Raw genomic sequence first — 144179 nt, 5'->3', positions numbered from 1 at the left:
TATTGATTTCTTGGTCTGTATTTCTTTTCTTTGTTTCAGGGTTTTCTTGCTTTCCATCATTTGAAGCCAGCATTAAGTAACATGTCCCACCTTTTTGAAATTTACTGAGATTTTCTTTGTGGCTTAGAGCATGTTCATTTTCTAAAAATGATCTATAGGCTAAATATTTATTAATTAGGGTTGTAATTTTTATTCAAATAGTCTACCATAAAATTTCTGTCTTGTCTACTGAACCTATCAATTTCTCTGAGGATTTTTTTTTTAACTCTCCCAATATAATGATCCTTTTGCCACTTGCTCCTTATATTTCTAATACATTCTGCTGTATATATTTCAGTGCTACTATTTAATATGTAAAGATTTATAACCACTAAATCTAAAGACGTCTTTATTTTTTTTAGGAGGTACCAGAGATTGAACCCAGGACCTCGTACCTGGGAAGCATGGGCTCAACCACTGAGCTATATCTGCACTCATGAATTCTACTTTTGAACCAATATGCATTCATCCAAGGAATATTTATTGTACCCCTACTATGTAGCAAACACTCTTCTAGGTTTTAGGGATTCGTCAGTGAACTAAACAGATAAAAAGTCCCACCCCAATGAAGTCCGTGTTTCATAAGGAGGCGAGGTAGTGAGCAGCTCAAGTCCCTCCTCAGAGCTGCAGGAAGGAGTCCTGTGGAGCTGGAAATCTGGGGGTGTGACAGTCTGGAGGAGCAGGCAGCTGTGCGTCATTAATCCAGCCCCCTTAGCCTGGGGCTCTCCAAAGATACCAGGAGAGGTGGTGGACAGAGGCAGGCCGGCCTGAGGGGACGCCAGCCCCACCCCCAATCTGCTAAGGCCCAGGGCCACTGCTCAGGCCTGGACTGGCCCCTTCCCTCCTTCTGAAGAATGCTGAAAATTCCCCAAGAGGATGTCAGAAAGGCAGAATTAAGTTCTCTGTAGACTGACTAGAGCTGTCTGAGGAGATGGTGACTTCTCAGTTGACCTGGAGGGAAGTCTGTCAGTTTGTCGCTGTGGAATGCCTGCTCCGCCTGCCTCCTCTGTGAAGCCTGCACAGATGTCACCTCCATGACTCTAGATTGCTGGATGGACAATGGCCACCACCCTGGTATCCACAGCCTCTTCTCCCAGACCTATGTTTTTCAGTCTTTCTGGGTGTGATGACCCAACCTGAAGGCTGGAGTTCCACACATTGTGATTTAGTGGAGAGCCCGACCCTCACGTGGGGGAAGGAAGGCATAGACTTATGGTTGCCCAGAAATGGCCTCTCCGGCCTGGTTTTCTAGGCCTGGGAAGCACTTTCTAAGGAAAGAAAGTAAACACACTCTGGAGAAAGGTATAACAGCATTTTGAGTATGAGGGAAATCACTAGCTTAGAGGGAACTCTGCACATGCTTATAGTCAACCACCTTGAGTATCTTCTACCAGCTAATGCCCCAGCTCTCTGGTGCTCTAAAATTCTTATAACACTTATACCCACCCTTGGACCTGAGCAAATTCCAGGCAGCCAAGGAAACTGGCATGAATCCTTTTTGTAGGTCTTCGTGTTGTACTCACTTACAACAGCCAAGTGGCTATATCTCTACTGCCAGCAATTCTTGATGCAGTTCAAAGCCAAGCAACCACAGAGACCTACCTCATGGTAAGTCCCAAGCCCGGGTGAGAATCACGGAATCCTGAAAAGGCCTGGGATACTCTTGAGGCATGAGGGCCCATGTGATTTAGGACAGAGGACGGTCCTGCCAGCTGGTGCGGTCACCCCTCGGGCTGAAGTGTGGTTTGCTGGCCTGGCAGGGGAGCAGCCGCGGTAGGCCTAAATCTGCTGCCCCCATAATAGGGTGGTTGGTCGGGCCCACCGCCACCCCTGAAGGAAGCTCGGCATGGGCGCAGAGTGCCCTCGGGTCTCCCCTTCTTGGCAGCCATGCTTCCACGGCCGCCCCTCCTCCCGGATGGCGCCACCCGATGCCTGTGGGGCAGCACCCTTCTTCTTCTTTCTCCCTGCGCAGGCGCAGGGCGGAAAATTCCAGTCTGCCCTTTTCCCCTCCCCCGACAGCAGCAACAGCCAGGTGTGGGTGGAAAAATCCAGCCCGCCCTTTTCCCCTCCCCCAACAGCAGCAACAGCCAGGTGTGGGCGGAAAAATCCAGCCCGCCCTTTTCCCTTCCCCCGACAGCAGCAATAGCCAGGCGTGGGCGGGAAACTCAAGTCTGCCCTCCACCCCAGCAACAGCAGCCACCAATCCCTAAACCCTGCCCCTTCCCCCAGCAACAGTGACAGCCAATCCCTAACCACCACCCCTCCCCCGTCCAGTACCGCCCACTGACCTTTCGTCGGCAACCAATCAGAACAGGGCTTGGCTTCGACCAATCAGCCTTCCCCAGCCCCTATAAAACTGTTGCCTCTCCCTCAGTAAAGTGGACTTGCGTGTTTACCTTGTCTCCGCGGTAGTTCTTCTGCCGTGCGCCCTCCAGTCCTGAGAGCCCCCGACAAGGGCCTGGCCTCCCTTGTCCCCAGTTCATCGCCTGCTTCTCCGGGCGACCCCTTCATCGCCGGCTTCGCCGGGCGACCCCGTCAGCCGAACCGCGCAACCCCTTGTGAGACCGATCCCTCGTCTGCTGCCGGACCGACCCCTCGTCCCAGGTGGGACCGACCCCTCGTCCCAAGCGGGACCGACCCCTCGTCCAGAGCTGGACCGACCCCTCGTCCGCAGCCAGACCCCACCTCTACCGACCGAGCAAGCCGCCGCAGTTGGCGCCCAACGTGGGGCAAGGCAACCCCACCACAGCCTCACTCCATAACCTGGCGGCCCCCCCCCTCCTCTCTTCTCACCTTCGGACTTCTCTCGTGCAACATTGCTGCTACCTGAGCCTTGGCTACCTCATATGATCCACGGCGGTCTGGGAGAATCGCTGGATGGCTTTCTCCTTCCATGTCGGGGGCTTATACCGACCCGCTATGATTAAGAGGAGCCTTGGATTTCTCGGGAGCGCGCGCTTGCACGTCTGAAGTAATCCTACCATAGCCCTACGCTCTCCTCTCTTCTCACCCCTATCTTTTCGCTCTGCATTGCTGCTCCTGAACCTTGGTGACCTCATATGATCCACGGCGGTCTGGGAGAATCGCTGGATGGCTTTCTCCTTCCATGTCGGGGGCTTATACCGACCTGCTATGATTAAGAGGCACCAATAAAACTCTCAGGAGTGCGTGCCTGAGCACCTCCACCCCTGCCTTCACCTCTGCCTCCTCCCCTCCGTGCTTGCTCCCCTTTGCCTTGCTCCACTGCTCATCGTCCCGCCCTCCCCTCGTCGGGGCCTTCTCTTGGCCCGCGACCACCATCGGAGCCCCACCGGCTCCGACCCCTCGTCTCACCGCGCACCTTGGCTCCCATCGCCGCGCTCTCAAGGTAAGGGCCCCTTTTCTTATCGGCTCCAAAAGGCCATTAGCAATGGGTAACATCCTATCTGCTAAGCAAGCCCCACAAGTTCGGGCCCTCGCCAGTCTCCTAGACACTCACCGGTATAAGATCTCTTTCAAACAGCTTCAAGTATATTGGGACCTTCTTCTCCCCTTTAATCCGTGGCTTACCACGTGTCAGCTTTGGGACCCGGACACCTATACTCGCCTTATAGATAGGGTCACTTTTGCTGTGGAGCAGGAAGGTAAAAGATTCCCTCCTGGCTTATTACAGGCAACATAAAGTCCAGAAAAAATCTTGAAGGGTATAATCTATGATATGCTATATAAAAAAAGATTTAAAAGCAGCTGTACCAAGAAAGTAAGAATTATGAGTCAACTGTAAATAAATTATATATTTCTGTTAATGTGTTGTAATTGTTCTGTGTTTGTCTGTCTGTTCGTTCAATGTCAACGTATATTGTGATACCTCCGGATGGTAAATATAAATTACTAGAAATCTTTAAAAGAGCTCTATTCAAATGGCCAAAAATTAAATAAGCGCTTATATTAATACTTAAGTTTATTATATTAATACATAAGTTTAAATGTTAATAAGATATCTACAATTTTTAAAAAAAATTGTAAGTCTTAATTAACAAAATTAACTGTATGTCTTCATAAAAAGTTGTTCTTGCCTAGATTAAAATGAATAACTTATTTTTCTTCACAGGATAATATGAAGAATGTAAAACTTATATGAATATTAAAAAGGTTAAAAGTTTGTAAAAATGCTAACGGAAATGTAATAAGTTTTGCAAAAAGACATATTTTGTCCTAAAGTAAGATGGCTAATTTTTCATAAACTCTTGAAATTTAATTTGCATGTGGCAAGTGTAAAAGGTATTGTGATAACTTTACGTAAGGGAATGTGTTCTGTAAAGATAAAATTTATCTTCAATAGTCTATATGGTTATAAATAATAATAAAAGGTTTAATAAAGCATTGTTTACATTAAGGTATTAAATAGCTAATTCCAAAAGGTCATTCTTAAATATATATATATATAAAACTGAATTGATGATAATAATAATAAAAGGTAATTTTATAACAGGAAAGATTAACAGCAACCAAGCTCCCCTACCAACTTGCTTTTAGGAAACGGTTTCTAATATTGCATGCTACTAAGTATTTAAAGAAAAGTTATTTTTGAGGAAACAGAAGATGATTTTGTCTTTGCAGCCATTGTCTATTTAGCAACACCCCTCGCTATCGGCCTAGCCACTGTTGCGCCGGACGATTGGAACCTTAAACAAAGACTCCTCCTCACTGTCATCTTCCTATCTATCGTTACTATATTTACTGCCCTCATTCTCCTTCGTTTATAAAGCAGTCTCCTACAAACCACAAAGCTTCTGTCTTAAACATACCATTCTCAACCCTATCCTCTAAATGATCTTCTCACTTCCCCCACAGACTTTAATACTCTATTTCTTCCTCATAACCTTTGCTTTCTTGATAATATTTTCCGCCATCTGTCTAGCCGCTACCACCCCAGAAGATTGTAACCACGGCCCCCCATGCCGCCATCGCTCTCAAGCAGCTCCAGCCCCGCGAAACGGCCCGCAACCTGCTTTCCCCGGCCTGCGGCCTGCTTTCTAGCATCTAATAACGTTTCTGCTTTTAACAGCTCCCCATACTTCTGCGGAGCTTCCTCCTGTCTCGACCTCACTCCTCTTCTCAGCCATCCAAAGCGTCCTTTCTCGTCCCCCGCCCCCCTCCTTTTTTCGCTTGAACCCCTACTGCGTTGCAGATTGGGCCGCCCCATGTCGGCCCGCCCCATTAACATCGGCCTCTCTCGCACCCGTGAAGACTTTGGCCTTCTTATTGTCCTCGCCTACGTCTCCACCACTCCCGACGCTGCCGCCACCACCGTCGCTGGTGCCCTGACGCGACTTGTCCTCACTGCTGCGATCCTCCAGACCATCACACAGTCTGCCTCTACCGCTCTTCGCCGCCAAGAAGAGATCAACTACCTGTAACGTGCTGTCATTCGGGACTTTTAACAGCAGATGGACCTTATAGCCACCGAGATCAACAAGAATTGGACATTGGCCAACCTTGCTTGCAATGGCAAGATACCGCCCCCTAAATTGTACATTTATATCCCCGTCATACTCACCTCCCTCTTCAGCCACACTTCCCTCATTGCTTACTGCCTCTTGGGCCTCGTCTACTTGTTGCTGCTGCCATCCTGGCCCTTATTTGAAAAGAAGGGGGAAATGCGGTCACCCCTCGGGCTGAAGTGTGGTTTGCTGGCCTGGCAGGGGAGCGGCCGCGGTAGGCCTAAATCTGCTGCCCCCATAATAGGGTGGTTGGTCGGGCCCACCGCCACCCCTAAAGGAAGCTCAGCATGGGCGCAGAGTGCCCTCGGGTCTCCCCTTCTCGGCAGCCATGCTTCCGCGGCTGCTCCTCCTCCCGGATGGCGCCACCCGATGCCTGTGGGGCAGCACCCTTCTTCTTCTTTCTCCCTGCGCAGGCGCAGGGCGGAAAATTCCAGTCTGCCCTTTTCCCCTCCCCCGACAGCAGCAACAGCCAGGTGTGGGTGGAAAAATCCAGCCCGCCCTTTTCCCCTCCCCCAACAGCAGCAACAGCCAGGTGTGGGCGGAAAAATCCAGCCCGCCCTTTTCCCTTCCCCCGACAGCAGCAACAGCCAGGTGTGGGTGGAAAAATCCAGCCCGCCCTTTTCCCCTCCCCCAACAGCAGCAACAGCCAGGTGTGGGCGGAAAAATCCAGCCCGCCCTTTTCCCTCCCCACGACAGCAGCAATAGCCAGGCGTGGGCGGGAAACTCAAGTCTGCCCTCCACCCCAGCAACAGCAGCCACCAATCCCTAAACCCTGCCCCTTCCCCCAGCAACAGCGACAGCCAATCCCTAACCACCACCCCTCCCCCGTCCAGTACCGCCCACTGACCTTTCGCCGGCAACCAATCAGAACAGGGCGTGGCTTCGACCAATCAGCCTTCCCCAGCCCCTATAAAACTGTTGCCTCTCCCTCAGTAAAGTGGACTTGTGTGTTTACCTTGTCTCCGCGGTAGTTCTTCTGCCGTGCGCCCTCCAGTCCTGAGAGCCCCCGACAAGGGCCTGGCCTCCCTTGTCCCCAGTTCGTCGCCTGCTTCTCCGGGCGACCCCTTCGTCGCCGGCTTCGCCGGGCGACCCCGTCAGCCGAACCGCGCAACCCCTTGTGAGACCGATCCCTCGTCTGCTGCCGGACCGACCCCTCGTCCCAGGTGGGACCGACCCCTCGTCCCAAGCGGGACCGACCCCTCGTCCAGAGCTGGACCAACCCCTCGTCCACAGCCAGACCCCACCTCTACCGACCGAGCAAGCCGCCGCAAGCTGGGTCTCACATGAGGCCATGCCAGCCTCCTTCTGCAGGACAAGGCCCCAAGCAGCAGCGTGTCCACAGCAAGGCTCTGTCTCTTAGGTTCCCCTGTCTTCCCCACAGCAATCTGTATGCCACTAATTCCAATCTGCCCCCACAGCCCTGTTTTTGTTGCAATCTTGCCTTTTTCGATCTGACATGCCTTTCCCAATCCCAGTTCTGGAGCTGGGATGCCAGGCCCTTTTCAAGTGGCTCTATTTCTTCTATGGGGGCTATTGGAACTGAGCCCTGCACCTCAGTGTCCCCTTAACCAGCTCTGATGTCCTCTAGGATTTCTCAGTACAATAGATGAGTTTCTGGGCTTTCTATGATGGCTGATTAACCCTCATTACCATTGTGCTGTCACTTACAATATGGTGGGATTTCTGTGAGCAGGGGAGGTGGACGGTCGTGGACCCAGGCTCCGTGGTTGGTCTGTTCATGTCCAGTCCCAGCTTTGTCTCTTACTGGCTGGGAAAGCCAGTCATTTGACCTGCCTACCTCAGTTTTCTCTTCTGGGAAATGGGGATAAGCATAGTTCCTCCCTCATGGGGTTGTGGTAAAGATTAAGATAGTTAATTATATGATGAGTCTGTCACAGAGTCTGGCACATACATCCCCTGAATAAGTGTTAGCTGTTTTCATTTCATGGTTTAATTGACCCTGCTATGACTCTCTGAGGAAAGTTCTATTAGAACCCCATTTTGCAGATGGGAAGCTGAGGCCACTAATTTGGATGACTTGCTCAAAGGGCATATGAAACCCTGTGCTGCAAACGCTCTTTCCCCTCTGACCGCGAAGGGGTCCACTCTCTGCCTATAGCCCCCAGACCCTGCTTAAGCATCTGCTCTTCTTCTAGGCCATGCAGGCTCCAGGCTGTAAGCGGCCCCCTGCCCCTTCCTGGGGTGGCCAGTTAGCTTTCTGCATCCTGGCAGGGCTCGAGGCCTCCTGGCTGCTGTAGCAACAGGAAGGTCTGGACCTGAGAGTCTCTGTGGGGACTGAGCTTTTCTCGGTTTCCTGGGACAATGGCCTATAGGAGCGCCTGCAAGTCTTCTGTTCTTCCTGGTTTTGGGAGAGGCACGTTTGACCTCCAGTTGACTCTGCTGGTGCCACCAAGACAATAACCCTGGCTCATCCTGTGGGGGCAGGGTGGGAGGGGCCCTGGGGGAAGTGAAATGTGGAGCCTGGAAGCAGGATGGCCTGCAGGGCTGGGGGGACCAGGAATGTGGGGCTGGGGGAGCGGTCTTGGGGGGAGGCCCCTCACACCTCCTGGGAAAAGAACCTCAGTGGAGGCACAGACCTAAGTTCTAGACCTAGATAGGTATTCTGGACAATTTTTTTTTTTTTTAATTTATAAAAATCTTGTTGCCTCATCTTCTTTTGCTCTGTCACTTCACTGCACAGAAGCCTGTGACTCTCTGTGCAGGTCTGGGAAATCTTTATTTTTTTTACCCAGGAGGTCCTGGGGTCGAAGCCTGATCCTCCATGTGGTAAACAGGAGCTCAGTTGCTTGAGCCACAGCTGCTCCCCTTGATCCTTTCTTTACATCACTCTTTGCTTCTCTTACTAAGTCGGCTTCATGGAAACTCTTTCATGACTTCCCTGATAAGAGGAGAGAACCAGACCTGTGTCTGAGCCAAAGCTGATCAGTGGGAGGGGGTGGCTGCCTGAGGGAATTGGTCCTCCCAGCTGGGCCACAGGGTAAAGGATGGAGGAAAGACAAAGGAGGTGGGTACCCTGAGGCATGCGCAGGAGAAGAGCCAATTCCGCTGAGTCTCCAAGAGGAGTAGGATGTGGCTCGGGCCCTTTAGCCCCCTCTAGGGTGTTTTCCTGCACTGCAGAAGCAGGAAGGCCCAGTTTCATTTCCCAGAATCCCTTGTGTCCAGGATTCTGGACACCAATCAAGATGATTTAAGTAGAAGCAGTTGTGTGACACTGAGGAGGTGGTGGAATCCAGGCAGGACTCATCTTCCTGCCTTTTTGTCTATTTTCTGTGGACCAGCAAGGTGCTGGAGATGTGAAGTTTCCCGTATCCGCTCATCAGCTTTGTGGGTGTCAGGTGGCAGCTGCAGTGGCAGAAGCTTCCTGAACCCAGAGCGCAGCGTTGGTGGTATGTCCTTGAGCTCAGAGCTCCAGTGACAGCCTCACAGACAGGTGCTCCAGGGCAGGCCATTTGGCTGGTGTTGTGGGGCTGATCAGAGGGCTGGGACTTGCAGGAGCCAGCACCTCCACCCTCCCCATGAGTGAGCACCAAAAGCCATTCGAAAGCTCTTGGAATCTGCTTGGAATAGCCAGACTAGGTTCTGATCCTGCATCGACTCTCAGCTGGGATGAGTGGCTGAAGCCTTTGCTGCTGCGTGGCAGGAGGCCCTCAGGGGGGACAGATCCAGTTTTGGAAATGGTCCCCAATCACCTCATAGTCATCTCAACCCCTTCTCCAAGTGCTGGGGAGGTGGGGACACCCGGGGTAGGGGCTCCAGGTGGGAAGAAGGTGGGGTCCGTTAAGGAGGCTCTACCTGAAAGAAAACCAAACCCTGGGATAATCTCGCTCTGCTCGACATGGCCACCCCATTCCTGGGATTCGGGATAGAGTCCATTGTCCCTTATGTATGAATAAAATAGCCTATAATTTAAAAATTTTATTTTTATGTAACTGTGAAAATTACTCAGTTTACATAAGATAACTGCAATAACAGTACATCTGGTTTAGTCAACAGTTTCCCCTTCAGCCCTTTTTGTTCATTGCTCAGTCATTTTTTCAATTGATTTTTTGAAAAAGATTTATATTTCTACCCTCAGTCCCCACCTGTCCCCCCATTGTCTACTCTGTGTGTCCATTTGCTGTGTGTTTTCTGTGTCTGCTTGTATTATCATTGGTGGCTCTGGGACCTTCCAGAATGGGAGAGATGCCATTACTCTCTTGTGCCCCCTCATCTCACTATTCTGCTTGGTCTTCTTATTTTCTCTCCTCTGTCTCTTGTTGCATCATTTTGCTGCATCAGCTCTCCACATTAGCTGGCACTCCTGCATGGGGCCGCAATCCCATGTGGGCCGGCACTCCACAGGGCCAGTGTTCCTTCAGCAGGAAGCCCTGGGCATTGAACCCAGGACCTCCTATGTGGTAGACGGGAGCCCAATAGTTGAGGCACACCTGTTCTCCATTACTCAGGTTTGACAGATTTGGGATGATGTCCACTCTGACTGAATATAGGCCACAGATTTTGAAAGCCGAAGGGAAACAGAAATAAAAAACCCAATCACCAAAATGCAAATTCTCCAAATCCAGGTGTTCAGTTCCCCAATTGTTCAAAGCTTCTTCTCTCACCTGATGGAATCCTCTACCGAAAGCACGAGTCCTCCTTCCAGGGTAGTGCCTGGGGAGGCATGAAAAATGCTGGTTATTTGTTCCTGAGTAAGGAGAGCAGCCCTGACCTTCCTTTAGATGTCCACAGGCCCATCTGGGAAGAGAAATATTGGCCATGATGACAGCATTTTTTACTGCTTACCATGTGTCAAGTCCCAGCGCATCTCACCCCTGGAGAGGCAGGGGTTACTTCTTGCTGCCTGCTTAACTCTCCCTTTCTTAGCTTTAAATGGAAAAAAAAATGTATCATGGAAAGTGCCTACTAGGGGCACTCTGTTTAAAATGGCACCTGCTTCAAGGTCTTCTCATTTCCCTCTCCAGTAGTTAAGAAGACAGAGGAAAAGACAAAGTTGGCAGCAGCAGTGGAAACTCACAAAGGAGTGAGCAGTGGAAACTCACACAGGAAAAGTTGTACCCCTACCTTTCATATCCCAGGAGCGGGCATGAGAAGCATGATTTGGAACAAGTGGACACCCTGATTTTTGAAACAGAGCAACTCTGTCCAATCAGAAAGAGGTAAAAGTTTTGGCCTCAGCTTCCCACCCTTCTCCCCTTTGCCCCAAGACCTGGCACCTGCACCATCAGCCAAGTAGGCAGCCCTTCCTTGTCTACAATGGCACCGTACACTGAGATAGCTGTGTGAGCCTGTCCTTATCCCAAGGACTGATTCTAGTAAACTGGCATTTAAAAGGACAGCAAGGAATTTAGGACTCAGGGAAAATGGCAGTACTTGAGCATGGCATTAGTTTGGACCCAAAAGGAAGGGCTGGAGGCAGGAGCAAACCCAGGGAAAGCAATGTATTCTGAGGTGCAGAGGTGCTCAGATACTTCAGGCAGTCTGGAAAGGAGAAACGGCTTCGTAGGCCATTAGATCAGTGCGAGATGAGTGCAACTGGGATAGGAGCTGTGTACCTCAACCAAGTGATATCATCAGGCTGAAAGAGGATACTTATCCCTCAGTATTCCATAGGTATGTCTAATTCACTCATCTGCCTAATCTTCATTCCTTCATTCATTCACTCAACAAATACCTATTATGGGGGCAGGGTAGTTGTGGCAAAAAAGTGAAAGATTTTGCCTGAACAAGCAGGTTCTTGTTTCCCCATGTTTCACTGCAAACATCATACGTGCATTTGCTTTCTCATTCATTGTCCCACAAATGCCTGTGGAGTAGGTTTTATTTTTCAGAAGAGGAAGTTGAGGCTCAGCGAGAGTATGTGACTTGCCCAAGGTCACATGGCTAGTGTCAGACTCCTGTGTCTCAGTTCTTACCCACCATGGATTTTGAATGATACTTTTTTTAATCACAAAGGGTATCAGTCCCTTCTTTCCTTGTTCATGTCTCTAGGAGATTGCATCATATCAGAGGGTTATTATCATTTGGCGAGTGGGCTCTCTCTGATCTCAAACTCTTCAAGAGTAAGTTAATAGTCCTTTATGTCCCAGGTCCTAAGACAATATCTGTCATATGAGTCATCAATGAATATATTTGGTTAATGAATACATTGTAGTAACTATACTTCTCCCTTTAACACAGGGTTATGAGGAACCAATGAGATTGACACAGATGAAAATTTTTGCCAAGTAAATTCTATGTAGTGTCAAGGAATCAAAACCAAATCAGTCTCAGGTTTAACATGTTAGCTCAAATGAGTTCATGATTGCTTTTCTTCAGAACAAATGGCTAACACACAAGAGGCCAGAAAGAGAGCTGAGGTTGCTTCAGGAGGAAGGAGTAAAGGGAAGGATGTGGCTCAAGCAATTGGGCTCCCATGTACCATATAGGAGGTCCAGGGATCCATTCCTGGGGTCTCGTGCTGAAAGCAAGCTGGTTCATGTGGTGAGCTGGCATGAGTGCAGTGCCAGCCCAATTAGGAGAGCAGGCCAACAAGGAGATCTGATGCAAGCAAGATGATGTAAGAAAAAGAGACACAGAGGTAAGACAATAAAAGATGCAGCAGAACAGGGAGCTGAGGTGGTACAAGAGATTGCGCAACCCTCTCCCATTCTGGAAGGTCCCAGGATTGGTTCCCCGTGCTGCTTAAAGAGGAGACAAGCAGACACAGAAGAACACACACCCAGCTGACACAGAAAGCAGATAGTGACTGCAAAAACAATGGGGGAGGTGAGAAATTAGTACATAAATCTCAAAAACAGAAAAGAAGAAGGAGTAAAGTCTGGAGTTCTCACACTGGACTCCTGATGTACACCAGGTTGCCCACTCAAGGGTTTGGTAATAAAATAGAATGATGATATTTTTGCTGTTGTCAAGGAAAACTAAGTGAATAGCTGAACTGCCTCCATTCTAAGCTTCATTCCTACATAAATGGTTCTTGCTGCCTTCTATCTGCGTACCAGAAGATAACATCAAATGTACCTAGGCCAAACAAACTTGTTTTTCTTAAAAAAAATCCTTTTTTTTACGAAAGTGCCTGATGTTTACTGTGAAAAACGCGAACAATGTAAAAGATATGACGCACAGATCATACCTCACTCCCAGACTCACTGCTCAGGAACTATGGTTTACAATTCGGTGTGTCTTCTTTTTCCTTTGCCCTTCCCTTAGAGAGTGGCATGGCTGGGAGCTGGGGAGGAGGTGGGGCCAAGCAGATGGCAGGGAGCCAAGGGAGTGGCTGGTGTGGTTAGGAAATTGGCTATGCACAGCGACTGGGCCAATAAATCAATACATTGAGGATAATGGGTGTCAGGATTCTCACTGTTGGAAAAGGGAATTAAAAATAAGGAAAGGTGGAAGACTACAGAGAAATCTGAGGTGTTGGGTTGGAAATGAAATTATTAATGTGCACTCATGGCTTTAAAAATAAACACATACATAAGATGTGCACACACATAGATTTAGATATAAGTGTATATGTGTAAGCACACAAGCATTCCGTAGGCTGAATCTGCCCAATGTTTCCTCATGTTGAGACTTAGGTCAGGCCTTCCTGGCAGGGATCCCATAGAAATGGTGCTCGGCTTTTCTCCGTGCATCTCATCAGGAGTTGCATGATGTTACCTGTGCCCCCACTGCTAATGCTAACCTTGATCACCTGGTCAAAGGGGTGCCTGCCAGGTGGTTTCACCCTAAACTGAGTAGTTTTCCTTTTGTCATTGAGAACTATTTCGTGAGGAGCAACTCCTTGGTGTCCGTGTTGACTCCCTGATGGTGGCCAAATTGGTGGCATCTATTGTGAGAGAGCACTTTCCCTTCTCCAATTCGTATCAGTATGGGCCCATGAATTTCTGGAATCAGCATAGCCCAGACACAATGAGGATTTCTTCTTCCTCTTCTTTCCTCCCTCCCTGTTGGAACATCATTTCTGCAACTTAAATAGTTCGGAAAAAGAATAATGAAAATGGGACTATTCATAGAAAAGAGTGATGGAGCAAATGTGATTAAATAGTAGAGAGAAGTGGAGGCAGGAGCTCTTTTTTATTAGTCTGTCACCTTTTCTACAACATTTATTTGGAAATGGATTTTTTAAAATTTGCATGTGCAATTTGCATCTATGCTTACGTGCACCTGTATGTGAATTTATGCATATGTACCGGTGTCTTTTTGAACACACATGTAGAAATAGGGCTGGAATCTTCTATTATGCACTTGCTTCCCTCCCGCCCCCGCCCCCGCCCCCGCCCCCCGCCGGGGGATGGCAGGTGCAGTCAAGTTTGGGAACCAGTGCTGTTAGTCAAGGCTCATGGTAATCACCGGTGGAGCTAGTTAAAAGCCGATTCCTGCCTTTAACCCTGGCGGCCCAATTTTCCCCGAGCCCGGCCTCTCTTCTGCCCAGCAGGGCAGGGGCTGTGGGGGGCGGGCCCGGCCTCGCGCTCAGCCATGGACGCTGCGCCTGAGCCGTCAGGGCCCAGCCCGGCGCCGCCGCCTTCCTGGACGCCCCGGAGGCCGAGGTGCTGCAGGACGTGCTGCGGGAGCAGTTCGGGCCGCTGCCCAGCTGGCTGCCACCTGCCGGCTCAGGCGTCTGCCCTCGGCGACTACTCGGCGACCCAGGACGTGCAGTTGGCGCTGGAGCGGCGGCGCGGGGCCAAGGCCAAGGAGCGCGGGCGTCCAGGGCCGTCACTGCTCCGCCGCCTCCAACCCCTTCCCGCGGGCGGGCGGGCCCTGCCCTCTCAGCCTCCCCAGGCGGCCTCGCTCCCCGCGGCTTTGGACCTCCTGAGGTCCCCCTCCTGCGCCTGGTTGGTGGGGGAGTGACGGTGGCTTTGGTGCCCCTACCGTGGCCAGGATGCTTTTTGTCCAGCTTGAGTGGCCTCCTCACCGCCTGGGCTTGTGCGGGAAACGGGTCCCAGAGGCCAGAGGGGGACAGCAGAGGCTTCCCACAAATACAAAGATGTCTCCCGCCCACAGATGCTTTTAAAGAGCTCATTAGTGCTTGTACTTTGAGCCTCAGTTTCCATGCCGTGTTTGCTGGTCCAGTGCTCAGGTCGCAAAGGACGCCCCATTCCACCTTTTACTCCACAATTCGGTCTCAAAGCAAATCCCTGGTGATGTCCATAGGGAGCCAGTTCTTCTAGGGCCTGTGTCCTCCAGGGGCAAGGTCATCAGAGTTCGAGGACTTTAGAACTGGGAAAGAGGATGATGAGGTGTCACACTCCAGAGAAATGAGGTGCTGGTAGCCCAGGGCCTCTGGCCTGTCTGACAAAAAAAATGAGGCACCTCATGCTAGGTTTCAAGTGTCATCAACTACAGATTCTTTGGCCACTATAACATTAGCTCAGCTAGAAAAGTTTGAAGGGTTGGTGGCACAGTGCTTGAGTAGACAAGTGTGTGTCCATTTTAGTCATCAGTACCATTTACTGATGAATTTTAATTGTGCAATGCTTGGTGAGGTATTTTTACGTGTCCATTACATTATTCACCACAAAAAGCTACAAGGTTGGCGTTCTCCCCTTTGCAGATAAATAACCTGAGGCTGAGTGATTAAACACCCTACAGGCTTTATAAAGGTAGTGAATGGGGGAGGGGGTTTTCCATCTGGGTGTAGTTGACTTGGAGTTTTTAACAAAGACTTCCTAGTGCTTCTCTACCACAGTGCAGTGTGTGCCCTCTCCAGTGGGTGGGGGACGGTCAAGGAACGATGTAGACGTACCCCCTGGCTCACCCACAGTGCTGAGTTTTGCTGCTCGTTTTGCCCTGAAAGTCTCTGCCAGTGGAACTACTGCTCTTCAGAATATGCCTGCTTAGATTCGCCAGCCAGATAAAAGGGCTGTAGACATGAGCTTCACAAGCCCTTTCTGTTGTTTGGGGAGGTATATGTACGAATTAGCCTCTCTGTGTTACTGAACCTTTTGGTTTTCTAGATAAAAAATCTCAATTGTGGTTTTGCCAAACTGAAGGCATTTGTGCCATTCCTCCACAAAGCAGGAAGCCTAGCAAAGTTGATGTCCTAAAAGGGGCAACTGAATACATACAAATTCTCAGTGATGTGTTGGAAGGAGCCCAAGATGCTGAGGTAAAGGCTTAGGAATTCAGAATGTCACTAGCTAACATCTAATGAGCCTTTTCTGTGTGCCTGGTACTTGATGTATACTTCCAGTTCCTGTCTGACGATCCCGTCAGCTAGTTCCAATCCCTGCTTTATAGAAGGAGCAACTAAAATTAAGCCCACAGAGCTAAGAAATGTCAAGGCTGGGATTTGAATCCAGGTTTACATGAGCTTTGGTCACATTCCGAACAATCTATATACTTAGTTCTTGTCACTGTCCAGGGCACCTGGATGATAACTGCTAAATATTTAACTGAACCTTGCCACGTAGAGAGCCTGCTTTGCAAAATGAAATCCCTGGGATTACCACCATTATCAGGGTGGCATAGCTCTGAAGTGTCCAAAATGCATTGGAAGGATGGGCTGGTTTTATGGGCTTGTTCCACAGAAGGTGTGAAAATGGATCAATAAAGGAAAGAAAAGAGACCTTAGAAGTGAGCCCCAGGGAACACCTGTTGGCTAGAGGAAGGAGGAACCATCAGAAAAAAGGTAGAGGAGCCAAGATGGGGTCAAAAGATCAAGGAGGAGTTTTGGCCACCATGGGAAGCTGTGAGAAGCTACAGGGGTGCTGAGGAAGCAACCAGATTCAGCATTTGTTAGTAGAGGAGTGGGCTGGAAGTCACCTTGTAGGGAGAGGGTTGAGGGAATATTATTGGTGAAGATTTGGTGTTCAAACAGAGAGAAGTCGCAAAGTTCAAGTTCCAGTCAACCTGCAAGTCTGTTAGAAGAGGGATCAAAAGAATGGAAGCAAGAGAAAAGCCGTCAGATCAAGTGAAGGTCATAGGTTTGTATTTAAAGACAGATGAGGAGAGAGAAAAAGAGAAGAGAAATATTATGTCAAGTTAGGACAGAAACAGCCAGGTGTACAATGTGTTGCTGAATTGGTTCTTTCCTTCTGCTTGTCCCCCAGTACTGGTCAGGTGGTGCTGGGAGGACACATCCTGAAATGGGGATGGATTGTCTATTGGCCAAAGTGAATGGTTGGGTTGTGGTGTGGTCACAGTGTTTAGACTTGTGCAGTTGGCTGCCTTAGGTTTTCCTTGTGTTTTGTGCAACAGAAATGATTTTTTTTTCTGCTTAAAGACAGAGCAATTAAGATTTTCCTCTGCCATAATATTTAGTTGCCCAGTATAGAAGATCTTAAGTTTACAGTCGACTGGGTAATACTTTTTTCTCCATACCTTCAACATAGCCCTAATTACTTAAATGAAACTTGGTCAGTTAAACATCTGAGATATATTGATTTAAATCGCCAAAGTCTCTCATATTATACTGTTTGATACCAAATATGGTTTCTAGAAACAAGACCCAGATGATCTGAGCTATAGCAACAATACTTCTGCACCCCATATATCTGTGCTTAGAGAATCATCCAGAAGCATCACCCTGCCTGCCAGCTGTATGGTGTGCTTGAAAAATGAGGACAGGCTCTGGGCAGAGGGTGGCAGTGGTGACTCAGCATACACTTGTTACCAGAGCATGCTGTCTACAACTGGAGTTCTCTCTCCCATCAGGAGACTGGTAAAGTGTTCCTTCTTAAAGTCATCTAGGTGTCAACGTCTATAACTTGAAGTGTGGCTATTTCCATGCTAAAACATTACAACAATTTTGTGAAAATTTACCATGCTGTTCACACCTTGTATTGGTGTGATCCATTTAAAATAGATGAAAGCACACCTATGTTATTGTTCTACTTGCTGTAGTTCATGATTTCACTTGGGGTTCAATGTGTTCCTTGGATTTTAAAAAATTCTTATTCTAGTAACATGCATATAATCTAAAATGTCTCCTTTTAAAAAATTTTACTCTTTAATTTTTAAGTTTCCTATTAATTACATTCAAGTATGTAGTTATGTCCACAATGTTGTGCTCTAATCACTACAATCACCACCATCCATTACCAAAACTTTTCATGATCCCAAAGAGAAAATGAGTACATCTTGAGCATTAACTCCTAGTATTACCTACCCCCACCCCATCCCCTGGTGAACGATATTCTAGATTGACTGAGTTTTATTCTAATTATTTCATATCCATGAGATCATACAATAGTCATTCATGTCTGGCTTATTCACTCAAAATGATGTCTTCAGGGGCCATCCATGTGTGGCATGTATCTGAATTTCCTTTTTATGGCTGAATAATCCATTGTTTATATACCCCCTTTCCTTCATCTGTGGATGGATACTTGGGTTGCTATCATCTCTGGGCAAGTGTAAATAATGCCACTATGAACACGGGTATGAAAATATCTGAGTCCCTGCTTTCATTTCTTTTGGTTATGGAACCAGAAGTGAGATTGCTGGGTCATATGGTAGCTCTGTAATGTGAGGAACTGCCAGTTGTCTTCCCCAGTGGCTGCACCGTTTTACATTCCCACCAGCAATGAATTAATTTTTTCCTCTTTCCATTCATCAGTACTTTTAGTTTTCCTTTTTTCTAATAGTAGCTATTCTAATGGGTATGAAATGATATGTCATTATGATTTTGATTTGCATTTTCCTAATGGCTGATGTTAAATATCTCATGTGCTTCTGATCACTCGTATATTTTCTTGGAGAAATGTCTATTCAAGTATTTTGCAAATTTTAAAAATTGTCTTTTTTGAGTTGTAGGATTTCTTTATATATTCTAGATATTAAACACTTGTTGGATATGTGGCTTCTAAATATTTAATCCCCTGGCTAGTTTATATTTTTACTTTCATGATTAAGTCCTTTGTACAAATCTAATTTTGATGAAGTTCCATTTATCTTTTAGTACTTTGGGTGTAAAGTCTAAGAAATCTTTGTCTGACACAAAGTCCTGAAGATGCTTCCTTATGTTTCCTTGTAGAGGTTCTATAGTTCTGGCTCTTATATTAGGTCTATGGTCCATTTTGAGTTTTTTTTTGTATATGCTATGAGGTATACGGGTGAACTTTCATTCTCTTGCACATGGACATCCTGTTTTCCCAGAATCATTTGTTGAAGAGGCTCTTCTTTCCCCATTGACAGGACTTGGCATCCTTGTGAAATTAGTTGATCATAAATGTGAGGGTTAATTTCTGAACTGGGTTAGATTCCATAGTCTTTATTCGTGTAAATACCATGCTGCTTTGATGACTGTAGCTTTGTAATAAGTTTTAAAATTGGGAACTGTGAGTCCTCCAACTTGGTGGTTCTTCTACAAGATGGTTTTGTCTATTCAGGGGCCTTTACCCTTGTATATAAATTTGGCAGTTGGCTTTTCCATGTCTACAAAGAAGTCTGTTGAAATTGACTGGGGTTGCCTTGAATCTGTAAATTTCTTTGTGTAAAATTGACATATTAATGACATTTAGTCTTTGAATGCATGAACACAGAATGCCCTTCCATTGGCCATCTTGGATTTTTTAGCAATGTCTTAAAGTTTTCTGTATAAGTCCTTTACATCCTTGGTTAGATTTTTTTTTTCCTTTCCCATAGATATTTGATTTTTGTGGCTGCTATTGAATGATTGTTCATTACTAGTGTATATAAATTCATTTATTGGTTCTAGCAGCTCTATGGTTCTTCCCTCCCCTGCTCTCCCACCCCAGTTTTTTTTTTTATATAGCGTAATGCAATCTACAAATCAGGAAAGTTAATTTTTCCTTCTCAACTTAGACGGCTTTTCTTTCTAAGGCTCAAATGCTCTAGCTAAAATTTCCAGTACAATGTTGAATTAACAGGTGGGAAAGTGAACATCCTTGTCTTGTTCCTCATCTTAGAGAGGAGAAAGCTTTCAGTCTTTCACCATTAATTATATTAGCTGTGAGTTTTTCATAGATGCCTCCTTTCATGTCGAAGTTTCCTTCTGTTCCTAATTTTGAGTGTGCTTATGAAGTAGGAGTGCTGGATTTTACCAAATGCCTTTTCTGCATCAATTAAGATGATCACTTAGCTTTCCCCCCTTTATTCTGTTAATGTGGTATATTCAATTAATTTTCTTATGTTGACCCACCCTTGCATACCTGGTAGGAATCCCATTTGGTCATGGTGTATGATTGTTTTAACATGCTCTTGGATTCAGCTTGCTAGTATTTTGAGGATTTCCGCATCAGTATTAATAAGGGATATTGGTCTATAGTTTTCTCTTACAGTACCTTTATCTAGCTTTGGTATGAGGATGATACTGACTTCCAATGGTTTAGGGAGTGTTCCTTCCTCTTCACCTTTTTTGGGGGGGTGCGGAAGAGTTTGAGCAGGTTTGGTGTTCATTGTTCTGGAACACTGGTAAAATTCCCCTGAAGCCACCTGCTCCTAGGCTCTTCTTTGTGAGATGCTTACTGATCTGATTTCTTTACTAGTTATTGGTTCACTGCTATCTATTTCTTCTTGAGTCAGTGTTGATAGTTTGTGTTCTAGGACTTTGTTCATTTCATCTAGGTATTACTATTCATTTCTGGGGGCTAGTGGTATTTTTTCATTTCAGATTTTCTTCCCCTCTTTCCCTCTTTCCACCCCTTTCTGCCCCCTTACCCTCCCCCTTATAGATAAATGATTTTTTGGTGTTTTTTTTTTTTCAGATAACCAACTTCTGGTTGATTTCTATTTAATTCTCATATACTCTAATGTCTATTTCCTTCCTTCTCCTTGTTTTGAGATTAGTTGTTTTTCTAGATCTTGAGTTTGAGGTAAGTTCTCTGATTTAAGACCTTTCTTCATATTTAAGCATTTAGAGCTAAAGATTTCCCTCAGCCGTGCCTTTGCATCCCTTAAGTTTTTGTATGTTGTGCGTTCTCTTTCATTCACATCAAAATACTTTCTAACTTTCCTTGTGACTTCTTTTTTAACCCATTGGTTTTTAATTTCCACATTTGTGAATTTGCCATTTCTTCCTCGGATATTTCTAGTTTCATTCCATTATGTTCACAGAAGATACCTGGTATGACTTGAATATTTTTGAATGAGACTTCTTTTATGACCTAAGACATGGCCTGCCCTGGAGAATAATCCATTTGTATTTGAGAAGAATGTATATTCTGTTGTTGGATGAAGTGTTCTCTGTATGTGTGTTAGGTCTAGTTGGTTGAGAGTATAGTTCAATTCTTCTATTTCCTTATTGGTCTTCCATCTAGATGTTCTAGACATTATTGAAAGTGGTATATTGAAATTTCCTAATGTAGAATTGCTTATTTTGTTTATTTCTCCCTTCAGATCTGTCAATATTTGCTGAATATATTTTAGGAGTCTGCTGCTAAGTGTATGTATGTATTTATACCTGTCTAGTTGCGTTGACCCCTTTACCAGTATCTAATGGCCATCTTTGTCCCTCATAACTGCTTTTGACTTAAGGTCTATTTTATGTTATTAGTATAGCTATACCAGCTCTTTTTTTTTTGTTTTTTTGTTTTTTGGCTTTTTTTTGAGGTACCAGAGATTGAACCCAGGATCTTGTATGTGGGAAGCCGGTGTTCAACCAGTGAGCTTCATTGACTGTCCTGAGTTGACTTTTTGTTTTGCTTGAGTTTTAGTTTGTTTTAAGAGGTACTGGGTACTGAACCTGGGGCCTCCCATGTGGAAAGCAGGTGGTCAACCACTTGAAGCACGTACATTTTCCTCCCTCCCCCTTTTTTTATATTACTACTTGCATGGCATATTTTTTCCTCTGTCACTTTACTTTTAACCTACTTATGCCTTTTGAATTTAAGATGAGTCTTTTGTAGACATCATATAGTTAGGTAATACTTTATCCACTTTTGCCAATCTGCCTTTTGACTGGGGAGTTGAATCTACTTACATTTAAAGTAACTGCTGATAATGCAGTACTTTCTTTTGCCATTTTCCTATTTTGAATTTGCAAGTTATATATATATATATACTTTTTTGACCCTCAATTCTTTTAATTCCTACTCTCATATTTGGCTTTTGGTACTATGCCATTTTGAAAAACATTTCTTTGAAGATATTTTCCATGTGCTTACTTGGTGATTACCCGTGGAGCTGAAATTTAGCATCTTAACCCTATCAATCATTTAATTTGGTACCTACTTCAATAACATCCGCATGTACCATTCCTGTATCTATCGTCTAGATCTCTGTCCTTATTTTTTTTAAAGATTTATTATTTATTTCTGTCCCCTTCCCCCAGTTGTCTGTTCTCTGTGTCTATTTGCAGTGTCTTCTTCTTTGTCCGCTTCTGTTGTTGTCAGTGGCATGGGAATCTGTGTTTCTTTTTGTAGAGTCATCTTGTGTCAGCTCTCCATGTGGGCGGTGCCATTCTTAGGCTCCACTTACTTTTGTGATGGGTGTCTCTCCTTACAGGGCACACTCCTTGCACGTCGGGCTCCCCTACATGGGACACCCCTGCATGGCACAGCACTCCTTGCGCGCATCAGCACTGCGCATAGGCCTCCTCCACATGGGTCAAGCAGGCCCGGGGTTTGAACCGTGGACCTCCCATGTGGTAGGAGGATGCCATGACCACTGGGCCAAGTCCGCTTCCCACTCTGTCCTTATTAATTTGCATTTTAGCTGCCACAGTACGATTTAGGGTTACCTACCATAAAATACAACACTACTGGAGTAACTGCCCCTATGCTTACCTCTACCAGGAGTCTCTATTTCTCTATGCCGCTTTGAACCACTGTCTAATGTCCTTCCCTTTTACTCTAAATAGCTCCCTTTAGCATTGCCTGTAGGACAGGTCTAGTGGGGGTGAATTCCCTCAGCTTTTGTTTATCTGGAAATGTCTTATTTTCTCCCTCATTTTTGAATATAAAATTCTTGGTTGGCATTTGTCATCTTGCAGCATGCTAAGTATTTCAACAGTTTGATCATGGATTTGACAGGGTGTATTTCTTCCACTTTATCCTGCTTGGTGTTCTCTGAGCTTCTTGGATGTTCATATTAACATCTCTTGCTGAGCTTAGGAAGTTGTTGTTTCTTTGAACATTCCTTCTCCCCTCTTGTGCTGGGACACCCAGAATGCAAATATTGGTATGCCTGATGGTATCCCAGAGGTCTCTTGGACTATTTTTTATTTTGAATTCCTCTCCACCTGACTCACTTGTCTTGTGTTTAGGTTCAGTGATTCATTCTTCAGCCAGCTCTGATCTGCTGCTGAAAGCCTCCTGGGAATTTTTCATATTCATTATTGTGGTCTTCAGCAGTTCTGTTTGGTTCCTTTTTAAAACTTCTGGCTCTTTGAGATTCCCATGCTCATTTTTTTTTTTAAATCCCTGAAAGCCTTTCATCCCCCCCCCCCCCCCCCCCCGGCCAACTTCATCTCCTTGAGCAAACTGAAGATCACTTCAAGTCTGTCTAGTACATCCACAGTCAGGTCACCTTCATTGTCTTCTGGATTTGTATCTCTTTTCTTTGAATGGATCATTGTTTCCAGTTTCTTTGATTTCTCATGGCATACTATACATACTCATATATTAATGTTAGCTCAGTCTTATTCCTTGACCTGTTTCTTGAGTTTCTATCCAGCTCATGATAGGCCAGGTTTTCTTGTGTGTAGGAGCTAAGAAAACCAAATAAACCTTAGCAGAAACCCTTTCAGCAGTTTGCAAACTGGATATGCATTGGCTGGACTCTCGGCAGGGGTGAGCCTTCTTATCAGGGAGGTCAGCCCGTGGTGAATGCAAAGTGCAGGGGCCTCCCTGTCTCTTCTGGCCTGTGTCTTGTGCTGGGCTTGTGCTTGCTAGTGGTGTTAGGGGATCCCTGTTTATGGAGTTTGAAAGCTCCCTGTCCTCTACTTCTCAGGCCACAGACATCCTCCCTCTCCCTGGTGATCCCCTGCAGGGGGTAAAGCAGGCCAGCCTTGGCATCCTTTGCCCCAGCCACTGGCCTCCATGGTTTCTCTCACTGCCTTTGTAGTCTCCAGTTGCTTTTCCCTGGGGGGCACATTCTGGGAAGAGGTAGGGAAACACCAGAGAGGAATTTCCTAATATGGTCTTTCCCAGCTGGAGCAAGGCCAGGGCCCCTCAAAGGGAGCCCTGGCTGGCTCCAAACTGCCCTGAGGGGGCAGCCAGGTTGGGTGCCTTCAGCTGCTTCTATGGCTCCCCAAAGCTGTGCTTTCTTGACTTCGCATTTGCCTACCAAATGCATCCCCTCCACTGTCTTCCCACAGCTCTGAAGAAGTATGTCGTCTTTTAAGTCTCTTCTACTGCTTCTGTCCAACGTGGGTTAGAACATTGGCAGCTCTCAGCGCTGGATGCCCAGCAGTTTGAAGTAGCTAATCCAAAGGAGCATTTCTTTTTTGTTTTTAAAGATTTATTTTTTTATTTCTCTCCCCTTCCCCCTCCCCCACCCCAGTTGTCTGTTCTTTGTGTCTCTTTGCTGCGTCTTCTTTGTCCACTTCTGTTGTCAGTGGCAAAGAAATCTGTGTTTCTTTTTCTTGCGTTATCTTGTATGTTCTCCGTGTGTGCGGCAGCATTCCTGGGCAGGCTGCACTTTCTTTCACAATGGGCAGCTCTCCTTACAGGGTGCACTCTTTGCACATGAGGCTCCCCTATGCGGGGGACACTCGGTGTGGCAGGGCACTCCTTTCGCGCATCAGCACTGTGCATGGGCCAGCTCCACATGGGTCAAGGAGGCCTGGGTTTGAACCGCGGACCTCCCATGTGGTAGATGGACGCCCTAAACACTGGGCCAAGTCCACTGCCCTCCAAAGGAGCATTTTATCCATTCTCTTCCTCCCAACCCCTGGATATTGGAACTAGCTTTTGTTCCCTTCTGGCACCAACAAATTATGCCAAGGGCTGGACCCCGCTCTTGCCTGCCACGAGATTGGGGGTTGGGTAGTTGTAATGTTGTAGAATTTGAGAGAAGTTCAATTATTTGAGTATAGAGAGGCCAGGACTCAGGAATGATTTTGAGAAGGAAAAATGGTTTTTTGACAGTCGGCGGGACTCGGGAGCTTTTTGTTTGAATCCCGAGCCCTGAATAAGATTTTTAAACGTCTTTTATACAGAAAGGAAAGGCCAAATGGTCTCTTTGTTTTAGTTCTCAATAGGCTTTAATTAGCATATATATCTTCTACATCTTAGGTAAGCTTTTAGCATGGACTCCAGATATTCTAGATAAGCTTTTAGCATATTTACTTTTTGCATTTCTCTTAAATACTTAAAGTTTATAGCCCTTGCATTGTTAAACTGTTTCCTGGGACTGGAGCTTGTTGCCATTGTCCCTAAGGGCAGGACTGCAGCCTTTTACCATTTTACACCCACAGCCTTCAGCTTAGGTTATCTCTGAAGAGACAAAGAGCCTTCTACCCATAGCCCACATCATTCTCCCCTTTTGCCAAAGTTTAACTTGCTAAGCTTTGGCATAATTATTGTTGGAGCTATGAGGTGGATGGCTGTTTGTTGTTTTGATTGATTATTTATCAGTCTTTACTACAGCATCTAGGACTGTTTTTAGAAGTTTAGAACTTTCCATTCCAGACAGCAGAATCTCAGGCAGGGGCCTCCTGCAGTTATTCTGCTGCCACTGGCACTCACGTGGATTTCCAGTCAGGTTCCAGATCCATCTATTACTTTTATTTTACTCTTAAAGAGTTTACACCTTTAATTTAAAAGGGGTGCTGAAGGGAGACGATCTCTTTTCTGTAACTGCTTCCTGCTGGCCATGGGCTGTAGTCATTGCTTAATAAGGTGTAAAACTCTTATTAATTTATTTTAACTGGAGGAAGATGGATCTGGCATTCTGTACGAAGTTGGATGAAGTTTTTATATGGTTAATAAGATGTTCACTCTGAAAGAAACAAACTTAATTAAAAATTTGGAATACCCGTTTTTAAAAGAGGACATTGGATTACAGAGGTAGACAAGGTTAGGTGCCTATAAAGATGGCACTCCTTAAAAGCTGGTGGGAACAGCATATATATATATTTTTTTTTAAGTTATTTATCTTTAGAGAAAAATTGCAACAGACACTTAGCTTTGTCTGAAGACACATTTTAAGCTATTCAATGATTGGCACTCATTCACTCTGTCAGATGTCCTGGTCAACTGGCACTCTTTGGGCAACTGGCTTCACTCAGGATTAGAACACTAAGATGGAAATTCTCTTGGTTTTCACCTGTGGAGTGATTAGAACTACAGAATAAAGTTTTTTTTTTTTTTTTTTTTTACACCTTGGTTTTAATTGTAAAATTTCTAGCAATTTTGACTTGTTCAATAGGTGAGTCAACATCAGCAAGCAAGCTTCACCTTTGCTACACAGCAGAGTACAGTAGAATATAGAAGTTGACTGAGACTGGCTGAGACTGCCACCTTATTCTATAGACATGTTATTAACTGTTTAGAAAATGATTTTACCAGGAATTTAACATGTCTAATATACTTCTGCACTTGATCTAAAATAGAAAAGATAACATTACAATTATTAGGCATATATTTAGTATAGGATAAAAGTACAGCACTTAATATTAACTAATGTATTACTTAATGCATAAGGATTCAAAGTTGCAATTATTAGTTTTGAGTTTCAGGTTTGTAATACCTTACATGTTATCTCTCCATGAGAGCAGGCCATAATGCCAATTGTGTTTAAGTTTCACTTACAGTATCCTGGTATCATGGCTCCACTTAGCATGTTCTTCAACGCAGTGAGCAAGTTGCAGCATCTTTTATCTTAGAGAGATTTTCTAGTATTCCATTAGCCTGGTGCATAGTGCTCTCTGGCACTATGGAACAGTGCCAGTCTGGAGGCAATATCCATTGTACACTTGGCTGTACCGAGTCATTATTGGCTGCTGTAGGAGCTTGAAACTGTAATATAATTTCCATTGACTTCAGGAGCAGAACCAGAGACTGATATAGCACATATTTTAATTGAGGGGTCAGTGACCAACCTAGCCAATAACTCACATGGAGAGGCCACCTGTAATGTATTCAAGGCCTGGTTTGAATGCACAAGAGTTTGACAATGTTAAAGTTTATTCTTTGTTCTTATATATATTTTAAACAACTTAACGCAACACATATATCAAATGACTGTTTACTTACACAATTTTATTATGAAGATAACAGTAGGTACTTTACTTTAGTAATAGAGGAAAAAATACTATTTTTCATTGTTAAAATGAAAACAGAAGACTTCTAATATAATTAAGATAATTTTTTATTATCATTTATTTAAATATGTACTTTGCGGTGGCCTTCAGACAGGTTTTATTATCATTAAGTTATTTCTGCTATCAATACCAATCTAAGTTTTAGTTAACAATGACTTCTCTAGAACTAGAACTATTTAAACATTTTCAGTTTGGCAGATGTTTTACAAACTCCTTATAATTGACTATAACCACGTTGACTAGACACTTCATGTTTAAATAAACTTATTAAATTACAATTACTAAAGAAATTTACTCTTTATTTAAGAGAGCATATCTACAATCTTTTTCCTTTAGCCTAATTTCACTAATGTGAACTTACAATTTTCATTACTTTTTAAAGATTTTGTACATAATGTTAATTTAGTTTATAAATTAACTATGGGAGATTACACTCAAGTTAAATAAAATTGAAACTATAATAGTTTATGCAAGGAATGTTCTCTTTTTCCCTTACAGGAAGCTAAAAACTTCTTTTCTTTAAGTTATGAAAATTATTAATTTAAAAGCATACTGACTACTAGGTTTTAAAACACATGCATACTGACTACCAGGTTTTAAAACACATTACACAATTACTTAATTTTTTAAAATCATAACCCAGGAAAGATCTCTCTATAGTTTTTATGGACTTTCCTTTACTTACTGAAATTTGTTAATAGAGCCACTAATTATCTTTAATTTGTTGGAAAGAAATCTTCTGGAAGAAAATAAGGCTCACCAGATTGTGGAGAAGAAAATAATTTAATCTCAATCTTGCAAGAAGGGGTGCAGAGCCAGATATGGCTGGTGCCACGAACAAAGAAAAATGACACAATTTATACTCCTAAGCTTAGCATGCAAGCTCTTCTGTTTTTCCATAGATTGGATACTTCAGAAGTTACAGCTTATCTTAGATTTAACTTTCTCATGCAAAAGTTTGATTTAACTGCTTCCTCTATCACATTCTAACTATTTTAGTTTTTACCTGCTCTTCTTTGTCAAATAAGGAATAGAATTTAGTGCTGAAATGGCAGTAACTTAGCTCTTTCTTGGGCATCCTTCCACTGCCTATAGGACTGGCCTAAACTGGTCTCCTCTACTGCTGTCTAACCCAGGAGTGGGAGACTGAGGCAGCAGGCCGCCAGGTTACATCAACATTTTTTTAATGTGAAAATTAACCTAATTTTTTTTTTTTGCATTTTATGGCTGACAAAAGGTTTAAACTGGGAAATTACCAGGCAAACTGATTCTTAATTCCCTAGCCTAGTAGATAAGATTTAATCTGCTACACCTAGTCTTGCCTTTAAAGTTCTTGTAAAGAGGAGGCCCTTTCTCAATTGTTTCTATAATCAGATTTCTATGACTTTTTCACCCTGCTTAGTTTAATTTGGGCTTTAAGAATAATTATTTACATATATAACTGCATATTCAATTAACAATTTGAATAGAGCTCTTTTAAGAATTTTCATTTGTTAATTTGATATTATTATCCTGATGTATGAAGACATACACTGAGCAAATGGGCAGATACAAAGAGTTAGACACAGAAACAAAACATTGATATTATTTATAATTTGCATTATTTTATATACTGTTTAGCTTAATTTGGGGTCCCAAAATATATATTACTTATAACTGCATATTTAACCTCAACAATTTGAGCAAATAGGCAGACATGAATAGTTTGACACAACAACATGACTTTAGTTACTTTAAACTTCTAATTCTTACAAAACAAGTGTGACTGCAAAACATTTTAAAGACTCTTGAAACTCTTTTTAATTTGCACTATGACCATGCAGTTTACTAGAAGAATTTTTCTTCTTACTTAATGGATTGTAATAACTAAAATGTTCTCAATGCCTTAGCACTATTTTGTTTTAGAACTTTATATTTTACTTTGAAATTAGCAGAACTTTGGATAAGCAACAAGATTAATTTTTATATATATTTACTGAGGCTATTTGAAGCCTCAGGGAGACAGACTGCTTTCTCTCCTGAATTGCCACTTTTAGGAACACTGACCTTCAAGGCAGGAGACTTCTCCCCCCTCCACTCCCCTTTTTGATTTTGGAGATAATAAAACTCCAGTGGTCATTTAACCTTATTCCATCAGGCAGCAATTTATTTAGTTTACACTTGAATTCATGAGAGAAAGGGTTACTAATACCAGGAGAGGAGACAGTGATGTCCCAGCTCTTCTCAATTATGAAATAACCATAGGCAAAGGCAAAGGGTGAGGTTAGGCTTGAAGTAACCATAAACAAAGGAAAGGTTAGTTTAGAATTTACACTTAAATAATAGTTTCAGGCTAAATTCACCCAGCTATAATTTCAGTTATTGTCTTTTCACTGTTTTATAATATAAATGCATTTATAAATGATTTTAACTCTTAGTTTTTATTATAAAAATTTTTTTTAAAAACATTAATTTTATAACATAAATACCTTTCATTCGACTTATAACATATTAAATGAACTTAACCATTACTTTAATTTTTCCTTTAAAGTAAAAGAATAAATCTCTTGCAGTTAGTTTGAAATAAAAAGCTACTTTTCAGGATTTGATTTCTAGAACATAAATGTTCTTTTAAAAGAGGTAAGACTCTTCTTCAAACACTGAGGAAATGATGAGGTTAAAGCACAAGAAGCTATTGATAAAAGATTTTCTTTGTATATTGATCTTACTCAATTTTAATCATAAAAATTTTTCTTCCACAAACCTTCTACACTTTCAGTATTCATTCAGGTTTTTTTCCCACACTCTCTTTCTAATAATCATTTTATCTTAGGACAAAATCATCTTCTGTTTCTCTAACAATAAAAACACACTCTATATATCCCACATACTAAGTTACCAGGCAAACTTCTTACAACATATAATTGCCATTAATACTAAACAAGCTTGTTAAAATAATGAACTTTTCTTCACTTTAAATACTTAGTAGCATGTAATACCAGAAACAGCTTTTTTGGAAGCAAATTGGCAGGGGAGATTGGCTGCCGAATAAGTTTGTTATAAAATTGCCTTTTATTATGATTATTATCAATTCAGTTTTGTTAAATAATGACTTTCTGCAATTAGCCATTTAAATACCTGAATTTAAACAATGCTTTGTAAAACTTTTATAATTATTTATACCTTTAAGATAAATTTTACCTTCACAGAACACATTCTCTTACTTAAAGTTACTACAATACCTTCTAAGAACCTGGGCAGAATGCAAACGTATTTTGGCTTTGACACCCTAAGGAGGGAACTTTACTGCATTTATTCTGATTCTGCTTTTTACCCCCTTCACTTCCCCTCCTTCCAGGCAGTCGGGTGCACAACAAACAGGAATGCGGCTTATGAATAGAAGGGTGGACTCACTGGAAAGGGGCAAGCCGCTCCCCCCTTTCCAGCTTTCAGCCAAAATGGGCAGACAGAACCTACTCAAATTTGGCAACTCTCCCAGGAACCCAGCCACCCTGACTGGGACATTCCCAACAAACTTGGGTGCTTGGCATGGACACAGATGGCTTCCAAGCCCCAGCAAAGGGCCAGACCAGAGACAAGACAGCAGAGCATGCACAAACATCTAGACTCCGCAAACATCCAGACTCCTCAGCTTTTGCCCCAGAATCATTTCACCCCCTTGCCAATGGCAAGGGAGGGCTCCAGCTTAGCTGTAATTCTACTTTACATAAGGACACAACTCCAACACTAGCATTGAGCTGACACAGAAGCACAAAGGTCACTAATCTGACCCACAAGTTTATATATTTATTTTCACCATGGCTGCCCCCACAGCCATCACAAACCTCAGAACACTTAACATTTGGTATAAAGCGAATTCATTCACAAATTAGCACCATAACAAAAGATTTCAGCTAGACTTTTTCTACTGTTTAAACTTTACACCCAGACCAAGCTCCACCAGAAAAGCCGATCCATTTTCCTGTAACCAAGTTTTGTTTTCCTTAATCTAGACCAATTTCCAGGACATTAGGACTTGAACCTATAAATAGCCCTTCCTATTAAAATCGAGACTCCACTCCTTTAGTGGATATAAGACCAGTACCAGATTCTAACATGCAGTTAGACAAACCCAAAACACCAGGGCTTTTCCCCGGTTTTTCTCCTTTTCCCAAGCCTAGAGAGAACGGCTTCCCCCCAACCTTCTGGGGCTACTAGGGTTCTCTCAGGAGGTGATCAGCCTCCCCTTCCTAGCAATTAAAGCTAGGGCCTTCCAGACTGTGCTCACCCAGGGAGTCTTACCTTCTTCCATGTTCGGAGTTCTTTTTCGTTCCCAGAATCTTTCTCTTCAGACCTTCCATTGCCCTCGATTTTTGTCAGGAAGATTCTGGTGGAGCCCACATCTTTTCTGGATTAAATTTAATCCAGGGGTGCCCAGATTTGGGGTTCACCCGAGTCCTCCCAGCTTCCTCGGGGATTTGGAAGGGGCAGCAAAATGCTACCATCTCTGGCCTTCGTTTGTTGTCCGAATTTGAGAGAGGTTCAATTATTTGCGTATAGAGAGGCCAGGACTCAGGAATGATTTTGAGAAGGAAAAATGGTTTATCTGGACTCGGGAGCTTTCTGTTTGAATCCCGAGCCCTGAATAAGATTTTCAAACGTCTTTTATACAGAAAGGAAAGGCCAAATGGTCTCTGTTTTAGTTCTCAATAGGCTTCAATTAGCATATATATCTTCCACATCTTAGGTAAGTTTTTAGCATGGACTCCAGATATTCTAGATAAGCTTTTAGCATATTTACTTTTTGCATTTCTCTTAAATACTTAAAGTTTATAGCCCTTACATTATTAAACTGTTTCCTGGGACTGGAGCCTGTTGCCATTGTCCCTAAGGGCAGGACTGCAGCCTCTTACCATTCTACATCCACATCCTTCAGCTTAGGTTATCTCTGAAGAGACAAAGAGCCTTCCACCCATAGCCCACATCAGTAACAGCTGTGCTGTAAGTGTGATTCTCTGGCATTTATTTCCATGTACCAGAATTTTCTCCCCATTGTTCCCTAGATGCTGTATGGTATTCTACTGGGCTCCAGAGTTTTGAAAATAGTTGATTGAGACAGTTACTGTCTAATAGTTCCTGGAACTTCCTGCTTTGCCATCTTCCCACAATTCTCTGGCTGCCCTTTATTTGACTAAAAGTTCCTGGCTCTGGTTAGAGTCCTGTCCACCTTATCCAAAGGGGGTGGCTATGTAAGGTTTTCAGGATCCTGGTCAGAAACCCTAACTGGAGACCCAGTGCCAGCTGATATGCCACATTGGACTGAATGCTGGTGTGCAGGAGGGCCTAAGATTTGGGGGCAGTTTGCAGAGTAGTTTCCTCTTCCTGCCATTGGAGAGGATCTGGGAAGTAGAATCCTAGTGCTGGCAAGGACGGGCATTTATTGTGGGAGGCTGGGGGTAAAAACAGGTAGTACAAAATCAACATCCCTGGAACGCAAAGTCCTTAAAGTATATAAGAATTTACTGATGGCGGGGATGGAGATTGACTTGTGTGGCCAGAGCAGGTTCACTTGGCGATTGAATTGGCAAGGATGTGTCCTGATAGAGGGACTAGAGCTGTGTGTAGCCACAGCATGTGGTTTTGGTAGAGATGGGGATTAAAAAAAGTCCAGGAGAGGCTCATGTAGAACTGGTGGAGTTTCAGGATGGAGGCTTTTGCCATGTAGAGTTTGGGTATTGCTGGGTGGTAAATATGTTTGCTGCTTCACTTTGTTTTTCTTTGTCGTGCATGGCTATTTCTCATCATTCAAGAGTGTGAATCTTTTGTTCAGAATTGTCTGTGATATTGTTGAGGCTGTGTCTCTGGAAAAGGGACACGTGGGAAGCGGATGTGGCCCAGGTGACTGAGCTCCCGCCTACCACATGGGAGGTCTGTAGTTCACTGCAGAATACCAGGAATTGGTGTGATGGATAGGCGGGGCAGGCTGACATAACAAGATGATGCAACAAGAGATATAAGAAGAAAAAATCATAACAAAAGACACAACAAAATCTTGGAACAGAGGTTCCCTTTGCCTCCTAAAAAAAAATGAGCAAGATAACAAGATGACGTGAATGGCAGGCACAGCAAGCTGATGCAACGAGATGATGCAACAAGATACATAAGAAGAAAAAACATTAAGAGAGACAAAGCAGGGAATGAAGGTGGCTCAAGTGAGTAGGCACCGCCTTCCCATACCAGAGGTCCCAGGTCCAGTTCCTCTGTGCCTCCTAAAGACACAGCACACAGCAAGTGCAAACAGTGTGGGGGTGGGGAGAAAAAAATCTCAAAAAAAAAAATCTATCAGTTTTGGAGTGAGATGCCATGAGAGCTGGGGGCACATATGGGTGAAGACCCTGCGTGGGGACTGGATAGGGCAGAGTCAAAGATTCAAGTGTTGGCATGTCACAGGAGCTTCCTTGGAAAGCTGCTGAGAGAAGGCTGCTCTGGGGGTACTGGAGTCCCACTAACTCCCTCCTCAGGTTGTGATCATCGGTGCAAAAACTGATCACTGGGAAACTTCCTTTAACATTTTAAGCTCTGAAATGAGATGGCCTAGATAGTTGGGATAAACTTATTAGCACCCTGGAAACACCCCGAAGCCTCCTTGTCTCTCATTTTCCCCAGGTAGGAGCTACTTGTGACAGGAAAATTTCCCCACTGAAGCTGCCCTAGGCTTCTGCTTGGGGAGCGGCTCATCTGCTCCAGCGTTCCCTCAGGGCAGGGGGGCTTCTTAACAAGGGGCCGAGAACTTGAAACTCAGACATTCCTGTGGGGATATGTCAGTGTGGGTGTGATGTATTTATTAAATAGTATACAGTACAGTGTGGATTTCATAAGGGGCATATTCTGAGGAGTTTGGCTGGAAGAGTATTCCAAACTGAATTTTGTTTTGATGGAGATGTTCTCTGGCTTGTCAGAGCCCCACCCACCCCTTATTGTATCTCACTAGCCCATTCGACTTGTTCAGATGTCTGACTTTGTAGCCCTGGACTAAGGACGTTAGGGCTCAGAGGGAAGGCTATTCCAGTGGTTCATTGGGCTCTGAGACTTGACTGTTTCTCAATCCTTGGGGGTGGTTTAAGGGCTGGTGCTGGGGTGGTATGTGCTCTGGAAGTTGTCTGGCAGTTTGAAAAGGTGAGGGATCCAGAGCATGTAGATGGGATGGAAGTAACCTTGGAGTGATGCCCCTTCCAATGGTGGATTCTCCAGGCTGGGTCCACTGAGCAAGCGATGAAACCAGACATCCAAGAGAGACTCTTAAGGCTGAATCTGACTGAGATAAGAAAATGTCAGAGGGAACACAGGCTTCTATCTCTTGAACCTGAGAGGGAGATTCCCTTTGTTGGAACTCATTTTTCTATGGGGAAAAATTGAAATCATTGTGGAATCGGTTTATGGTATGAAGTCTGGCATGTTGGACAAGAACTCTCACTGGTGTGTGCTGCCCAAGCTTGTCAGTGAGCTGAGCATAATTTGATAGAGCCAAAAATTCTATTTCTGACGTCCTGGGCCTGGTGCTTAAGTTGACTGAAGTTAGTCCTCATCCATCCTAGTGGACTTCTAGAGGAAATGTTTCTAGGAGATGCTAGGAGAGGCTTAATAAAAGGCATGTCTCGTTTGGTATAGCTGTGGTGTCCAGAACAGATCAGGGACAAAATGGCTCCAAGGACCATGTTAATGGCAGATCTTTTAATGGGAGGAGAAGGGGTTTATAAAAAGTAGATTATTTTAGGGACTCTTCTGGTCTTCTTTGTATCACTTCCTTTCTCTTTGGAAAGATTTTCCCTTTTTTTTAAAATAAAAGGTTTATTTATTTTATTTTATTTCTCTCCCCCTACCCTGTTGTCTGCTCTCTGTATCCATTTGCTATGTGTTCTTCTGTGTCCACTTGTGTTCTTGTCAGCGGCACCGGGAACCTCTGTCTCTCTTTGTTGTGTCATCTTGCTGCATCAGCTCTCCATGTGTGCAGGGCCACACCTGGGCGGACTGCACTTTCTTTGCACAGGGCAGCTCTCTTTATGGGGCGCACTCCTTGTGGGCATCAGCACTGCACATGGGCCAGTTCACCACAAGGTTAGGAGGCCCGGGGTTTGAACCTTGGACCGCCTATGTGGTAGGTGGATGCTCTATCCTTTGAGCCAAATATTCTTCCCACTTTTCCCTTTTGGAATGTGTCCTTCAGGCAAATCAGGTGTGGAAGACAGGCCTGGGGCACCTGCTTTGTTGGGGAGACTTGGGGGGAGAGGAACAAAGTGGCAGAGTCCCCCAGCATTGTGAGATCTGGACCGGGACCTCAGGAAGAGACTAAGGCTCTATCAGGCTTGGTGGCCAAACCCCTACTTGTTATGAGGGGTTTGGGGAAGGATCATTTGTGGGACTTTCCCTCTGGATGTGCGAAGGCCTGGCTGTGGCCACAATGCCTGGTTCTGGTCTCTGGTTCCTGCTGGACTTTCATGCACCCAAAGCAGGATTGTCAGTTATGAACATGACTTAGATGGGAAGAAATGTAACTATTTTCTGTACCATCCTCAGCTTGTCAATGAGTTTCCTAATAAACCCTTATAATTCAGATGATAGGAACCTCTATCTTACCCTTTAAGGCCTATCATCTTTGAGTAAATAAAGAACCATGTTCAGGATTTAAAGTCAATGTCTGAATCCTTGTGGGGGTTCTTTGCCTCTTAAGCATCCTCTCTCTTTCCTCACTCCAGTGATGAGTATTTGTACATGGAGGCTGGAATGAGAGTCAGTGATGTGTTGGGTAGAGGATGTGGTGATAATGTTACACCCTTGAACCACTTTATTCTGCCAAACTACCCTCAGTGTAAACTAGTGGACTAGAAAATTTGAGTTAAAGCATTTGACTGTTATCAGTGAGTTTCTTCATGGTTTCAATATCTGAACTGCCTGATTATGATTTGAGTGACTGTCCTTTTAGTCATGGATTCACTTTTCAAGTTGAAATTTCAGAAAATTGAGAAGACTCAGTGATCTTACCACCCTGGTAGAACCACTGATGGAAATATGCTAAATGTTGGGTTTTTTCCCTATACAACAGAATTAAGTTTTCTTAGGGTACATAACATTGTGTCCTGTTTTCTTTTATCATTGGCATGTTCAGAGGCTACTTATGTAATCTCGTTAACAAATTTTAGAAGTCCACCAAATAGACAGTTATCTGCCATTCAAACTGGCTTGATTTATTCTCAAACATGGCAAATAACTTGACATGTTTAGCCCTTTCTCCGTGTGTACTTTTGTTTTTCAGGATAGATCCTGAGAAGTGGAACTCCTGAGTCGTGGGGTGTAGGTACGCCCTATGACTTGATGTACGATACCACCTTCTAATACCAAAACGCTCCTGACTTCCTCACATTCTAGCCAGCAGCAGGATATATTAAAGTGATGGGACTTTAATGGGTACAAAATGGTAACATTAAATTGAAGAATCTTCAGTGAAGCTAAATGTTCTACATTTTGGTTAGTTACATTTCTTCTGTCTGCTTTTATCCTTTAGCTGTTTGCAATAGGTTTTCTTCTGTTTCAGCCTTCCCCAAGTATGAAAATTGAAAAGGCCCAGAGCTACTTTCTAGAGAAAAATAAGTGCAGTCTTGAAAGTTTGGGAGGCTCTGAAATTTTTCGTGGTAACTCATTTAACAACTACCCTTTAAATGACCTTGCCTGTCACAAACTTACTGAACTCTATTTTTATCTTAACTTTCTAACTTGAAGAAATAAGCTTCAGGGCCTTTAGCCCTTGCAGTGTCCCCCAGCTCCCCTCCCACTCTTTGGAGTTCTCTATCTTCTCTAGGACTTACACCTAATATCTTACTCTATTTTCATCATTTAGGAATAAGGGACTGTTACCTGTCTGGAGAAACTAGCCTTTAACAAGAATAAAAACATAAGCTATAGTGTGTGGAGTTGTACACTTTGACCAATGGGAGTGAGAATTTAGGGCTCTCTAAATAAATACGCAGCCAGGGCTATAGGGCACAATTGTGCAAGTTAGACACCCAAGGGCCTTGACCATGAAGACAGTCTTCACTTTTTACAATAACTAACAAAGATGCAGGACTTAATGTACACTGGGTTTTGTTCATGCTAATTTGCTTTGTACATGCTAATTTGTTCTCACAACAATCCTATGAAGGAGGTACCACTGTCCCTGTCTTACATATCAAGAAACTAGGACAGAAAGGCTGAAAGACTTGCACAAGGTCACATATAAAGTGGCAATTCCTTTGATAACAGCTACCCCCTGTTTAAAATTCCAAATGCCTCATCAGTGGCAATACCTACAGTTGCCTTAAATTTAACATTCCCTCCAGCCTTACCTCTAAAGCGGGATTTTTGGTTTTCTATCTATTGGATTTGGGGCCTTTGTCTTCATGGGGGCAGTGAATAGAAACAGAAAAGAATGGAAGAAGGATTGGGGAGAGGCCAATTTTCTTCATTAGAGAAGAAATGGTGCCGTCCACGGAAGAAATGAAGGGAGGAAGGCTAAGGGTTCCTGATGGTATAAGACTAAGTTGGATAAAGACTTGCAAAACTTCCCAAGGTGTTGAAAGTGGGAGTTCTTTTGATCATGGGACTGTGTGTCACTGGGTCTCAGGGCAAGGACAAGGAGGCCCCTACTGACGTCATACGCCCTAAGTGGGATCTGTGGAATGAGACCAGTCTCCTGGCTCTAGGCTCCTGAAGGGCACTGGGGTAACTAAGAGAACCAGAGTCCTGGGAACAAAATGCTCTGGTCTTTTGTTCAGAGACATTAGCCCTAAGGTTCAACACTGACTCCAAGAGTAACAACTCTGGAATAGAGTAAGTCCTGCTGGGCAAGTCATCACTTGAAAAGTCTCCTTTCTGAAACCTTCCTGTAGCTTCCAAAGGACTGGGAAGGAGGAACTAATAATGACTTAGCCTAGATCCCACTCCCAGTGCCATGAGAGACTTTTGTATCATGAAGGCTGAATACAGTTCTAGCTATAGCCCTTGACATTTAGAGCTTACATGAGGGTGACAATTGGAATCTGGGGGTCCTTACTCCCGCTCCCCTGTCCCTGAGCCTGTTGGTTGTTCTCCGATATGGCTGGAGTTATAGTTGCTCATTGTCTCACTTTGATTAGTAATTAAACCATAAGAACTTGGTGTACCAGTTTATTGGCATGACAATGCTGGGGAGCAGGATAGGAGGAGGGCAGGCACTGTTACCCCTTTCTCCTTATGCCATAAAGTCACTGGGCCTGAGTCTGGGGCTCCAGGCTCTGGACTTTCTGTTCTTTCCACAGGCCTCACCACAGAGTTGGTTGAATGTTCATTTATCTGGAGGGTGGTGTCTCTAGGACATCTAGACTTACAATTAGCCCCTGACTGGTTTGAAAGCACTGTCTTGCCTCTTATTAGAGAAGTTGTAGGCTTACATCCTGCTGAAGAGTTCCCATATACTACCCCCCATTAACACTTCTAGCCTTCTTAACCTTCAATTGAGTTCCCTCAAATGCAGACTCTCAGACAGAGCTTTAAGTAGTAGTTATTACGTGAAGCTCCAACAGGGCAGAGGGAGGAAAAGCCCGTCAAAGATGTATACCTGAGCAGGCTACTGCTGTGGGCAACTCTGGGAGGCACTGTGGAACGTGCCCCAGCATTGGCCCCTCAGCACTCAGGGATGAGGAAGCCAGGTGTATACTAAGCCTGACCATCATTGAACTTGGCCAGATCCCAGGGCATGTGGCTTCCTCCAGCACTTCCGGCCTGCCCTGGGGGAAGGCCAGCCAGAGTAGTGCCTTGTCACCCTCAGATCTAGGCAAGATTAGCTACTACTGTGAAACCAATCTCAATTTTAGCAACTTAAAACAATGTGCTTTATCTCAACTGCTGTGGGTTAGGAGTCCGTTTGAGCAGTCTATCTACATCCTCTGTTCTGAAGTCTTTAACAAGGCAAAATTCAAGGTGTCAGTCATAGCTGGGGTCTCATCTAAAGGCTTGACTGGAGTTGTTACTGGGAAAACTCAATTCCTCTGGGACTCTTTGGCTGAGGGCCTCTGATTCCAGCTGTCTGATGGATGGAAATCACCCTCTGTTCCTTGCCACATCGGCCTTTCCAATATGACCACTGGACTAACCAAAGCATACAAGCCAACAGGCTCTAGAGTGTGACAGGATGATGAATTTTATGTAACCTACACAGAAGTGACATTCCATTCCCTCTGCTATGTTCTATGGGTTAGAAGCAAGTCACAGGTCCTGCTGGCATCTCGGGAGGGATTCTGTAAGGATGTGAAGGCCAGGAGGTGGGGGCGACTGAGCCACCTTAGAAACCACCTAGCATTCATGCTGTGAGTTTCCCATACTTCCACCTGCTCTCCAGAAGTGACTTCTGGCTAGAAGCACTTGTCAGAAAGACTTGGAGGTTTAAAATCTTGCAAATCAGTCTACTGTAACACTAAAATCCTGACCTGGCCCTTGGTGGCTAGCCAAATGTGAGTTTTGGGGTCTGACATTGAGTCTCCTGTGCTTTTCTGTCCCTCGTTGAAGGCCAGGCATCTCACGCTTTCTGCTGTAGGAGCTGTGAATCTTCATGGTCTCACAGGGATAGACTGTGGGGCCAAATAGTTAATGGTTCTCATTGAATTTCAAGGTGAGTTTGGATTTGGGTGTGTGGGTGGAAGGGTATGAGACCTTCAGGAAGAATTTCTGACAGGTTATTCAAGTGGAAACTAACATAAAGAAGAAAGAAGTCTTCTTTCTTGACTGACACTTGAAAAACTCCTAAGGACACGGACTTGTGCCACTTTCTCAGCACCTGTAATCAGGTGGTGTCTGGGAGGAGCTGGACACTTTAAAACTTTGTGCCATTTCATATAACACTTCCCATCTGAACCACGTCTACGTGTATAACTCGCAGGTAGTAACTACACAGTGTGCTGCTGCCACCACCATCCATTGCCAGAACTTTCCTCCCCCTAACCAGCAGCTGTGTGCTAGGGATTAGCAGCCCATTCCCCACTCCCGCCTCTGGTAGCCTGTCATTGTTCCATGTGAATGTGTAGTCTAGTTATTTTGGGAGTGACTGTACAGTATGTCCTCTAGTGTCTGGCTTGTTTTACTCAACATGTCTTTGGTGTTCACACATTTTATGGTATGTATCAGCTTCATTTGGATGTACTTTTTTTTTTTTTTTTAAGACTTTTCCCCACCCCTCCCTGGTGTTGCTGCTGTCTGTTTTTACTTGCTGTGTGATTTTCTATTTCCATTTCTCTTTGTTCTCTTCTCATCTTTCTCTAGGATTCAGAAGGATTTGATCCTGGGGACCTGTGCTTTGGAGAGAGGTTCCCTGTCAATTGTGCCACCCCAGTACCTGGTCTCTGCTGTGCTTTACTTTGACACTCCCTTTGATCTTTTTCTTGTTGCATCATCTTGCTGCGAGACCCAGTGGCATGTGCACTCGTCTGACCAAAGGCACGCTTTCTCTTTTCACCAGGAGGTCCCAGGGAGTGAACCTGGGTCCTCCCCTATGGTAGGCAGGGGTCTTATCACTTGAGCCACATTGGCCTCACTGGATGCACGTTTTTTTAGACCCAGTTCTCTTAGAGGACAGTCACTCCCTCCCCCACCTCCCTTTTTTTTTTTCCTTATTTTCCTTTTCAGAAAAGTACAGTGTGGACAGTGTGTTATATTAGTTGCTTTTTTAAAAAATTCACGTTTAATAAAATTTTAGGGTAGCAACCTTAAATCTGAAACACAACACCATGTAGCAATGGGATAACCTAGAGCAGCTTTGCTCTTGTCTCTGGGAGGCCATGCCATGGAATGCTCTGGAACCAGGGCCCCTGAGTGGAATCCTGGCTGGGTCACCCACTAGTGTGACCTTGGGCGAGTTACCAAACCTCTGTCCACAGATTCTTCCCCTGAAAAATGGGAATATAGTACCACCCTCAGAGCTCTCGCGTGCATTAAATGAGTAGAAGTGCAGGGAAAGCCTCAGAATAACGCCAGGAGCCACCAGCGGCTTGTGACTTGAGACCTGCATGCACCAGGGAAGGCATCTGAAGGCGTGTGGCCATGCAGTCTCAGACCTGGTATTTCTGGACTAAATGAAAGCTCCTCATTCTAGGGTCTCGTTTTGTGATTGGTCTTCACTTACCTGTGATGCCAGGGCCCTGCCTTCCCCCTGTTTTTGCTCGCTGGAACTAACATTGTCACAGCCCCCCAAAGTGTCTCAGACACGTCACCTCGTAGCTTTGCACAGACGGGCTCCTCAGGGGGGAGCCGAGTTTGTCCTGACTCTTCTAGCAGGTTTTGACAGCAGAATGGGCAAGGGCTAGTGGACTCGGTGCTTCTGGAGAAGGAATGGGAATGAGTGGGAAGCCCTGGGTGGGGGGAGAAGGTGCAGGAGTGGACGTGAGGACGCTAGAGCAGGAAGGAGCTTTCCCCTGGCACTGGCCAGGGACTGCCTGCTGGTGGTTCTAGGGCCCTTGTGGTGCGTTCTCTTGGTCAGTGTGCAAAGGGGTCACATGGGCTGCTTGTTTCCAAACTTCAGTTCCTGGGCTCACCTCCAGAGACTGAGCTCGGGCAGGCCCCATGGTGGGGTCTGAGGGCTGTGGTGGTTCAGGTCCTTGGGGGGCGACGATCTGGGGGCCGTGACAGGGGCTTGCCCTGCAGACACAGCCTTCCAGCCACTTAGAGGGAGTGTTGACTGAGGGGAATATGAGGAGCTGGTAGAGGGCCTCGGGGTCTAACATCCAAGGTACCCTTTGATATGCTGCTCCTCGAGGGCACTCTTGAGAAACACTGCCAGCAAGTATTAGACGCCGAAGCTGCCTTTTTAGGTACACTGTCATTTTCCGGTTGAAGATGAGACCCAGAGAGGTCCTGGCTTTATCAAGGTCACGCAGCGAATTAATGGCAGGACTCAGACTGCAACCAGGTGTCCTGGCTCCGCATCCACTTTCCTCCTCACTACACACCTTTTCCTGAGGAGTGGGAAGTCAGCGAGGATGAAGGGGTGAGGCGAGTTAGTAACTAGAATTTAGGGAGCTGGACAAGTCCCATAACCCCAGAGGGCTCAGCAAGACAAAGATTTTTGTCCTAGTTGAAAATGGAATCAGAATTAGTATAGGGGTAATCTTGGCTTTGAACTTAAATTGTCCAGTAGTTCCTATTAAAATCACTAACAGCGTTACTTCTAAGCCCAGGATGTACCTACTTCCTGGACAAAACCCTTCTAAGTGAGGCTTCATTTTGCACCCAGGGAGGATTCAGATTTCCCCCTGGTAAGTTACTGCTATTAGCTCTGGGCTGCTGTGAGGGGCTCCCTAGTGGGTGAAGGTGGGCATGAGAGCAGGGGAGCTGCCCGCGGGGGCCCGGGATTGCGGCAGCGCGGGGCGGGCACTGCAGCCCCCGCCATCCCGGCGCCCGCCCCGCGGCCGCTAGAGGGGGCTGTGCGGGCGCCGGGGCGCGGGCTGTCGTCAGCGCGCACGGGGAGGAGCGCGTTTCCTCGCAGCCCGGGGTGGGAGATGGATTTAGTTCTGATGGCAGCGCTGTAAGGGAGGCGCGGGAAGGAAAACTTTGTCAAGGAGCAGCAGCCTCTGTTGTCTGTGATCCCCACTGACCCGAAGAAGCAGCGAATGGCTGGGGGATTTCAGGCAGATGTGGGTAGAGAAACCCTTTCGGCCGCTCTGACCAGCGCGGGACTGCAGGAGGGGTAGGAAATATCGTCCTGCAGGTTAGCTGGGTGGATTTATTCAGCTGACTTAGAGGAGAGTCCTACAGCGAAGACCAGAGATGGCTGCGATGCCGCGCAGGAGGTAAGACCCTTAGGCTTGCCTTGGTTTTGTTAATTTTCATGGAATTCCCGAGCCTTCCGGCATCCCTCCCCTTCCCAGAGCTGCTGGGTCCAGACAGAGGAGTGCCCTCTCTGATTTTGTTCGCATCTGCCCTGCATTTCTTCCCAGCGAAAGGGTATGTATTTCACACCTATTGATTTCTGCTCATGTAACATTGGAGGCTTTTCAGAAATCGGGGCTGCCAGGCGCTGGTCTGCGCATGGGGGGCTGTGGGCCGGTTTGTCAGGAGAACGACGTCTGCCTGGTGGGGCTTTCCTCTGGGTTCCCTGCCTTCCTGCTTGGCCTCCGCCTGGGGCGCCCGCAGCGCGGTTGCAGCTACAGGTGAGCAGGTGCCAGGTCTGCAGCCACTAGCACTTTGATAAAGGGAGCTGGAAGGTGACCAGTCCCCGGTGGATTTGGATTTTTGTGCAACTCAACCACTTTGGAGGGAAACAAAAAACCCCCAAGGTCCCTGAGGAGGTCTTGACAGTCTGTTGATCTTACCTTCCGTCTCCTTTCCTCGGTTTCCCTGCCTCCCTCCCCTCCTCCATCCAGGGAGGCAGCGGGGAGTCCGGGTCCACGTCTGCTGGTTTCATATCCAGACCGCAGAGTACCTGGTGTTGGGGGTGGGGGCAGGAGGGGGATGGGAAGGGCAGGCAGCTTTAGGGTGCTGAGCAGGTGCTCTGGTCTGGCCTATTGTCTTGCCTTTTTTCTTCTCGATCCTAATCTCCATCCCCTAAAAATGAAAAAACTCCAGCCCACATCCTATCCAATTCTTCCAGAAACTCTCATTTATCTACAACATATGACTATTGGTCATGTGTTTCTTTACACCCACTCCTCCCTCCTCTTCCAGTTTGTCGTCTAAGATTTAACTGACTCAAATGAGCCTAATAATAGAAACCAAATTTCAGTTTCATAAATGGACGTTCTGTGTCTTCTGACTAACCCCTAAGGAGGGCTGGTCTGGCCTCTGAACAGAAGCAAATGCACTGGGGGTGCACTCAGCTCTTCTCAGGTTGGAGGATATGAAATGTTTAACTTCTGCAGCGTGAGGTGTTCTCATTATGGGATTTTGAAATTGTTTTAAGGGAAAGTACTTGGTCAAGATATGAAGTGATATGGCTAAAGAAAGTAATTGTAGAATTTCAGACTTGAAAGTAAATCCTCCCACTAGCATGTAAATAATTTATAGTAGAGATTTTTAAAAGGGGTTTAAGTTATTTGTTAATAGTTTTACTTCATGCTGCCCTGCCTTCTTTTTTGTAATGTGAGCAGACTCTTCTCAATGCCAGACCAGGATCTTGCCCAGCCCGCCTCACTGCCCCCAGTCTCCATTCCCCCTCCAAATAGGGCACAAGTGAAAGCAAACTGTCTATTAGGATGTCCATATATTTGGGAATCCTCTAAAGCGAGATCCTTTTTGGCCGAAAATCCATAACTCTGTGTTGGTTCTTAGATACTAGGTTGCCTAGATCTCCTAGAAAAGGGCTTGTCACATACACAATACACACAAGTGACTGAAATGACCACATTGTAGTTTCTAGGCTTGGAGCAAATTTGCTCTAAGAATTAGCATAGTGCTGGACCTACCAAACCTCAACTATTCTTTTTTTTTTTTTTTAAGATTTTATTTTTCATTTCTTTTTTCCCCCTTCTCCCCTCCCCTGCCCCCAGTTTTCTGCTCTTTCTGTCCATTCCCTGTGTGTTCTTCTGTGACCGCTTCTATCCTTAGCAGCAGCACTGGGAATCTGTGTTTCTTTTTCTTTTTTTTAAAGATTTATTTATTTATTTAATTCCCCTCCCCTCCCCCGGTTGTCTGTTCTCTGAGTCTTTTTGCTGCATCTTGTTTCTTTGTCCGCTTCTGTTGTCGCCAGCGGCACGGGAAGTGTGGGCGGTGCCATTCCTGGGCAGGCTGCACTTTCTCTTGCGCTGGGCGGCTCTCCTTACAGGTGCACTCCTTGAGCGTGGGGCTCCCCTACGCGGGGGACACCCTATGTGGCAGGGCACTCCTTGTGCGCATTAGCATGCGCTTGGGTCAAGGAGGTCAGGGGTTTGAACCGCGGACCTCCCATGTGGTAGACGGATGCCCTAACCACTGGGCCAGGTCCATTTCCCTGTGTTTCTTTCTCTTGCATCATCTTGTTGTGTCAGCTCTACTTGTGTGCGGCACCATTCTTGCGCAGGCTGCACTTTCTTTTGCACTGGGAGGCTCTCCTTACAAGGCCCACTCCTTGCACGTGGGGCTCCCCTACACGGAGGACACCCCTGTATGGCAGGGCACTCCTTGCACGCATCAGTACTGCACATGGCCAGCTCCACACGGATCAAAGAGACCCATGGTTTCAACCGGGACCTCCCATGTGTTAGGCAGAAGCCCTAACCCCTGGACCAAGTCTGCTTCCCCTCAACTGTTCTTAAGAGCTCACAGATGATCAGATGTTTGGCAGAGGGTTTAGTGTGAAGACTTTAAATATATATGTAAGACCTTGGCAAACATCTATTTATCACTTTGTTCTAAAGGGCTTTAAGGCAGTCTATAGAGATTCATAAAATATAGCAAGGCAGACTAAGAAGATGGGAAAGAAAGAAGGAAATTAAGTGTACAGACACAAAATGGTATTAAGAAGGAGGCTAATACAGAAACACAAGGATAAGATCCTCTTCACTTGTTATGTTATGCAAGAATCATTCAACTGTAAATTTTCTAGCAGCCCACACAAAAAAGGAAATTGACCAGTCCGTTGCTCATGTTTTATTTATTCATTGACTCATGCACTCACTTATTCAACAGACATTTGGTGAGGGCCTACTGTGCCAAGTTCTGTGAGAGGTACAGTGAAGCAGACAGACATCCTAATGGCACTTACAAACTAATGGCACTTAATAGGGCAGAAAACAGACTGTCTCTTCAGACAGCACTTCAGACATTCATCAGGAAATCTCTCTAATGATCCTCTAATTACACACTGTGATAATAGCTATGAAGGGAGACACAAAATATACCATGTCCAGAAGATGAAAATACAAAAGACACACTTCCTAAGGGAAGCACAACCATTCCTGATTCCAAGACCATGCTTTTTCCAAGCATGGTACATGTCATTTCCTTGTCAGATGTAAGGATTAGTTTCACAGGGTCATTTTTTAATAGTGTCCCTCTCCACGAGCTCATGCTACCCTCCTGCAGCACCATCACATTGGGTAGCAGCTCTCAGCCCCTTTCTGGTTCTGAGAATATGTCTACCGAGGGGTCTGTGAATTCTCTCAAATTAGTGGCTTCATTTCAATCATCCTGATGGCAAGCCAAAAACAGACGCTGGGCCTCTATTTGCTGCTTATTTTCCTGGTTGAGCCAGGGGCAGACCTGGTGACCTTGGCTCACTGGCAAGGGTGAAGGGGAGAGGAGTATGAATAGAGGCATGTGGGGGAGAGGAGGTGCCCAGGCTTGCGCAGGCTGCACCTGGTGACCACTGCCCTATCAGCAAAGAAAGGAGCTGTCTTATGCCAATTCTATCTTCACCTGGATGAAAGTTGCAGTAATTTCCTAGCAGCAGGTTTTGTAGTAAAAGCATAATGAAAAAGTTTCTGTTGCTGGTTTCTGTAGTAATGGGTTAGATCTCCATGTAATGCAGGTCTAGTAATGCTGCAAAACCGACCTTGCGTCCAGTAGCTTGAGGCAGGTGGTTTGGTGTAATGGTTTAGGGGAGCCAGACTGCCTGGCTTCAGATCCTGCTTTCTCCTCACTAGCTGTGAGACTTTGGGCAAGTGATTCAACTTTTCTGTTCTTCAGTCTTTCTTCTAATGTGGAGATTAGTTTCTGGTAAATCAGTATTTCATGATTAATGAGCAGATTAATAAGTTATGTGTGAGAAGTGTAGAACATATGTAAGGTTCACTATATCTTAGCTATCACTATTTTCATTAATATGTACTGATATCATTTGTGTGGTCATTCCAGGATGGTTTCATAGAGGTTTTCTTTATGGCATGAGATTACCTTCATGGAGTAAATACATATTTGAAGTTAATATTTTCCTGTACAACATGTTTTGTGTGGTATGTGTCAGTATTACCAAAGTCAAAACTTAGAAAAGGGAAGCAGACTTGACCCACTGGATAGGGCGTCCGTCTACCACATGGGAGGTCCGTAGTTCAAACCTTGGGCCTCCTTGACCCGTGTGGAGCTGGCCCATGTGCAGTCCAGATGCACGCAAGGAGTGCCCTGCCATTCAGGGTGTCCCTGCCTAGGGGAGCCCCATGAGGAAGGAGTGCGCCCCATAAGGAGAGTCAAAGCACGTGAGGGAAGACCCTGAGAGGGGCTTGGAGCCAACTCCCTCCTTCTGGAATCCAACCGTTAGGGGGTGTGTGCACCGTGTCCCCCAAGCCCCAGGCTGAGAGGTGGTGTTGACCCAGGAGTGGGGTCTTTCAGTTCTACAGACACAGGCAGATCCCTCATTCCAGAAGTTTCAGTCCCACCTGGGAGACACCACCTAGCCACCACCTGTGGAACCAGACATTGAGTAGCCACAGTGGAAGGGAGGGAGGGCGGGAAGGTAGCCGGTGTCGGGAGGCCCAGAACCCAGGACAAGCCTCTCCCCTGCCATCCCCAGGCCCCTCAGTGGGTCTGACCTCTTTAGAGGAGGGCATAATCTTTTTCTTTTTAATGTAGCTATAAGTATAATGTGCATCTCAAAGTGCACATAAAGTGCACAGTCTAATATGTTTTGATATGTGTACACCCATGAAACCATCACCACAATCAAGATGCTGAACACATTCACCACCTGCCCTACCTGCACCATAGTTTGTAACCCTTTGTAATCCCTCTGCTCAGTTTTCCCTCCTCCCCAGGCAACTACGGCTCTACTTTCTGTCTCTGTGGATTAGTTCACATTTTCTCCTTATAGACATATAAGGGATCGACTGGACATACTCTTTTTTTTCTTCTCTGGCTTCTTCCACTCAGCATAACTATCCTGAGTTTCACCCATGTCGTGGCATGCACAGTAGTTCATTCCTTTTTATTGCTGATCAGTGATCCATTTAATTTCTATGCCACGACTTACCCACTTAGCTGTTGACAGAATTTGGATTGTTTCCAGTTTTTTATTTCAAATAAAGGTGCTGTGAACATTCATCTATAAGTCCTTTTTTTGAATAATCTTTATTTTATCATGGGTAAACGCCTAGGAGTAGAATGGCTGGGTCATAGGTGCATGTTTAACTTTTTAAGAAACTGCCAAGTTGCAAAATGTTTGTAGGATTTGTAGTCCCACCCACGGAGATGAGAGTTCCTTCTCCTTCACATCCTTTTCAACACTTGGGATGATGGGTCTTTTTCATTTCAGCCTGGCTAATAAGTAGGTAGGAGTGATATCTCATAGTGGTTTTAGTTTGCATTTCTCTAATTACTAATGATTTTGAGCATTTTACTTCGTATAGTTAAATACGTCACTGAAAAAAAATTTATCCATTCAAACTCTTGTCTAAATAAAAAATGAGTGTGTCATCTTGTTGAATATTGAGAGTTCTTTATGCATTCTAGACACAAGTCCTTTCTCAAATGTGTGATTTGCAAATATCTTCTCTCAGTCTGCTTGCCTTGCCCGAGATCATGAAGATATTCTTCCATTTTCTTCCAGAAATTTTAAAGTTTAGGTCAATGTTTCATTTTGAGTTAGTGTTTGTGTAAAGGCGTGAGGTGTGGATTGAAGTTAATTTTTTAAAAGATTAATTTAATTTATTTATTCCACCCCCACCCCCCCGCCACAGTTTCTTATCTCTGTGTCCAGTTGCTGCGTGTTCTTCTGTGACTGATTCCATCCTTATCAGCTGCACCGGGAATCTGAGTTTCTTTTTCTTGTGTCATCTTATGTCATCTCTCCTTGTTGCAGTGCCACTCCAGGGCAGGCTGCACTTTCTTTCATGCTGGGTAGCTCTCCTTACAGGGCACACTCCTTGAGCTTGGTGCTCCTCTACATGGCACGGCACTCCTTGTGCCCATGAGCACTGCGCATGTGCCAGCTCGACACAGGTCAAGGAGGCCCGGGGTTTGACGAGGACCTCCCATGTGGTAGGTGGACACCCTATCTGTTGGGCGAAGTCTGCTTCCCTAAAGTTCATTTTTATTTGTTTGGATATTACTATTCAATTGTTCCAGGGCCATCTCTTGAAAGGATTATGTTTTCTCCACTGAATTGCCTTTGCTTCTTTGTTGAAGATCAACCCTGACTTCCTGTTCTGTTCTCACACCTCCAAAGGCCAGGTGGTCTCACACCTCCCCTAGCCAGGGCTTGAGGAATAGGGCATGGATCCTGAGGGGAGGATGGAACCAGGCAGTGACCATGGATGTGTGAAATTGAGTCCTTGCTCATGAGGAGAGCCAAGGGTGATGGCAAGACCAGGGGCAGTGGCAGGTGGGCTTGCTGGGAAAGACCCTGCAGAGGAAAGGGCTGCAGTTTCCTTAAACGGCCCTGGTGGCCAAGATCTCTCACTCAGGGCTCTCATATCCCCAAATTGCTCTGAAGGGACTCTTGTCCTCTGTTTTCTGTAGGGGTGCCCAGCCCTTTCAGAGGCGATTTCAGCTCAGAGGCCCCGGGTGACCTGAAGGTGTGTCACCCCTCCATCATAGCACTGTGGATTGAACAGGGGCCTTCTGCCAGGAGCAACTATTTTGTTCCCGTGGTTTTTTTTCCCCCTGGAATTTGTAATCAGAAAATTTATGTTTGTGTCTACATGGTTTCAAGGAGTAACGATGATGAATCAAGAGGCTCAATGGTTGGTGTACAAATATAGCTCAGGACTAAACATGGGCCTTATTCATATGTTTTTCTCAATGACTCTTCTAATGGTGAAATTTGTGTGGAATTAAACTTCAACAGCTCTACATTATATAATGAGTTATTTTGAAGTTCATTTACAATGGCAGAGGAATCCAATCTCATCTGCATGACTCCTAGTGCGTGGGGGTGTATCTAGTTTACAGTAAACAAGAATTTCTATCCTTTGGGCCCTTTAGTTCATGTGTGATGGCTAATTAGGTCTTTGGCTATTGTTTGGTCCAGGGTCAAGAAGGCCACAGGCCGAGGTGTAGGCATCTCTCCACGGAAATCTTTAGAACATGCTGGTAGATCTATATGCTTCCCTATGAAATGGGCCTCTTTGGCCGACCTCTGCATTTCCTCCCCTGAAGATTCCTACCGTTTTGCCAGGGTGGCTGATGTACAGGAAGCTCTCCAGCTGTGTAAAGAGCATTCTAGCACCTGGGCTGTGGAGATGCAGATGCTGAAGTACAAGGTGGACAATGTCTGTTCCCAGATCCAGATGCTCAGCGGCCACCTGGAAAAAACCAGTGCTGACATCCGGATGGTCAAAGGAGTTGTAGAGGGTGCTGGCACCTGCAATATCTAGACCTAGATGTTAAGGAATTCCTTGGAGGGGGCTGATGCTGAGATCCAGGGACTACAGAAAGCTCTGGAAGAGGCAAACCCATTGAATTCCCAGACCCAAGATTTCTTACAAAGCAGTTCAGAAAATACCAGCTTTGCACTCCATATGTTAAGCCAAGGCCTAGAAAATGCCAACACTGAATTTCATGTGTTAAAGGCAGGTTTACACTACACAAATATGAGTTTACAAAATGCCAGTGTTCAGACCTACCTTTAGAAAGGCAGTCTGGGGAGTGGCAGTGTTTTAAGGACTCAGTACCAGGTGTTAAGCAGCAGTTTGGAAGGGCCCAATGCCGAGATCCAGAGGCTCTGGGGAGGTCTGGGAAATGCAAGTGCTTTCAATTCCCAGACCCAGCCCTTTATAAAAGGCAGTGTACACAACACAATTTTTGAGATCCAGTTATTAAGAGGTCAGTTGGACAGTGCTGATGACGTGATTCAGTTGTTAAAAAGAGATTTGAAAACTGCCATTGCCCAGACCCAAATGGCAAAGGGCGGTATGGAGCAGACAAAAGCTGAGCTCCCAGGAGTAAGAGCAGAGTTGGAAAATGCCAGGGGAGAGTTAGAGACCCTAAAACAAGGAATGAAGTGTGCTGCCTTAAATTCCCAGACCCACATGTGAGAAAACAGCCTGCAGGAGGCACAGGCTGAGATATAGAGGCTACAAGTTAATGTGAGTAATATCAGCAGGCTACATGTGAAAATTGAGGAGCAGCAGAACAGCCCGGACACCCTCTGTGCAGCCTGTGCTTCACAGGATCAGCTACAAAGGAACCAAAGTAAGTGGTAGGGAGGGTCCACCCTGGAGAGGGCAGAGTTGCTGGGAAGTTAGCCTCTTTAGCCTCAAGCATGAGTCCCATCCGGGAAAGGGCAAGGGTGGTGGAGAGAGAACAAATCCAATAAACACACCTCCTCTGTGCCCCGGCAGTAGCACAGAAGACCTGAGAAGGTATGTCCTTGCTCTCAGGTGGCTAATAATCTCTCCACAGAATTTCTCCTTTGGCAAACCGGATCTTTGTGATGAGGTGTGTGGTAATGGCAGAGTGTGCTTGTGGGAGTAGACAACCTGTTTGTGACTTCCAGCTATCACAAATGATGTGAACTAGTACAAGTTGCTTACCTTTTCTGAGTATCACTTGCAAAATGGGGCAATAGGATTTGCTTCACAGGGAGGATCAAATGAATCAACACAGGTCACGCACTTAAGCTAGTAGGCAGCATTCGAGCATATATCTGAGAAAACTTTCATGAACATCTCCCATGTGTCAGGGGTTAAAGATGAATAAGACAGGACGCCTGCTCTTGAGAAGGTTACAAGATGCAAGGTGGAGACAGACCAGTAAGCAAAGTCATATAGATTGGTGAAAGAGGTGTTAAGTTAGAAGCAAGTACTGGGAACTGAGAGGGCGGATGCAACAAGAAAGGTGAGAAGGAAACTTTTGTGGAAGGGGGAAGGAAATCTACTTATCTGTCATCTATCTATCTAATCATCTATGTAATTTATCTATGCAAGTTTCAAAAAGCAAAACCTTTACTGCATGAACTCACTCTGACATTTTATATTCTATTCTTTAAAAAAAAGAGCAAAGCATGTCAAAACTGATAAACCAATTTTATGACCCACTAATGGGTCGGTGATTACAATTTGAAAAACACTGGGCTAGAGGGGTGGGCAGGACTGGAGAGACACATGCTAGATTGGGAGGCCTGTGAGTGAGCTTGGCTTTCATCCTCCAGGAAATGTGGAGGCCCTGAAGGGTTTTAAGGAGAACCTTGAGATTCTGACTTGGGTGGCCGTGGAGGGTCCCCAACTGAGGAATTAAGGAGGAAGAGGAGCAACAAGACTTGAACATGCTGTCTGTGGTGCTTTGGGGGACATCCAAGTGGACATCGCCTGCAGGCTGTCTGGAGTTGAGGAGAGAGGCCAGGGCTGAAGACACAGGCTTGGGTGCCCCGGGTATGTTGGTTCTCATTGCAGCAGTGGGAGTGGTGGGGTTTGCATGAGACAAAATGCAGAAGAGGGCTGAGAGTGGGGCCAGGAATCAACCTTCAGGATGCAAGAAGGGAAAGATGTGTGTGAACCAACTGAGGACAGGGGAATTGGGAGATGTGCATGTGGGAAAGCCAAAAGAGGAGAGAATTTCAAGACAGGAGTGGTCAGTTCTGGCACATGCCAGAGAGGCCATGTAAAATAAGAAATGAAAAGCATCCACTGAAGCTGGGCAATTCAAAAGTCATAAATGAAGTTTCGGTGGAAGCAGATCATGGTTACTGGGCATGAATTGATCAGGTACATGAGTCTATCAAGGAACGTAGCTGAGAGCGAAGGAGAGATGAGGGGAAGAGTAAAAAACAATGCACATCATCTATTTCACCATTATAACATGTTTCTATTAATTATAAACAGTGTGGCAAATATGGAAAAATTGCAAGATGAGAAAACAAGCATCTGAATTGCCATGAAAATTTGCATGACTTCCAAGTGAACCCTCCCCCAAACCCCCACTACTATTTTGGTAAACTTGAGAGACAGTCTCCAGATTCAGACAGGCTTCACCTGGGGTTTACAGAAAGGAAACAGCAAAGAGGTGGATGTTGAAGATAGGGGAGGAGAGAGGGAGGAGAGTGAAATGCACGATGAGTGACTGGCCTTGAAGAGGGTTGGGATGGTACTTGAATCTCTGAGGCTGGGAAGGGAGCAGGTGTGGAATTTGGTGAGCACCCTACTGTGCAGATGTGGGAACAGGAGACTGCGAGAGCTGCTGTTAACCACATCTGTTTCTGGGTGGCATAGGAGGTCACTAGCTAAGGAGGAGGATGCCTGTAGGGAGCTGGGGGAGAGAAGGGATGGTTGGGAGAAGCTGCTGGAGAGATGGGGGCTGACAAATGAGGGCTTGGCAGGCAGTGCCGAGCCCCTGCTCTTTGCCCATGTTTCCAGTCGAGTCTAAGGAATCACTGGCCATGCGGACCAGTGCCTGGAAGTCGTTCCTCCTTCCTGCCTCTCCTCGAGCCCCACTGCTGCCCTCCTGCTTTAGTATGGACTGAGAGGTGCTCCATCCTGACTGCGCATTGGAGTCACCCAAGTACATGCCTGGGACTCATGTACAGAAATCTGATTTCTTTTGGTTGGGATGCAGCCTGAGCACCAGGAAGTCTTAAAACATGGACAGTCAGGGTGGAGTATCATTACTTTAACTATTCCTTAAGGGGCCAAATAGTACAATTGAGACCTGTGGACCACAGTCTCTGTCATAGCTCCTCAGCGCTGTCATCTTGCACTGCTGAAGCAGCCGAAGAGAACGTGTAAATGAATTGGCGTGGCTGCTCCAGTGACACTATTTATAAAAAGAGGCTGCTGATGGGCTATAATTTAGCCACCCCTGGTTTTGACAACTGGTTCTGAGGCGTCAGAGAGCATAAGAATCTCACATGGCTTTGTTAAAACTCAGACTGTTCAGATACAATTTCTGAAAAAGCAGGTCTGCGCTGGGCCTAGAGAAGGGGCATTTCTACCAAGTTCCCAGGAGGCGCGATGCTGCTCATCCAAAGAACACACTTTGAGAACGCGTGGTCCCCATGGCCTGTCTCTCCCTGAAATCTTTGCAGTTGGGTTCTGATGGATGTTTCTGGCCCAAGCAGGATGGCCTTTTTTTCTTGTTGAACCTGCATATTGCACCACATTGAAATATTTACAGTGCAAATTTGTGCCATCCATAAAACCCTTCAGGGCCTCCCATTGCGCACAGGGAAAAATCCAAATTCCTTCTTATGGGCATAAGATGTAGTGCTGGAAGGCTCTCCAGGCTCCACTCCCACCCCTTGCATGCTGGCCACACCCCAGGTTTTGCACAGATCAGCTCGTGCCATGCCCTTTTGTGCCTGCTTGCCTTTGCACCTGCCATTTCCCCTGTCTGGAAGGCTTTTTTTGGAAATGATCCCCTGGCAAACTCTTCTACAGTTTTTTTTTCAAAGTGTTTTCCTGATTAAACATTTTTTTAAAAATGTTACAGCAGTTGTAGGCTTAGAGAAAAATCCTGCGGAAGGTAGAGAGCTTTGCCCATGATTAATGTTTTCCCTTAGTGGGTACATTTGTTACAATCGATGAACCAACATTATTATTATCATATGATTAACTATAGTCCACAGTTTAGAGTAGGCTTCACACTTTGTTTTGTACAGTTCTGTTTCTTTAAAAAATTTTTACTGTGGTAACATATACATAACATAAAAGCTCCCATTTTAACTGTTTCAGTATATACATTCACAATATTGTGCTACCATCATCATCTTTTCTGGCTAGAAGTTTTCCTTGGCCCCAAATGGGAACTCTCTACCAATTGAGTATTAATTTCCCATTCCCCACCCCCTCAATTTTTTTTTAAAGACTCATCTCAAGGAACATCTCATCCCAGATTCCCTTGCTAAGCCCCCCCAGCCCAGGTGACAGAGACTACACCCTCTTTCATGCCTCTATTCTAACCTGCAGGTGGCATTTAATTAGTTCATCATCTGTCCCCTTCTTACATCTGTCTCATTTCATAAGACTGTAAATTCCTCGAGGGCATGAATCGTGTCTTACTGGTCTTTTTATAGCAGTCCCCGGCTCACAGAAGCTGAGGAATGTCAAACAATGAATGTATGAATGTTGAAGATATGAATGAAGAAATGAGTGTTGTGGCTCCATTTCAATAGCTGAGGTAGAGATGATACTAAAGAGCAGGATGTGGTGACAAGGAGGGAGGAAAGAGCTGAGACTTGGGGCTCCTGGTGACAGGATGAGCTCTTAGTGTGTGACACCTGTGAGGGCAGTTAGAGCAGGTGATGAGGAAGTCCTTGGATAGTCATGAGTGTGGGCAGGCAAAGTGGATGGAGATAAAATCAAGGAAGTAAGGGAGACTCTGGATGGATGGACAACTTCCTCGAGAGATGGTGGGAATTGAGATGGAGACTGCATGGTGGCAGTAATGAGATGGGAAATAAAGTGACATGGTCAGAAAGCACATGTCTCAACAGAGAGTTTTTCTGGGTAGCAGAGCCAAGTGTCCCAGGAGTACTGAGCCAGGCGTCTTGAGCTGCAGCTTCCTGGGGAATTGGGTAGTGGGATGGAGGCATGGTCTCAGCAGCACTTGCCCTTGGGGAACCAAGCCCCAAGGACATGGGCCTCAGTGGCCAGCCGCTGGCGGGTTCAGGAAGGCCAGCTCTGGGACATCCACCATCAGCCCCTGGTTCCCTCTCCTCCCACCTCTGCTGCAGCTCAGCTTCTCTGGCTGCTCCTGCAAGGCTGGAAGTTCTTCAGGGGGAGCTTGTATGACTTTTCTGATGTCAAGAAGTCTTGGAGGAGGCTGAGCAGTTCTGTGTGTCCCAAGGAGCTCACCTGGCATCGGTGACCTCTGAGGAAGAGCAGGTCAGAGCTGGGGGCTTGGGGTGGTTCTGACAGGGTTGGTGAGTGACAAGGGCCTTTGATGCTTTGACCTTCTTCTTCTAGGGGAGGGCACAGCCCATAACCTTCATGTCTCCTGTCAGGCAGGGAACAATACTGAATTCCTCTGAGCATCTTGCACTGGAGGTGGAAACCTGGACAACAAACCCCACTGTCCTCAGTGACTGAGGGAGATTCCCTGAAGTCGACAGATGTCAGCAGCAGGGCAAGGCAGAGGTCGGTGGTAGGGTGGGCACCCTGAGAGCATGAGGGAGCATGCTTTTCCCTCAGCCCCTCAGGTCCCTTTGGGCTTCCTCTCCTGTCATCAGTCTTGATTTTTTTTTTATCCCCCCCCCCTTGAGGCTTGCTTGCCATCTGCTCTCTGTGTCTATTCACTGTGCATTCTTCTGCATCTCTGTATTCATTTTTGAATTTATCCCACCCCATCCTTGAGACTTGCCTGTGGTCTGCTCTCTGTGTCCATTTGCTGCGTGCTTTTCTGTGTTTCTACTTGCCTCCCTTTTTGCTGTGTCACCTTGCTGAGTCGGCTCTACGTAGCACTTGCATGCCAGCAGCTCTCTGTGAGGTACGGGCGAGCCTGCCTTCACAAAGAGGCCCCAGGACACGAACCCAGGGCCTCCCATATGGTAGATGGAAGCTCAACTGATTGAGCCACAGCCACTTCCAGAATCTTAACTTTTTAAAATGCAGTTGAATGTTTCATTAGTAGGATAATAAGCAATAGTTACACTATTATAGAATGTTTATGATAACAATGTTACCCTTGAATTACATAATTTTTAGAAGTAGTTTTTATTTTCAGGTCATTTTGTGAATTCTGAATATAATAACTAGAGTGTAGCCCATGTCGCAGAGTGCTGTGAAAAAAAAAGAAACACGCTGTATTATGTTTATCTGCAATCATTTGAAAGTTTATTTCAGTAGTATAGGTGCTAAATGTAGCTTTTCCATTGATATTACTACAAGTTGCTATTTTAAACCTCTATCCACCACAATTTAAAATAAGTATTCTGGATTAAGTTGCTTCACATTAGTTTATTTTCATTCCTAAATAGATGTTACATATTTCTCAAATGCTGCTCTATTCCTTCATTGAACAATTTCTGAAGGTTTACTCAGTATCTTCTTCTTTTTTTTAAAGATTTATTTTTTATTTTATTTATTTCTCTCTCCCCCCGCCCCAGTTGTCTGTTCTCTATGTCCATTTGCTGTGAGTTCTTGTTGTTGTTTTTGTTTTTTTGTTTCTTTTTGTTGTGTCATCTTGCTGCATCAACTCTCTGTGTGTGCCGTGCCATTCCTGGGCAGGCTGCACTTTCGTGCTGGGCGGCTCTCCTTATAGGGCGCACTCCTTGCGCGTGGGGCTGTCCTCGTGGGGGTATCCCTGTGAGCCACGGCACTCCTTGCGCACATCAGCACTGTGCGTAGACCAGCTCCACACGGGTCATGGAGGCCTAGTTTTTGAACCACAGACCTCCCATGGAGTAGGAAGATGCGCTATCCACTGGGCCAAGTCCACTTCCCCAGTGTCTTCTTGTTACCCCCTGGGTAACAAGATTTGTTGACAAGTCCTGGATTTTCTGCAGCAACGTCATAAATTTCTATTGTTTCTACTGATAGAGGAGAATAGGGCTCACTAGTAGCTTTTGCACTTTCCGAAGCACCCAGCTCATCTCGTTTGTTCAGTTTTGCCCCAACTTTGAGAAGACTAGAGGAAACAACATGTCCCAAAGCTTCCTGTGCAAAATCGCCGAGTCCCGCATTCCAGCACTGTTTTTGCTGTTATTTGTTCATGCTTGCCTGGGAATTTCTGCACTGAGAGCAGACTGGGCCGGTGTGCAGCGTCTGGGTGGCAGCGGCACCCCCCCACACAATCCCTGGTCCACAGGTGCAGATCAATCTCGATTTTAATGTCAGTCAATCCCATGGCTGTGGAGGGCATGTGAACAGGAGACCCAGGCTTCCTGGGAAGGCCAGGCACTCACATTCGATTTGAGGAGCACCAAGGCCATCGAGGCCCAGGGTGGCCAACTGGACGTCTGGGGTCGGCCTAAGGATGTGTCTAGGTTATAAAAGACCTCACTAGCTCTGGTCATTTCAGTTGACATTACCACCCAGGCCACAGGGTGCTCCTGAGACTGTTGTGTGGGTGTGAAAAAGGAAGTGCTGCTTTGTAAAGCATCCTGAGAAGCTCTGGCCAGATGTTGTCCCAGGACAGCACACTTCGTATCCAGGGCTGGGACTAGGTAGGGACAGTCACGTGACGGGAAGGTGGGCCTCCCCGAGGGGCCCTGGCTGCTGCTTAGACCCTGGACACACCAGGGAAGGTGCAGGGAGGGGTCCAGCTCTGCAGGGAAGTGCGAGTTCTGGGGTGGAAGTTGAAAGGAAAGACCCCTCCCCTCCCCTCTCCCCAACTTGCCGCCTCACAGACACCCTCCCCATCCTTGGATCATCAGTGACTTAGGATGTCCTCAGCAGACCCAGGCCCATAGGCATTGCAGCTCTGTCCCTTTTCTGGGGCTGCAAGGGGACTGGGGAGCCACGTCAGTTTAGCTCCATGTGTCACAGCAGGGACAAGGACCACTGCCTGTGTCTAGCTGAATAACATCTCTCTATTTCCAGGTTTTTGAGCAAGGAGCAGCTGGACAACTGGCAGCACAGGAACAGGCCCACGGAGGACTGTGTCCATACTCAGCAGACGTGGAATGACATATACTGTGATGCCAACTACCAGTGTTTCTGCAAGAAATCCATGGGTCATGACGTGGCCTGAGGGCAGAGCAGAGCTGAGGGGTCCCTCCCGGCGGCCAGCTGTGGGCCTCCTCCGTGCTGCCTGTGAGCCTCTGGCCTCTGCTTGCTCTCTGGGGCTTCCACTTGGCCTCCTGGGTGTCCTGCCTTGAACTCTGTTTAACCCTTTGGAGTCAGGATAGAATAGGGACCTAAGGAGGAGGGGGCAGAAAAACCTAATAAGCCTGGCAAGAGAAACTGAGGCACTGGCCTGCTGGCTAGCATGAATGTGCTGAGCACAGGGGCAAATTAGGAAGGGGCAGCTAAGAAGCACACACCCTGCAGCTTACAGCACACAGCACACACCCAGCGGCTCTGTGATCAGGAGGCAACCTCATTACATGGCGGAAAGAGGGATAGGGCAAGGGGGGCAGCACCCCAACCCCCACCCAATTTCAGGTTACCTCTTGCTTCATTGACAGTGACCAGAGGCTTATCACCGGCGGTCAGCACAGCCTGCAGAGCTCATGGACAGCAGCCAGGAGCCAATCACCACCCACCAGCATCCCCTAACCCAGCCCCTAACATGCTAATTGGATCACCCAGTAGAGTTCCCCTGCTGTGTCTCAAGTATGCCAATCAGGGCACACCTGGAGTCCTGTACCCCCATAAATCACGGACCCCATGGCAGAACTTTGCATTTCCCCCCCTTGCCTGCATCCCTGCAGGTATACTTTCCTTCTCTTTCCTCAACCCCATTACATTCTTTGCTTGCCTGATTAATCTGTGGCTTGTCCTTGAATTCTTTCTTGAGAAGAAGCTGAGAACCTAGATACTGGTTCTGATCACACTTCAAGACATTGACCCACATAAGCAGGGGGACCAATGGTGTGCCCTGGTGTGCTCCTCAGTGTCCACCTCCACAACCAGCACAGGCTGTCACCCAGCAGGTCCTCAGTAAACACTTGATGAATGAATGAAAGCCCTTGGCTTGTTAATTTTTTTGGTTCTATTTTTCTTTATTAAAAAGACATGGAAAAACATTTGGGTCCTTACTGAAAATGGAATTTTTCTTGTTTCCATTTCATTATTGTTGATGCAGACATTGCACATCTCTGTTAGGGCATGATACTTTATTCTGATTAAAGAAGGATCATTCTTTGTTCCAAACACAACAGTCTTGGATACACTCTCAGGAAAATTGGCTATGCTCTCCCTAAATCAGTTCCTTGTTTCCATTGCTTAAGGCAGAATTCTGAGTGGGATAAAACCTGGGGTTGGACTGAGGTGCCATTCTCACCTTGTCTAGGTAAAAGGCTCATGAGGAAGTAGGTGCATCAGCATTTTGAACTTCTATCTAGTTCTAGTAAGAGGTTAGAAGACTTGTTTCCTCCCGGCGTCAGCAGCACTCTGTCCGGCTGACAATTCTCAGGTTGCTGGACTTTTTATCTTTTGGAGATGCCCTCTCCTTTGTCTTGCAGCTTCCATAGACTTCCAGATTCTAGCTCCTCCCCTTGGCTTTTGCTTGTTTATCTCTTATAGCCATTGTGTGCATGCACAGGGAACACTATGCAGAATTCTGGAGACAAGCCTCTGCAGCGTTCCTCCTCTGTAAATTTCCACTGCTCTCAGTCTCCTGAAGCTCCCATCCCACTTGGCCCTTGCCTCAGCTCAGCGAGACTGTCATGCCCCATTTGAAAAGCCCCTTCTTGCATGACCTCATCCAGAAAGAGCCTCCAGGAAGAAACGCAGGGGGTTGGAAGGCGTCCTTGTCTCAGTTTTGCTCTGCCTGTTCAATATCTAAAAACAATTATTTCATGTATTTTGTCCAGTTCCCTCATTGCTCGCAGCAAAAGGGCTAGTTGAATTATTCCACCATAACCAGAAGTGGTAATTTTGTCTTTGATGATACCTTTTCTTGAACAGAAACTTAATTCTATGGTATTCATGTTTATCAGTCTTTTACTTTAGGGATTCTTCGATTTTTTTTTTTTTAATCAATCTTAAAAACTCCTTTCTGTGCCAGGATTGAAATAACACTTTGCTATATTCTAGTACCTATATTTGTTTATTTTTACCTTTATATGGTTAATCACCTGGAATTTGTTTTTGAGACTATTGTGAGATAGTCATCTACTTTTGCTCAAATATTAAATCATAACCTGTTCTTCTCTCAATTGGTAAGCCAAGTGTTAATGGTTTGCAGTAATTAACAAGCTGTAGCTCAGTTACCATCATATGCACTGGGGAAAGGCTACCCCCTCCCTCATAAGCCTATATGTCTAAGGATATTGCACTTTCCTGCAGTTTAAACAAAGAAACCAGGTAGAGGCAGGAGTAAAGGGAGACAGAGATCTCGACTATGTGCATATCAGAGGGAGATGAAAACCTTCAGTGCCTGCATGTCAAAGGGAGATAAAGAAACCCTTTACTCCCTACAGATCTAAGAAACAGCCAGTCCTCCAGCTTTCCAAGAAAACTTAACTCCCTATCCCACTACCCTCTAGCCATACAAGGGAAATTTTTCACCTCTAGGGCTCCCCATTGGCCCCTGCACCTCACTGGGTCCCTCAACCCTCTCCCACTGACCATCATATCCCCACCTAGGAAAGTTCTGTGTCAATTCAAAAATTCAATTCCCCCCCTTCCAGGAGTGGGCTGAAATCTCTCTTCAGACCCCCACCATGGTGGTTTTGGGGCTGAAGTCTGTTCTTCAGACCCCCTCCAATGGGAGAGCTCCTCAATATATTCTCTGCCTGTGGTCATATCAGTCTCTGTGTCCCAGTGAGTACTGTTTTTCTCCAACACCAACTCTATCTAATATGAACTGTATGAGCTTGTTTCTGGATTCTTGACTGCATTTCACTGAGCTCACTTTTCCTTTATTGGAACCACACTGTTTTCATTGTTATATCTTTATGTTTTGTTATCACCTGGGGCAAGCCCCTTTGGCTTTTTCAAAAATTTCTAGCTCTGTTTTTGGCCAGGTCTTGGTAACTGCTGAATTTCACTGAAGGGCCACAGGTGGCTGGCTGGAACCTTCCTACATGTGATTCTTTCTCGTTCCTCTCAAGCCTGTCAGTTTCATCACAAAGGAGTCCTCCAGTCTTTTGCTAGAAAGATAGAAGCTCAGCTGCCAGTCTTCTACTGGCCTAGTGGGGTAAGGAGATGCGGCATTTTACCGTTTGGTATAGAGATGTGTCCTGAATCCCTCTGCTTTCAGCCTGGCTGTGCAAACCTCTCCTGGTATAAACCTCCTTTCTCTTCTGGAAGGGGCTAATGCCTGGTTATGGGAGGTAGAGGAGTGAATGGGTATGTCTCAATGGTCTCCATAAAACTCTTATAAACAGTTTTCCTGTTTTCAGCCTACCCTGCCTTTAGAGGTAATGGATACTTGTGAATTGTGAGCTTGCCAGTGTTCTATAGCATGGATTGTCCCACTTTTTACTCACTCCCCCCATTACTGCTAAATCACTTACTATTCATTTACCCATTGCTAGCCTCCAAACTTTTGTTGCCATTTCTTGTCTTCTTTTAATTCCTCTTCCTTTGTCTTCATCCTTATGGGCTATTCTCTTCTTTATTCCTTTACTGTCATTATAATTGTTTCTGGGAGGAAGCAGCTATGAATGTATATATTTAATCTAGCCCTTTTAACTGGAAGTTCATGATATTTTCTAATAAGATATTAGGATACTAGGGAATGGCATTGAATTTTGTCTATCTCATATGTAGCCACTTTAACCAATATAGACATCATAAATCTTATTCATTCTCATATTTGTTTCTAGTTAATTGCATTGAGTTTTCTGTGTAAATGAAATTCTATGCCAATAACGACAACCATGATTGTTCTTTTCCAGATTTTGGACCTTTTCCTTTTCCTTTTGTTGTTGCATTGGTAAAGCTTCCAGAACAGTGTTGCCTGGAAGGAGTGATAGCAGACCTTCCTGTCTCCTTCTTTCCACTAATGTGACTGTTTCTGGTTTTGCACTATTGTTTATTGCTTGTTGTTGGTTTTGGATAATTACCCCTTATAAAGTAAAGAAAATTCCCTTCAATTCCAAATCAACAAGAGTGTATTTTTAAAATTAGGATTGAATGTTGAATTGTACAAGTGGTTTTTCAGTGTCTATCAAAATACTCATCATTATCCCTTACTCTGTGAACATATTGATCACATTAATAGTTTCCTAATGATGAATTCTCATTGCGTTTATTGAGTAGCAACCTCTTTGGTTATGGTATATTATTCTCTTAGTATGTTGCTGGATTTGAATTCCTGATAGTTTAGTCATTGTTTTCTTTCTTTTTTTTTTTTTTTTCATTTACTGTTGTAGAAGTGGAGAGAGATTCAATTATTTGCATATAGAAAGGCCAGGACTCTGGAATGATCTTGGGAAGGAAAAAGATTTCAGCAAGGCCAGCAGGACTCAGATCTTGTCTGTTGAATACCTGAGCTGCAACAAGATTTTCAAGTTCCTTTTGCACAGGGTGGGGAGTCACATGGTGATTTTATGAAAAAAAAAAAAATGACTTTCTTTGTTAAGTGTTTGCCTGAGTACCAGACAGCTTTTGAGTTAGCATAAAGGTTTTGAATTAACATATAGGCCAAATTCCCTCTGGATGCAACTTTGAATACACATTCTTTCTGAACATTCAAAGTCTAAAGGGCCTATATTACTTAATTGAATTTCTAGGCACAGTTGGATACAGAATTAGATAATTTTGAATTCAAGCACAGGCTATATTTTATTTCCCCTTGAAGCAAAGTTTAATTTTATTTAAGATTCGGCATCCCTATTTTGAGAATCTCTCTGGACTGACTGGTATGTATATAGAGTTTGCATTGCTAAATTGTTTCCCAGGACTGGAGTGGTGCCATGATTATCAAGGGCAGGGCTGTACCTTCTCACTGTCCCTCAGGCACAACTTAGTTTTATCTACGAAGAGATAAACATCCTCCCACCCATAGCCTGGGGGCCACTGGCATTTACCTGCATTTCCTGTGGCTCCAGATCCATCTATTAATTTTATTTTACCCTTAAAGGGTTTATACTTTTGTCTTAAAGAGGTGATGAAGGGCGATGCTCTCTTTACTGTAACTACTTCCTGCTGGCCTTGGCTTGTAGTCATTCCGTAATGTAAGAAACAAAGATTAGATTAGTTTTCACATAAAGGAAGAAAATATTTTTTAATGTAACCTGGCAGCCTACTGCCTCAGTCTCCCACTCCCATGTTAAGCAGGAAGAAAGGAAATCAGTTAAGCCAGTGCTATAGGCAGTCAAAAAATGACCAAGAAAGAGCTAAGTCAATACCAATTCAGCACTAAATTCCATTCCTTATTTGGCAAAGAGGAGGACGTAAAAACTAAAATGGTTGGAATATGATGACGGAAGCGGTGAATCACAAACTTTTGCGTGGGCAAGTTAGATCTTCTCGGATAGGCTGTCACTTCTGAAGTATCCAATCTGAAGAAACAGAGGAAGGGCTTGTGTGCTAGGCTTAGGGCTATAAATTGTGGCATTTTTGTTTGCTTGGTGCGCCAGCCACGTTTTCTGGTTGTGCGCCCCTTCTTGCAAGATTGAGAATAATTATTTTCTTCTCCACAATCGGGTGAGCCTTATTTTCTTCCAGAAGAAGATTTTTTTCCAACAGGTTTGGGACTCATCTGGGATTCTCAGCCTTCAGAGAGCAGACCCCTGGGGTGGACGACGAAAAGGCGCGCCCCGCTGTTTAAGTGGTCTTGGACTCCACCGGCAGGGGCCCCACCTCTTGCAGCCAAAAGGCCCGAGAACAGACGCTTAGATCTGCCAATTGTGGACCAGAAAAAGGGAAGGGAAAATCTGCCTCTCGTTGGCCAGGTGACTCCATGCATGGACCAAGGTAACAAGAAAGGCTATTAAGTATTACCTTGGTGGATGGGACTTCTAATGAGTCGGAGGTTCACTGTGTGTGCCTGAGAATTGTGACATATGGCGGGAAGTGAGTGCAGAGTCCCGATTCGCATTTCCCTTCTCCCTTGAGGGAAAGGGCCAGAGAAGGACAAAGCAAAAGATTCAAAAGAAAGAGACCCAGACAAGATTCAGAATGGGAAACAGAGGCAGTCGGTCAACTGGGAAAAAGCAGAAGGGGGTATGTGTAGGATCCCCCAGAGACATTCCTCCAGATAGTCCACTAGGGAGGATGTTAAGGCATTGGACCGATAGTGATTGGACCAAGGGAAAAGACAAGAAGAAAATGATTCAATACTGCTGTTGTATCTGGACCAAGGAAAGTATTTTACTGCCTGGTGTATTCTGGCCAAAATATGGGTCAGATGAGGATTGGCTTTGTGCTGACCTTGTACTGTATGTTAATGGAAAAACACCCTTCTCCAAAGAAGAGTCTGACTATGCTATGTGCTGGTTAAAGGGAAAGGGGGCCACTTTCTATCCTATGAAAGCTGAAAATCCAGGCTCCAAGACTAAGCTTGCAGAAACTAAGGCGGCAGAAACAAAAGCTGTAGAAACTAAAGCCTGGGACCCCCTGTCTAATCTCCCTCCACCTCATGTTCACCCTCCCCTCCCAGGAAAAGGGTCATTAGACATGGAGGGCCCAATAGAACCCATTGTGAACCCTTGGGAACTGGAGAATCAAGCAGGGTCAACAGCCGCACCGGTTACAACCCACCAACAGCTGAGGAAAGAACTGGAAGAGTGTAAGAAAGATATACACAGTTTTCCATTCGCCAGAGCATCTGAGGAGAAGAGAGTGCAAGAACAAAACTCCATTCAGCCGTTGTATACGCTGAGAGAAGTCCCAATGGGGCCAGGGGAGATTGGCTATGTCAATGCCCCAGTGACAAGTACTGAAGTAAGGAACTTCAAGGAGGAGATGAAATCTCTAATGGAAGATCCAGTGGGGCTGGCTGAACAAGTAGATCAATTCCTGGGTCCTAGATTATACACCTGGCCTGAACTTATGTCCATACTGAATATCCTCTTTACGGGAGAAGAAAGAGGAATGGTGTGGAGGGCAGCTATGAAGGAGTGGGACAGGCAGCATCCACCTGGACAGGGGGTGATGGCAACAGAACAGAAGTTCCCAAACACAGACCCTAATTGGGATCATAATGACCTGGGCGACAGAACACAAATGAAAGATTTTAGAGACCTCATTATACAGGGGATCAAATTGGCCATTCCCAAATCTCAAAACTTGAAGAAGGCCTTTGAAGTAGCCCAGGAGAAGGATGAAATGCCCTCTGCTTACCTGCAACGATTGAGGGACCAAGTGAGGAAATATTCAGGGATGGACCCTGATGATCCTGTGGCTCAGGGAATGTTAAAAGTCAGCTATGTAAAAGGGTCTTGGCCTGACATTCAGAAGAAGATTCAGAAAAAAGAAGGATGGATGGATAAGCCGTTGGAAGAGTTATTGAGAGAGTCCCAGAAAGTGTTTGTAAGGAGAGAGAAGGAAAAGCAGAAACAGAAAGCAAAGGTTGTGATTAGCAAAGTCGATCAAATGGTAAGAAAAAGACTGGAGATGGGTCAGGGAGGGAATAGGCAGAGGGAAGATAAAGATTCAACTTGGTCTTATTTAGATAAGGGGACGAGGCGAATGCAAGGCTCTGCAGGGTGCTCTGACTGGGAGGATGGGTCATTTCAAAAGGGAATGCCGGAGTTTAATGAAAGAGATTCTGGTAATTCCCCTCATGAATTTTGAGGATTCGGGGGGTCTGATGTTCCTCACTTCTAAAACCCACTGGGAGCCTTTAGTAAATCTAACGGTGGGCACATATCATTAAAAAATTACATTTCTAGTGGACACTGGCACAGCCTGATCCTTATCTCCCCAGAGGAACCAAATTCTCTGGAAGTTCCCTTACAGTCTCATGGGTAAAAGGAGAAGGATTTGAGGTCCCCATTCTTTCTCCCACTAATATTTGTTAGGTAGACAATCAAACTGTAAGCCCTTTGTTGTACATCCCAACCAGGTAGAAACATGGAGAGACCCATCATTTCCTATATTTGTGAATGAAACGCATGTGTTTCCTGGGACTATAGATGACAGACTACCCTTAAAACCTGATGCAGAAGGGAGGAAATATATAATCTTATCCTTCCTTTTGATCATACACCATTATATATTGGAAAAAGTCACCCTTGCATGCAAACAAAAAATTGGACTATGGTTACCATGACAAATAATGGTAAAAAATTATTCATAACTTAGTTTCCTTCATATAATTCTTCAGTAACTGAAAAGCAAATTTATAATTGTCCACCCGAAAAACCTGAAAAGAGGGATGGCAGGAATGCCATATAGGAAGAGGATCTGTCATTTTTAATGATTCCTATTGAATAGTGAGGGAAAGTGCTTCTATGGAGACCCCCAATGAATATAATGATAGATTTATATGGTATGGACTTAACAAGGGTCAAGAAGTTAGACATGTGCAATGTCCTTTTTCGGAATCTCTATTCTTGGGTGAACAAGTGGTATATACTAACAATTTTACTGTTTGGAAATGTAAAGGAAAATGGTTACCAACCCCTTGAATTAATGACACCTATAGTCTTAATATACATAAAAACTTGTGGAAAGTATTTCTTGGAATTGCCCCTGCTTATGAATGGATTGATAATTACAGTCAAACAGGTTAATATCTACAATTAAATCAAATCTATCCATTGAAAGCATGTGTCAGGGATCCTTTCATATTCATTATTGGAAAAATAACTATAAAAGATAATGCCATGTTTTATAAAAATGGTGCCTTGTGTACTTATCTGTCAGAAAGTGTGTTGCAGGATTGAGACACCGTCACAATAGCCAGAAGACGACGAGGTATATGGATTCCCATGCAAATGAACCGAATATGGCATTCATCACATGAAAGTCAGCTATTGCTACACATGGCACAAGAAATCATGAAATGGACGAAAAGATTTATTGGACTCCTAATAATTAGTATAATGGGACTAATTGGAAACATCAGAGCTGCTGCAACTGCTGCTGACGCTTTGCATGAGACTGTTCAGACTCAACAATACGTGCACGATCGGCAGAAAAATGCTACTGATTTGTGGCGTAGCCAAGAACACATTGATGGACAGTTAAATAATCGGGTTAATGATTTAGAAATAGCTGTTTTGCATATTGGAGATAAATTGTATAATTTAAACTTGTTAAGGGGATTGAAATGTGATTGGAATGAAAGCCACTTTTGTATTACTCCTCTTGCCTGTAATTCATCTGATATAGAAAAAAAGAGTAATCATTTGCTAGGCTAGAAAAGTAATATCTCTCAGGAAATAATTGAATTACAAAGAAAAATATTAGAAATGTCTCCAAATCAAATTCATGTAGCCAATATCAAGGATATTTTCTCAGATATGCTTCACATATTACAAAATTTAATCCAGTTACTTGGTGGAAATCACAGCATTTCCTGTCAGCTTTCGGAATAGGGTTAATCATATTTGTTTTGTTGCTCATGATTCTTGCCTGTGCCGGATACTGCTTTCAAAGAACATTGCAAAGCATAATAGCCAAGGGACATGCGAATAATCTGGTGCTAGCAAAAGCACTTCAATCACTTCCCCTAGTCAAAGAGCTTGGCTGGTAGTCAATGACGGGTAAGACTCTCAGAGGAGGGCAACCTAAGACAGGCACAGTCACCTTGACTAAAACAAAAAGGGGAGATGTTGGAAACTGAGGCACAGTGGCCTCACAAGGAGAGACGTGCTGTCTCCATGCTAGTGCTGTCTCCATGCTAGTGCTGTCTCCATGCTAGTGCTGTCCCCATGGCTATGCTTGCACTCTCAGGAATGCACTAATTAAGAGTTCCCGTCAAATGGATGAAGCAGTTAAAGGCTGAAAGAAAAGATGAGCACATACCTTTTGTAGTGAATAGAAAACATAGACTTTGTACCTTCAGATGAGATTTTTAAAAATTCCTTAGACTGTGGCTAATGCTGACAGTTAACTGCATGTTACTGTTTGTTGTCACATAGGCTATGTGTTGCTCCTTGTTCTCACATAGGCTACATGTTCCTGCTTGTTATCACATAGATTGGGGATATAGAGAGCTCCTTGTAAACAATAAAGTTGTCTGATGAGTCTCTACTCGCAGATCCCCTGATCGCAGCTCTCTTGTTCTTTCTTTCTTTTTCTTTCTCTTTCTTTCACTCTCCTTTTTCTCTTTTTTTCATTCCTGATACTCTTCAGGTCCAAATCTCCAACAATCCCCAAAGAAATTGGAATCACTGTATTCTCTGAAAAGTAAGTAAAATAACTAGAACAACTGGGGCATCCTTAGATAGCCAAGGGAAGTGGCTCCTCCCAGACAGCCAGCAGTTGTTGAATAAGCAAATAATGAGGGAATTACTAGCAGTTTTACACCAAGGTAGCCACTGGGGAGTAGAGGGCATGTATGACCTCATCCTCAAGCATTTTGGGTGTATGGGCCTTTCTACTATAGCCACACAAGTAAGTGAACCATGCCTAATCTGTCAGAAAGTTAATAAGAAAGTTTTAAGGAAGCAAGTGCCAGGGGGTAGAGAGCCTGGCCTCAGACCAGTCCAGAGCATTCAGGTTGATTATACTGAATTGGCCCATGTAGGTAGACTAAAGTATGTTCTGGTAATTGTGGATTATGTGACAGGGTGAGTAGAAGCATACCGTCTTGCTTCAGCTGCAGCATCAGGGACTTCAAAAATTATCCTTGAAGAAATCATTCCTGGATATGGGTTAGTAGAAAACATAGATTCAAACAATGGTAGTCACTTTACATCCAGAGTGTTGCAAAATATTATGCAGGGTCTAGGTGTCACATGGAATTTCATACACCCTGCACCCACAATCCTCAGGGAAAGTGGAAAGAATGAACCAAACCTTAAGAAAACATCTCTCTAAGTTGTTCTTAGAAACCAAATTACCATGGGTTAAATGTTTACCTGTAGGTCTGTTAAGAATCCAAACTGCCCCTAGGAAGGAACTGGGAATTTCTCCTTATGAAATGCTTTCTGGTCTGCCCTTCCCTGGGAAGCCTGGAGAACTCCCCTCCTTTGAGTTGAAGGATCTCTTTCTTCAAAATTATATACTGTCCTTGTCTTCTACTTTGTCATCCCTCAGACATCAGGGTTTGCTGGCTCAGACTGCCTCTTGAATTTGCAGTCCACCAACACCAACCTGGCAGCTGGGTCCTAATCAAGTCGTGGAAAGAGTCCAAACTCCAAACGACATGGGAAGGACCTTATCAAGTCTTGCTGACAACTGAAACAGCAGTCCTAATGGCAGAAAAAGGCTGGACTCCTTACACTCGAGTAAAGGGACCAGTACCTCAACTGGACAATAAGTTCCCAACAACTTCACCTCAGTCTTGGAAAATAATTTCTGCCCCAGGTCCCTTAAAGATCACACTGAAAAAACAATGACTGGGGGGCAGTGGGAAGGGAATTGAGGTGTGTATTGTCCTAGTCAACAATGGCCCCGTCCTATCAGACTACCAAAGGAGAAACTCAGACCTCAATTTACAAGTTAAAATAATCTTACTAGCCATGATATTTCAAACCCAAGAAGCAATTAGCCCCATCAAATTAGTTAAAAATGTGACTGAAGGTCTGGAGTCCCAGATGGCGCAGTTTGATGCCTGCCAAGTAATAGACTGTGGGAATTTAGAGCACCAGCGCTGGCTGAGTGGGAAAAATAAATACCTATGCCCAGAGCTGTGGGGAATGCCTATTCAAGCCCCTCCTTGCCCTTCCTGGGATGATATATGGTGGACTACCCAGTTTAAGGGATGGACCATGAATATGGTATGGGTCTCACCAAGTTCAAGTCCATTAAAGGCTAAGATAACCTTTTATAAAGGTAACACCCCACCAGACTGCAAAAGCCTTCAGTGCAATCTAGTAGTAGTAACTATTAAAAAAGCAGACAAATTAGAAGCTGGGAGCAGCAGCAGGGACCAAGTTGTCAATAGAGTATATGGAATGGGACCAGATGTTACAGGTAAAGATATGGGAGTCCTTCCTCCCCCTGTAGATATGACATCTACAATGCCCTCTCCACCTAAACCTTCAGAAAGACCACAGGAAAACTCACCAAAGGCCAGTTCCTCAATTCGAAATGATCCCAAAGCAGTTAGGATACTTACGGCAGAAGATTTAAAACAAACCATAGAAATGGAGACAGGATATGGGGACAAAAGTGCCTGGGTTGAATGGATCAAATATATAGTCCAGAGTCTAAACAAAAGTAACTGTTATGCTCATGCAACAGGCCAGCCCACAGCTTAAATTGTACACTTTCCGACTGGTATGGAAAAGCATGAAAATGCTATACCTGGTGAAAATTGTAGTATGTTGTCCGCTCTTAGCATCAGTCAAAATCGGATACATCAAGGCCATATCTGCCTCCTATCTGGGCCCAGGAAATCATTCTGCGTGTCTCTCTAGACAGGGGAAAGGATTGCAGGACCTTGGAACTATGGCCTCATATACACAAGTGTGGAATGTAAGCAGTGATCGTACTGACAATTTCTTCAGTTTGGTTAGACCTCGAGGAGACCTGTGATGGTACTGTGGAAAGGGTGTTCTCTGACCAATACTGCCTGAGAGGTGGGGCAGAACCTGTGCTCTGGTCCGATTGGCTATCCCATTCACCTTGCCATTTGAAAAAGATGCAAGAATATCATCCCACTGAGGGAGCGAGAAAGGAAGTTTCCTTGCTTCTTTTGATGAGTGGATCTATTTAGACAATATAGGAGTTCCTCAAGGAGTCCCAGATGAATTTAAGTCTATAAATCAGGTAGCAGGGGAGTTTGAGTCATTCTTGTTCTGGTTGGTCACCATTAATAAAAATGTAGACTGGATTAATTATATGTATTATAATCAACAGGGATTTATTAATTACAACAGGAATGCAGTTCAGGGAATTGCAGAACAGTAGGTGCTCCTAGCAGAATGGCATGGGAAAATAGAATGGCCTTAGGTAGGATGCTAGCTGAGAAAGGGGAAGTCTGTGTTATGATTGTAGGTAGTTGCTGTACATTCATCCCCAATAACACTGCCCCTGAAATCTAAAGCTTTATAAGGCCTAACAGCCCTATCTGAGGAATTAGCAGAGAATACTGGCATTAGTAATTCACACAGGATGGCTTGAAAATTGGTTTGGAAAATGGAAAGGGGTTGCCCTGTCCTTCTTAACTCCCTCATTATCTCAGCTGGGAGGCTTACCACAGTCAGATGCTGTATCATTCCATGTGCATGAGGGCTAGTTCAAAGACTCATTGAAACTGCCCTAACCAAACAAATGCCCATACAGTGTAGGCAAAACAATCTGTATGCCCTTAAAGAAGGAGATTCTTACTATGAAGAGTGTGTGATACCACTTAGAAAATTTGAAGAATGGAAATGTGAAAACTAAAAAGAGTTTAAAAGAAAGAGGGGCAATTGGTAAAAATGAAGATGAGTTTAGTTTTCACATAAAGGAAGAAAACATTGTTTCCTGTAACCTGGCAGCCTACTGCCTCAGTCTCCCACTCCTGGGTTAAGGAGGAACAAAAGAAACCAGTTTAAGCCAGTCCTATAGGCAGTCAAAAAGATACCCAAGAAAGAGCCAAGTCAATACCAATTCAGCACTAAATTCCATTCCTTATTTGGCAAAGGGAAGCAGGTAAAAACTATAATGGTTGGAATGTGATGGGGGAAGCTCTGAATCACAAACTTTTGCATGGGAAAGTTCGATCTTCTTGGATAAGCTGTAACTTCTGAAGTATCCAATCTATGGAGAAACAGAGGAAAGGATGGCATGCCAAGTTTAGGGATATAAATAGTGTCATTTTTCTTTATTAGGCATGCCAGCCACGTTTTCTGGTTGTGCGTCCCTTCTTGCAAGACTGAGAATAAATCCTTTTCTTCTCCACAATCAGGCAAGCCTTATTTTCTTTCAGAAGATGATTTCTTTCCAACACTGAACAAGGTGTAAAAAGTTTGTTACTTTATTTCAAATTGAGGAAGATAGATCTACCATTCTGTATGGATCTGGATAAACTTTTCATATGGTTAATATGATGTTCATTCTGAAAGAAACAAACTTAAGTAAAATTTTGGATTGCCTGTTTTTTAAAAGAGGACATTGGATTAACACTTACTTAACAATGCACCTAGCGGTGACTTTCAGACAGATTTTATTACCACAAGGTTACCTTTTGCCATCAATACCATCCTAGGTTTTTAGTTCCAATGACTTCTAGAACTAGAACTGTTTAGATGTTTCAGTTTGGAAGATGTTTTCACAAACTTTTTTTATAATTAATCACGACCGCATAGACTAGTTACCTTATATTTAAATAAACTTATTAGGGAAGTGTACTTGGCCCAATGGATAAGGCATCCGTCTACCACATGGGGGGTTTTCAGTTCACACTCCGTGCCTCCTTGACCCATGTGGAGCTGGCCCATGCACAGTGCTGATGCATGCAAGGAGAGTCAAGCACCACAGGGGTGTCCCCCATGTAGGGGAGCCCCACGCAGCAGTAGTGCACCCCCTAAGGAGAGCTGCCCAGTGCTAAAGAAAGTTCAGCCTGCCCCGGAATTGCACTGCACACATGGAGAACTGATGCAGCAAGATGAAGCAACAAGAAGAAACACAGATTTCCATGCTGCTGACAACAGAAGTGGACAAAGAAGAACACACAGCGAATAGACACAGAGAACAGATAACTGGGGTGGGGGGTGGAAGGGGAGAGAAAGAAATAAATAATCTTTTTTAAAAAATGCCAAACACAGATTTTGAAGTTGAGGTTTATACGTTTTTTTTCCTGTAGTTTTAGGACCCTCACTGCTGACTGCATTTATCCAAACCTTCAAAAGGGCTATCAGGTAATTAAGGTTTATTGTTTTCAAGCAATAGCCTCCTTCCTCAGACCAAGGTATTTTACTCATTTAGAGCTTTAAACATTTCAAAGCATAGACTTACAAAGAGAGATATTTCCCTTACCTCCCCCCTTCCAGTTTGGTCAATGACTTGATAGGAATGTGGCTTATGAATAGAAGGTGTGGACTGACTGCAAATGGGCAAGCAGCTCCCCCTTCCCAGGGAGGAAGGGAAAGAAGATAATGGTGGTGAGTCCCAGTTGCTAAAATTAGCCTGAAAAAACATGGTTTTGCATGGGGTTTTGCTTCACAAACTACAATCGACTCACTGCTCTGCCAATGGCAAAAGAGGGTTCCAGATCAACTAAATTCCACCTCTTTACATAACCACACATCTCCAACACCAGCATTGAGCTGACACAAATGGAGGCACAAAACTCATTAATCTGACCCACAAGTTCTATATATATCATCTTCAGCATGACTGCCCCCACAGCCATTACAAACTTTAGAAAGAGAGAACACTTAACATTAACATTTGATATAAAGTGAATTCATTTGCAATTCATCACCATATCAAAAGATTCCATCTAGACCTTTTTCATTGTTTAACTTGACACCCAGACCAAGCTTCACTAAAAATAGAGCCGATTCATTTTCCTGTGACCAAGTTTTTCAAAATCGAGACCAAATTCCAGGATGTTAGGACTCGAACTTATAAACATCCCTTCCTATTATAATTAAGCCTTTATTACCTCAGTGGAGACAAGACCACTACCAAATTCTAACATGCAGTTGGACAAAACCAAAACACCAGGCATTTTTCCTTTTATTTCTCCTTTTTTTTTTACCAGACCTAGAGAGAACGGCTTCCCCCTAAATTCCTGGCGGTACTGGGGCTCTCTCTCAGGAGGGGATCGGGCTCCCCTACCTAGCAATTAAAGCTAGAGTTTTCCAGACTAAGCTCCCCTGGGGAGTCTTACCTACCTCCACGTTTGGAGTCTTTTTCATTCCCAGAATTTTCTTCAGACTTTCCATTGCTCTTGATTTTCATCGGGAAGATTCTGGTGGAGACCACATCTTTTCTGGACTAAATTTAATTTAGGGGCTCCCTGATTTGGGGTTCACCTGTGTCCTCCCAGCTTCCTCGGGGATTCAGAAGGTGTAGGGAAATGCTACCATCTCTGTCCTTCATTTGCAATTCCAGACGAGCCCCCAAAAATGTTGTACTAGTGGATAGAAGTTCAATTATTTGCATATAGAAAGACCAGGACTCTAGAATTGTTTTGGGAATGAAAAGATTTATTTATGGCCATTGGACTTAAGACCTTTCTGTTCAAAACCCAAGTCCAGAACAAGGATTTCAAGTTCCTTTTATACAGGGTGGTGAGTGAAATGGTGCTTTTATGAAAGAAAATGACTTTCTTTGTTAGCTAAGTGTTTGCCTGAGTACCAGAAAGGTTTTGAATTATCATATCACCCACACTCCATCTCAACACAACCTTGAATATACAACCTTTCTGAATATTCAGTCTAAAGGGACTGTATTACTGCATTGGATTTCTAGGCACAGATGAATACAGAATTAGATCATTTTGAATTCATTCACAGGCTATATTATATTTCCCCTTGAGGGCAAGTTTAAGTTTATGATTTGGCACCACTATTTTCAGAATCTGTCTGGACTGACTCGTAGTTATATATGGTTTTCATTGCTAAATTACACCCCCTCCATCAGCCTGGAGTTGTTGCCATGGTTACCAAGGGCGGGACTGTAGCTTCTCACTGTTCCACAGGCACAACTCAGGTTATCTATGAAGAGATAAATAGGGAAACAGACTTGTCCCAGTGGTTAGGGCATCCATCTACCACATGGGAGGTCCGCAGTTCAAACCCCGCTGGCCCATGCGCAGCACTGATGTGTGCAAGGAGTGCCATGCCATGCAGGGGTGTCCCCCATGTAGGGGCGCCCCACATGCAAGGAGTGCGCTCCATAAGGAGAAGCCACCCAGCACGAAAGAAAGTGCAGCCTGCCCAGGAATGGCACCGCCCACACTTCCCGTGCTCCTGACAACAACAGAAGCGGACAAAGAAACAAGACGCAGCAAATAGACACAGAGAACAGACAACCGGGGGAAGGTGAGGGAATTAAATAAATAAATAAATCTTTAAAATAAAATAAAAAAAGAGATAAACAGCCTCCCACCCATAGCCCACATCATAATAGCCATAAGTGAGTTGTGTTTATTGATTTCTTGGCCTGTATTTCTTTTCTTTGTTTTAGGGTTTTCTTGCTTTTCATCATTAGAAGCCAGCATTAAATAACATGTCCTACCTTTTTGGAATTTAATGAGATTTTCTTTGTGGCTTAGTGCATGTTCATTTTATTAAAATGCTCCATAGGCTAAATATTTATTAGATTCAGATTGTAATTTTTATTATTCAAATAGTCTAAAATGAAACTTATGTTTTGTCTACTCAATGAATCGATTTCTCTGAGGATTTTTTCAACTCTCCTAGTATGATGATCATTTTGCCACTTTGTCCTTCTATTTCTAATAGCTTTTGCTGTATATATTTCAGTGTTACTATTCAATATGTAAAGATTTGTAACCACTAAATCTAATGACTTCTTTATATTTTTTAGGAGGTACCAGGGATTGAACACAGGACCTCGTACATGGGAAGCATGGGCTCAACCACTGAGCTACATCTGCACTCAGGAATTCTCCTTTTTAACCAATATTCATTCATCCAAGGAATATTTATTGTACCCCTACTATGTAGCAAACACTCTTCTAGGTTTTAGGGATTCATCAGTGAACCAAACTGATAAAAAGCCCCTCCCCCAATGAAGCCAGTGTTTCATAAGGAGGCGAGGTAGTGAGCAGCTCAAGTCCCTCCTCAGAGCCGCAGGAAGGAGTCCTGTGGAGCTGGAAATCTGGGGTGTGACAGTCTGGAGGAGCAGGCAGCTGTGCATCATTAACCCAGCCCCCTTAGCCAGGGGCTTTCCAAAGATACTGGGAGAGGTGGCTGTAGGAGGCAGGTGGGCCTGAGGGGATGCCCACCACACCCCCCCCCCTACCTGCTAATGCCCAGGGCCACTTCTCAGGCCTGGACTGGCCCCTTTGCTCCTTTTGAATAATGCTGAAAATTTCCCAAATGAATGTCCAAAATGCATAATTAAGTTCTCTCTAGCCTGACTGGAGCCGTCTGAGGAGACAGTGACCTCTCAGGTGACCTGGAGGGAAGTCATCAGTTTGTCCTGTGGAATGCCTGCTCTGCCCTGCCTCCTCTGTGGGAAGCCTACACAGCTGTCATGCTCTGTGAATCTGCATTGGTGGATGGACATAGGCCACCACCCTGGTGTCCACAGTCTTTTCTCCCAGACCTATGTTTTTCAGTCTTTCTGAGTGTGATGAACCAACCTTCAGGTTGGGGTCCCACACATTGTGATATAGGGGAGAGCCTGACCCTCACATGGGGGAAGGAAGGCATAGACGTTATGGTTGCCAAGAAATAGCCTCTCAGGCCTGCTTTTCTAGGGTGGGAAGCACTTTGTAAGGGAAGAAAGTAAACACACTCTGGAGAAAGGTATAACAGCATTTTGAGAATGAGCAAAATCACTAGCTTAGAGGGATATCTGCACTTGCTTATGGTCAGCCACCTTGAGTTATCTTCTACCAACTAATGCCCCAGCTCTCTGGTGCTCTAAAATTCTTACAACACTTATACCCACCCTTGGACCTAAGCGAATTCCAGGCAGCCAAGGACACTGGCATGCTTATCCTTTTTGTAGGTCTTTGTATTGCTCTCACTTACAACAGCCAAGTGGCTTTATCTCTACTGCCAGCATTTCTTGCTGTAGTTCAAAGCCAAGTAACCCCAGAAAACCTACTCCATGGCAAGTCTCAGGCCCCGGAGAGAATCATGGAAACCTGAGGCGGCCTGGGAAGGTCTTGGGAGGCATGAGGGCCCATGCGATTCAGGATAGACGAGGGTCCTGCCAGCTGCGTCTCACAGGAAGTCATGCCAGCCTCCTTCTGCAGGACAAGGCCCCAAGCATAAGGATTTCCACAGAAAGGCTCTGTCTCTTAGCTCCCCCCTGTCCACCCGAAAGCAATCTACACTTCACTAACTTGAATCTGCCCCCAAAGCCCTGTTTTTGTTGCAATCTTGCCTTTTTAGATCTAACAAGCATTTCCCAATGCCAGTTGTATCGGTTCCAGGGCTCGGATGCCAGGCCCTTTTCAAGGTGGCTCTACTTCTTCTGTGGGGGCCACTGGAACTTAGCCCTCCACCTAAGTGTCCCCTTAACCAGCTCTGATGTCCTCTAGGATTTCTCAAAACAGTAGAAGAGCTTCTGGGATTTCTGTGTGGCTGATCAGCCATCATTACCATTGTGCTGTCACTTGCAATATGGTGGGAGTTCTGTGAGGCAGTGGAAGTGGATGGTCATGTATCAAGGTTCTGAGGTCAGTCTGTTTGTGTCCACTCTCAGCTTTGCCTCTTACAGGCTGGGAAAGCCAGTCATTTGACTGGCCTACCTCGCTTTTCTCTTCTGTGAAATGGGGTAATCATAGTTCCTCCCTCATAGGGCTGTTATAATGATTAAGAAAGTTAATTTATATGATGAATTTGGAACAGAGCCTGGCACATTCATCCCTTGAATAAGCATTCGGTGTCTTCATTCCATGGTTTAAGTGACTCTGCTATGACTCTCTGAGGAAAGTTCTATTAGTAATAGCTTGTGCATAAATTCAAAATTGTTTCCAAGTGTACCTAATCTCTAGAAATCCAAATAAGTAATATAGACCCTATAGATTTTGAATGTTCAGAAAGGATGTAAGACTGAATGTGTATTCAAGCTTGCATCCAGAGGAGATTTGCAGGATATGCTAAATTCCAGTTGGCTTGGAATGTGGGGAATATGTGTTAAATCAAGCTTACCTGGAGGAAATAACCTGATAGTCAGATAAAACACTTGAAGAAACTAACAAAAGTCTTTTTGCATAGAAGCACTGTTTGTCCCCCTAGTCTTATTTGCTCTGTATAAAAGGGACCGAAAAATTCTATTTGGGGCTCGGTTTTTATTAGGACAGGAGTCTGCCGAGTCTGGCCAATTGAAATAAATCAACCTCCTGCAGCCTCCTTCACAGAGTTCTCATTTCCTGGCCTTTGACACCGTGTACACCCAACTTCTCTACTGCATCTCTGGGGGCTTGTGCGGGATTGTCCTGAGAAGGTAAGAGGTGGCAGAAGTTGTTTGCCCCTCCCAGACATCTCTGAGGAGGCCTGGAGGGCCTCGGCAAAGCTCAGCCCTGGGCACTCCTGGACACCCCATTTGAGTCCAGAAAGAAGTTGTGATCTTCACTGGAGCCCGCCCGGATGAACCGGAGGCACCGGAGGGTCTGAGAGACCCTGAGAAAGAAGCAAGGAGCTCTACAAGTCAGACTGGTAAGACCCCCATGGGGCATAGTGCAGGAAAATCCTAATTCTAAAATTAGGAGGGAGCCTGATCAACTCTCTAAAAGGGGAGGCCCTAGTACTCCTGAGATTACAGGAGGAAGCTGTCTCCTCTCCAGGTCTGAGGAAAGGAAAGGGGGGTGGTTGTGTGCGTGTTCTTGTGGCAACTCAGTGAGATGAAGAAAATCACTTCTGCAGGGTGAGTGCAGAGTCCTGATCCGCGGTGACCTCATACGATCAAGGGCGGTCTGGGGGTCCCTGCAAAGGGGCCCTCTTCCAAATTGGGGTCTTATACCAATCCGCTAAGTTTAAGAGGCACTGAAAACTCCTGCAAGGGACATGACTGGAGACGGATGAAGCATAAGGCTTGTGTGACTGTTGTACACTGTCAGCACAGGGTGGAAATGGGAAACAGGCACAGTAAAACCCCATTACATTGTATTCTGAAAAACTTTCCCTGTGCATTCTGTGAAGATGTGTATGGCATAAGGTTCCAGCCAGGAAAGTTTAGGATCCTGTGTGAAGTAGAATGGCCAACTTTCAGCATGGGCTGGCCCCAGGAGGGCACTTTAGATCCCTGGATCATCCATAAAGTCCACGATGCAGTAACTGGAAATCCAGGGCATCCAGACCAATTCCCCAACATCGATGCTTGGGAAAATGCTGTGAGCTAAAACCCACCTTGGTTAGGGAAGTGCGTGACTAAGGAAGCTAGAATTTGCCTAATACAAAAACTGAGGAGTGCTGTCCCAGGCACCAGACCAAACAATCACCATGCAAAGGGCCCAGAGAAAGTGCATCCCAAGTCTAGTGCCAATCTGCCCATATTAGAAGGGACATATGAACATCAATTTCCACCGCCTTATGCGATGACTCCCACCCTGGCAGTACTAAGGAATGAAAATGAGCTAGTCTCCCAAAGCAGTGCCCCGTTGTCATCATACGCTTGGGGAAGTGCGACGCCCACACAATCCCCGCGCTGCTTTTATAGCCATCAGAGAGGGCACCTATACCATCCCTGCAGTTGCCTTTACCACCATCTGCACCTGAGAGCCCTACGCCATCCCTGCAGCAGCTTTTACCATCTCCGCATTGGTCTTTGGCACTTTCCACAATGTAAATGCAGACCAGCTGCTTTAATGGCCGGTTGCCCCTGGCAACACCACTGCAGCGCTGCCCATCAGCCAGGAGGGAGACGCTGAGAGGCTGCAACTCAAACCACGGGGAGCCCCAGGGGCAGAGGGAGCAGAGAGAAAGGCTGCCTTCCAGCTACCTCTCCTTGAACCCCGACCCCAATTTTTTATGCAGATGACCAGGTTCGGGAGGGGGGAACCACACAGTCATCTATCAGCCCTTTAGGGCAACGGACCTCTTTAACTGGAAAAGCCATACCCCACCATTCTCGGAGTAGCCTCAGGCCATGGCAGACCTTTTCCAGTCCATCACACAGACCCACAACCACCTGGGCTGATTGTAAACAACTTATAATGACTTTATTAAACTTTGAAGAAAGAATGCGTGTCGTGCAGGGAGCTCTAACTTGGCTTAGAGAGCACCCTCCTGAGGGAAATTTGGACAGTGATCGATATGCCAGCTTGCAGTTCCCAGAGGAGGACCCCTGCAGGATCTGAAGAGTGCTGCCAGGCTCAACCAACTAGAAACATTGCATGGGGTCTTAGTTGAAGGATTCAGGGCAGGGAGCCACAAGGCAGTGAATATGGCAAAAACCAGTCAAATTCTATAGGCTCTGGATGAGAGTCCAGCTCAGTTCTATGAGAGTCTGTGTAAAGCATTTCATGTATACACACCTTTAACCCAGATGCTCCTGAGAGCCAAACAATGGTCAATGCAGCATTCATTGCCCAATCGCAGACTGACATCCAAAGAAGGGGGCAGAAGTTGGATGGGTTTGCTGGAATGAATATCTTTCAGCTCTTGGAAGTAGCTACTAAGGTCTATGTCAACTGTGATGTAGAAACAAGAAGGGAAGAAAATCAGAAGATGAAAAACTAGGCAGATCTTTTAGCAGCGGCAATGGTGGAAAAATCCATTCCTGTGTCAAGGAGAGTAACCTGGCAAGCCCCAGCCCTAAGGAGAGGGAAAGGCTCACATCTAGGGCAAAATCAGTGTGCATACTGCAAAGAGGATGGTCATTGGAAGCAAGAGTGTCCCAGCCGGCCACTTGACCCGGCCTCTGCAGCCAAAACATTAGGCAGAAAAGCTAGTGGGGCATCACAACCCAAACACTGTGTCCCTAAAGGTTCAGGAAAAAACCCTGCAAATCAGATCATTGGGCTGGCAGGAATGGAGGACTCTGATAGAGATTATTAGGACAGACCGGGTTCCTATTCTCTCAGCCCCGAAGGGCCTATGGTCGGAGTCCAAATTGGGGGCCACACCATACATATGATGGTTGCCACTGGGCTCAACATTCTGTCATGACCAAGCCTGTTGGGTCTCTATCAAAGAGACAAGCCACTATTGTAGGGGCAGCCGGCAAAAGTCCCCAACAGCCCTTCCTTCAAGCCAGGACCTGCAACATTGGGGGCAAGGAGGTCACTCACAAATTCCTTAATCTTCCAGAGTGCCCAGTCCCCCTCCTGGGTCAAGACCTGCTGTCTAAACTGCAGGCTCAAATTACCTTTGATGCCACAGGGCAGTCCACACTGACACTGGGGTTATAGGACCCTCCGAAAATAGCACTAACCCTTCCTCTGCAGGAGGAATGGAGACTGTTTTGCTTCAGTGAGACTGGCCAATCCATGGCCACACAGCTCCCCTTTGAAGATGTGCCTGAAGTAGGGAGAAAGGGTAACCCAACAGGGATGGCAAGTGACATTCCTCCAATCATTATTGAAATAAAGCCTACGGCCAGTCCAGTAAGCATAAGGGAATATCCAGTTCCCCGCGAAGCGCAAGAAAAGGTCCAGCTACATATTCAGAGATTACTGAATGAAGGCATGTTGAGGCCCTGCCAGTCTCCAAGGAACACCCAACTCTTCCCAGTTAAAAAGGCTGATGGGGATTACCGCCCAGACCAGGATTTATGCGCAGTTAATTTGGCAGTAATAACCCTTCATGCTGCGGTTTCTAATCCATACACTCTTCTCAGGTTAATACCCTCATCGGCAATCTACTTTTCATGCCTAGATCTCAGGGATGCCTTCTTCTGCATTAGGGTAGCACCCTGGAGCCAGCCAATTTTTGTCTTTACATGGGAAAATCCAAACTCAGGTGAAAAGCAGCAGCTTACATGGATGCGATTGCCTCAGGGATTGAAAAATGTACCCACTATTTTTGGACAAGCCCTGGCCAGTGATCTCAAATCCTTTAAAGCAGAAAGCCATAACTGTTTTCTCCTCCAATTTGTAAATGACCTCATTCTTGGAAGTTCCACCTACCAAGACTGCGCTGGTGGAACCCGTGGTCTTTTAAAGCATCTACAGCAAAAAGACTATCACAACCGCCAAAGCATTGCAGTAGGAGTACTCATGTAATACCTCGGTTACTGGCAAAGACCTGTAGCGTATCTATCCAAACAACTGGACACTGTAGCCCAGGGATGGCCCTCTTGATTGCAAGCCATAGAAGCTGCAGCCATGCTTACAGTAGAAGCTATAAAATTAACTCTCAGGCACTCACTAACTTGGCAGGGAAAGGCATTAAATAAGGCACACAGATTCTGGAGCTACTAGAAGCAGTTTGGAAACCTGTCAAAGTGGCTGTAATGCACTGTAAGGGACACCAGACAAGCCACAGCCCCAATGCCCAGGGAAACTGGAGGGCGGGTGCTGAAGCAAAAAGAGTGGCACGGGAAGGATCCCTATCTGAAAACCTGGCCACTGCTCTCATTTCTCAACCTCTTAATTATCAGAACCTCCAGTATACACTGCATGCTCTCAGCCTGCAGCCTCTGAGTCACCGAGAGCCACAATATACTCAAGCTGAGAGAGTGAATACTCTCTGAGGGCAGGACACAAGGAGAAAATGGATAGTGGACATTGCCTGATCACAGAATAGTTGTGCCACAAGTATTAGCAGCACCTGTAGTTCAAGACTACCATGAGAACACACACTTGGGAAAAACCCATCTTAGGGAAGTGTTAGAAAGATTCTTCTACATCCCAAGACTAGTCACTATCACCCATGCTGTACGCCAGTGGTGTGTGGCATGTGCAAAAAATAACCCTCGCCAGGGGCCCACAGGAGCCCCAGGAGTCCAGAGAATTGGCGGTATGCCTCTTGAAGATCTAGTAGTTGATTTCACTGAAATGCCATGTTCTGGAAGCTATACATATCTCCTAGTCCTTGTTTGCACATTTTCTGGTTGGGTGGGAGGCTTTCCCACAGGAACAGAGAAAGCTGAAGAAGTAGCCAAGGTTCTCCTCAGGGAAATCATTCCTCACTATGGGCTACCCCTCTCAATTGGCTCTGACAGGAGACGTGCCTTCATCTCAGAAATCACTCAAAAGATTGCAAAGGCACTGCACATCCAATGGAAACTGCACACTGCTTACCATCCTCAGAGCTCAGGAAAAGTAGAGTGAATGAACCATACCAGAAAGACTTATATTGCCAAGATTTGCCAAGAAACTGGGTAACATGGGTGCAAGTACTTCCAAGTGCTCTCCTACCAGTTAGAGCCAGCCCAAGCTGTAAAATAAACTAAGCCTAACCCCTTATGAAATCCTCTTTGGGAGGCCCCCTCCCTTAATCAGAAATATAGAAGGGGATCTCAGAGAAAGAGGAAACTTATCAATAGCTCAGCAGATGATCAGCTTAGGAAAAACCCTACAAAACCTGCATCACTGGGTCCAAGAAAGGGCCTCATTAGCTTAAGCAGCACTGTACACCTGTACAAGCAAGGAGATGCAGTTTGGGTCAAGGACTGCAAGTCAGCTCCACTAGCCCCTGGATGGCAAGGACCCTATCTTGTCATTTTATCCACCCCCACTGCAGTTAAAGTAGCTGAAATCACCCCGTGGATACACCATAGCCAAGTCAAGCGAGCTGCCCCAGAGTCTTGGACCTGTATTCCAGAAACCCACAGCTCAACCAAAGTCATCTTGTGAAAAAAAAAGCAGAACACCAAGCCCTGCTTCAGTCACACCCCAGAAGCTGCCTGGTCCACGCACTGCTGAATATTGAGGATGGAACACCGAGCCCTGCTCCTATCACACCCTGGAAGCTGACTGGTCTACACACAGACGAAGAATCCAGTTTAATCCATTACAATGCACCTTTGGCTATTTTTCCTACTTCTAGCCCTGAACCTCCCCTGCTTCCAGGTCGACACCACAGAGTGTGAGCCTTGTGTTCAAAAGGTGCATACAGGGACCCATGTCAATACCACAGTAATATATCACAGTCATTACACCTGCAAGGGCCAGGTAACCACCTGTGAGTTTCAGGGAATCTCCTACAGTGTGTGTAACGCATCTGGCCAAATAACCTGCTATGACTCTAGACCCCCAACAGTCTCCCATAAATGGGAAATAAGAGTGCTTGATCAACATGGGGAGCTACTTTCCTCTACCTCCGTCACTAGCCAGAAGCAACGAGCGTCCCTCCTATTTTACGCATGTCAAGTTATAGACTCTGGGATACCATGGAACACAGATTGTGGAGGGCTCAGCTGGGAGCAGACCTGTACTCATAACAATAAGTATATGTGCACTCTGGAAATGTAAAGGGAAGCCCAAGGAGGGGGGGCTTTTGGTGGAAATACATAGGTGCATGCTACTGCCCCTCCTGGTCCTGTGTCACCTGGGCCACCTGCAATGCAGACACAGTAAACAAACAGCCATCCTCACCAAGGGTATGGCCCCGGCTAACTGTCCACATGGTCCATGTAACCCCTTAAACCTCACCATCCTAAAACCTGAATCCTGGCAGACTCAGGGAGTCCAAATGGGCCTCCGCATTAATGATAAAGGAGAGACCCAGGAGCCTACAGCTGGGTTGGATATCGGGAATACCCCTCACAAGTCAAGCCCATTCTGTGTTCCACTCCTTCTATGAAGAAATCGAAAGGCCCTGTTCCATCCCACAAGCAGCAAGAAACCTCTGTATAAGCCTGGCTGAAGTGGTAGGGGCAGCCTTAAATGTCTCCTCATGCTAGGTGTGTGGAGGAACTAATATGGGAGACCAATGGCCCTGGGAAACCAGGGAATACAATTACAGCCAACCATATTATGGAACTGGCCTCCCGGCTGTCCCCCGATATAGTATGTGGCCCTTGCAAACTTCTGTCAGAGGAAAATATTGTGCTTCAAGGGCCTGCCTAAGCTCCTCTATAGCTGTTGGAAACCTAACATGTACAGGGGGAAACTTCCAAAATTATACCACAAATACAACCGAGCCTTGGGGAACATGGAACGAATCTGACCTTGTTCTCATAAATCGTACTTTCCCCAAATTTATCACAGTGTAGAACTCCACCACAAAGGGCCCCTTTACTGTCCCAAATGGTTTGTACTGGATTTGTGCGACAGTTGCATTCTGGGAACTTCCGTGAAACTGGTGTGGTACTTGTATGCTCAGTACAAAACCCTCCTTCACCCTCATTCCCTTAACAGAAGGGAAAGAGCTAAGCCAGCCAGTATATCAAAACATAAGAGAAAAAAGGGCTGTCATTACCTGGGGAAGTGAAGAATGCCCCCTGAGTGTATAATCCAATATCTGGGCAGAGGATGGCACATGGGGTTATCGAAACCCATCTATATGCTAAACCAAATCATCCACCTACAAGCTGTGGTAGAGATAATAACTAATGAAACTGCCCATGCACTAAACTTACTAGCCCAACAGCAAACTAAATTCAGAAATGCTCTCTATCAAAACCATCTTGCCCTAGACTATCTCTTGGCAGCTGAAGGGGGAGTTTGTGAAAAATTCAATCTCTCTAACCGCTGCCTTGAATTAGATAGCACTGAAAAGGTTATTGATGAAATTACAAGCAAAATAGTAAAAATTGCTCATGTCCCAGCGCAAACCTGGAATGGTTGGAATTTAAATAATCCCTTTGGAAGCTGGCAGTCAATAGTAAACAATTTCAAGCTTCTACTGGGAATAATTGCCTTCCTCATAGGAGCATGCACCATCCTTCCTTGCCTCCTCCCTTTCATCGTAAACAGAATGTGTGCCCTAATAAATGGTATAGTAACAAGGCAAACAGCTGCCCATCTCATGGCTCTATATACATACCAGTCAGTCCAGAGGGACTCAGACAATAGTGATGCTGAAACTTAATAACTTAAGCTTGGCCTCAAAGGGGGGAATATAATATAGCCTGTGCATCAATTCAAAATTGTTTCCAAGTGTACCTAGTCTCTAGAAATCCAAATAAGTAATATAGGCCCCACAGTCTTTGAATGCCCAGAAAGGATATAAGACTGAAAGTGGATTCAAGGTTGCATCCAGATGAAATGTGGAGGATATGTTCAATCCAAGCTGGCTTGGAATGTGGGGAATATGTGTTAAATCAAGCTCACCTGGAAGAAATAACCTATCTAATACTCAGATAAAACACTTGAAGAAACTAACAAAAAGTCTTTTATACAAGCACCACTTGTCTCCCTACTCTTATTTCCTCTGTATAAAAGGGACTGAAAACTTTCATTTGGGGCTCAGTTTTTATTAGGACAGGAGTCTGCTGAGTCTGGCCAGTCAAAATAGATCAACCTCCTTCTCAGAGTCCTTGTGTCCCCTGCATTCGATACTGCGTACACCCGACTTCTCAACCACATACACCCTACTTCTCTAAAGATTTCAACCCCATTTTACAGATGGGAAGTTGAGGCCAAGAATTTGGATGACTTGCTCAAAGTGCATATGAACCCCGGTGCTGTAAACACTCTTTTCCCTCTGACCACGAAGGCGTCCACCCTCTGACTGTAGTCCCCAGACCCTGCTTAAACGTCTGCTCTTCTGCTAGGCCATGCAGGTGCCAGGAAGTGGCCAGGTAGCTTTCTGCATCCTGGCAGGGCTCGAGGCCTACTGGCTGCTGCAGCAACAGGAAGGTCTTGACCTGAGGGTCTCTGTGGGGAACTGAGCTTTTCTCGGTTTCCTAGGATGATGGCCCATGGGAGCGTCTGCTTGTCTGTTGTTCTTCTCTGGTCTTTGCCTAGAGGCATGTTTGACCTCTGTTGACTCTACTAGTGTTACCAAGACAATAACCCTGTCTCATTCCATGGGGGCAGGGCAGGAGGGGCCCCAAGCAAAGTGAAATATGGAGCCTGGTAAGCAGGACCACCTGCAGGGCTGGGTGGACCAGGATTGTGTGACTGGGGGGCAGTTTTGGGGGGAGTCCCCTCATACCTCATGGTAAAAGAACTGCAGTAGAGGTGGCAGACCTGAGTTCTAGACATAGGTATTCTGGACAAAGTTTTTTTTTTTTAATTTATATAAATCTTGTTCCCTCATCATCTTTTCGTATGTCACTTTGCTGCACAGGGGCCTGTGCCTCTTGGCAGGTCTGGGAAGCCTTTCTTTTTTTAACCAGGAGGTCCTGGGATCACAGCCCAGTCCTCCCCATGGTAAACGGGAGCTCTACTGCTTGAGCCACACTGCTCCCCTCGATCCTTTCTTTACATCACTCTTTGCCTTCTCTTACTAAGTCTGCTTTGTGGAAACTCTTTCATGCCTTCCCTGATAAGAGGAGAGAACCAAATCTGTGTCTGAGCCAGACCTGATCAGTGGGAGGGGGTGGTCCCTGAGGGGTTGGTCATCTCAGCTGGGTCCCAGGGCAACAGATGGAGGAAAGACACATGAGGTGGATCCGCTGAAGCATGTGCAGGAGAGAGGGCAATTCTGCTGAGTCTCCAAGAGGAGAATGATGTGGCTTGGGCCCCTTAGCCCCATCCAGAGTGTCTTTCTCCACTGCAGAGGCAGGAAGGCCCAGCTTCATTTCCCAGAATCCCTTGTGTCCAGGATTCCGGACACCAGTCAAGATGATTTAAGTAGAAGCAGTTGTGTGAGACTGAGGAGGTGGTGGAATCCAGGCAGGACTCATCTTCCTGCATTTTTGTCTATTTTCTGTGGACCAGCAAGGTGGTGGAGATGTGAAGTTCGCTAGCTTTTGTGGGTGTCAGGTGGCAGCTGTAGTGGCAGAAGCTTCCTGAACCCGGAGCGCAGCGTTGGTGGTATGTCCTTGAGCTCAGAGCTCCAGTAACAGCATAACAGACAGGTGCCCCAGGGCAGGTCAGTTGGCTGGTGTTGTGGGGCTGATCAGAGGGCCAGCTCTTGCAGGAGCCAGCACCTCCACCCTCCCCATGAGTGAGCACCCAAATCCCTTGGAAAGCTCTTGGATTCTGCTTTAAATAGCTAGACTATTTTCTGATCCTGCATTGACTCTCAGCTGGGATAAGTGGTTGATGACTTTGCTGTTGCGTGGCAGGAGGCCCTCTAGGGGGACAGCTCCAGTTTTAGAAATGGCCCCCAATCACTTCATGGTCATCTCAACCCCTTCTCCAAGTGCTGGGGAGGTGGGTACACCTGGGGTAGGGGCTCCAGGTGGGAAGAAGGTGGGGCCTGTTAAGGAGGCTCTGCCTGAAAGAAAACAAAACCCTGGGATAATCTCCCTCTTCTTGACGTGGTCACCCCATTCCTGGGATTCGGGATAGAGTCCATTGTCCCTTATGTACAAATAAAATAGCCTATGATTTAAAAAATTTGTTTTTATGTAACTGTGAAAAATTACTCAGTTTACACAAGATAGGTGCAATAACAGTACATCTGGTTTAGTCAGTGGTTCCCCCATCACCCCCTTTTGTTCATTACTCAGTATTTTTTTAATTGATTATTTTTAAATATTTATTTTTATTTCTCTCCTCAGCCCCCATCAGTCCCCCTCCCCCCCATTGTCTACGCTGTGTGTCCATTTGCTGTGAGTTTTCTGCATCTGCTTGGGTTCTCGTTTTGTGGCTCTGGGACCTTCTGGAGTGGGAGAGAGCTGTTTACTCTCTTGTGCCACCTCATGTCACTATTCTGCTTCATCTTCATATTTTCTCTCCTCTCTGTCTCTTGTTGCAACATCTTGCTGTACCACCTCTGCATGTTAGTTGGCATTCCTGCGTGGGGCCACAATCCCACATGGGCCGGCACTCCACAGGGCCAGCTTTCCTTCACCAGGAGGCCCTGGGCATTGAACCCAGGACCTCCTATATGGTAGATGGGAGCCCAATTGGTTGAGGCACATATGTTTCTCCATTTCTCAGTCTTGAGGGATTTGGGATGATGTCCACTCTGACTGATTAGAGGCCACAGTTATTGAAAGCCTAAGGGAAACAGAAATACAAAACTAAATCACCAAAATCCAATTTCTCCAAATCCAGGTGTTCAGTTCCCTAATTGTTCATAGCTTCTGCTACTCTCACCTGATGGAAACCTCTACCCAGAGCATGAGTCCTCCTTCCAGGGTAGAGAGTGGGGAGGTGTGAGGAGTGCCAGTTATTTGTTCCTGAGTAAGGGGAGCAGGCCTGACCTTCCTTTAGATGTCCACAGGCCCATCTGGCAGGAGAAATAATGGCAATGACAACATTTTTTAGTGCCTTCCATGTGCCAAGTCCCAGTGCATCTCACCCCCGGAGAGGCCGGGTGTTACTTCTTGCTGCCTGCATAACTCTCCCTTTTTTAGCTTTAAGTGGAAAAAAAATGTCTCATGGAAAGTGCCTACTAGGGGCACTCTGTTTAAAATGGCACCTGCTTCGAGGTCTTCTCATTTCCCTCTCAAGTAGCTAGGAAGACAGAGGAAAAGACAAAGCTGGCAGCAGCAGTGGAAACTCACACAGGAGTGACTCCATTGCTGGAGAAGTTGTACCCCTACATACCATACCCCAGAAGCAGGCCTGAGAAGCATGATGTGGAACAAGTGGACACCCTGCTTTTTGAAACAGAGCAACTCTGTCCAATAAGAAATAGGTAAAAGTTTAGGCCACAGCTTCCCACCCTTGTCCCCTTTGCTCAGAGACCCGGCACCTCTACCATCAGCCAACTAGGCAGCCCTTCCTTCTCTGCAACAGCACCGTACACTGACATAGCTGTGTGGCCCCATCCTTATCCTAAGGACTGACTCTAGCAAGCTGGCATTTAACTCGACAGCAAGGAATTTAAGACTCAGAGAATAAAATGGCAGTACTTGAGGATGGCATAAATGTGGATCCAAAAGGAAGGGCTGGAGGCAGGAGCAAACCTAGTGAAAGCAATGTATTCTGAGGTGCAGAGGTGCTCAGGTATGTCAGGCAGTCTGGAAAGGAGAAAAGCCTTGCTAGGCCAGTAGATCAGTGTGAGGTGAGTGCAACTGGAATAGGACTTGTGTACCTCAACCAAGTGATATCGTCAGTCTCGAAGAGGATACTTATCCACCAGTATTCTATAGGTATGTCTAATTCACTCATCTACCTAATCATTCTTTCATTCATTTACTCAACAAATACATATTATGGGGGCAGGTATTTATGGCAAAAAAAGTGAAAGATTTTGCCTGAATAAGCAGGTTCTTGTTTCCACATGTTTCACTGCAAGCACCATATATTCATGCTTTCTCGTTCATTGTCCCACAAATTTCTGTGGAGTAGGTTATATTTTTGAGAAGAGGAAGTTGAGGCTCAGTGAGAGTATGTGACTTGCCCAAGGTCACATGGCTAGTGTCAGACTCCTGTGTCTGAGTTCTTACCCACCATGGATTTTGATTGATACCTCTTTTTAATCACAAGGAATATCAGTCCCTTCTTTCCTTGTTCATGTCACTAGAAGCTTGCATCATATCAGAGGGTTATTATCAGTTAGAGAGTGGGCTCTCTCAGATGTCAAATCTTCAGGACTAAGTTAATAGTCCTTTCTGTCCCAGGTGCTAACACAATGTCTGTCATATGAGTCATCAAGGAATATATTTGAGTGAATGAATATATTAGGAGTAACTATACTTCTTCTGCCTTTAACACAGGATTATGAGGAACCAATGAGATTTACACAGATGAATATTTCTGTCAACTAAATGCTATGTGGTGTCAAGGTATCAACACCAGTCACTCTCATGTTTAACATGTTAGCTCACATGAGTTTATGATTGCTTTCCTTCAGAACAGATGGCTAACACACAAGAGGCCAAAAGTTAGAGCTGAGGTTGGTGCAGGAGGAAGAAGGAATAACGGGAAGAATGTGGCTCAAGCGACTGGGCTCCCGTCTACCATATAGGAGATCCAGGGATCCAATCCTGGGGTCTCTTGCTGAAGGCAAGCTGGTTCATGTGGTGAGCTGGCATGAGCGGAGTCCCGGCCCAAGTAGGATAGCAGGCCCACGTGGAGACCTGATGCAAGCAAGATGATGCAAGAAAAAGAGACACAGAGGAGAGACAGTAAAAGATGCAGCAGAACAGGGAGCTGAGGTGGTACAAGAGATTGAGCAACCCTCTCCCATTCTGGATGGTCCCAGGATTGGTTCCTGGTGCCGACTAAAGAGAAGACAAGCAGACACAGAAGAACACACACCCAATGGACATGAAAGCAGATAGGGAATGCAAACACAATGGGAGAGGGGAGAAATAAATACATAAATCTTAAAAAAAGAAAGGAAGAAGGGGTAAATTCTGGGGTTCTCACACTGGACTCCTGATGCACACCAGCTTGCTCACTCAAGGGTTTGGCAATAAATTAGAATAATGATATTTTTGCTGTTCTCAAGGAAAACTAAGTGAATAGTTGAACTATCTCCATTTTAATCTTCATTCCTACACAGATGGTTTCTGCTGCCTTCTGTCTGCCTACCAGAAGATAACATCAAATGTACCTAGGCCAAACAAACTTGTTTTTCTTTAAGAAAGTCCTTTTCTCTTTTTTTTTTTTTTTTTTACAAAAGTGACTGATGTTTACTGTGAAAAATGCAAACAATGTAAAAGATGTGATGCACAGATCATACCTCACTCCCAGGCTCACTGCTCAGGAAGCATGGTTTACAATTTGGTGTGTCCTCTTCTTTTTCCTTTGCCCTTCCCTTAGAGAGTGGCATGGCTGGGAGCTGGGGAGGAGGTGGGGCCAAGCAGATGGCAGGGAGCCAAGGGAGTGGCTGGTGTGCTTAGGAAATTGGCTATGCACAGCGGCTGGGCAAATAAATCAATGTATTGAGGATAATGGGGATCAGGATTTTCACTGTTGGAGAAGGGAATTAAAAATAAGGAAAGGGGGAAGACTAGAGAGAAATCTGAGGTGTTGGGTTGGAACTGGAAATATTAATGTGCACTCATGGCTTTAAAAATAAACACATGCATGAGATATTCACACAGATAGATGTAGATATATGTGTATACGTGTAAGCACACGAGCCTTCTGTAGGCTGAATCTGCCCAGTGTTTCCTCATGTTGAGACTTAGTCAGGCCTTCTTGGCAGGGATCCCATAGAAATGGAGCTCGGCTTTTCTCCGTGCATCTCATCAGGAGTTGCATGATGTTACCTGTGCCCCCACTGCTGATGCTAACCTTGATCACCTGGTCAAAGGGGTGCCTGCCAGGTGGTTTCACCCTAAACTGACTAGTTTTTCTTTTGTCACTGAGAACTATTTCGTGAGGAGCAACTCCTTGGTGTCCATTGTTGACTCCCTGATGGTGGCCAAATTGGTGGCATCTATTATGAGAGAGCACTTTCCCTTCTCCAATTCGTATTAGTAGGGGCCCATGAATTTCTGGAATCAGCATAGCCCAGACACAATGAGAATTCCTTCTTCCTCTTCCTTCCTCCCTCCCTGTTGGAACATCATTTCTGCCACTTAAATAGTCCAGAAAAAGAATAATGAAAGTGGGACTATTCATAGAAAAGGGTAATAGCAAATGTGATTAAATAGTAGAGAGAAGTGGAGGCAGGAGCTCTTTGTTATTAGTCTTCCACCTTTTTCTACAACATTTATTTGAAAATGGATTTTTAGAAAGTTGCATGTGCAATTTGTGTATATGCATACGTGCACACGTATGTGAATTTATGCATATGTACAGGTGTCTTTTTGAATACACATGTAGAAATAGGGCTGGAATCGTCTACTATTGACTTGCTTCCCCCCGTCCCCCGCCCCCCTCCAGGTGCAGTCAAGTTCGGGAACCAGTGCCCTTAGTCAAGGCTCCTGGTAATCACCGGTGGAGCTAGTTAAAAAGGGGCTCCTGCCTTTAACCCTGGCGGCCCAATTCTCCCTGAGCGCGGCCTCTCCTCTGCCCAGCAGGGCAGGGGCTGCGGGGGGCGGGCCCGGCCTCGCGCTCAGCCATGGACGCTGAGCCTGAGCCGTCAGGGCCCAGCCCGGCGCCGCCGCCTTCCTGGACGCCCCGGAGGCCGAGGTGCTGCAGGACGTGCTGCGGGAGCAGTTCGGGCCGCTGCCCAGCTGGCTGCCACCTGCCGGCTCAGGCGTCTGCCCTCGGACGACTCCTTGGCAACCCAGGACGTGCAGTTGGCGCTGGAGCGGCGGCGCGGGGCCAAGGCCAAGGAGCGCGGGCGTCCAGGGCCGTCGCTGCTCCGCCGCCTCCGACCCCTTCCCGCGGGCGGGCTGGCCCTGCCCTCTCAGCCTACCCGGGCAGCCTCGCTCGCCGCGGCTTCAGACCTCCTGAGGTCCCCCTCGAGCGCCTGGTTGGCGGAGGAGAGACGGTGGCTTTGGTGAACTTACCATCCCCAGGCTGCTTTTTGGGCGCTGGGCGGGTGGCCTCCTCACCGCCTAGGCTTGCGCGGGAACGGGGTCCAGGAAGAGGTAAGGGGAGGCTCCAGACAGCTGTGAAAATGTCTCTTGCGGACAGGTGCTTTTAAAGAGCTCATTAGTGCATGTACTTTGAGCCTCAGTTTCCCGACCCTGTGTGCTGTCCAGTGCTCAGGTCGCAAAGGACGCCCCATTCCACCTTTTCCTCTACATTTTGGTCTCAAAGCAAATCCCTGGTGGTGTCCAGGGGAAGCCAGTTTTTCCAGGGCCTGTGTCCTCCAGGGGCAAGGTCGTCAGAGTTCTAGGCCTTTAGAGCTGGGAAAGAGGGTGGTGAGGAGTCATACTCCAGAGAAATGAGGTGCTGGTAGCCCAGGGCCTCTGGCCTCTGACAAAAAAAATGAGGCACCTCAAGCTACGTTTCAAGTGTCATCAACTACAGATTCTTTGGCCTCTATAACATTAGCTCAGCTAGAAAAGTTTGAAGGGTTGGTGGCACAGTGCTTGAGTAGGCAAGGGTGTGTCCATTTTAGTCATCAGTACCATTTACTGATGACTTTCTAAGTGTGCGATGCTTGGTGAGGTATTTTTACTTGTCCATTACATTATTCACCACAAAAAGCTGCAATGGTGGTGTTCCTTACTTTGCAGATAAACAATCTGAGGCTGACTGATTTAAACACCCTATAGGCTTTATAAAGGTAGTGAATGGGGGAGGGGGTTTTCTGTCTGGGTGTTGCTGACTTGGAGTTTTTAACAAAGACTTCCTAGTGCTTCTCTACTACAGTGCAGTGGGTGCCCTCTCCAGTGAGTGGGATTTGGTCAAGGGATGATGTAGACGTACCCCCTGGCTCACCCACAGTGCTGAGTTTTGCTGCTCCTTTTGCCCTGAAAGTCTCTGCCAGTAGAACTACTGTTCTTCAGAATATGCCTGCTTAGATTCACCAGCCAGATAAAAGGGCTGTAGAAATGAGCTTCACAGCCCCTTTCCATGGGTTGGGGATGTATATGTACAAATTACCTTCTCTGTGTCACTGTACCTTTTTGTTTTCTAGATAAAAAGCTCAGTCTTGTTTTTGTCAAACTGAAGGCACGTGTGCCATTCCTTCCGCAAAGCAGGAAGCCTAGCAAAGTTGATATCCTTAAAGGGGCAACTGAATACATCCAAATTCTCAGTGATGTGTTGGAAGGAGCCAAAGATGCTGAGGTAAAGGCTTAAGAATTCAGAATGTCACTAGCTATCATCTAATGAGCCTTTTCTGTGTGCCTGGTACGTGATGTATACTTCCAGTTCGTGTCTGATAATCCTGTCAGCTCGTTCCAATCCCTGTTTTATAGAAGGAGCAACTAAAATTAAGCCCACAGAGCTAAGAAATGTCAAGGCTGGGATTTGGATCCAGGTTTACATGAGCTTTGGTCACATTCCTAACCATCTATATACTTAGCTCTTGTCACTGTCCAGGGCAGCTGGATGATAACTGCTAAATATTTAACTGAACCTTGGCATATAGAGAGCCTGCTTTGCAAAATGAAACCCCGGATATCACTGCCGTTATCAGGGTGGCATAGCTCAGAAGTGTCCAATAGGCATTGGGAGGCTGGACTGGTTTTATGGGCTTGTTCCACAGAAGGTGTGAAAATGGATCAATAAAAGGAAGAAGAGAGACCTTAGAAGTGAGCCCCAGGGAACACCTGTTGGCTAGAGGAAGGAGGAGCCATGAGAAAGAAGCCAAGGTCGGGTAAAAGATCAAGGACGAGAGAGTTTTGGCCACCAAGGGAAGCTGTGAGAAGCTACAGGGGTGCTGAGGAAGCAACCAGATTCAGCATTTGTTAGTGGAGGAGTGGGCTGGAAGTCAACTTGTAGGGAGAGGGTCGAGGGAATATAATTGGTAAAGATTTGGAATCAAACAGAGAGCAGTGACAGAGTTCAAGTTCCAGTCAACCTGCAAGTCTGTTAGAAGAGGGATCAAAAGAATGGAAGCAAGAGAAAAGCCGTCAGATCAAGTGAAGGTCATAGGTTTGTATTTAAAGACAGATGGGGAGAGAGAAAAAGAGAAGAGAAATATTATGTCAAGTTAGGGCAGAAACAGCCAGGTGTACAATGTATTGCTGAATTGGTTCTTTCCTTCTGCTTGTCCCCCAGTACTGGTCAGGTGTTGCTGGGAGGACACGTCCTGCAATGGGGATGGATTGTCTATTGGCCAAAGTGAATGGTTGGGTTGTGGTGTGGTCACAGTGTTTAGACTTGTGCAGGTGGCTGCCTTAGGTTTTCCTTGTGTTTTGTGCAACAGAAATGATTTTTTTTTTTCAGCTTAAGAGCAGAGCAGTTAAAATTTTCCTATGCTGTAATATTTAGATGCCCAGGGCAGAAGGTCGTAAGATTATAGAATATCAGAATAGTCGACTGAGTAACACTTTTTTCTCTATACCATCAACTTTGCCCTTACTGTTTAAATGAAATGTGGTCAGTTAAACCTCTGAAATATATTGATTTAAATCACCAAAGTTTATCGTGTTATACTGTTCGATACCAAATATGCTTCCTAGAAACAAGAACCAGATCTGAACTATAGAACAATACTTCTGCGCCCCATATATCCATGGTTAGAGAATGATCCAGAAGCATCACCCTGCCTGCCAGCTGTACGGTGGGCTTGAAAAACAAGGGCAGGCTCTGGGCAGAGGGCAGCAGTGGCGACCCAGCATACACTTGTCACCAGAGTATGCTGTCTACAACTAGAGTTATCTGCCCCATCAGGAGACTGGTAAAGTATTCCTTCTTAAAGTCATCTAGGTGTCAAAGTCTGTAACTTGAAGTGTGGCTATTTCCATGCTAAAACATTACAACAATTTTGTGAAAATTTACCATGCTGTTCACACCTTGCATTGGTGTGATCCATTTAAAATAGATGAAAGCACACTTATGTAATTGTTCTACTTGCTGTAGTCAATGATTTCATTTGCGGTTCACTCTGTTCCTTGGATTTTAAAAAAGTCTTATTCTAGTAACATGCATACAAAATAAAATGTCTCATTTTAAAAATATTCTTTAAATTTTAAGTTTCCTTTTACTTTCAAGTATGTATATATGTCCATAATGTTGTACTCTAATCACTAAAATCATCACCAACCTTTACCAAAACTTTTCATCATCCCACAGAGAAAATGAGTACATCTTGAGCATTAACTCCTAGTATTACCTACCCCACCCCCCCAATCCCCTGGTAAATGATATTCTAGATTGACTGAGTTTTATTCTAATTATTTCATATCCATGAGATCATACAATATTCTTCTGTGTCTCACTTTTTCACTCAACGTGATGCCTTCAGGGTCTATGCATGTTGTGGCATGATTCAGAATTTCCTTTTTATGCCTGAATAATATTCCATTGTTTATATATCCCTTTTTCTTCATCTGTGGATGGATACTTGGGTTGTTTCCATCTTTGGGCAACTGTAAATAATGCCATTATGAACACTGGTATTAAAATATCTGAGTCCCTGCTTTCATTGCTTTTGGGTATATACCTAGAAGTGAGATTGCTGGGTCACATGGTAGCTCTATACTTTGAGGAGCTGCCAGTTGCCTTCCCCAGTGGCTGCACCATTTTACATTCCCAACAGCAATGAATGAATTTGTTCCTATTTCCACTCATCAGTACTTTGAGTTTTGCTTTTTTCTAATAGTGGCTATTCTAATGGGTATGAATTGGTGTATCATTATGGTTTTGATCTGCATTTTCATAATGGGTGATAATGAATATTTCATGTGCTTTTTGGTCACTTGTATATTTTCTTGGAGAAATGTCTATTCAAGTATTTTGCCAATTTTAAAAATTGGTTGTCTTTTTAGAGTTGTAGGATTTCTTTATATATTCTAGATATTAAACACTTATTGGATATATGGCTTCCAAATATTTTATCCCCTTGATTAGTTTATGTTTTTGCTTTCATGATAAAAACTAATTTTGATGAAGTCTCATTTATCTTTTATTACTTGTGCTTTGAGTGTAAAGTCTAAGAAACTTTCGTCTAACACAAAGTCCTGAAGATGCTTCCTTATGTTTCCTTCTAGGGGTTCTATAGTTCTGGCTCTTATATTAGGTCTATGGTCCATTTTGAGTTTTTTTTTGTATATGCTATGAGGTATAGGGGTGAACTTTCATTCTCTTGCACATGGACATCCTGTTTTCCCAGAATGATTTGTTGAAGAGGCTCTTCTTTCCCTATTGACAGGACTTGGCAACCTTGTTAAATTAGTTGATCATAGATGTAAGGGTTAATTTCTGAACTGGGTTAGATTCCATAGTCTTTATTTGTGTAAATACCATGCTGCTTTGATGACTGTAGCTTTGTAATAAGTTTTAAAATTGGGAAATGTGAGTCCTCCAACTTGGTGGTTCTTCTTCAAGATGGTTTTGGCTATTCAGGGGCCTTTACTCTTGTATATAAATTTGGCGATTGGCTTTTCCATGTCTACAAAGAAGTCTGTTGAAATTGACTGGGGTTGCCTTGAATCTGTAAATTTCTTTGTGTAAAATTGACATATTAATGACATTTAGTCTTCTAATGCATGAACACAGAATGCCCTTCCATGGTCATCTTGGAATTTTTAGCAATGTCTTATAGTTTTCTGTAGAAGTCCTTTACATCCTACGTTAGATTTTTTTTTTCCTTTCCCATAGATATTTGATCCTTGTGGTGCTATTGAATGATTGTTCATTATTAGTGTATATCATCACTACTGCCTTTTGCATATTGATCTTGCACCATACTGCTTTGCTGAATTCATTTATTAGTTCCAGTAGCTCTATGGTTCTTCCCTCCCAGCCGCCCCTCAATTTTTTTTTATATAGGATAATGCAATCTACAAATCAGGAAAGTTAATTTTTCCTTCTCAACTTAGATGGCTTTTCTTTCTAAGGCCTAATTTCTAGCTAAAATTTCCAGTACAATGTTGAATTAATAGGGGGGAAAGTGGACGTCCTTGTCAGGTTCCTGATCTTAGAGGGGAAAAAGCTTTCAGTCTTTCACCATTAATTATATTAGCTGTGAGTTTTTCATAGATGCCCCCTTTCATGTTGAAGTTTGCTTCTGTTCGTAATTTTGAGTGTTCTTGTGAAGGAGGAGTGCTGGATTTTACCAAACACCTATTCTGCATCAACTAAGATGATCATTTAGCTTTTCCCCCTTGATTCTGTTAATGTGGTATATTACATTAATTTTCTTATGTTGACCCACCCTTGCATACCTGTTAGGAATCCCACTTGATCATGGTGTATAATTTTAATATGCTGTTGGATTCAGCTTGCTAGTATTCTGAAGATTTCTTCATCACTATTAATAAGGGATATTGGTGTATAGTTTTCTCTTGCAGTATCTTTATCTGGCTTTGGCATGAGGATGATACTGGCTTCCTATGTGTTAGGGAGTGTTCCTTCCTCTTTAGCTGTTTTTGGGGTGTGGGGAAGTGTTTGAGCAGGTTTTGTGTTCATTGTTCTGGAACACTGGTAAAATTCCCCTGAAGCCACTTGCTCCTAGGCTCTTCTTTGGGAGATGCTTACTGATCTGATTTCTTTACTAGTTATTGGATCACTGCTATCTATTTCTTCTTGAGTCAGTGTAGGTAGTTTGTGTTTCTAGGACTTTGTTCATTTCATCTAGGTTTTTCTATTTATTCCCGTGGGGCTAATGGTAGTCTTTTTTCATTTCTGATTTTCTTCCCCTCTTTCCCTCTTTCTACCCCTTTCTGGCCCCTTTCCCTCTCCCTTCTAGATAAATTTTTTTTTTTTCTTCAGAGAACCAACTTCTGGTTGATTTCTATTTAATTCTCGTTTACTGCACTCTAATGTCTATTTCCTTTCTTCTGCTTGTTTTGAGATAAGTTGTTTTTCTAGATCCTCAAGTTTTGAGGTAAGGTCTCTGACTTAAGACCTTTCTTCGTATTTAAGCATTTAGAGCTAAACATTTCCCTCAGCACTGCCTGTTCATCCCTTAAGTTTTTGTATGTTGTGTGTTCACTTTCATTCACATCAAATCACTTCCTAACTTGCCTTGTGACTTATTCTTTAACCCGTTGGTTGTTTAATTTCCACATTTGTGAATTTTCCATTTTTCCCTCAGATATTTCTAGTTTCATTCCATTATGTTCAGAGAAGATACCTTGTACGACTTCAATATTTTTGAATATTCATAAAAGAATATTCTTTTATGACCTAAGATATGGTCTACCCTGGAGAATAAGCCATTTGTATTAGAGAAGAATGTATACTCTGATGTTGGATGAAGTGTTCTGTATATGTTTGTTAGGTCTAGTTGGTGGAGAGTATAGCTCAATTCTTCTATTTCCTTATTGATCTTCTGACTAGATGTTCTAGACATTATTGAAAGTGGTATAGGACTCGGACTTGGCCCAGTGGTTAGGGCATCCGTCTACTACATGGGAGGTCCGCGGTTCAAACCCCAGGCCTCCTTGACCCGTGTGGAGCTGGCCCATGGGCAGTGCTAATGCGCACAAGGAGTGTCGTGCCACGCAGGGGTGTCCCCCGCATAGGGGAGCCCCACGTGCAAGGAGTGCGTCCCACAAGGAAAGCCATCCAGCGTGAAAAAAGTGCAGCCTGCCCAGGAATGGCACCGCACACATGGAGAGCTGACACAACAAGGTGACACAACAAAAAAGAAACACAAATTCCCATGCCACTGACAACAACAGAAGTGGATAAAAAGTCGGAGCGGATAAAGAAGATGATGCAGCAAATAGACACAGAGAACAGACAACTGGGGTGGGGGTGGGGAGGAAGGGGAGAGAATAAATAAATAAATCTTAAAAAAAAAAAGAAAAGAAAGTGGTATAGTGAAATTTCCTAATGTAGAACTGTTTATTTTGTTTATTTCTCCCTTCAAATCTGTCAATATTTGCTGAATATATTTTAGGAGTCTGCTGCTAAGTATATGTATCACTGTCTAGTTGTGTTGACCCCTTTACCAGTATATAATGACCATCTTTGTCCCCCATAGCTGCTTTGACTTAAGGTCTATTTTATGTTATTAGTATAGCTATACCAGCTCTGTTTTGTTGTTGTTGTTGTTTTTGAGGTATTAGATTGAACCCAGGACCTTGTATGTGGGAAGCCAGTGCTCAACCACTGAGCTTCATTGGCTGTCCTGAGTTGATTTTTTTGTTTTGCTTGTGTTTTAGTTCGTTTTAGGAGGTACTAGGGACTGAACCTGGGGCCTCCCGTGAGGGAAGCAGGTGGTCAACCACTTGAACCACGTACATTTCCCTCCCTTCCCCTTTTTTTATATTACTTCTTGCATGGCATATTTTTTTTCCTCTATCACTTCACTTTCAACCTACTTATGCCTTTTGAATTTAAGATGAGTCTCTTGTAGACAGCATATAATTAGGTAATACTTTATCCACTTTTGCCAATCTCTGCCTTTTGACTGGGGAGTTTAATGTACTTACATTCAAGTAACTGCTGATAATGCGGAACTTTCTTTTGCCATTTTCCTATTTTGAATTTGCAAGTTATATATATATATATATATATATATATATATATTTTTTTTTTTTTTTTTTTGACCCTCAATTCTTTTAATGCCTACTCTCATATTTGGCTTTTGGTACTATGCCATTTTGAAAAACATTTCTTTGATGATATTTTTCATGTGTTTACTTGGTGATTAACCTGTGGAGCTGAAATTTAACATCTTAATTCTAACAATCATTTAATTTGGTACCTATTTCAATAGCATCCACATTTACCATTCCTGTTATCTATTCTCTATCTGTTCTTATTAATTTGCATTTTAGGTGCTGCGGTAAGAGTTAGGGTTGCGTACCATTAAATACGACAGCACTGGAGTAACTGCCCCTATGCTTACCTCTACCAGGAGTCTCTATTTCTCTATGCCGCTTTGAACCACTGTCTAAAGTCCTTCCCTTTTACTCTAAATAGCTCCCTTTAGCATCGCCTGTAGGGCAGGTCTAGTGGGGGTGAATTCCCTCAGCTTTTGTTTATCTGGAAATGTCTTATTTTCTCCCTCATTTTTGAAAGGAAGTCTCACTGGATATAAAATTCTTGGTTGGCATTTGTCGTTTTGCAGCACGCAAAGTATTTCAACATAGTGCCTCCTGGCCTCCACCGTTTCTGGTGAGCTGCACACTTAATCTAATTGAGACTCCATTGCACATAACATTGCTTTCCTCAGGCAACTTCAGAACATTCTCCTTGTCCTTTGCTTTCCCCAGTTTGATCAGGATGTGACAGGGTGTATTTCTTCAACTTTATTCTGTTTGTTCTCTGAGCTTGTTGGATATTCATATTAACGTCTCTAGCTGAGTCTAGGAAGTTGTTGTTTCTTTGAACTTTCCTTCTCCCCTCTTCTTCTGGGACCCCCAGAATGCAAATATTGGTGTGCCTGATGGTATCCCAGAGGTCTCTTGGGCTATTTTTGCTTTTTTGAATGCTTCTCCACCTGACTCACTTGTCTTGTGTTTAGGTTCATTGATTCATTCTTCAGCCAGCTCTGATCTGCTGCTGAAAGCCTCCTGGGAATTTTTCATATTCGTTATTGTGGTCTTCAGCAGTTCTGTTTGGTTCTCTTTTAAAACTTCTGGCTCTTTGAGATTCACATGTTCATTTTTTTTTTTAATTCCCAGAAGCCTTTCATTTCTCCCGCCCCACCCCCTTCATCTCCTTGAGCAAACTGAAGATCACTTTAAGTCTGTCTAGTACATCCACAGTCAGGTCACCTTCATTGTCTTCTGGATTTGTATCTCTTTTCTTTGAATGCACCATTGTTTCCAGTTTCTTTGATTTCTCATGGCATACTATACATACTCATATATCAATGTTAGCTCAGACTTATTCCTTGACCTGTTTCTTGACTTTGTATCCAGCTCATGATATGACAGGTTTTCTTGTGTGTCAGGAGATAAGAAAACCAAATAAACCTTAGCAGAAACCCTTTCAGCAGTTTGCAAATTGGATATGCATTGGCTGGACTCTCTGCAGGGGTGAGCCTTCTGATCAGGGAGGTCAGCACGTGGTGAATGCACAGTGCAGGGGCCTCCCTGTCTCTTCTGGCCTGTGTCTTGTGCTGGGCTTGTGCTTGCTAGTGGTGTTAGGAGTTCCCTGTTTATGGGAGTGTGAAAGCCCCCTGTCCTCTACTTCTCAGGCCACAGACATCCTCCCTCTCCCTGGTGTTCCCCTGCAGGGGGTAAAGCAGGCCAGCCTTGGCAGCCTTTGCCCCAGCCACTGGCCTCCATTGTTTCTCTCACTGGCTTTGTAGTCTCCAGTTGCTTTTCCCTGGTTGGCACATTCTGGGAAGAGGCAGGGGGTGCACCAGAGAGGAATGTCCTAAGTTGGTCTTTGCCAGCTGGAGCAAGGCCAGGGCCCCACAAAGGGAGCACTGGTTTGCTCCAAACTGCCCTGAGGGAGGGGACAGGGTGGGTGCCTAGACCTGCTTCTATGGCTCCCCAAAGCTGTGCTTTCTTGACTTGGCATTTGCCTACCAAATGCGTCCCCTCCACTGTCTTCCTGCAGCTCTGAAGAAGTATGTCGTCTTTTAAGTCTCTTCTACTGCTTCTGTCCAGTGTGGGCTAGAACACTGGCAGCTCTCAGCGCTGGGTGCCTAGTGGTTTGAAGTAGCTAATCCAAAGGAGCATTTGGACCATTCTCTTCCTCCCACCCCCTGGATCTTGGAACTAGCTTTTGTCCCCTTCTGGCATCAGCAAATTATGCCAAGGGCTGGACCCCTCTGCTGCCTGCCACGAGAATGGGGGTTGGATGGTTGTAACAGCTGTGTGGCACGTGTGATTCACTGGCACTTATTTCCATGTACGAGCATTTTCTCCCCATTGTTCCCTGGATGCTGTAGGGCATTCTACTCGACTCCAGAGTTTGGAAATAGTTGATTGAGACAGTTACTGTCTAATACTTCTCAGAACTTCCTGCTTTGCCGTCTTCCCACAATTTTTTGGCTGCCCTTTATTTGACTAAAGGTTCCTGGCTCTGGTTAGAATCCTGTCCAGCTTATCCAACGGGGGTGGCTATGTAAGGTTTTCAGGATCCTGGTCAGACACCCTAACTGGAAACCCGGTGCCAGCTGATATGCCACATTGGACTGAATGCTGGTGTGCAGAAGGGCCTAAGATTTGGGAGGCAGTTTGCAGAGTAGTTTCCTCTTCCTGCCGTTGGAGAGGACCTGGGAAGTAGAATCCTGGTGCTGGCAAGGATGGGCATTTATTTTGGGAGGCTGGGGGTAAAAACAGGTAGTACAAAATCAACATCGCTGGAAGGCAAAGTCCTTAAAGGATATGAGAATTTGCTGATCGCGGAGATGGAGATTGACTTGTGTGGCCAGAGCAGGTTCACTTGGGGACTGAATTGGCAAGGATGTGTCCTGATAGAGAGACTAGAGCTGTGTGTAGCCACAGCATGTGGTTTTGCTGGAGATGGGGATTAAAAAAAGTCCAGAAGAGGCTCATGTAGAACTGGTGGAGTTTCAGGATGGAGGCTTTTACTGTGTAGGGGTTGGGTATTGCTGGGTGGTAAAGGTGTTTGCTGCCTCACTTTATTTATTCTTTGTCACGCATGGCTGTGAGGTGAGTATGTCTCATCATTCAAGAGTGTAACTTTTGTTCAGAATTGTCTTTGATGTTGTCGAGGCTGTGTCTCTGGAAAAGGGTCACTCAGGAAGTGGATGTAGCCCAGGCGACTGAGCTCCCGCCTACCACGTGGGAGGTCTGTGGTTGACCGTAGAAGACCACGACCTGGTGTGATGGATAGGTGGGGATTTTGACACAACAGGATGATGCAACAAGAGATACAAGAAGAAAAAAAACATAATAAGAGACACAACAAAATCTTGGAGCAGAGGTTCCCAGTGCCTCCCAAAGAAAATGAACAAGACAGCAAGATGATGTGACCGGCGGGCGCAACAAGGTGATGTAAAGAGATGATGCAAGAAGAGACACAAGAAGAAGAAACATTGAGACATACATAGCAGGGAAAGGAGGTGGCTCACGCAATTACGCACTGCCTTCCCATACCAGAGGTCCCGGGTTCAGTTCCTGTGTGCCTCCTAAAGACACAGGACACAGAAAGTGCAAAGAACGTGGGGGTGGGAAGAAATAAATCTTAAAAAAATAAATAAGCCATTCAGTTTTGGAGTGAGATGCCATGAGAGCTGGGGGCACATATGGATGAAGACCCTGCGTGGGGCCTGGATAAGGCAGAATCAAAGATTCAAGTGTTGGCATGTCCCAGGAGCTTCCTTGGAAAGCTGCTGAGAGGAGGCTGCTCTGTGGGTGCTGGAGTCCCACTAACCCCCTCCTCAGGTTGTGATCATCGGTGCATAAAACTGATCACTGGGGAAACTTCCTTGAACAGTTTAAGCTCTGAATTGAGATGGCTTAGACAGTTGGGAAAAACTTATTAGCACCCTGGAAACACCCTGAAGCCTCCTTATCTCTCCTTTTCCCAGGTAGGAGCTACTTGTGACAGGAAAATTTCCCCCCTGAAGCTGCCCTAGGCTTCTGTTTGGGGAGCCGCTCATCTGCTCCAGCGTTCCCTCAGGGCAGGGCTGCTTAACAAGGGGCTGAGAACTTGAAACTCAGACATTCCTGTGGGGATATGTCAGTGTGGGTGTGATATATTTATTAAATAGTACACAGTATAGTGTGGACTTCATAAGGGGTCTGTGGTTTTCACCTGACTAGCAAAGGGGTCCACGGAACAGGAAAAGTTAAGAATCTCTGACCATGGGAGGCTCACAGGGCATATTCTGAGGAGTTTGGCTAGAAGAGTATTCCAAACTGAACTTTGTTCTGATGGAGATGTTCTCTGGCTTGTCAGAGTCCCCACCCACCCCTTATTGTATCTCACTAGCCCATTCGACTTGTTCAGATGTCTGACTTTGTAGCCCTGGACTAAGGACCTTAGCGCTCAGAGGGAAGGCTATTCCAGTGGTTCACTGGGCTGTGAGACTTGACTGTTTCTCAATCCTTGGGGGTGGTTTAAGGGCTGGTGCTGGGGTGGTATGTGCTCTGGAACTTTTCTGGCAGTTTGAAAAGGTGAGGGATCCAGAGCATGTAGATGGGATGGAAGTAACCTTGGAGTGATGCCCCTTCCAATGGTGGATTCTCCAGGCTGGGGCCACTGAGCAAGTGATGAAACCAGACACCCAAGGGAGACTCTTAAGGCTGAATCTGACTGAGATAAGAAAATGTCAGAGGGAACACAGGCTTCTATCTCTTGAACATGAGAGGGAGATTCCCTTTGTTGGAACTCATTTTTCTATGGGGGGGAATTGAATTAATCGTGGAAGTAGGTTTATGGTATGAAGTCTGGCATGTTGGACAAGAACTCTCACTGGTGTGTGCTGCCCAAGCTTGTCAGTGAGCTGAGCATAATTTGAAAGAGCCACAAATTCAATTTCTGACATCCTGGGCCTGGTGGTTAAGTTGACTGAAGTTAGTCCTCATCCATCCTAGTGGGCTTCTAGAGGAAATGTTTCTAGGAGACGCTAGGAGAGGCTTTATAAAAGGCATGTCTCATTTGGTATAGCTGTGGTGTCCAGAAGAGATCAAGGACAAAATGACTCCAAGAAGTATGTTAATAGTAGATCTCTTAATGGGAGGAGTAGAGGGTTATAAATACCAGATTATTTTATGGACTCTTCTTGTCCTCTTTGTATTACTTCCTTTCTCTTTGGAAAGATTTACCTTTTTTTTTTTTTTTAAGATTTATTTTTTTAAATTTCTCTCCCCGCCACCCTGTTGTCTGTTCTCTGTGATGAGGGGGTTTGGGGAGAGAGGAACCAAGTGGCAGAGTCCCCCAGCATTGTGTGATCTGCACCGGGAGCCCAGGAAGAGACTAAGGCTCTATCAGGCTTGGTGGCCAAACCTCTACTTGTTATGAGGGGTTTGGGGAAGGATCATTTGTGTAGCTTTCCCTCTGGATATGGGAAGGCCTGGCTGTGGCCACAATGCCTGGTTCTGGTCTCTGGTTCCTGCTGGACTTTCATGCACCCAAAACATGATTGTCAGTTATGAACATGATTAGATGGGAAGAAATGTAACTTTACTTTCTGTAGCATCCTCAGCTTGTCAATGAGTTCCCTGATAAACCCTTATAATTCAGATGATAGGAAACTCTAACTTGCCCCTTTAAGGCCCATCATCTTTGAGTAAATAAAGAACTGTGTTCAGAATTTAAAGTCAATGTCTGAATCCTTGTGGGGGTTCTTTGCCTCTTAAGCATCCTCTGTCTTTCCTCAGTCCAGTGATGAATATATGTACACAGAGGATGGAATGAGAGTCAGTGATATGTTGGGCAAAGGATGTAGTAATAATGTTACATCCTGATATACTTTAATCTGACAAGCTCCACTCAATGTAAACTAGTGGACTAGGAAATTTGAGTTAAAGCATTTGATTGTAATCAGTGAGTTTCTTCATGGTTTCTAATATCTGAACTGCCTGATTATGATTTGAGTGACTATCTTTTTAATCATGGATTCACTTTTGAAGTAGAAATTTCAGAAAATTTAGAAGACTCAGTGATCTTACCACCCTGGTGGAACCACTGATGGAAAAACTCTAAATGTTGCTTTTTTCCCTATACAACCGAGTTAAGTTTTCTGAGGGTACATAACACTGTGTCCTGTTTTCTTTTATCATTGGCATGTTCAGAGACTACTTATATAATCTCTCTAACAAATTTTAGTAGACCACCAAATAGACAGTTCTCTGCCATTTAAATTGGCTTGTTTTCTTCTCAAACATGGCAAATAACTTGACATGGTTTGCCCTTTCTCTGTTTGTACTTTTGTTTTTCAGGATAGATCCTGAGAAGTGGAACTCCTGAGTCGTGGGGTGTAGGTACGCCCTATGACTTGATGTACGATACCACCTTCTAATACCAAAAGTCTCCTGACCTCCTCACATCCTAGCCAGCAGCGGGATATATTAAAGTGATGGGACTTTAATGGGTACAAAATGGTAACTTTAAATTGAAGCATCTATTGCTGAAGGTAAATGTACTACATTTTGGTTAGTTACATTTCTTCTGTCTGCTTTTATCCTTTAGCCATTACAATTGGTTTTCTTCTGTTTCAGCCTTCCCCAAGTATGAAAAGTGAAAAGGCCCAGAGCTGCCTTCTAGAGAAAAGTATGTTCAGTCTTCAAAGTTTTAGAGTCTCTGACAATTTAATAATTACCTTTTAAATGACCTTGCTTATCACAAATGTACACAACTCTATTTGTATCTTAACTTTCTAACTTGAATAAATAAGCTTCAGGGCCTATAGCCCTTGCAGTGTCCCCCCGCTCCCCTCCCACTCTTTGGGGTTCTCTATCTTCTCTAGGACTTACACCTAATATCTTATTCTATTTTCATCACTTAGGAATAAGTGACTGTAACCCTTCTGGGGAAACTAAACTTTAATAGGAATAAAAATGTTAAGCTATAGTTGTACACTTTGACCAAAGGGAGTGAGAATTTAGGGCTCTCTAAATAAATACGCAGCCAGGGCTATATGGCACAATTGTGCAAGTTAGACACCCAAGGGCCTTGACCATGAAGACAGTCTTCACTTTTCACAATAACTAACAATGATGCAGGACTTAATGTCTGCTGGGTTTTGTTCACCATGCTTTGTACATGCTAATTTGTTTTCACTACAATCCTATGAAGTAGGTACCACTATCCCTGTCTTACACATGAACAAACTGGCACAGAAAGGCTGAAAGGCTTAGGTCTTGCTCAAGGTCACATAGAAAGTGACAATTACTTTGGTAACAGCTATCTGCTGGTCAAAATTCCAAATGCCTCATCTCTGGCAATACCTACAGTTGCCTTAAATTTAACGTGCCCTACAGCCTTACCTCTAAAGAGGGATTTTTGGCTTTCTATCTTTTGGATTTGGGGCATTTGTTCATTGGGGGCAGTGAATAGAAACAGAAAAGAATGGAAGAAGGATCGGGGAGAGCCAACTTTCTTCATTAGAGAAGAAACGGTGCTGTCCACGGAAGAAAGGAAGGGAGGAGGAAGGCTAGGGGCTCCTGATGGTATAAGACTAAGTTGGTTAAAGACTTGCAAAACTTCCCAAGTCGTTGGAAGTGGGAGTTGTTTTGAACATGGGACTGTGTGTCACTGGGTCTCAGGGCAAGGACAAGGAGGCCCCTACTGACGTCATACGCCCTAAGTGGGATCTGTGGAATGAGACCAGTCTGCTGGTTCTAGGCTACTGAGGGGCACTGGGATAACTAAGAGAACCAGAGTCCTGGGAACAAAATGCTCTGGTCTTTTGTTCAGAGGCATTAGCCCTAAGGCTCAACACTGACTCCAAGAATAACAACTCTGGAATATAGTGAGTCCTGCTGGGCAAGTCATCACTGGAAAAGTACTGAAACCTTCCTGTACCTTCCACCGGACTGGGAGGGAGGAACTAATAATGATGTAGCCTGGATCCCACTCCCAATGCCATGAAAGCCTTTTGTATCATCAAGGCTGAACACGGTTCTAGCTATAGCCCTTGACATGTAGAGCTTCCATGAAGGTGGGAATTGCAATCCGGGGGTCCTCACTCCCGCTCCCCTGTCCCTGAGCCTGTTGGTTATTCTCTGGTATGGCTGGAGTTATAGTTGCCCATTGTCTCACTTTATTCAGTAATTGGACCATAAGTACTTGGGGTACCACTTTATTTGCATGACAACCCTGGGGTGTAGGATAGGAGGAGGGCATGCACTGTTACCCCTTTCTCCTTATGCCATAAAGTCACTGGGACTGAGTCTGGAGCTCCAGGTTCTGGACTTTCTGTTCTTTCCACAGGCCTCACCACAGAGTTGGTTGAATGTTCATTTATGTGGAGGGTGGTGTCTCTAGGACATCTAGACATAGAATTAGCCACTGACTTGGTTTGAAAGCACTGTCTTGCCTCTTATTAGAGAAGTTGTAGCCTTACATCCTGCTGAAGAGTTCCCATATACTACCCCCCATTAACACTTCTAGCCTTCTTAATCTTAAATTGAGTTCCCTGAAATGCAGACTCTGAGACAGACCTTTAAGTAGTAGTTATTACGTGAAGCACCAACAGGGCAGAGGGAGGAAAAGCCCGTCAAAGATGTATACCTGAGCAGGCTACTGCTGTGGGCAACTCTGGGAGGCACTGTGGAACGTGCCCCAGCGTTGTCCCCCCAGCACTCAGGGATGAGGAAGCCAGGTGTATACTAAGCCTGACCATCATTGAACTTGGCCAGATCCCAGGGCATGTGGCTTCCTCTAGCACTTCCAGCCTGACCTGGGGGAAGGCCAGCCAGAGTAGGGCCTTGTCACCCTCAGATCCTAGGCAAGATTGTCTACTACTGTGAAACAAATCACAACCTTAGCAACTTAAAACAACATGTTTTTCTCAGTGTCTGTGGGTTAGGAGTCTGTTTGAGGAGTCTAGCTGTATCTTCTGTTTTGAGGTCTCTCACAAGGCAAAATTCAATGTGTCAGTCATAGCTGGGGTCTCATCTAAAAGCTTGACGGGAGTTGTAACTGGGAAACTCACTTCCTCTGGGACTCTTTGGCTGAGGGCCTCTGTTTGTAGCTGGCTGATGGCTGGAAATTGTCCTCTGTTCCTTGCCACATCGGCCTTTCCAATATGACCACTGGCCTAACCAAGGCATGCAAGCCGACAAGGCTCTAGATTGTGACAGGATGATGAATTTTATGTAACCTACACAGAAGTGACATCCCATTCCCTCTGCTATGTTCTATGGGTTAGAAGCAAGTCACAGGTCCTGCTGGCATCTCGGGAGGGATTCTGTAAGGATGTGAAGAGCAGGAGGTGGGGGCCACTGAGCCATCTTAGAAACCACGTAGCATGGGTGCTGCTGGGGTTTCCTATACTTCCATCTACTCTCCATAAGTGACTCCTGGCTAGAAACAGTTGTCAAAAAGATTTGGAAGTTGAAAAACTTGCAAATCAATCAAATGTAACACTAAAATCCTGACCAGGCCTTTGGTGGCTAGTCAAATGTGACTTTTTGGGTTCTGATACTACTTTGCTGTGCTTTGCTGTGCCTAGTTGAAGGCCAGGCCTCTCACACTTTCTGCTGTAGGAGCTCTGAATCTTCATGGTCTCACAGGTATACCCTGTGGAGCCAAACAGTGATGGTTCTCATTGAATTTCAAGGTGAGTTTGGAATTGGGTGTATGTGTCTGAGTGTCGGGGGGAGGGCATGGGACCTTCAAGGAAGATTTTCTGGTGTGAAAACTAATACAAAGAAGGAAGAAGTCTCATTTCTTGTCTCACAGATGAAAAATTCCTAAGGACATGGACTTGTGCCACTTTCTCAGCACCTGTAATCAGGTGGTGTCTGGGAGGAGCTGGACACTTTAAAACTTTGTGCCATTTCATATAACACTTCCCATCTGAACCACTTCTGCGTATATAACTCGCAGGTAGTAACTACACAGTGTGCTGCTGCCACCACCATCCATTGCCAGAACTTCCCTCCCCCTAACCAGCAGCTGTGTGCTAGGGATTAGCAACCCATTCCCCACTCCCACCTCTGGTAGCCTGTCATTGTTCCATGTGAATGTGTAGTCTAGTTATTTTGGGAGTGACTGTACAGTATGTCCTCTTGTGTCTGGCTTGTTTTACTCAACATGTCTTTGGTGTTCACCCATTTTGTGGTATGTATTAGCATTTGGATGGACTTTTTTTTTTTTAAGATTTTTCCCCACGCCCACCCTCACCCTGCTGTTTCTGCTGTTTCCATTCGCTGTGTGATCTTGTGCATCTATTTCCTCTTTGCTCTCTTCTCATCTTTCTCTAGGATTCAGAAGGATTCGATCCTGGGGACCTCTGATGTGGAGAGTGGTTCCCTGTCAGTTGTGCCTCCTCAATTCCTGGTCTCTGCTGTGCTTTACTTTGACTCTCCCCTTCATCTCTCTCTGGTTGTGTCATCTTGGTGCGTGACCCAGTAGGGCAGGCACTCGGCTGGCTGCAGGCACGCTTTCTCTTTTCACCAGGAGGTCCCAGGGAGTGAACCTGGGTCCTCCTGTATGGTAGGCAGGGGTCTTATCACTTGAGCCACATCGGCATCCCTGGATGCAGGTTTTTTAATACCTGGTTCTGTTAGAGGACAGTCATTCCCTCCTCCACCCGTGCTCCCCTTTTCCCCTCATTTTCCTTTATAGAAAAGTGTGGTGTTGCCAGTGTGTTACACTGCTTTTGTTAAAAGATCACATTTAATAAAATCTTAGGGTAGCAGCCTTAAATCTGAAACACAGCAGCATGTAGAAATGAGATAACCTAGAGCAGCTTTGCTCTTGTCTCTGAGAGGCCATGTCATGGAATGCTCTGGAACCAGGGCCCCTGAGTGGAATCCTGGCTGGGCCACCCACTAGTGTGACCTTGGGTGAGTTACCAAACCTCTGTCCACAGATTCTTCACCTGAAAAATGGGAATAATAGTACCACCCTCAGAGCTCTTGTGTGGGTTAAATGAGTAGAAATGCAGGGAAAGCCTCAGAAAAACACCAGGAGCCACCAGTAGCTTGTGACTTGAGCCCTGTATGCACCAGGGAGGGCATCTGAAGGCGTGTGGCCATGCAGTCTTAGATCTGGTATTTCGGGACTAAATGAAAACTCCTCATTTAGGGGCTCATTTTGTGATTGGGCTTCGCTTACCTGTGCCTCCCAGGCCCTGCCTTCCCCCTGCTGTTGCTCGCTGGCACTAACAGTGCCACAGCCCCCTGAAGGGTCTCAGACACGTCACCTCGCAGCTTTGCACAGACGGGAGCCGAGTTTGTCCTGACTCTTCTAGCAGGTTTTGACAGCAGAATGGGCAAGGGCTAGTGGACTCGGTGCTTCTGGAGAAGGAATGGGAATGAGTGGGAAGCCCTGGGTGGGGGGAGAAGGTGCAGGAGTGGACGTGAGGACGCTAGAGAAGGAAGGAGCTTTCCCTGGCACTGGCCAGGGACCGCCTGCTGGTGGTTCTGGGGCCCTTGTGGTGGGTTCTCTTGGTCAGTGTGCAAAGGGGTCACGTGGGCTGCTTGTTTCCAAACTTCAGTTCCTGGGCTCACTCCAGAGACTGAGCTCGGGCAGGCCCCATGGTGGGGTCTGAGGGCTTTGGTGGCTCAGATCCTAGGGGGGCGACGATCTGGAGGCCGTGACAGGGGCTTGCCCTGCAGACACAGCCTTCCAGCCACTTAGAGGGAATGCTGACTGAGGGGAATATGAGGAGCTGGTAGAGGGCCTGGGGGTCTAACACCCAAGGTACCCACTGATGTCCTGCTCCTCGAGGGGACTCTTGAGAAACACTGCCAGCAAGTATTAGACCCCGAAGCTGCCTCTTTAGGTACAGTGTCATTTTCCGGTTGAAGATGAGACCCAGAGAGGTCCTGGCTTTATCAAGGGCACACAGCGAATTAATGGCAGGACTCAGACTGCAACCAGGTGTCCTGGCTCCGCATCCAGTTTCCTCCTCACTACACACCTTTTCTTGAGGAGAGGGAGGTCACCGAGGATGAAGGGGTGAGGCCAGTTAGTAACTAGAATTTACGGAGCTGGACAATTCCTATAACCCCAGAGGGCTCAGCAAGACAAAGAGTTTTGTCCTAGTTGAAAATGGAATCAGAATTAGTATAGGGGCAATCTTGGCTTTGAACTTAAACGGTCCAAAATTCCTATGAAAATCACTAACAGCGTTACTTCTAAGCCCAGGATGTACCTACTTCCTGGACAAAAACCTTCTAAGTGAGGCTTCGTTTTTCACCCCAGGGAGGATTCAGATTTCCCGCTGGTAAGTTACTGCTATTAGCTCTGGGCTGCTGTGAGGGGCTCCCTAGTGGGTGAAGGTGGGCATGAGAGCAGGGGAGCTGCCCGCGGGGGCCGGGGACTGCGGCAGCGCGGGGCGGGCACTGCAGCCCCCGCCCTCCCGGCGCCCGCCCCGGGGCCCGCTAGAGGGGGCTGTGCGGGCGCCGGGGTGCGGGCTGCTGTCAGCGCGCACGGGGAGGAGCCCGCGTCCTCGCAGCCCGGGGTGGGAGATGGATTTAGTTCTGATGGCAGCGCTGTAAGGGAGGCGCTGGAAGGAAATCTTTTTCAAGGAGCAGCAGCCTCTGTTGACTGTGATCCCCACTGACCCGAAGAAGCAGCGCATGTCTGGGGGATTTCAGGCAGATGTGGGTAGAGAAACCCTTTCGGCCGCTCTGACCAGCGCGGGACTGCAGGAGGGGTAGGAAATATTGTCCTGCAGGTTAGCTGGGTGGATTTATTCAGCTGACTTAGAGGAGAGTCCTACAGCGAAGACCAGAGATGGCTGCGATGCCGCGCAGGAGGTAAGACCCTTAGGCTTGCCTTGGTTTTGTTAATTTTCATGGAATTCCCGAGCCTTCCGGCATCCCTCCCCTTCCCAGAGCTGCTGGGTCCAGACAGAGGAGTGCCCTCTCTGATTTTGTTCGCATCCGTACTACATTTCTTCCCAGCGAAAGAGTATGTATTTCACACCTACTGATTTCTGCTCATGTAACATTGGAGGCTTTTCAGAAATCGGGGCTGCCAGGCGCTGGTCTGCGCATGGGGGGCCGTGGGCCGGTTTGTCTGGAGAACGACGTCTGCCTGTTGGGGCTTTCCTCTGGGTCCCTGCCTTCCTGCTTGGCCTCCGCCCTGGGCGCGCTCCCTTGGGGCCCAGCGGGCACCGCAGAGCGGTTGCAGCTGCTGGTGAGCAAGCGCGAGGTCTGCAGCCACCAGCATTTTGATAAAGGGAGCTGGCAGGTGACCATTCAGTGGATTTGGATTTTTGTGCAACTCAACCACGTTGGAGGGAAACAAAAAACCTCACAGTCCCTGAGGAGGTCTTGACAGTCTGTTCATCTCAGCTTCCATCTCCTTTCCTTGCTTTCCCTGCCTCCCTCCCCTCCTCCATCCAGGGAGGCAGCAGGGAGTCCGGGTCCAGGTCTGCTGGTTTTCATATCCAGACCTCAGTACCTGGTGTTGGGGGTGGGGCAGGAGGGGGATGGGAAGGGCAGGCAGCTTTAGGGTGCTCAGCAGGCGCTCTGGTCTGGCCTATTGTCTTGCCTTTTTTCTTCTGGATCCTAATCTCCATCCCCTAAAAAAGAAAAAACTCCAGCCCACACCCTATCCAATTCTTCCAGAAACTGTCATTTATCTACAACATATGACTATTGGTCATGTGTTTCTTTACACCCACTCCTCCCTCCTCTTCCAGTTTGTTGTCTAAGATTTAACTGACTCAAATGAGCCTAATAAATAATAGAAACCAAACTTCAGTTTCATAAATGGACATTCTGTGTCTCCTGACTAACCCCTAAGGAGCGCTGGTCTGGCCTCCGAACAGAAGCAAATGCACTGGGGATGCACTCAGCTCTTCTCAGGTTGGAGGATATGAAATGTTTTACTTGTGCAGCGTGAGGTGTTCTCATTATGGGATTTTGAAATTGTTTTAAGGGAAAGTACTTGGTCAAGATTTGAAGTGATATGGCTAAAGAAAGTAATTGTAGAATTTCAGACTTGAAAGTATCTCCTCCCACTAGCACGTAAATAATTTATAGTAGAGATTTTAAAAAGGGGTTGAAGTTATTTGTTAATAGTTTTACTTCATGCTGCCCTGCCTTCTTTTTTGTAATGTGAGCAGACTCTTCTCAATGCCAGACCAGGATCTTGCCCAGCCGGCCTCACTGACCCCAGTCTCCATTCCCCCTCCAAATAGGGCACAAGTGAAAGCAAACTGTCTATTAGGATGTCCATATATTTGGGAATCCTCTAAAGTGAGATCCTTTTTGGCCCAAAATCCATAACTCTATGTTGGTTCTTAGATACTAGGTTGCCTAGATCTCCTATAAAAGGGCTTGTCACATACACAATACACACAAGTGACTGAAATGACACACCACATGTAGTTTCTAGGCTTGGAGCAAATTTGCTCTAAGAATTAGCATAGTGCTGGACCTACCAAACCTCAACTATTTTTTTTTTTTAAGATTTTATTTTTTCATTTCTTTTTTCCCCCTTCTCACCTCCCCTGCCCCCAGTTTTCTGCTCTCTCTGCCCTTCCCTGTGTGTTCTTCTGTGACTGCTTCTATCCTTAGCAGCAGCACTGGGAATCTGTGTTTCTTTTTCTTGCATCATCTTCTTGTGCCAGCTCTCCATGTGTGTGCCGCCATTCTTGGGCAGGCTGCACTTTCTTATGCACTGGGAGGCTCTCCTTACAAGGCCCACTCCTTGCACGTGGGGCTTCCCTACATGGAGGACACCCCTGCGTGGCAGGGCCCTCCTTGCACGCATCAGTACTGCACATGGTCAGCTCCACACGGATCAAAGAGACCCAAGGTTTCAACCAGGACCTCCCATGTGTTAGGCAGAAGCCCTAACCCCTGGATCAAGTCCGCTTCCCCTCAACTCTTCTTAAGAGCTCACAGATGATCAAATGTTTGGCAGAGGTTTTATTGTGAAGACTTTAAATATATATGTAAGACCTTGGCAAACATCTATTTATCACTTTGTTCTAAAGGGCTTTAAGGCAGTCTATAGGGATTCATAAAATATAGCAAGGCAGACTAAGAAGATGCAAAAGAAAGAAGGAAATTAAGTGTAGAGACACAAAATAGTATTAAGAAGGAGGCTAATACAAAAACACAAGGATAAGATCCTCTTCACTTGTTATGTTATACAGGAATCATTCAACTGTAAATTTTGTAGCAGCGCACACAAAAAAGGAAATTGACCAGTCTGTTGTTCATGTTTTATTTATTCATTGACTCATACACTCACTTATTCAACAGACATTTGGTGAGGGCCTACTGTGCCAAGTTCTGTGAGAAGTACAGTGAAGCAGACAGAGATCCTAATGGCACTTAATAGGGCAGAAAACAGACTGTCCCTTCAGATAGCACTTCAGACATTCATCAGGAAATCTCTCTAATGATCCTCTAATTATACACTGTGATAATAGCTATGAAGGGAGACAAAAAATGTACCATGTTCCAGAAGATGAAAACCCAAAAGACACACTTCCTAAGGGAAGCACAACCATTCCTGATTCCAAGACCATGCTTTTTCCAAGCATGGTACATGTCATTTCCTTGTCAGATGTAAGGATTAGTTTCACAGGGTCATTTTTTAATAGTGTCCCTCTCCATGAGCACACGCTACCCTCCTGCAGCACCATCAGATTGGGCAGCAGCTCTCAGCCCCTTTCTGGTTCTGAGAATATGTCTACCGAGGGGTCTGTGAATTCTCTCAAATTAGTGGCTTCATTTCAATCACCCTGATGGCAAGCCTAAAACAGACGCTGGGGCCTCTATTTGCTGCTTATTTTCCAGGTTGAGCCAGGGGCAGACCTGGTGACCTTGGCTCACTGGCAAGGGTGAAGGGGAGAGGAGTATGAATAGAGGCGTGTGGGGGAGAGGAGGTGCCCAGGCTTGCACAGGCTGCACCTGGTGACCACTGCCCTATCAGCAAAGAAAGGAGCTGTCTTATGCCAATTCTATCTTCACGTGAATGAAAGTTGCAATAATTTACCAGCAGCAGGTTTTGTAGTAAAAGCATAATGAAAAAGTTTCTGTTGCTGGTTTCCGTAGTAATGGGTTAGATCTCCATGTAATGCAGGTCTAGTAATGCTGCAAAACCGACCTTGCATCCAGTAGCTTGAGGCAGGTGGTTTGGTGTAATGGTTTAGGGGAGCCAGACTGCCTGGCTTCAGAGCCTGCTTTCTCCTCACTAGCTGTGAGACTTTGGGCAAGTGATTCAACTTTTCTATTCTTCAGTTTCACTTCTAATGTGGAGATTAGTTTCTGGTAAATCAGTATTTCATGATTAATGAGCAGATTAATAAGTTATGTGTGAGAAGTGTAGAACATATGTAAGGTTCACTATATCTTACCTATCACTATTTTCATTAATATGTACTGATACCATTTGTGTGGTCATTCCAGGATGGTTTCATAGAGGTTTTCATTATGGCATGAGATTACCTTCATGGAGTAAATACATATTTGAAGTTAATATTTTCCTGTACAACATATTTTGTGTGGTGTGTGTCAGTATTACCAAAGTCAAAACTTAGAAAAGGGAAGCGGACTTGACCCACTGGATAGGGCGTCCGTCTACCACATGGGAGGTCCGTAGTTCAAACCTTGGGCCTCCTTGACCCGTGTGGAGCTGGCCCATGTGCAGTCCAGATGCACGCAAGGAGTGCCCTGCCATTCAGGGTGTCCCTGCATAGGGGAGCCCCATGAGGAAGGAGTGCGCCCCATAAGGAGAGCCAAAGCGCGTGAGGGAAGACCCTGAAAGGGGCTTGGAGCCAACTCCCTCCTTCTGGAATCCAACCGCTAGGGGGTGTGTGCACCGTGTCCCCCAAGCCCCAGGCTGAGAGGTGGTGTTGACCCAGGAGTGGGGTCTTTCAGTTCTACAGACACAGGCAGATCCCTCATTCCAGAAGTTTCAGTCCCACCTGGGAGACACCACCTGGCCACCACCTGTGGAACCAGACAGTGAGTAACCATGGTGGAAGGGAGGGAGGGCAGGAAGGGAGCCGGTGTCGGGAGGCCCAGAACCCAGGACAACCCTCTCCCCTGCCATCCCCAGGCCCCTCAGTGGGTCTGACCTCTTTAGAGGAGGGCATAATCTTTTTCTTTTTAATGTAGCTATAAGTATAATGTGCATCTCAAACTGCACATAAAGTGCACAGTCTAATATGTTTTGATATGTGTACACCCATGAAACCGTCACCACAATCAAGATGCTGAACACATTCACCACCTGCCCTACCTGCACCATAGTTTGTAACCCTTTGTAATCCCTCTGCTCAGTTTTCCCTCCTCCCCAGGCAACTACGGCTCTAACTTTCTGTCTCTGTGGATTAGTTCGCATTTTCTCCTTATAGACATATAAGGGATTGACTGGACATACTCTTTTTTTTCTTCTCTGGCTTCTTCACTCAGCATAACTATCCTGAGTTTCACCCATGCCGTGGCATGCACAGTAGTTCATTCCTTTTTATTGCTGATCAGTGATCCATTTAATGGCTACGCCACGACTTACCCACTTAGCTGTTGACAGAATTTGGATTGTTTCCAGTTTTTTATTTCAAATAAAGGTGCTGTGAACATTCATCTATAAGTCCTTTTATTGAATAATCTTTATTTTATCATGGGTAAACACCTAGGAGTAGAATGGCTGGGTCATAGGGTATGTGCATGTTTAACTTTTTAAGAAACTGTCAAGTTGCAAAATGTTTGTAGGATTTGTAGTCCCACCCAAGGAGATGAGAGTTTCTTCTCCTTCACATCCTTTTCAACACTTGGGATGATGGGTCTTTTTCATTTCAGCCTGGCTAATAAGTAGGTAGGAGTGATATCTCATAGTGGTTTTAGTTTGCATTTCTCTAATTACTAATGATTTTGAGCATTTTACTTCGTATAGTTAAATACGTCACTGAAAAAAAATTTATCCATTCAAACTCTTGTCTAAATAAAAAATGAGTGTGTCATCTTGTTGAATATTGAGAGTTCTTTATGCATTCTAGACACAAGTCCTTTCTCAAATGTGTGATTTGCAAATATCTTCTCTCAGTCTGCTTGCCTTGCCCGAGGTCATGAAGATATTCTCCCATTTTCTTCCAGAAATTTTAAAGTTTAGGTCAATGTTTCATTTTGAGTTAGTGTTTGTGTAAAGGTGTGAGGTGTGGATTGAAGTTAATTTTTTAAAAGATTAATTTAATTTATTTATTTATTCCACCCCCACCCCCCCCGCCACAGTTTTCTTATCTCTGTGTCCAGTTGCTGCGTGTTCTTTTGTGATTGATTCCATCCTTATCAGCTGCACGGGGAATCTGAGTTTCTTTTTCTTGTGTCATCTTCTTCTGTCAGCTCTCCTTGTTGCAGTGCCACTCCAGGGCAGGCTGCACTTTCTTTCATGCTGGGTGGCTCTCCTTACAGGGCACACTCCTTGAGCTTGGTGCTCCTCTACATGGCATGGCACTCCTTGTGCCCATGAGCACTGCGCATGTGCCAGCTCGACACAGGTCAAGGAGGCCCGGGGTTTGACGAGGACCTCCCATGTGGTAGGTGGTCACCCTATCTGTTGGGCCATGTCTGCTTCCCTAAAGTTCATTTTTATTTGTTTGGATATTACTATTCAATTGTTCCAGGGCCATCTCTTGAAAGGATTATGTTTTCTCCACTGAATTGCCTTTGCTTCTTTGTTGAAGATCAACCCTGACTTCCTGTTCTGTTCTCACACCTCCAAAGGCCAGGTGGTCTCCCACTTCCCCTAGCCAGGGCTTGAGGAATAGGGCATGGATCCTGAGGGTAGGATGGAACCAGGCGGTGACCATGGATGTGTGAAATTGAGTCCTTGCTCATGAGGAGAGCCAAGGGTGATGGCAAGACCAGGGGCAGTGGCAGGTGGGCTTGCTGGGAAAGACCCTGCAGAGGAAAGGGCTGCAGTTTCCTTGAATGGCCCTGGTGGCCAAGATCTCTCACTCAGGGCTCTCATATCCCCAAATTGCTCTGAAGGGACTCTTGTCCTCTGTTTTCTGTAGGGGTGCCCAGCCCTTTCAGAGGCAATTTCAGCTCAGAGGCACCGGGTGACCTGAAGGTGTGGCACCCCCCCATCATAGCACTGTGGATTGAACAGGGGCCTTCAGCCAGGACCACCTATTTTGTTCCTGTGGTTTTTTCCCCCCCTGGAATTCGTAATCAGAAAATTTATGTTTGTGTCTACATGGTTTCAAGGAGTAACGATGATGAATCAAGAGGCTCAATGGTTGGTGTACAAATATAGCTCAGGACTAAACATGGGCCTTATTCATATGTTTTTCTCAATGACTCTTCTAATGGTGAAATTTGTGTGGAATTAAACTTCAACAGCTCTAAATTATATAATGAGTTATTTTGAAGTTCATTTACAATGGCAGAAGAATCCAATCTCATCTGCATGACTCCTAGTGCGTGGGGGTGTAGCTAGTTTACAGTAAACAAGAATTTCTATCCTTTGGGCCCTTTAGTTCATGTGTGATGGCTAATTAGGTCTTTGGCTATTGTTTGGTCCAGGGTCAAGAAGGCCACAGGCCGTGGTGTAGGCATCTCTCCATGGAAATCTTTAGAACATGCTGGTAGATCTATATGCTTCCCTTTGAAATGGGCCTCTTTGGCTGACCTCTGCATTTCCTCCCCTGAAGATTCCTATCGTTTTGCCAGGGTGGCTGATGTACAGGAAGCTCTCCAGCTGTGTAAAGAGCATTCTAGCACCTGGGCTGTGGAGATGCAGATGCTGAAGTACAAGGTGGACAATGTCTGTTCCCAGATCCAGATGCTCAGCGGCCACCTGGAAAAAACCAGTGCTGACATCCGGATGGTCAAAGGAGTTGTAGAGGATGCTGGCACCTGCAATATCTAGACCTAGATGTTAAGGAATTCCTTGGAGGGGGCTGATGCTGAGATCCAGGGACTACAGAAAGCTCTGGAAGAGGCAAACCCATTGAATTCCCAGACCCAAGATTTCTTACAAAGCAGTTGAGAAAACACCAGCTTTGCACTCCACATGTTAAGCCAAGGCCTAGAAAATGCCACCACTGAAATTCATGTGTTAAAGGCAGGTTTACACTACACAAATATGAGTTTACAAAATGCCAGTGTTCAGACCTACCTTTAGAAAGGCAATCTGGGAAGTGGCAGTGTTTTAAGGACCCAGCACCAGGTGTTAAGCAGCAGTTTGGAAGGGCCCAAATACGAGATCCAGAGGCTCTGAGGAGGTCTGGGAAATGCAAGTGCTTTCAATTCCCAGACCCAGCCCTTTATAAAAGGCAGTGTACACAACACAATTTTTGAGATCCAGTTATTAAGAGGTCGGTTGGACAGGGCTGGTGAAGTGATTCAGTTGTTGAAAAGAGATTTGGAAACTGCCATTGCCCAGACCCAAATGGCAAAGGGCAGCATGGAGCAGACAGAAGCTGAGCTCCCAGGAGTAAGAGCAGAGTTGGAAAATGCCAGGGGAGAGTTAGAGACCCTAAAACAAGGAATGAAGGGTGCTGCCTTAAATTCCCAGACCCACATGTGAGAGAACAGACTGCAGGAGGCACAGGCTGAGATCCACAGGCTACAAGTTAATGTGAGTAATATCAACAGGCTACATGTGAAAATCCAGGAGCAGCAGAACAGCCCGGAGACCCTCTGTGCAGCCTGTGCTTCACAGGATCACCTACAAAGGAACCAAAGTAAGTGGTAGGGAGGGTCCACCCTGGAGAGGGCAGAGTTGCTGGGACGTTAGCCTCTTTAGCCTCAAGCATGAGTCCCATCCAGGAAAGGGCAAGGGTGGTGGAGAGAGAATAAATCCAATAAACACATTTCCTCTGTGCCCCGGCAGTAGCACAGAAGACCTGAGAAGCTATGTCCTTGCTCTCAGGTGGCTTATAATCTCTCCACAAAATTTCTCCTTTGGGAAACTGGATCTTTGTGATGAGGTGTGTGGTAATGGTAGAGTGTGCTTCTGGGAGTAGACAACCTGTTTGTGACTTCCAGCTATCACAAATGGTGTGAACCAGAACAAGTTGCTTACCTTTCCTGAGTATTACTTGCAAAATGAGGCAATAGGATTTGCTTCACAGGGAGGATCAAGTGAATCAACACAGGTTACGCACTTAAACTAGTAGGCAGCATTCGAGCATGTGTCTGACAAAACTTTCATGAACATCTCCCATGTGTCAGAGGTTAAAGATGAATAAGACATGATGCCTGCTCTTGAGAAGGTTACAAGATGCAAGATGGAGACAGACCTGTAAGCAAAGTCATATGGATTGGTGACAGAGGTATTAAGTTAGAAACAAGTACTGGGAACTGAGAGGGCGGATGCAACAAGAAAGGTGAGAAGGAACCTTTTGTGGAAGGGGGGAAGGAAATCTACTTATCTGTCATCTATCTATCTAATCATCTATGTAATCTATCTATGCAAGTTTCAAAAAGTAAAATCTTTACTGCATGAACTCACTCTGACATTTTATATTCTATTCTTTAAAAAAAGGAGCAAAGCTTGTCAAAACTGATAAACCAATTTTATGACACACTAATGGGTCGGTGATTACAATTTGAAAAACACTGGGCTAGAGGGGTGCGCAGGACTGGAGAGACACATGCTAGAATGGAAGGCCTGTGAGTGAGCTTGGCCTTTATCCTCCAGAAAATGTGGGGGCACTGAAGGGTTTTAAGGAGAACCCTGAGATTCTGACTTGGGTGGCTGTGGAGGGTCCCCAACTGAGGAATTAAGGAGGAATTCCTCCTCGCAGCAAGATTTGTACATGCTGGCTGTGGTGCTTTGGGGGACATCCAAGTGGACATCGCCTGCAGGCTGTCTGGAGTTGAGGAGAAAGGCCAGGCCTGCAGACACAGGCTTGGGTGCCCCGGGTATGTGGGTTCTCATTGCAGCAGTGGGAGTGGTGGGGTTTGCATGAGGCAAAATGCAGAAGAGGGCTGAGAATGGGGCCAGGAATCAACCTTCAGGAGGCAAGAAGGGAAAGATGTGTGTGAACCAACTGAGGACAGGGGAATTGGGAGATGTGCATGTGGGAAAGCCAAAAGAGGAGAGAATTTTAAGACGGGAGTGGTCAGTTCTGGCACATGCCAGAGAGGCCATGTAAAATAAGAAATGAAAAGCATCCACTGACACTGGGCAATTCAAAAGTCATAAATGAAGTTTCGGTGGAAGCAGATCATGGTTATTGGGCATGAATTAATCAGGTACATGAGTCTGTCAAGGAACGTAGCTGAGAGCGAAGGAGAGATGAGCGGAAGAGTAAAAAACAATGCACATCATCTATTTCTCCATTAAAACATGTTTCTATTATAAACAGTGTGGAAAATATGGAAAAATTGCAAGATGAGAAAACAAGCATCTGTATTGCCATGAAAATTTGCATGACTTCCAAGTGAACCCTCCCCCAAACCCCCACTACTATTTTGGTAAACTTGAGAGAGTGTCTCCAGATTCAGACAGGCTTCACCTGGGGTTTACAGAAAGGAAACAGCAAAGAGGTGGATGTTGAAGATAGGGGAGGAGAGAGGGAGGAGAGTGAAATGCACGATGAGTGACTGGCCTTGAAGAGGGTTGGGATGGTACTTGAATCTCTGAGGCTGGGAAGGGAGCAGGTGTGGAATTTGGTGAGCACCCTACTGTGCAGATGTGGGAACACGAGACTGCGAGAGCTGCTGTTAACCACATCTGTTTCTGGGTGGCATAGGAGGTCACTTGCTAAGGAGGAGGATGCCTGTAGGGAGCTGGGGGAGAGAAGGGATGGTTGGGAGAAGCTGCTGGAGAGATGGGGGCTGACAATTGAGGACTTGGCAGGCAGTGCCAAGCCCCTGCTCTTTGCCTCTGTTTCCAGTCAAGTCTAAGGAATCACTGGCCATGCAGACCAGTGCCTGGAAGTCTTTCCTCCTTCCTGCCTCTCCTCGAGCCCCACTGCTTCCCTCCTGCTTTAGTATGGATTGAGAGGTGCTCCATCCTGGCTGCACGTTGGAGTCACCCAAGTACATGCCTGGGACTCATGTACAGGAATCTGATTTCTTTTGGTTGGGATGCAGCCTGAGCACCAGGAAGTCTTAAAACATGGACAGTCAGGGTGGAGTATCATTACTTTAACTATTCCTTAAGGGGCCAAATAGTAAAATTGAGACGTGTGGGCCACAGTCTCTGTCATAGCTCCTCAGCACTGTCGTCTTGCACTGCTGAAGCAGCCGAAGAGAACGTGTAAATGAATCGGTGTGGTTGCTCCAGTGACACAATTTATAAAAAGAGGCTGCTGATGGGCTATAATTTAGCCAGCCCTGGTTTGGACGACTGGTTCTGAGGCGTCAGAGAGCATAAGAATCACATGTGGCTTTGTTAAAACTCAGACTGTTCAGATACAATTTCTGAAAAAGCAGGTCTGCGCTGGGCCTGAGAAGGGGCATTTCTACCCAGTTCCCAGGAGGTGCCATGCTGCTCGTCCAGGGAACACACTTTGAGAACGCTTGGTCCCCATGGTCTGTCTCTCCCTGAGATCTTTGCAGTTGGGTTCTGATGGATGTTTCTGGCCCAAGCAGGATGGTCTTTTTTTCTTGTTGATCCTGCACATTGCACCATGCTGAAATATTTACAGTGCAAATCTGCGCCAATCATTAAACCCTTTAGGGCCTCCCATTGCTCACAGGGAAAAATCCAAATTCCTTCTTACAGGCATAAGATGTAGTGCTGGAAGCCAACCACGCTCCTCTCCCACCCCTTGAATGCCGGCCACACCCCAGGTTTTGCACAGATCAGCTCGTGCCATGCCCTTTTGTGCCTGCCTGCCTTTGCAACTGCCATTTTCCCTGTCTGGAAGGCTTTTCTTGGAAATGATCCCCTGGCAAACTCTTCTTCAGTTTTTTTTTTTAAGTGTTTTTCTGATTAAAAATTTTTAAAAAATGTTACAATAGTTGTAGGCTTAGAGAAAAATCCTGCAGAAGGTAGAGAGCTTTGCCCATGATTAATGTTTTCCCTTAGTGGGTCATTTGTTACAATTGATGAACCAACATTATTATAATCATATGATTAACTATAGTCCATAGTTTAGAGTAGGCTTCACACTTTGTATTTTACAGTTCTGTTTCCTTAAAAATTTTTTACTGTGGTAACATATACATAACATAAAAGCTCCCATTTTAACTCTTTCAGAATGTACATTCACAATATTGTGCTACCATCATCATCTTTTCTGGCTAGAAGTTTTCCTTGGCCCCAAATGGGAACTCTCTAACAACTGAGTATTAATTTCCCATTCCCCACCCCCTCAGTTTTTTTTTATGACTCATCTCAAGGAACATCTCATCCCAGATTCACTTGCTAAGCCCCCCCCAGCCCAGGTGACAGAGACGACACCCCCTTTCATGCCTCTATTCTAACCTGCACGTGGCATTTAATTAGTGCATCTTCCATCCCCTTCTTACATCTGTCTCATTTCACAAGACTGTAAATTCCTCGAGGGCATGAATAGTGTCTTATTGGTCTTTTTATAACAGTCCCTGGCTAACAGAAGCTGAGGAATGTCGAACAATGAATGTATGAATGTTGAAGATATGAATGAAGAAATGAGTGTTGTGGCTCCATTTCAATAGCTGAGGTAGAGATGATACTAAAGAGCAGGATGTGGTGACATGGAGTGAGGAAAGAGCTGAGACTTGGAGCTCCTGGTGACAGGATGAGCTCTTAGTGTGTGACACCTGTGAGGGCAGGTAGAGCAGGTGATGAGGAAGTCCTGGGACAGTCCTGGGTGTGGGCAGCCAGAGTGGATGGAGATCAAGTCAAGGAAGTAAGGGAGACTCTGGATGGATGGACAACGTCCTCGAGAGATGGTGGGAATTGAGATGGAGACTGCATGGTGGCAGTAATGAGATGGGAAATAAAGTGACATGGTCAGAAAGCACATGTCTCAGCAGAGAGTTTTTCTGGGTAGCAGAGCCGAGTGTCCCAGGAGTACTGAGCCAGGAGTCTTGAGCTGCAGCTCCCTGGGGAATTGGGTAGTGTGACAGGGGCATGGTCTCAGCAGCACTTGCCCTTGGGGAACCGAGCCTCAAGGGCGTGGGCCTCAGTGGCCAGCCGCTGGTGGGTTCAGGGAGGCCAGCTCTGGGACATCCGCCATCAGCCCTGGTTGTCTCTCCTCCCACCTCTGCTGCAGCTCAGCTTCTCTGACTGCTCCTTCAAGGCTGGAAGTTCTTCAGGGGGAGCTTGCATTACTTTTCTGATGTCAAGAAGTCTTGGAGGAGGCTGAGCAGTTCTGTGTGTCCCAAGGAGCTCACCTGGCATCGGTGACCTCTGAGGAAGAGCAGGTCAGAGCTGGGGGCTTGGGGTGGTTCTGACAGGGTTGGTGAGTGACAAGGGACTTTGGTGCTTTGACCTTCCTCCTCTAGGGGAGGGCACAGCCCATAACCTTCATGTCTCCTGTCAGGTGGTAACAAATACTGAATTCCTCTGAGCATCTTGCACTGGAGGCGGAAACCTGTACAACAAACCCCACTATCCTCAGTGACTGAGGGAGATTCCCGGAGGTCGACAGATGTCAGCAGCAGGGTATGTCAGAGGCGGGTGGCGGGGCGGCACTCTGAGAGCATGAGGGAGCATGCTTTTCCCTCAGCCCCTCAGGTCCCTTTGGGCTTCCTCTCCTGTCATCAATCTTGATTTTTTTTTATCCCCCCCCCCCCGCTTGAGGCTTGCTTGCCATCTGCTCTCTGTGTCTATTTGCTGTGCATTCTTCTGTGTCTCTCTACTCATTTTTGAATTTATCCCACCGCATCCTTGAGGCTTGCTTGTTGTGTGCTCTCTGTGTCCATTTGCTGCGTGCTTTTCTGTGTTTCTACTTGTCTCCCTTTTTGCTGTGTCACCTTGCTGAGTCGGCTCTACATAGTACTTGCAGGCCAGTGGCTCTCGGGGATGTGCGGGCGAGACTCCCTTCACAAGGAGGCCCTGAGACATGAACCCAGGGCCTCCCATATGGTAGATGGAAGCTCAACTGATTGAGCCACAGCCACTTCCAGAATCTTGACTTTTTAAAATGAAGTTAAATGTTTCATTAGTAGGATATTAAGCAATAGTTACACTATTATAGAAGGTTTATGATAACAATGTTACCCTTGAATTACATAATTTTTAGAAGTAGCTTTTATTTTCAGGTCATTTTGTGAATTCTGAATATAATAACTAGACTGTAGCCTATGTCGCAGAGTGCTGTGAAAAAAAAGAAACACCCTGTATTATGTTTATCTGCAATCATTTGAAAGTTTATTTCAGTAGTATAGCTGCAACATGTAGCTTTTCCATTGATATTACTACAAGTTGCCATTTTAAACCTCTATCGACCACAATTTAAAATAACTATTCTGGATTAAGTTGCTTCAGATTAGTTTATTTTCATTCCTAAATAGATGTTACATATTTCTCAAATGCTGCTCCATTCCTTCATTGAACAATTTCTGAAGGTTTACTCAGTATCTTTTTTTTTTTGAAGATTTATTTTTTATTTTATTTATTTCTCTCTCCCCCCGCCCCAGTTGTCTATTCTCTGTGTCTATTTGCTGTGATTTCTTGTTGTTGTTTTTGTTTTTTTGTTTCTTTTTGTTGTGTCATCTTGCTGCATCAACTTTCTGTGTGTGCCGTGCCATTCCTAGGCAGGCTGCACTTTCGTGCTGGGCGGCTCTCCTTATAGGGCGCACTCCTTGGGCATGGGGCTCCCCTCGTGGGGGCACCCCTGTGAGCCACGGCACTCCTTGCGCACATCAGCACTGTGCGTAGACCAGCTCCACACGGGTCAAGGAGGCCTAGTTTTTGAACCACAGACCTCCCATGGGGTAGGCAGATGCGCTATCCACTGGGCCAAGTCCACTTCCCCAGTGTCTTCTTGTTACCACCTGGGTAACAAGATTTGTTGACAAGTCCTGAATTTTCTGCAGCAACTTCATAAATTTCTATTGTTTCTCCTGATAGAGGAGAATAGGGTTCACTAGTAACTTTTGCACTTTCTGAAGCACCCAGCTCATCTCGTTAGTTCAATTTTGTCCCAACTTTGAGAAGATTAGAGGAAACAACATGTCTGAAAGCTTCCTGTGCAAAATCGCCGAGTCCCGCATTCCAGCACTGTTTTCTGCTGTTATCTGTTCATGCTTGCCTGGGAATTTCTGTACTGAGAGCAGACAGGGCCAGTGTGCAGCGCCCCGGGTGGCACCGGCACCCCCACACACACCCCCTGGTCCACAGGTACAGATCAATCTCGATTTTAATGTCAGTCAATCCCATGGCTGTGGAGGGCGTGTGAGCAGGAGACCCAGGCTTTCTGGGAAGGCCAGGCACTCACATTCGATTTGAGGAGCACCAAGGCCATCGATGCCCAGGGTGGCCATCTGGTGGGGGTCAGCGTCAAGATGTGTCAAGGTTATTAACAAAAGACCTCACTAGCTCTGGCCATTTCAGTTGACATGACCGCCCAGGCCACAGGGTGCTCCTGAGACTGTTGTGTGGGTGTGAAAAAGGCCGTGCTGCTTTGTAAAGCATCCTGAGAAGCTCTGGCCAGATGTTGTCCCAGGACAGCACACCTCATATCCAGGGCTGGGACTAGGTAGGGAAAGTCATGTTACGGGATGCTGGACCTCCCTGAGGGGCCCTGGCTGCTGCTTCGACCCTGGACACACCAGGGAAGGTGCAGGGAGGGGTCCAGGTCTGCAGAGAAGGGCGAGTTCTGGGGTGGAAGTTGAAAGGAAAGACCCCTCCCCTCTCTTCTCCCCAACTTGCCGCCTCACAGACACCCTCCCCATCCTTGGATCATCAGTGACTCAGGATGTCCTCAGCAGACCCAGGTCCGCAGGCATCGCAGCTCTGTCCCTGTTCTGGGGCTGCAAGGGGACTGGGGAGCCGCGTCAGTTTAGCTCCATGTGCCACAGCAGGGACAAGGACCACTGTCTATGTCTAGCTGGATAACGTCCCTCTATTTCCAGGTTTTTGAGCAAGGAGCAGCTGGACAACTGGCAGCACAGGAACGGGCCCATGGAGGACTGTGTCCATACTCAGCAGATGTGGAATGACATATACTGTGATGCCACCTACCAGTGGGTCTGCAAGAAATCCGTGGGTCACTATGTGGCCTGAGTGCAGAGCAGAGCAGGGGGGGGGGGTCCCTCCTGGCGGCCAGCTCTGGGCCTCCTCCGTACTGCCTGGGAGCCTCTGGCCTCTGCTTGCTCTCTGGGGCTTCCACTTGGCCTCCTGGGTGTCCTGCCTTGAACTGTTGTTTAACCCTTTGGAGGCAGGATAGATAGGGACCTAAGGAGGAAGGGTAGAAAAACCTAATAAACCTGGCAAGAGAAACTGAGGCACTGGCCTGCTGGCTAGCATGAATGTGCTGAGCACAGGGGCAAATTAGGAAGGGGCAGCTAACAAGCACACACCCTGCAGCTTACAGCACACAGCACACACCCAGCGGCTCTGTGATCAGGAGGCAACCTCATCACATGGCGGAAAGAGGGACAGGGCAAGGGGGGCAGCACCCCCACCCCACCCACTTTCAGGTTACCTCTTGCTTCATTGACAGAGACCAGAGGCCGAACACCAGCAGTCAGCACAGCCTGCAGAGCTCATGGACAGCAGCCAGAAGCCAATCACCACCCACCAGCATCCCCTAACCCAGCCCCTAACCCATTAAGGGAATCGGATCACCTAGTAGAGTTCCCCTGCTGTGTCTCAAGTATGCCAATCAGGGCACACCTGGAGTCCTGTACCCCCATAAATCATGGACCCCATGGTAGAACTTTGCATTTCCCCCCCTTGCCTGCATCCCTGCAGGTATACTTTCCTTCTCTTTCCTCAACCCCATTAAATTCTTTGCTTGCCTGATTAATTTGTGGCTTGTCCTTGAATTCTTTCTTGAGAAGAAGCTGAGAACCTAGATACTGGTTCTGATCCCACTTCAAGACATTGACCCCACATAAGCAGGGGGACCAATGGTGTGCCCTGGTGTGCTCCTCAGTGTCCACCTCCACAACCAGCACAGGCTGTCACACAGCAGGTCCTCAGTAAACACTTGAATGAATGAAAGCCCTTGGCTTGTTAATTTTTTTGGTTCCATTTTTCTTTATTAAAAAGACATGGAAAAACATTTGGGTCCTTACTGAAAATGGAATTTTTCTTGTTTCCATTTCATTATTGTTGATGCAGACATTGCACATCTCTGTTAGGACATGATACTTTATTCTGATTAAAGAAGGATCATTCTTTGTTCCAAACACAACAGTCTTGAATACACTCTCAGAAAAATTGGCTATGCTCTCCCTAAATCAGTTCCTTGTTTCCATTGCTTAAGGCAGATTTCTGAGTGGGATAAAAACTGGGGTTGAACTAAGGTGACATTCTCACCTTGTCGAGGTAAAAGGCTCGTGAGGAAGCAGATGCATCAGCATTTTGAACTTCTAACTAGTTCTAGTATCAGGGGTTAGAAGACTTGCTTCCTCCCGGGGTCAGCAGCACTCTGGCTGGCTGACAATTCTCAGGTTGCTTGACTTTCTGATCTTTTGAAGATGCCCTCTCCTTTGTCTTGCAGCTTCCATAGACTTCCAGATTCTAGCTCCTCCCCTTGGCTTTTGCTCGTTTATCTCTTATAGCCATTGCGTGCATGCACTGGGAACACTATGCAGAATTCTGGAGACAAGCCTCTGCAGCGTTCCTCCTCCGTAAACTTCCTCTGCTTTCAGTCTCCTGAAGCTCCCATCCCACTTGGACCTTCCCTCAGCTCAGTGAGACTGTCATGCCCCATTTGAAAAGCCCCTTCTTGCATGACCTCATCCAGAAAGAGCCTCCAGGAAGAAACACAGGGGGTTGGAAGGCTTCCTTGTCTCAGTTTTGCTCTGCCTGTTCAATATCTAAAAACAATTATTTCATGTATTTTGTCCAGTTCCCTCATTGCTTGCAGCAAAAGGGCTAGTTGAATTATTCCACCATAACCAGAAGTGCTAATTTTGTCTTTGATGATACCTTTTCTTGAACAGAAACTTAATTCTATGGTACTCATGTTTATCAATCTTTTACTTTATGGCTTCTTTGATTTTTTTTTAATCAATCTTAGAAACTCCTCTTCTGTGCCAGGATTGAAATAACACTTTGCTATATTCTAGTACCTATATTTGTTTATTTTTACCTTTATATGGTTAATCACCTGGAATTTGTTTTTGAGACTATTGTGAGATAGTCATCTACTTTTGCTCAAATATTAAATCATAACCTGTTCTTCACTCAATTGGTAAGCCAAGTGTTAATGGTTTGCAGTAATTAACAAGCTGTAGCTCAGTTACCATCATATGCACTGGGGAAAGGCTACCCCTCCCTCATAAGCCTATATGTCTAAGGATATTGCACTTCCCTGCAGTTTAAACAAAGAAACCAGGTAGAGGCAGGAGTAAGGGAGGCAGAGATCTTGGCTGTGTGCATATCAGAGGGAGATGGAAACCTTCAGTGCCTACATGTCAAAGGGAGATAAATAAACCCTTTACTCCCTACAGATCTAAGAAACAGCCAGTGCTCCATCTTTCCAAGAAAGCCTAAATCCCTATCCCACTACCCTCTAGCCATACAAGGGAAATTTTTCACCTCTAGGGCTCCCCATTGGCCCCTGCACCTCACTGGGTCCCTCTACCCTCTCCCACTGACCATCATTTCCCCACCTAGGAAAGTTCCGTATCAATTCAAAAATTCAATTCCCCCCCTTCTAGGAGTGGGCTGAAGTCTCTCTTCAGACCCCCACCATGGTGGTTTTGGGGCTCAAGTCTGTTCTTCAGACCCCTTCTGATGGGAGAGCTCCTCAGTAAATTTTCTGCCTGTGGTCATATCAGTCTCCGTGTCCCAGTGAGCATTGTTTTTCTCCAACACCAACTCTATCTAATATGAAATGTATGAGCTTGTTTCTGGATTCTTGACTGCATTTCACTGAGCTCACTTTTCCTTTATTGGAGCCACACTGTTTTCATTGTTATATCTTTATGTTTTGTTATCACCTGGGGCAAGCCCCTCTGGCTTTTTCTAAAATTTCTAGCTCTGTTTTTGGCCAGGTCTTGGTGACTGCTGAATTTCACTGAAGGGCCACAGTTGGCTGGCTGGAACATTCCTACATGTTTTTCTTTATTGCTCCTTTTTCTGAAGTCTGTCAGTTTCATCACAAAGGAGTCCTCCAGTCTTTTGCTAGAAAGATAGAAGCTCAGCTGCCAGTCTTCTACTGGCCTAGTGGGGTAAGGAGACACAGCATTTTACCATTTGGTATAGAGATGTCTCCTTCATCCCTCTGCTTTCAGCCTGGCTGTGCAAACCTCTCCTGGTATAAACCTCCTTTCTCTTCTATAAGGGGCTAATGCCTGGTTACGGGAGGTAGAGGAGTGGATGGGTATGTCTCAATGGTCTCCATAAAACTCTTATAAACAGTTTTCCTGTTTTCAGCCTCCCCTGCCTTTAGAGGTAATGAATACTTGTGAGTTGTGAGCTTGCCAGTGTTCTGTAGCATGGATTGTCCCACTTTTTACTCACTCCCCCCATTACTGCTAAATCACTTACCATTCATTTACCCATTGCTAGCCTCCAAACTTTTGTTGCCATTTCTTGTCTTCTGTTAATTCCTCTTCCACTGTCTACTTCCTTATGGGCTATTCTCTTCTTTATTCCTTTACTGTCATTATAATTGTTTCTGGGAGGAAGCAGGTACGAATGTACATATTTAAACTAGCCCTTTTAACTGGAAGTTCATGATATTTTCTAATAAGATATTAGGATACTAGGGAATGGCATTGAAGTTTGTCTATCTCATATGCAGCCACTTTAACCAATATAGACATCATAATTCTTATTCATTCTCCTATTTGTTTCTAGATAATTGCATTGAGTTTTCTGTGTAAATGAAATTCTATGCCAATAATAATAACCATGTTCTGTTCCAGAATTTAGACCTTTTCCTTTTCCTTTTGTTGTTGTATTGGTAAAGCTTCCAGAACAGTGTTGCCTGGAAGGAGTGATAGCAGACCTTCCTGTCTCCTTCCTTCCACTAATGTGACTGTTTCTGGTTTTGCACTATTGTTTATTGCTTGTTGTTGGTTTTGGATAATTACCCTTTATAAAGTAAAGAAAATTCCCTTCAGTTCCAAATCAACAAGAGTGTATTTTTAAAATTAGGATTGAATGTTGAATTGTACAAGTGGTTTTTCAGTGTCTATCAAAATACTCATCATTATCCCTTACTCTGTGAACATATTGATCACATTAATAGTTTCCTAATGATGAATTGTCCTTGCGTTTCTTGAGTAGCAACCTCTTTGGTTATGGTATATTATTCTCTTAGTATGTTGCTGGATTTGAATTCCTGATAGTTTAGTCATTGCTTTCTTTTTTTTTTTTTTCCATTTACTGTTGTAGAAGTGGAGAGAGATTCAATTATTTGCATATAGAAAGGCCAGTACTCTGGAATGATCTTGGGAAGGAAAAATATTTCAGTAAGGCCAGCAGGACTCAGGACTGCAACCCGAGCTGCAACAAGATTTTCAAGTTCCTTTTGCACAGGGTGGGGAGTCACATGGTGATTTTATGGGAAAAAAAATGACTTTCTTTGTTAAGTGTTTGCCTGAGTACCAGATAGGTTTTGAGTTAGCATAAAGGTTTTGAATTAACATATAGCCCAAATTCCCTCTGGATGCAACTTTGAATACACATCCTTTCTGAACATTCAAAGTCTAAAGGGCCTATCTTACTTAATTGAATTTCTAGGCATAGTTGGATACAGAATTAGATAATTTTGAATTCAAGCACAGGCTATATTTTATTTCCCCTTGAAGCAAAGTTTAATTTTATTTAAGATTCGGCATCCCTATTTTGAGAATCTCTCTGGACTGACTGGTATGTATATAGAGTTTGCATTGCTAAATTGTTTCCCAGGACTGGAGTGGTTGCCATGATTATCAAGGGCAGGGCTGCACTTCTCACTGTCCCTCAGGCACAACTTAGTTTTATCTACAAAGAGATAAACATCCTCCCACCCATAGCCTGGGGGCCACTGGCATTTACCTGCATTTCCTGTGGCTCCAGATCCATCTATTAATTTTATTTTACCCTTAAAGGGTTTATACTTTTGTCTTAAAGAGGTGATGAAGGGCGATGCTCTCTTTTCTGTAACTACTTCCTGCTGGCCTTGGCTTGTAGTCATTCCGTAATGTAAGAAACAAAGATTAGATTAGTTTTCACATAAAGGAAGAAAATATTTTTTAATGTAACCTGGCAGCCTACTGCCTCAGTCTCCCACTCCCATGTTAAGCAGGAAGAAAGGAAATCAGCTGAAGCCAGTGCTATAGGCAGTCAAAAAATGCCCAAGAAAGACCTAAGTCAATACCAATTCAGCACTAAATTCCATTCCTTATTTGGCAAAGAGGAGCAGGTAAAAACTAAAATGGTTGGAATGTGATGACGGAAGCGGTGAATCACAAACTTTTGCGCGGGCAAGTTAGATCTTCTCGGATAGGCTGTCACTTCTGAAGTATCCAATCTGGAGAAACAGAGGAAGGGCTTGCGTGCTAGGCTTAGGGCTATAAATTGTGGCATTTTTGTTTGCTTGGTGCGCCAGCCACGTTTTCTGGTTGTGCGCCCCTTCTTGCAAGATTGAGAATAAATTCTTTTCTTCTCCACAATCGGGTGAGCCTTATTTTCTTCCAGAAGAAGATTTTTTTCCAACAGGTTTGGGGGCTCATCTGGGATTCTGAGCCTTCAGAGAGCAGACCCCTGGAGTGGACGACGAGAAGGCACGCCCCACTGTTTAAGTGGTCTTGGACTCCACCGGCAGTGGCCCCACTTCTTGCAGCCAAGAGGCCCAAGAACAGACGCTTAGATCTGCCAATTGTGGACCAGAAAAAGGGAAGGGAAAATCTTCCTCTCGTTGGCCAGGTGACTCCATGCATGGACCAAGGTAACAAGAAAGGCTATTAAATATTACCTTGGTGGATGGGACTTCTAATGAGTCTGAGGTTCACTGTGTGTGCCTGAGAATTGTGACATACGGTGGGAAGTGAGTACAGAGTCCCGATTCGCATTTCCCTTCTCCCTTGAGGGAAAGGGCCAGAGACGGACAAAGCAAAAGATTCAAAAGAAAGAGACCCAGACAAGATTCAGAATGGGAAATAGAGGGAGTCGGTCAACTAGGAAAAAGCAGAAGGGGGTATGTGCAGGATCCCCCAGAGACATTCCTCCAGATACTCCACTAGGGAGGATGTTAAGGCATTGGACCGATAGTGATTGGACCAAGGGAAAAGACAAGAAGAAAATGATTCAATACTGCTGTTGTATCTGGACGAAGGAAAGTATTTTACTGCCTGGTGTATTCTGGCCAAAATATGGGTCAGATGAGGATTGGCTTTGTGCTGACCTTGTACTGTATGTTAATGGAAAAATACCCTTCTCCAAAGAAGAGTCTGACTATGCCATGTGCTGGTTAAAGGGAAAGGGGGCCACTTTCTATCCTATGAAAGCTGAAAATCCAGGCTCCAAGACTAAGCTTGCAGAAACTAAGACTGCAGAAACTAAGGCTGCAGAAACAAAAGCTGTAGAAACTAAAGCCTGGGACCCCCTGTCTAATCTCCCTCCTCCACATGTTCCCCCTCCCCTCCCAGGAAAAGGGTCATTAGACATGGAGGGCCCAATAGAACCCATTCTAAACCCTTGGGAACTGGAGAATCAAGCAGGGTCAACAGCCACACCGGTTACCACCCACCAACAGCTGAGGAAAGAACTGGAAGAGTGTAAGAAAGATATACACAGTTTTCCATTCGCCAGTGCATCTGAGGAGAAGAGAGTGAAAAAACAAAACTTCATTCAGCCGTTGTATCCGCTGAGAGAAGTCCCAATGGGGCCAGGGGAGATTGGCTATGTCAATGCCCCAGTGACAAGTACTGAAGTAAGGAACTTCAAGGAGGAGATGAAATCTCTAATGGAAGATCCAGTGGGGCTGGCTGAACAAGTAGATCAATTCCTGGGTCCTAGATTATACACCTGGCCTGAACTTATGTCCATACTGAATATCCTCTTTACGGGAGAAGAAAGAGGAATGGTGTGGAGGGCAGCTATGAAGGAGTGGGACAGGCAGCATCCACCTGGACAGGGGGTGATGGCAATAGAACAGAAGTTCCCAAACACAGACCCTAATTGGGATCATAATGACCTGGGTGACAGAACACAAATGAAAGATTTTAGAGACCTCATTATACAGGGGATCAAATTGGCCATACCCAAATCTCAAAACTTGAAGAAGGCCTTTGAAGTAGCCCAGGAGAAGGATGAAATGCCCTCTGCTTACCTGCAACGATTGAGGGACCAAGTGAGGAAATATTCTGGGATGGACCCTGAAGATCCTGTGGCTCAGGGAATGTTAAAAGTCAGCTATGTAAAAGGTTCTTGGCCTGACATCCAGAAGAAGATTCTGAAAAAAGAAGGATGGATGGATAAGCCGTTGGAAGAGTTATTGAGAGAATCCCAGAAAGTGTTTGTAAGAAGAGAGAAGGAAAAGCAGAAACAGAAAGCAAAGGTGGTGATTAGCAAAGTCGATCAAATGGTAAGTAAAAGACTGGAGATGGGTCAGGGAGGGAATAGGCAGAGGCAAGATAAAGATGCAACTTGGACTTATTTAGATAAGGGGACAAGGAGAATGCAAGGCTCTGCAGGGTGCTCTGACTGGGAGGATGGGTCATTTCAAAAGGGATTGCCGGAGTTTAATGAAAGAGAGTCCGGTAATTCCCCTCATGAAGTTTGTGCATTCGGGGGGTCTGAGGCTCCTCACTTCTAAAGCCCACTGGGAGCCTTTAGTAAATCTAACAGTAGGCCCATGTCATAAAAAAATTACATTTCTAGTGGACACTGGCACAGCCTGATCCTCTGTGACTTATCTCCCCAGAGGAAGCAAATTTTCTGGAAGTTCCCTTACAGTCTCATGGATAAAAGGAGAAGGATTTGAGGTCCCCATTCTTTCTACCACTAATATTTGTTAGGTAGACAATCAAACTGTAAGCCCTTTGTTGTACATCCCAACCAGGTAGAAACATGGAGAGACCCATCATTTCCTATATTTGTGAATGAAATGCATGTGTTTCCTGGGCCTATAGATGACAGACTACCCTTAAAACCTGATGAAGAAGGGAGGAAATATATAATCTTATCCTTCCTTTTGATCATACACCATTATATATTGGAAAAAGTCCTCCTTGCATGCAAACAAAAAATTGGACTATGGTTACCATGACAAATAATGGTACAAAATTATTCATAACTTTGTTTCCTTCATATAATTCTTCAGTAACTGAAAAGCAAAATGATAATTGTCCACCCGAAAATCCTGAAAACAGGGATGGCAGGAATGCCATATAGGAAGAGGATCTGTCATTTTTAATGATTCCTATTGAATAGTGAGGGAAAGTGCTTCTATGGAGACCCCCAAAGAATATAATGGTAGATTTATATGGTATGGACTTAACAAGGGTCAACAAGTTAGACATATGCAATATCCTTTTTCAGAATCTCTATTCTTGGGTGAACAAGTGGTATATACTAACAATTTTACTGTTTGGAAATGTAAAGGAAAATGTTTACCAACCCCTTGAATTAATGACACCTATAGTCTTAATATACATAAAAACTTGTGGAAAGTATTTCTTGGAACTGCCCCTGCTTATGAATGGATTGATAATTACAGTCAAACAGGTTAATATCTACAATTAAATCAAATCTATCCATTGAAAGCATGTGTCAGGGATCCTTTCATATTCATTATTGGAAAAATAACTATAAAAGATAATGCCTTGTTTTATAAAAATGGTGCCTTGTATACTTATCTGTCAGAAAGTGTGTTGCAGGATTGAGACACTATCACAATAGCCAGAAGACGACGAGGTATATGGATTCCCATGCAAATGAACCGAATATGGCAGTCATCATGTGAAAGTCAGCTATTGCTACACATGGCGCAAGAAATCATGAAATGGACAAAAAGATTTATTGGACTCCTAATAATTAGTATAATGGGACTAATTGGAATCATCAGAGCTGCTGCAACTGCTGCTGACGCTTTGTATGAGACTGTTCAGACTCAATAATACGTGCACAATTGGCATAAAAATGCTAGTGATTTGTGGCATAGCCAAGAACACATTGATGAACAGTTTAATAATCGGGTTAATGATTTAGAAATAGCTGTTTTGCTTATTGGAGATAAATTGTATAATTTAAACTTGTTAAGGGGATTGAAATGTGATTGGAATGAAAGCCACTTTTGTATTACTCCTCTTGCCTGTAATTCATCTGATATAGAAAAAAAGATTAATCATTTGCTAGGCCAGAAAAGTAATATCTCTCACGAAATAATTGACTTAGAAAGAAAAATATTAGAAATGTCTCAAAATCAAATTCATGTAGCCAATATCAAGGATATTTTCTCAGATGATTCACATATTACAAAATTTAACCCAGTTACTTGGTGGAAATCACAGCATTTCCTGTCAGCTTTAGGAATAGGGTTAATCATATTTGTTCTGTTGCTCATGATTCTTGCCTGTGCTGGACACTGCTTTTGAAGAACATTGCAAAGCATAATAGCCAAGAGACATGCGAATAATCTGGTTCTAGGAAAAGCACTTCAAACACTTCCCCTAGTCGAAGAGCTTGGCTGGTAGTCAATGACGGGTAAGACTCTCAGAGGAGGGCAACCTAAGACAGGCACAGTCACCTCGACTAAAACAAAAAGGGGAGATGTTGGAAACTGAGGCACAGTGGCCTCACAAGGAGAAACGTGCTGTCTCCATGCTAGTACTGTCTCCATGCTAGTGCTGTCTCCATGGCTATGCTTGCACTCTCAGGAATGCAGTAATTAAGAGTTCCCATCAAATGGGATGAAGCAGTTAAAGGCTGAAAGAAAAGATGAGCACATACCTTTTGTAGTGAATAGAAAACATAGACTTTGTACCTTCAGATGAGATTTTTAAAAATTCCTTAGACTATGCGTAATTCTGACAGTTAACTGCATGTTACTGTTTGTTGTCACATAGGCTATGTGTTGCTCCTTGTTCTCACATAGGCTACATGTTCCTGCTTGTTATCACGTAGATTGGGGTATATAGAGAGCTTCTTGTAAACAATAAAGTTGTCTGATGAGTCTCTACTCGCAGACCCCCTGATCGCAGCTCTCTTGTTCTTTCTTTTTCTTTCTTTCTCTTTCTTTCACTCTCCTTTTTTCTTTCTTTCATTCCTGATACACTTCAAGCCCAAATCTCCAACAATCCCCAAAGAAATTGGAATCGCTGTATTCTCTGAAAAGGAAGTAAAAGAACTAGAACAACTGGGGCAACCTTAGATAACCAAGGGAAGTGGCTCCTCCCAGACAACCAGCAGTTGTTGAATAAGCAAATAATGAGGGAATTACTAGCAGTTTTACACCAAGGTAGTCAGTGGTGAGTAGAGGGCATGTATGACCTCATCCTCAAGCATTTTGGGTGTATGGGCCTTTCTACTATAGTGACACAAATAAGTGAACCATGCCTAATCTGTCAGAAAGTTAATCAGAAAGTCTTAAGGAAGCAAGTGCCAGGGGGCAGAGAGCCTGGTCTCAGACCATTCCAGAGCATTCAGGTTGATTATACTCAATTGGCCCATGTAGGTCGACCAAAGTATGTTCTGGTAATTGTGGATCACCTGACAGGGTGAGTAGAAGCATACCCTCTTGCTTCAGCTACAGCATCAGGGAATTCAAAAATTATCCTTGAAGAAAGCATTCCTGGATATGGGTTAGTAGAAAACATAGATTCAAACAATGGTAGTCACTTTACATCCAGAGTGTTGCAAAATATTATGCAGGGTCTAGGTGACACATGGAATTTCCATACACCCTGCACCCACCATCCTCAGGGAAAGTGGAAAGAATGAACCAAACCTTAAGAAAACATCTCTCTAATTTGGTCTTAGAAACCAAATTACCATGGGTTAAATGTTTACCAGTAGGTCTGTTAAGAATCGAAACTGCCCCTAGGAGGGAACTGGGAATTTCTCCTTATGAAATGCTTTCTGGTCTGCCCTTCCCTGGAAAGCCTGGAGAATTCCCCTCCTTTGAGTTGAAGGATCTCTTTCTTCAAAATTATATACTGTCCTTGACTTCTACTTTGTCATCCCTCAGACATCAGGGTTTGCTGGCTCAAACTGCCTCTTGAATTTGCAGTCCACCAACAGTAACCTGGCAGCTGGGTCCTAATCAAGTCGTGGAAAGAGTCCAAACTCCAAACGACGTGGGAAGGACCTTATCAAGTCTTGCTGACAACTGAAACAGCAGTCCTAATGGCAGAAAAAGGCTGGACTCATTACACTCGAGTAAAGGGACCAGTACCTCAACTGGACAATACATTCCCAACAACTTCGTCTGAGTCTTGGACAATAATTTCTGCCCCAGATCCCTTAAAGATCACACTGAAAAAACAATGACTGGGGGGCGGTGGGAAGGGAATTGAGGTGTGTATTGTCCTAGTCAACAATTGCCCCCATCCTATCAGACTACCAAAGGAGAAACTCAGACCTTAATTTACAGATGAAAATAATCTTACTAGCCATGATGTTTCAAACCCAAGAAGCAATTAGCCCCATCAAATTAGTTAAAAATGTGACTGAAGGTCTGGAGTCCCAGATGGCGCAGTTTGATGCCTGCCAAATAATAGACTGTGGGAATTTAGAGCACCAGTGCTGGCTGAGTGGGAAAAATAAATACCTATGCCCAGAGCTGTGGGGAATGCCTAGTCAAGCCCCTCCTTGCCCCTCCTGGGATGATATATGGTGGACTACCCAGTTTAAGGGATGGACCATGAATAGGGATGGGTCTCACCAAGTTCAAGGCCATTAAAGGCTTAGGTAACCTTTTATAAAGGTAACACCCCACCAGACTGCAAAAGCCTTCAGTAGTAGTAACTATTAAGAAAGCAGACAAACTGGAAGCTGGGAGCAGTGGTAGGGACCAAGTGGTCAATATAGTATATGGAATGGGACCAGATGTTACAGGTAAAGATATGGGTGTCCTTCCTCCCCCTGTAGATATGACATCCACAATGCCCTCTCCACCTAACCCTTCAGAAAGACCACAGGAAAACTCACCAAAGGCCAGTTCCTCAATTCAAAATGATCCCAAAGCAGTTAGGATACTTAAGGCAGGAGATTTAAAGCAAACCATAGAAATGGAGACAGGATATAGGGACAAAAGTGCCTGGGTTGAATGGATCAAATATACAGTCCAGAGTATAAACAAAAGCAACTGTTATGCTCGTGCAGCAGGCCAGCCCACAGCTTAAATTGGACCCTTTCCGCTTGGTATGGAAAAGCATGAAAATGCTAAGCCTGGTGAAAATTGTAGTATGTTGTCCTCTCTCTGCATCAGTCAAAATCGGATACATCAAGGCCATATCTGCCTCTTATCTGGGCCCAGGAAATCATTCTGCGTGTCTCTCTAGACAGGGGAAAGGATTCCCGGACCTTCGAACTATGGCCTCATATACACAAGTGTGGAATGTAAGCAGTGATCGTACTGACAATTTCTCCAGTTTGTTCAGACCTTGAGGAGACCTGTGGTGGTACTGTGGAAAGGGTGTTCTCCAAGCAATACTGCCTGAGAGGTGGGGCAGAACCTGTGCTCTGGTCCGATTGGCTATCCCATTCACCTTGCCGTTTGAAAAAGATGCACGAATATCATCCCACTGAGGGAGCGAGAAAGGAAGTTTCCTTGGTTCTTTTGATGAGTGGATCTATTTAGACAATATGGGAGTTCCTCAAGGAGTCCCAGATGAATTTAAGGCTATAAATCAGGTAGCAGGGGGGTTTCAGTCATTCTTGTTCTGGTGGATCACCATTAATAAAAATGTAGACTGGATTAATTGTATGTATTATAATCAACAGGGATTTATTAATTACACCAGGAATGCAGTTCAGGGAATTGCAGAACAGTTAGGTGCTCCTAGCAGAATGGCATGGGAAAATAGAATGGCCTTAGATAGGATGCTAGCTGAGAAAGGGGAAGTGTGTGTTATGATTGGAGGTAGTTGCTGTACATTCATCCCTAATAACACTGCCTCTGAAATCTAAAGCTTTATAAGGCCTAACAGCCCTATCTGAGGAATTAGCAGAGAATTCTGGCATTAGTAATTCACTCACAGGATGGCTGGAAAATTGGTTTGGAAAATGGAAAGGGGTAGCACTGTCTATCTTAACTTCCCTCATTATCTCAGCGGGGGGCTTACAACAGTCGGATTCTGTATCATTCCCTGTGCATGAGGGCTAGTTCAAAGACTCATTGAAACTGCCCTAACCAAACAAATGCCCATACAGTGTAGGCAAAATAATGTGTACGCCCTTAAAGAAGGAGATTCTTACTATGAATAGTGTGAGATAGCGCTTAGAAAATTTGAAGAATGGACTTGTGAAAACTAAAAAGAGTTTAAAAGAAAGACGGGCAATTGTAAGAAATGAAGACGAGTTTAGTTTTCACATAAAGGAAGAAAATATTGATTACTGTAACCTGGGAGCCTACTGCCTCAGTCTCCCACTCCTGGGGTAAGCAGGAACAAAAGAAACCAGTTTAAGCCAGCCCTATAGGCAGTCAAAAAGATGCCCAAGAAAGAGCCAAGTCAATACCAATTCAGCACTAAATTCCATTCCTTATTTGGCAAAGGAAAGCAGGTAAAAACTAAAATGGTTGGAATGTGATGGGGGAAGCTCTGAATCACAAACTTTTGCATGGGAAAGTTAGATCTTCTCAGATAAGCTGTAACTTCTGAAGTATCCAATCTATGGAGAAACAGAGGAAAGGATTGCATGCCAGGCTTAGGGGTATAAATAGTGTCACTTTTCTTTGTTAGGCATGCCAGCCACGTTTTCTGGTTGTGTGCCCCTTCTTGCAAGACTGAGAATAAATCCTTTTCTTCTCCACAATCAGGCAAGCCTTATTTTCTTCCAGAAGAAGATTTCTTTCCAGCACTGAACAAGGTGTAAAAAGTTTGTTACTTTATTTCGACTTGAGGAAGATGGATCTGGCATTCTGCATGAATCTGGATAAAGTTTTCATATGGTTAATATGATGTTCATTCTGAAAGAAACAAACTTAATTATAATTTTGGATTGCCTGTTTTTTAAAAGAGGACATTGGATTAACACTTACTTAACAATGCACCTAGCGGTGAATTTCAGACAGATTTTATTACCACAAGGTTACCTTTTGCCATCAATACCAACCTAGGTTTTTAGTTCCAATGACTTCTAGAACTAGAACTGTTTAGATGTTTCAGTTTGGAAGATGTTTTCACAAACTTTTTTACAATTAATCACAACCTCATAGACTAGCTACCTTACATTTAAATAAACTTATTAGGGAAGTGTACTTGGCCCTGTGGATAGGGTATCCATCTACCACATGGGGGGTCTGCAGTTCACACCCCATGCCTCCTTGACCCGTGTGGAGCTGGGCCATGCACAGTGCTGATGCGCACAAGGAGAGTCAAGCACCACAGGGGTGTCCCCCACATAGGGGAGCCCCATGCAGAAGGAGTGCACCCCGTAAGGAGAGCTGCCCAGTGCTAAAGAAAGTTCAGCCTGCCCCAGAATGTCACTGCACACATGGAGAACTGATGCAGCAAGATGACGCAACAAGAAGAAACACAGATTCCCATGCCGCTGACAACAGAAGTGGACAAAGAAGAACAAACAGCGAATAGACACAGAGAACAGATAACTGGGGTAGGGGGTGGAAGGGGAGAGAAATAAATAAATAAATCTTTTTTAAAAAATGCCAAACACAGATTTTGAAGTTGAGGTTTATACCTTTTTTTCCCCTGTAGTTTTAGGACCCTCACTCTTGACTGCATTTATCCAAACCTTCAAAAGGGCTATCAGGTAATTAGAGGTTTATTGTATTCAAGCAATAGCCTCCTTCCTCAGACCAAGGTATTTTACCCATTTAGAGCTTTAAACATTTCAAAGCATAGACTTACAAAGAGAGATATTTCCCTTACCTCCCCCCTTCCAGTTTGGTCAATGACTTGATAGGAATGTGGCTTATAAATAGAAGGTGTGGATTGACTGCAAATGGGCAAGCTGCTCCCCCTTCCCAGGGAGGAGGGGAAAGAAGATAATGGGAGGAGGGGAAAGAAGTTGCTAAAATTAGCCTGAAAGTACATGGTTTTGCATGGGGTTTTGCTTCACAAACTACAGTCTACTCACTGCTCTGACAATGGCAAAAGAGGGTTCCAGATCAACCAAATTCCACCACTTTAGATAACCACACAACTCCAACACCAGCATTGAGCTGACACAAACAGAGGCACAAAACTCACTAATCTGACCCACAAGTTCTATATATATCATCTTCAGCATGACTGCCCCCACAGCCATTACAAACTTTAGAAAGAGAGAACACT

At 45.1% G+C, this 144179-nt stretch overlaps 1 long non-coding RNA gene, 1 other non-coding gene and 1 pseudogene across 7 annotated transcripts; all 3 read left to right on the top strand.

Moving 5' to 3' along the window:
- Window positions 1–42163: 42163 nt before the first annotated feature.
- On the top strand, window positions 42164–68301 carry LOC131273992 (uncharacterized). 4 transcript variants are annotated; one of them, XR_011646150.1, is made up of 5 exons: window positions 42227–42539; window positions 51746–51965; window positions 55494–55664; window positions 58068–61332; window positions 63831–68301. It is a non-coding gene; the product is annotated as an uncharacterized protein (transcript). The 4 variants fall into 4 exon arrangements; XR_011646148.1 differs by lacking the exon at window positions 51746–51965 and having other exon boundaries at window positions 42224–42539; window positions 55532–55664; window positions 58068–58280; window positions 62036–68301; XR_011646149.1 differs by lacking the exons at window positions 51746–51965; window positions 55494–55664 and having other exon boundaries at window positions 42164–42539.
- Window positions 68302–86444: 18143 nt separating this feature from the next.
- LOC131273747 (factor in the germline alpha-like) lies at window positions 86445–95977 on the top strand (annotated as a pseudogene).
- A 17199-nt stretch (window positions 95978–113176) lies between these two features.
- LOC131273991 (uncharacterized) lies at window positions 113177–138917 on the top strand. 3 transcript variants are annotated; one of them, XR_009181184.2, is made up of 5 exons: window positions 113177–113513; window positions 125882–126032; window positions 126152–126273; window positions 128688–136306; window positions 137601–138917. It is a non-coding gene; the product is annotated as an uncharacterized lncRNA (long non-coding RNA). The 3 variants fall into 3 exon arrangements; XR_011646145.1 differs by lacking the exon at window positions 113177–113513 and adding an exon at window positions 121169–121411; XR_011646146.1 differs by lacking the exon at window positions 125882–126032 and having other exon boundaries at window positions 113194–113513.
- Window positions 138918–144179: the final 5262 nt, after the last annotated feature.

The sequence above is a fragment of the Dasypus novemcinctus genome, chromosome 17 (assembly GCF_030445035.2).
Source record: "Dasypus novemcinctus isolate mDasNov1 chromosome 17, mDasNov1.1.hap2, whole genome shotgun sequence".
NCBI classification, from domain to species: Eukaryota; Metazoa; Chordata; class Mammalia; order Cingulata; family Dasypodidae; genus Dasypus; species Dasypus novemcinctus.
This window is presented reverse-complemented; position numbering and strand designations above follow the sequence as displayed.